General features: G+C 42.6%; 1 protein-coding gene across 2 annotated transcripts; it reads left to right on the forward strand.

Annotated features, from left to right (window-relative positions):
* Positions 1-5,655: 5,655 nt before the first annotated feature.
* Positions 5,656-89,338, forward strand: PIK3R1 (phosphoinositide-3-kinase regulatory subunit 1). Of its 2 annotated transcripts, XM_047087468.1 has the most exons (16): positions 5,656-5,743; positions 15,768-16,488; positions 62,524-62,616; positions 63,058-63,132; positions 69,680-69,811; positions 70,623-70,824; positions 71,031-71,110; positions 83,184-83,286; positions 83,988-84,086; positions 84,186-84,366; positions 84,577-84,702; positions 85,421-85,563; positions 85,767-85,943; positions 86,038-86,106; positions 86,751-86,921; positions 87,843-89,338. In XM_047087468.1, exons 2-16 carry the CDS (start codon positions 16,152-16,154, stop codon positions 88,030-88,032), a joined length of 2,178 nt encoding a protein of 725 aa, XP_046943424.1. In that variant the 5' UTR covers positions 5,656-5,743; positions 15,768-16,151; the 3' UTR covers positions 88,033-89,338. The 2 variants fall into 2 exon arrangements, with proteins under 2 accessions (XP_046943424.1, XP_046943433.1); XM_047087477.1 differs by lacking the exons at positions 5,656-5,743; positions 15,768-16,488; positions 62,524-62,616; ... (2 more) ...; positions 70,623-70,824; positions 71,031-71,110 and adding an exon at positions 81,298-81,796.
* Positions 89,339-144,179: the final 54,841 nt, after the last annotated feature.

The raw sequence follows: 144,179 nt of genomic DNA on the forward strand, positions 1-144,179 counted from the left end.
GTGGGGCTCAAATCCACGAACTGTGAGATCATGACCTGAGCTGAAGTCAGATGCTTAACCAGAGCCACCCGGGTGCCCCTCTTTTGTCCATTTTTTAAAAATCTTTATTTTATTTATTTTTTAGTGAGAAAGAGAGCATGAGCAGGGGAGGGGCAGACAGAAGGAGGGAGGATCCCAAGCAGGCTCTGCACTGTCAGCACAGAGCCTGTTACAGGGATTGAACTCATGAACCCTGAGATCATGACCTGAGCCGAAACTAAGAGTCGGATGCTTAACTGACTGACCCACCCAGGCACCCTGCTTTTGTTCATTTTTAAAAGCTGTTGTTTGTTTGCTTTTTTGTTATTGTGTTGTGAGATTTCCTAACGTATTCCTTAAATGTTTATTTATTTTACTTTTGAGAGAGAGAGAGAGAGAGAGAGAGAGAGATTGATTGTGAGTGGGGGAGGGGCAGAGTGAGAGGGAGACAGAGAATCCCAAGCAGGCTCCATGCTGTCAGTACAGAGCCCAACGTGGGGCTTGAACTCACAAACCGTGAGATCATGACCTGAGCCGAAATCAAGAGTTGGACGCTTAACCAACTGAGCCACCGAGGCGCCCCTCCTAGTGTATTCTAATACAAGTCCTTTGTTGGATATATGTTTAACAGCAAATGTGTTTCCCAAGATGTGGCTTCTTATTTTCACAACAGTGTCATTTGAAGAGCAAAACTTTGCAGTTTTGATGAAGTTCAGTTTGATTTTGATTTTTTTTCTTTCATAGCTGTGTCCTAATTTTTTAAGAAATCTTTTCTTCTAAACCTATATTTTCTTTTAGGAGTTTCATAGTGTCTGCTCTTAGATGTTTAGGTCTATGATTCATTTCCAGGCAATTTCTTATATGGTGGGATATCAGCACCCAAGTTCATTTTTCCGTGGACGTGGTTTTCCAGTTGCCCCATGCCTGCTGGTGTTTTAGCACCAGTTGTAGACTGGCATCCTGCTGGCCCTGTTGCTCTGTCCCTGAATCTGGCTTGACTTCTTCCGACTCTCAGAGGCTCTTTCTGGAGAGTGCTTGCACACGATTGCTCTAAAGGTCACAAATCTAAGAATTTATATTGAGTTTCCTTTCAACTTCCAGGCTTTTCTCCCTTACTGAGTACCCTCTCTGTACCAGTAAGTCCATGAGCTGCTGGAGTTACCCCAAAATAAAACGTGGCCCTTGCATTCAAGAAAATAGCTACACAAACATTTGCTTCTATGTTTCACATTTTATCACCTCAACTGAGGTTACTGTGTTGTAACTTTTTAAAGTACAGCTTCTTATTTCAAGGGACTTTGAGGGCAGCCATTGGGTAGAATGTGGCTGAAAACTACTTATTCACTTGTATCTCATACTGGTTGGTTTGTCGAGTCTTTTTTTTTATAAATTTTTTTTCAACGTTTATTTATTTTTGGGACAGAGAGAGACAGAGCATGAACGGGGGAGGGGCAGAGAGAGAGGGAGACACAGAATCGGAAACAGGCTCCAGGCTCCAAGCCATCAGCCCAGAGCCTGACGCGGGGCTCGAACTCACGGACCGCGAGATCGTGACCTGGCTGAAGTCGGACGCTTAACCGACTGCGCCACCCAGGCGTCCCAGATTTGTCGAGTCTTATCCTCAACAGTTGATGAGGATTCAGACACTAAAAGATTAGACAGGGATGTCCAGAGAATAGATTGTGAGCAGAGAACTCAGGGTATGTATGAGCGATTATGATCTGACACGTTCTCTGGGGTACACTCGGAAAGTCGTCACTCTTTGTAGGACTTCAACATGGTTAACAGCTTGTTCAGGCTCAGAAACACCAGACTGAGAAGTACAGTATTGGTGGCCTTAAGAATTTTCACTCTGCTAGGAAGCATTCCATCCATTTTTTTCTTGTTTCCCTTAACCTGTGTTTAACCTAGTCATTCACAAAAGTGAAAAATCTTAAGCTAAGTAATACAGGGACTGATTGCCGCACCCCCCGCCCTCCCCCCAGAATTTCCATTATCAGGGCAGGAAAGAGGAAAAATAAAATTATTAGGCAAAACTCCTTAGTGTTTGGTGGTGCTCATTTCTCACCCGTTACCATCTCTCAGCTATTGAATGCCTGCAGTGTTTGGTGCCATGGAGAACAGAAGATTGGAAATACAGAGGCCTTTAGACCAGCAATTTGAGATTCCAACAAGCTAGTTGTCCTCTTGGGTGTCCTTTTTGTTGTTGTTGAGGTCCACTTAATTTTATGATGTAAGGCATCATAAAACCATCGACCAGTGGTCATCACACTTATGTGGCCTAACCCAGGTTTCAAAAAATGTTGAATTAATTGCCAGCATTTAGTCATTAAGAAATGGCCAATAAAAGTCTGGGTTTCCAGCTCTTCTCTGAAAATTGGAAGGTTTGGTAAATTTGGGCTCACATTCCCATGTGGTGACGATCAGCTAAATGCTACTACCAGCTGCTTCCTGTAAGACCAGCCATTTGTGCTCCAGTCTCTGCCAGCTGGCCTTCCTGATGGTACCTTTCCTACCTGGATCCCCCAGAGCAGTGGTTCTTAACCCTGGCTTCACAGTGGATACACGTGAGGAACTATAGAGGCCACGGATGCCTCTGTTCTACCCACAGAAGTTTTGATATAATCTCTCTGGGCTGCTGACCAGGCACTGGGATTTTTATAAGCTCCCCAGCCAATGATAAGTGCCATAGCCAAAACTGAGGACCCCTGCTAAGACAGAACATTGCAAACTTTAAATTGCACATCAGTCACCTGGGGATTTCATTAAAACGCAGACTGTGATTCAAGAGTCCTGGGATGGGGCCCGGGACACTGCATATCTAACCAGCTCCTAGATGGTGCCAATGCTGTTGGTCTGTGCACCTCTCTTTGCGAAGTAAGGCTCTAAGGCATTTGTACTTTTGTTGTTTGAACTCTAAACCACATCATTGGGTTTTGAGTCTAAAGGAATTGTGTTCTAGCATTCACATCACTGCAGTAGTTGGAGTGATGGGGGCCAATGAGGATATCTGACCAGTCTTCTTTGGGGAGGACACTTCTTCCCCAAAGTGGCTTGCTGTGGCCACTGAAAGCCTTTCAGGGTGCTGTGGGTCCTTGTCTCTGTTAGGTCTGACTTCCAAACCCCCTTGACCATCACCAGTTGTGCACATCATACCCATCTTCCTTTGGGAAACTGTACATCTTCTGACATTTTGAGCTCCTCAGTAGTGGCACCACCTGGCAGCCAACAGTTTGGCTGCTACTGATTGAACAGTGGTGTTTCTGTGCCCATTTGAGCATTTCAGTGCAGTGGTTTTCCGTCTGTGTTCCCAGCTGCCCTAGGCCTAGAGCAAAGGCTCTCAACCCCTAGTGTGCACGGAAGACTTGGAAGGCTTATTTAAACAGATTGGTAGGCTCCACCCCCCAGCATTTGTGATGCAGTAAGGACAGAGAATTTGCATTTCCAACCCATCCCCAGGAGATAATAACCTGCCTTGTCCAAAGGCCTAGAAGTTCCCTTGACCTCACCACAAGGCTTCTTGTAACAGTTACATTTCTGGAGTCCAGGTAAGATTTTATTTAGGAAAAAGGTTTAAGTTTGATTACTACTGTTTTGTTGCTTTTTGTTATTTCATAGACATCAATGGAAAATGAAAATAAAAAAAACTAATGTTAGTGCTATGGGGGGCAGGTATCAATACAGAGGAAACAAAGACTGAAATTATTCAGCTTATCGAAGAAAAGCATAATTTTCCTCCCATGGGACTTAATGCTGTGTGTTCCATAGGATGGAAAAAATGAAAGAATATACAACATAAATTGCTAAAGACCACCTAAAAACGAGGAAGCTCAATTTAAGGATTTCATGCTTTTTTAGGTTTGAGGGGATAGAACCCCATCGTAACAGTATGTAAGTCCCTTTCCAGGAGCTCATCGTGTACAAAAGGAGAGGGTAGCTGGTATGGTTTCTTCAGACCCAAGCCTAAAGGAAATAGTGCAAATATCACAGCACTTAGAGCTCAGTTTATTGGACGGGGTCAAGGTAATTCTACTCCAGGCTGAGACACCTCATTTCATTTACCACGCTCAGGCAAACAATAGATGAAGCCCATCATTTCATAGAGTAGGTGGAAAGGATATCGCTTGGTAAAGTTTCGGTAAAGTGGATTCTTAAACATGTAGGTATTTCTCTACTTCTCTATCTCCACTTTAAGAGACATGTTGGAATAATAGGTCAGTACCTGAAACCTAAAACAGAAGAAACTCTTTCCATTAGAGTGTGAGTCACCTTTCAAAATGATTTTATTTTCTGAGGATACTCAGTCAATTTCAGGATGTCCTCTACTTCCAACACCCAAGGAATAAACCATCAAATTCAAAGTTTGACACAAGTCTTAAGTGATGGTAAAAAAAAAAAAAAGAAAGAAAGAAAAAAAAGAAAAGAAAAAAAAAGGAAAATCCTTGCAAGGTAATTGGCAAAGAGCTGTAACAGGGCTTTAGGGCAAGCAGGCTGGGCGCGTGCAGATCTCAAAACTGCTGAAAAGAGGGATCTGCGAATAGATGTTTAAAAAGCGGACTCCTCCACGGTTTAATAGTAAAGAGCAGAACACAAGTTGCTGGCATTCCATCTCACCCGTCCTGGGAAGGTCTGAACCGACATCAGATTTTTCTTCAGCAACTAAGTAATGATTCTTGGTGGAAAAATCTGCATTTGAAAACTAACATTTAAGAGACAGTATAATTTCATGTGAGCCTCCACTCCCTACCCGAGGGGCTGTGGTCCGCCAGAGCGACCTACATTTGCTCCGTCATGTCAAGGCTGGAAGGGATCAGTTAGCGTGCGCCCTCTTCATAAAACTCTCTTCCCCAGTCGCGGGCCCGCCTGGCTCCCAGCGGCGGCGGTGCCAGGCTGCTGGAGCTCGTGGCAGCTTGCGGGCGCTAGCCTCTCCGGCTCACCCCTTCACCCTTCCTTCACCCCGGGACGCCACGCGGATAGCGTGGTTTTTCCGCCCACTCCCGAGGCTGTGCTGGCGAGGCCGGGAATTGCAGGGCCTCCCCGCCTTGGCGAGCCCAGGAATCCGAATCCTCCCCGCCCTTGGCACTCCGCTGGGGCGCTGGGGGCTCGAAGGAGGATAGGGGTCGGCTCCAGACCCTCCGATTAGAGACGCAGCCTGTTACGTCTGAAATCATCCCCCACCTCTCCCGGCCCCACCGCCTCTGGTCCCGGAGACACCGGCAGCTGGCTGTGCCGCGGCCTGGCGCAGATCCAGAGCGCTCCGCCGCGGACCTAGCGCGGGGCCCGGACGCCCGGGGCATCCCCGCGGCCGGGGGCGGAAGGCCGGCCCGGCGGCAGGAAGGGTCCGCAGAGCCGGAGCTCCGCCCCTCCGGCCGCCCAGCTCCAGGGCCGGCACGGTGAGTGGCGGCGGCCGAGGGCGCGGCGCCAGCGGAGAGGGGCGGAGACGTGCGCGCTGGTTGGCGCGGGCTCGGGGGCGGGGCGCGCTGGGCCGGGCCGGAGGCGGGGCCGGCGCCGGGCGCTGGAGCTGCTGGCTGACGGAGAGGAGTCGCGAGCAGCTGGAGCGGAGTTGGAGGAAGCGGCGTCCGCGACGAGGGCTGCGGGCTAGCGGGTTGGAGGCGCCGCGCTCGAATCGGGAACGGCGGGCGGGTCGAGGCCGGGTCGGAGGCGCGTCGGAGGCCGCCGCTGCAGCCTGGGCCCCGCAGAGGAAGGAAGCCGGCCGGCAGGGGAGGTAGGCGGCGGCAGCGGGTCCGGGTGTGTGTGCCCGGGAGGGGGAGGCAGTGCGTGCGCGCGCGGCTGCCGCCGTTCTCTTCCTGTCACCAGCAGCCGCTTCTCCTGCAGAGCAGAGCCGGGGGAGAGCGGGCTGGCCGCCGGCATCTCCGGCTCATGGCCAGCGTTTTGCGTGCTCCCGGCCGCCTCAGAGCTCCCGTTTCCTCGGTCCTCTTCCGAGCTGGCTCTAGCTGCACGCCGCCGGGCGCATTCGTCCCCTGAGTTGCAGGCGATCTCGGGCTGGTCTCCACCCCTCCGTTACCGCACACTTCTGAGGGTCCTTGCTGTCGCCTTGCAGTTTTCCGGGGTCCTTCACAGAGCGCCCAAACCGTTGCCTTTGAGTTAGCGGGAAGGAGCGAAGCCTTCCCCCGCGTCCTTCGGCTGCAGCCAGGGTAGCTGCTCGGGCCCTTCCCCCGAGCGGGTGGGGCGGCGGTGGTCCCCGGAGCTCGCCCCGAGCCCCCGCCCTCCGAAGTTTGTCTTCCTCCTCTTCCGGGGTGGGGGAAGTGCGCCTCGGGGCGGCTGGTCGCTGGGGCCCTAACGGCGTTTAGTGCCGGCCGGGCCTGGACAGGTTGTTGGAGGCATATTTAACCGGGTCCTCCAACAGCCCGGAAATCCAGCTTTTTGTAGCGCGGAGCGAGAGTGGAGGGACCTGCCCAGCAATATGGAGCCGGCTAGGGAGAGCAAGAGAGTGTGGCAAGCCCGAGCTAAAATATCGTGGGGGAATTATCTGGCAACCGCTGCTCTAACACTCACTTCCCAAGAGCAGAAACTGCCCCGCAGATCGCAAGACAAAGAGAACTGGAAAGCTCAGGCCAGGCACTCCAGTACCGATACATACTTTGGTAACCTGAATTGGAGCATGAACTAGAAGGGTGTGAGTGGAATGGCTGTTACATGTTGAATGCAGAATGTGTGTGAACTGGATTGGGGGAAATTCTTAGGCTTCCCTGAGTGCTGTTAACATGGAAAAGGTCTCCCTTCCACCGTTAATCCCTGGTGGAGCTGCAGCACTGTTGGTGTCTGAGTATGAGTTTACTCTTTATTTGGGGGGGGGGGGGGAGGGTTGACTTTGGAAGCGGTACGGGGTTGGTTTTTTTCTTTTTTTCTTTTCCTGTTCTCTTCTTTTTCTCTTTGTCATTCAGTGCGAAGTACGACTGGATAAAACAGTTCCGGGTTTTGAGTGCAGCCTAAGATTGTCATTTCAGCGTAAGGAGGTTCAAGTTTTAGTTGTTAGGCGGGACTTTCACCAAGCTTATTGACCTAGGCATTTATGTGGAATTGCATTTTAGTGTTTCATTAGCTTGGGTTACGTTTTCCACTTTAAAATGGGTAGGTAAGCTAGAAAAGATCGGAGTAGACATGTTTATTTCTGAGGTATGCTCTCAGAATAAAGGATCTTCAGGGTGCAAATAATTGGGGATTTGGGGAATTCTGCACAGAAGGCCGCAAATATTAATCTTAAAAAAGAAAAATAAAAGCACCCCCCCCCCACAGTTCCTTAATACATTTCACTTTTCTTGAAATTAACAGTTAAAACTCAGAGGATAGCTTCTTAGAAACAAAAGTTGCTTAAACTTTGGGAAGCAAGTGTTTTTTGGTTGTTACAAAGAAAATACCTTAAGAGTAATTCTTTTTTTTGGGGGGGGGGGTCCCTGTAAAGTTCTAGAAGGTGTGTTTGGTTCAGAATCAAGGTTTAAACTGGAAAGGTCAGTGGAGGAGACCTACTTGCCTTACAGAATTGTTGGGTTATGTCACTGCTGGCCTCTTCAGCTTTTATATGCTAGTTGTAGACAGGTAGTAGATAGTCATACTTTTCCATAACAATGTACGGGTTTATATGATTGGAAGGAAGTTCTGTGTATCTCAAACTGGCTTTCAAAGTGCTATGTGCATTTGCTTTCTAACTTCCATCTTGTTTTGGGACCTGTTCTTGTCAGTTGCATAACAGAACTCTGGTGCACACTGGCTATCTGCTGTTTTATCTGCTTTTGTAAAATGATGTTTATCACTGTGTCTTTTCTCACGTATGATGCCGATAGTGTGAAAAAGCACTTCCCTTCCCATTGGTTAATTATATTGTCTTTTCTTAGCTATTTTTTGTTTAATTTATCAAGATCAGGAAATCCCCACAGCATAAAGTTGGTTTGGAGGAATGAAGTGGTATAATAAGTTACAGTTACCACATATTTTGGTTGTTGGTAGTGATTCTGGTAGTATGCGTTTATCTTCTGGAAATGCCAATTGTATCTAAGCTGATTTCTGAAGGGCTTTGTATCTTCAATGCAAAGATATACCACCTACCTACCCAAATCTTGTGTTGTTAAACGTGTGACCATACCTTTAATTAAATTCTTCTGTGAATGGCGTGTGATTTTTAAATTAGTGTGTTGGTCAAAATCTCCTTTTTTTCTTATATAGTTCAGGGATCAGGTTCTAAAAAGGCATCCACTCTGAAAGATTGTCCATATGCTCATTAAAACAGGAAGAATTTCAGTTCACCTTTTATTGTGTTTGCATTTTGTGATTTTCAAAATGCGTTTTATTGAATAAAGCGATGGTGAAGGAGCAGATTCAAAGAAAGTGATTTAATGGTTAGGTTAGATCATAGAAAGCTGAGATAATGGTTGCATTTAGAGTTTTGCTTTTAATTCTCTCACCTGTGGGGCATACACCATGCAGAAGAAAATGAGAAGTGTTTTTTTCTGTACGTTATACATTTTAAATAGGCTCCCCACAGATCTCCCTGTTTTGGAGGACACAGGGATTTGCCAGAGAAGGCAAGAGAATGGAGCCTCTTAGTAAAGCTGTTAGAAAATGAGGTTGCTTATCAGTGGAGGGAATGGCTTATCAATTTAGCTTTTTGCCTTAGAAGGCACAATATAAATTGTGTAGCAACTATTAATAAAAGACTTAGGTTGTAAGTAATTTTTAAAATATCGGTATTATTTATTGCTTTTTTTCTCTGTCTCTTCCACCTATATCCTAATGTGATTTCTTGTTATGCTTCTGCCAACGCTCTTATTGGAATTACTTGCCTAAAAGAATGGCAATTAAAGGCCATTTCATGTACATTATGCCAAATGAGCTGAAAAATAGACTACATAATTACTCATAAACTTGTCTGTTTGGCTTATGTTAGGGTTTTTTTTTTTTTTTTTTTTTTTTGAAAGGGTACAATGAGCTTAGCATAGCTTTTGCTGAAGAAAAAAATCCTGCTATAAAAACATCTTTGGAGATTTTATCTTCCCAGCATTGTCCTCCTTAAAGTAAATAAAATACATACCCACAGGCACCTGTAGTGAAAATAGTTTTCAGGTTAAGGATCACCCCAGAAAGTACTGAAATCACAGGAGTTTGGGCAAAGTGTGAGAAGACTCCAGCACTGTGCAGAGTAAGTTAATAAAGCGAGGTCCCTGGACAGGCATGCCTTGCCCCTCCCCTCCCTGGCTGGACCCCGGTGGTCCAGACCCTGAGAGGAGCGAGGGCTGCAACCTAAGGACGCAGCTCCCTTTAGTCCCTGGAGGACTGTGTTAGTGCCTGTCATCTTTTCTCTTTGAGGGCAGCTAGATCACCATATCCTGTTGGAGAAGTCTTGGCCCCTCCCTGGTCTCTCCAGAACCACCCTCTCCCTCAGGCGGGGAGAGAACTAGGTGGGCAAAGTCCACCTGCTGCCTTTATGTGTCTGTCTGAAAAGAAGTTAAGGAGACAGCCGACTTTTATTTTGGCTAACTTCAGGATGCATTTACAAGGGTTTGCAAGCATTTAGAGGCAACACACACACACACACACACACACACACACACACAAATTCCTAGCAAATTTTCCTCTTTCAGGTAGGAAATGTATAATTGGAAGTAAGGGATGTTGAATACTAGTAGCCATAATAATAATGATATCAGTGATAACATAGCCGCAGTTTACTAGCTATGTAACGTCAGGCAGATTATCTAAGTTTTCTGTGCTTGTTTTCTCATCAGTAAAATGGGGATACAAATTGTATCTAGGAAGTTGTAAGGGTTAAATGAGTTGGTATATACGAAACTCTTAAGAGCTGTGCCTGATCCATAGTAAACACTACGTTGGTGTTAATTGTATTAAGCTCTAATTATCCAGCACAGAGCTTAGCACTTTATAGATGTAATTTCATTTAATCGTCCTAGTAACCCTGTAAGGTGCAGGTTTGCTTATTGTATCTGCCTCATAGATGATAAAATTGTGCCACGGAGAGATCTGAGTAACTTGCCCAAGGTTAAAAATCCAGACAGTGATGGGGACAGCTGCCCGCGTCTGAAGCTCAGTGCTTATACTAATCTTCTTGCTAAGACTTTTGCAAAATAGCGCTGCATTTTCACAAGAGGAGCCAGTTCAGATCATCTTCCTTAGTCCTCTTTGTTCCAGGGCCTTTTCCTCAGTACCTGTTCACCGTGATGAGGCAGAGAACCAGAATAGTCACCCCCCTGGCCTTTCCCGGGTGATGGCATATGTTTCTGAGGCCCCTCAGAAGCTGCTGGAGGAGCATCGGCATCTTTCTGCCAGCCTCCTGGTGATGGCTCCAGCTGGACCTGGGTCTCTGTTCTCTGCCCCTCGTCAGGTGCTCCGGCTCTGTGTCATCACTTGGTTTTCTGCAGAGTCCTGCCTCCTGGTTATTTCACCTGGTACCCCTGTACTGTCCTGTACCCCTCCTAGCCTCACTGCTCCTCGGGTGCCAAACGGGCTTGCAGGCAGGAGTCTTCATCTAAACACCCTGCTTGCCCACAGTAGGGACTCAGCCCCGAGGGTTGCAATCATCAGCACGTTCTGGTTGGTTTGAAAATAAATGGGGGTGTTTGATGACTATTGATTTAGGTTCAATTTAACTTTGCTCTGGCTTTGATTTTTATGATTTCCAGAACACTGTACTTGAAAGGTGGAAAGCTTTTTAAATAATTTCTTAATTTAGGTTGGGAGCTTGCCCTAGACTCAGACCTAGCACCGGGAGGACAGAGAAATGGAATGTAGGGGAGTGGGGGTCGGGGTCCATGAACACTCCATGGCCTTTGCATCTGAGCCTTTGCATCTGAACATCCAATGTGTGCTGGGACCCAGTGCCAAACTGCTAATTTAACCACAGGATAGAATTGTATGATTAGAGTATATTCTTGATTTATTTGAAGTGATTTTAATATATCTTATATTCCTTCCTCCCGTTAAGTTTGCTAAATCCTTGTCCTTTGTGAAAGGGGAGTAAGTCAACACAAAGTCAGAGCACTTTGCAAAGAATTTTGTTTGGTCCTCTGCCAGAATGCCTGCAGATTAGAGTGTTAAATTGAAAATTTACATTGAGGCATTTGAACATTAAGAAGTCATGGATTGCTGATTGTCAGACATCAGACACAACTTTATTTTGAGGCACAGAATAAGAATAGATCAGTATCTTAGCAAAGAGAGAAAATACACTTCTGATAAATGGTGTGACAGGCAATCTTTGAAAAGATTGAAAGACTGGAGCACAATAATTACTGTTAAAGAAATTTTGAACTATTACATGTGATGTTATATGAGTAAGCTTGTTATTTGTTGATGGGATTTCTTTATACCTTTTACAGTAATTTACATGTGCAGTAGCTTAGAGCCCAGATTAGAAAACTGCATTACTTATTTGAAAACATTAATTTATGGATGGTAGATATTTTTCACATATAAAACCTTTACTATGTTAACAATTATGTTGGAGCTAGGTGGAAATAGTTCATTGGACAGGTGAACATAGCCAAGGAGATTAGAGCCATAATCTTGTGAATCTTGGCAACATGTATCTGGTCAATCTGGGTAGTTTGGGCTCCAAATTGATCTTAGGAGGGTTATGTTACACAGGCAATGCCGGTGCCTCAGGCTGCTGAGTTTTCTGCAGTCCTGGGGAGAATTTGAGGGTAAGGGAAAAACGAAAAACAAAAAACTTGCCAGTTGTCAAGATATGATAGCTCTTGTGACTATGGTTTAATGTTTCCCATATCCCCCCTCAGGAGGAGCTGAGTTGTTAGAAATTGTGTAGTCAGGGGCCTGGGACAGCGGTAGGGGACATAGATTCCAAGAGGGGTACAGGTGGCAGTAGTTGAAGCTCTTAGAGCAGAAGTGGGCAGGATTCCAGAAGTGGGCAGCCTTCCAAAAGTGATGTGCCCAGTATTCTTTTATTCATAGTTTATAGACTTCTTTGGCAAGGATGCATTTTACTGAAGTCTCTTTGGAAGAAAATTTGCATTGTCTAAGATACTGGGTCCTGAACTTGATGGGACTGCTGCCAGGTTGTAGTGGCTTTTTTTGGCAGGTGTGTTTGTGAAAGAGGCACAGACACTATCAGTAGGGCCACTGTCACAGAGAGTAAATAGAAAGCAGACATTCAAGGTTAATCTGGAGGGCCAGAGTATGCAGGCAAGGAATCTGCATCATTAACCCCATGGACCGACCAGGGCTGTCTTTTGTCATCAAAGCAAGTTGAATTTGGGCAGTAGGTTTTCGTGGTGTTAAAAGTGGTAGACCTGGAGCTAAAGTACTTGAAGGTGACTTGTGATTCCTCCCATCAGTTGATCAGTGTTACCATGGCCAAGGTACTAAATTCTTTGTTATCTCAGTTTCCTCCTCTGCAAAATGAGAATATTGATAGTGCTGCCTCAGGGTTATGCTGAGTATTGACCCAACATTCTGGGGCGCGTATAGATCCCATTAAGCGTTAGATGATTCTGATTGAATGAGTTAATACACACAGAGCTCCCAGTAGGTATTAGATAAGGAGGAAGAGGAAAAAGATTGGATAGATTAGCATACATACAGCTTCCAGTAGTGTTAGATGATGCCCGTGATGAGCAATATGACAGTGACCGTCATTGAAATGGGATGGCCATCGGGAGAAATTGTGTATTGTGCAGCAGGGTAGAAGAGCCTGCCTCTTCTCCCTGGCCAAGACAGGATAGGGACAGGACACTATCCAGTCCCCACCCACATGACTAGTCAGCTCCCCCTCTTCTCTTACAAGGTTGCTCTCCAACCACTTTGTTGGCACTGAATCTTGGCCAACCTTGAATTGTTTTGATTGATCTTCATGCCCTTGGCATTGTTGAGTCCCAGAAGACAGGAATGGTGTGTTCTTATAATCTTAGCGTCATAGAAGATGTGGCTTTTTTTTTTGTTTTGTTTTTGTTTTGTTGTTTGTTTTTTTTTTAAATCCAATGAGAGCCCAGAATTCTGCGCAGGATTCTTCTAACAGGGAAAGTCAGGTTCTCCTTACAAACATTGAGGGACGGGAATTTGTAGAGATATATGGGTCTCTGGCACCTGGGTGGGAATTGCTAACTCTCAGGTCTGGCCTTCTTGAGGTCATCACGTTCCTCAGGGTTTTTTTCCTCTTTGCACAGATTTAGCCTCAGGCCAACATTAGTATAATTTTCAGGTTTGCAAAACCTTGACCACACGTGGAGCCTCTTAGTGTGGCCTCTGCTGTTGAGGAACATGCATATCTACAGAGGTGTGCTGTGATGGGGGGCCTGGTGGCTGCTGAGGACTGTGTGGGGGAGAGAGTGATTAAGAGAGACAGGGCGGGAGGGAGAGAGAAAGGGAGGAAGAGAGGGAGCATAAAATACTCGCCATTCTGTGAAGAATCTCACCAAACTGGCCCACTGGGTTGTTGAAATAGAGGAAGCCATAGGCAGCAGCTGGTGGGAAGATCTCTCCAACCTACTAGTTGAAGATGTTTTTTTTTTTTTTTCTTTCCATAAAGACCTACATTGCCAGGAAAAGCTAACAAAAATTTCAAGGCAGATTTGGAGGAATTAAATTATTCTTAGGCATGTTGCCTGGTTTCCAGGCATTTAGGGATATGTAAATTTTCATGTTCTTTAGAGTTCTGTGTCTCATTTGTACAGAGTACATTAGTACTAAAAACGAAATTTGCTAGTTCTACATTTTTGTGTGATTTTCTGCAGTGAATATTTAATTTGATCCTGGATCTATCAAAAGGAGAGGTTGTCTTCAAACATAATATAGTTTATTTTTCTCCTACACCCTGCTGGTTGCTTTAATTTTTTTTAATCCGATGACTGAAACACAAAGTAGAATATCTATCTCAAATTAATATTCTTACTCTGCAAAGGTTTCCAGTGTTTGTTTTTTACTTCTTTTAATTTTAACTCTCCTAAGAGTGTTACTGTACTATGGCTAAGAGGCTCTATAATCGTGTAAAGTTGAATGCTTTATGCTTCTGAATGCCAGCATTACTGTCTGCGATTAGATCTTACTTCTTAAGATGCATACGCCGATGAGTTCCTTTAATACTAAACATCTAAAGTGGCCCCACTCGTTAAAACGTATCAAGCTGTCTTTGATATAGAACACTGATATTCTGTGGCTGTCGCGGATGGCTTTGTGACTTGGCCAGCTTAACTGAAACCTTTAGGTTGCTTTTACTCTTTGTAATAAAGATAGCATTGAGAAACAACTAGGGTGCAAAGCGTGTACATGGACACCCTGTTCTATTGGCAGGCAGGCCCCTTGCTGACTTTCCCTCTCGAGAGTCTGGAATCCCTCTGCCTCCACTATGTTAAAAAAAGAGAAAAGCTTGCAACTGCTCGTTTTCCCCGACACTGGGGCTGTCTTTCCAGGGTGATTTCCCACAACCATCTCTGCTTTCTCTTCAGTTCTTTAACTCCTCAAATTCTAGTTAGTATCCTCAATACCTCTAGACTGGGGTCTGCTTTCTCAAAAGCCAGTGATGATGCGGTGATGGGCAGAGCCCAGGTTACCTGGCCTTGCCTCACTTTCCTCCCTGCTGGAGGCCCCTGTGGGATTTGGTCTCAGGGATTCGCTTTTCCCACCAAAACCCTCTAATTTATTATTTCCCGCACATAGGGTTTGTGTCCAAAGCTTGACTTTGCTTTTTCAGGTGTGTTCAGCGAACCCCAGTGTTTGATCCTTGCATCATTTTTTAACCTTTAATATTTTTCCTTGTGAGTTCCTCCATTCCACTGAGTTCAGGCTTGCCTTATTTGCAGCTGATTACCAGATCTGTAGCATGTTCCCTGTCTTAGAGTCCCAGACCAGGTTTTCCCCTGCCTCCCACCGTCCTTGCATCTGTAAGCCTGTCAGTCCTCTTGGCTTCCCTTTGCCTGATACCCGTGGCTAAATTCTTTTAACGAACTCAGGTTCAGGCCTTTTGCTGCTGTCCTGACCCACATTTGAGCATCGCCGCATCCACTCAGGCTTCTTCGGCAGCGTCTGTTATTTCATTCTTCTCCTTTCCATACCTTCTGCTGCCACCTTGGTTCATGCCCTCAGGACCCTTTTGCCCAGACCACTGCAGAACACAGTTGACACCTTTCCTCACCTCTTCTATCCCTATGCCAATCTGTCCTAGTCGCTGTTACTAGATTGAGATTCTTTAAGTGCATCTCTGACCTTGCTGCTCCCCTCTCTCCACGCATTTTCAGTGGCGTCCTAAATTGGACCACATGACTCACAAACTCAGTGCAGGCATGCATCATGTCATATAACCCCTACCTATCTTCCTAATCCAGATCCAGTGTTCCCTCTTTGGCTTCAGATGGATTGGACTGCCTGTTCTAGCTCTTCCCAGAATATGACATTTGCTTAGTCACATCTGTACCTAAGATCATGCTACACATTCCATTCTGTCTTCAGATCCCTGCAGTTAGATGTGGTCCCTCCCTCATCGAACCCAATAGCACTTAGTCTCTGCCTGTCTTAGGGTACTGACCTAGTGTTATGGTTCCTTGTTTACCCTTCTTATCTCTGAGACGCTGCCACATGCCAGCACACCTCCCACCCCTGCCTGGTGTTCTTACTAATCTTTGTTGTATGTATCATGTTGAGCAATAGCACAACGGCCTGTGCATATATGCCAAATTGATTAAATACTTGTTGAATGGAAGTAGAAATTCAAATTCACACAGATGGCAAAGTGTGATGTTCATTCATAAGCCTTGTTTTTCCTTTGCTAGGTGAAGCTCGCGTGTGGAGTGCAACAGTAAAATCAGACGCCAGATGGACAGTGTGACAAGAGTGTCAGAAAGGATTGGGCCTCGCTGTGAGAGTCAGCCTGGAGGCCAAGTGTTGATGAGTTGCTGAAAAGGAAGCCAGTGGGAGGACTGCGGGCCGCAGAGGAAGTGGCACTCTGTCTTCAGTCACACCATTGATGGAGGACAGATGGACAGCCGGACATCCAGTCACCTCTCCTCTTAAACCTTTGGAGAGTTGTCCTTTGTCCTCTGCTGGACACATATTAGGAATCTTAACATACTCTCTGAATTCGCTTTCCATAGAAACGTAAAATCAGACTGCAGTGTGTAACGAGACGTCTGTTGCATGGTGACAGGTTTGCAACCATGAGTGCCGAGGGCTACCAGTACCGGGCGCTGTATGATTACAAAAAGGAACGAGAAGAAGATATTGACTTGCACTTGGGCGATGTATTGACTGTGAATAAAGGGTCTTTAGTAGCTCTTGGATTCAGTGACGGACAGGAAGCCAGGCCTGAAGAAATTGGCTGGTTAAATGGTTATAATGAAACCACGGGGGAAAGAGGGGACTTTCCAGGAACTTACGTTGAATATATTGGAAGGAAAAAAATCTCGCCTCCCACACCAAAGCCCCGACCACCTCGACCCCTTCCTGTTGCACCAGGTTCTTCAAAAGCTGAAGCAGACAGTGAGCAACAACAAGGTCAGTGTTAATGAGCGATTGCTTCGTGGTGCACCCCCGCTCCCCCTCCCCCTTTTTTTTTTTTTAAGGAAAAGCCTACGATTTGCGTCAGACTGTAGTGTGCTCTGAGCAGAAACTTACTTTGACAACCTTACCTCAATTTATATATGGTACATAAAAACTGGGTCAACCATTACAAGACTGGAAATTTGTGTTTGTGGGGTAGGAAGTTGTCAAAAGACGGAGATGGTGTATGAGAACTTGGTCACTGTCTTGAAACCCTGTTTTTATAGTTGCCATTGAATTAAACATCTCTTGCATCCTTATTCTTTAATTGCTCGTAATACATATAAATAATCCTTTAAGGAAAGAAGAGGGTAAGTCTAACGTCAGTAGATGTAACGTTAATTTGATTGGTATGGAGAAATGTAGAAAGTAATAAAGTGACCCCAGAACTCAGGAGAGAAGAAACCATTGTTTTTATAACCTGGTATCTACCTCTGGGTTTCCTCTCCAGAAACACCGTGGCTGCAGCTGAAACCTAATCCTGTACTCAGTCTAGGTGTAGAGGGAGTTCCCTTCCTTCATCAGCAGTGTCATTTGTAGCATTAATGCCTCTACGGTGCTTGGCCCTCATGAGAAGAAAAAACTTACTGAATACTTTTCTTAAATGGAAACCACCTTAATTCAAAAACCACTCCTTGATCCTGGAGATGGTCCACATTCTAGCTTTGTGCACAGCTGGTCGTTTAAGATTTTTCTTCTGTTCGTTTTCACACAAAGACCAGCCCTTTGCTCCGTTTTGCTGTTATCACCTTTGTTAAATACTCATTTCTTCATCGGTAAATTTCAAGCTTTTTGTTCTTTCTTTTTTTTTTTTTCTTTCCCCTACATAATTTTTTTTTTTTTTTCTCAGACTGAGAAAGGTTTGGCAAGGTATGTTTAAAATAGATGGGCCCATTTGCCATGGTTGCATGTTGAGTAAAACTGCCTGTGGCATTACAGTGTCTTTCTGGAAGGGATTCTGATACAATCATGCCTTCTTGAACGTTGGCTTATTCTAGCACATATGAATGAGGTAACAAGAATAAAGGAGCAGAATGCAAGGATAAATAGCTGCTTTTTAACATTGGGTAGCAATAGGATAGGGAATATTTTTAAAAGTCAAGGGTAACTGCATAGAGATACCTGAAGGGATGTGCTCTTTCCTCCCCTGCCCGACCCAACAGGGATACTTGTTTGATGAACATTATACCGTACTTTATAAATCATGTCCAGATAATGTCTTCTACTATACAGTTCCAAAGCAAAAGTTAATTTTTTGTGCAACAAAAACATAAAACATTGACTCTGCATATGTATATATGGTTTTGTCAACCATTGTGTTTCATTTAGCAGATAGAGAGTATACGTGCAATTGGGTTCCCCCCCCCACCAAATTACATATTTTTAATTTGTTTATTTTTTGAGTTAAAAAAAAATTCAAAAGGAAAAATTACTTAATTTGTCCCAGAATACAAAAGATTACAGAATCCTACAAGTATCTGTTGGATTACCAGAGAAGATAATTTAAAAGGTGGAAAAAGGGATACCGTGTTGAGATTAGTGACACAAGATTCTGTAAAAATAATTTCTAAGCAAAATTGCATTTGAAAACTGCCATTAGGTATAACTTTTCATTATAAGCAAAGTGATTTTCTCTTTTTAAGCCCGAACCTATTTTATAATGCTTGCTTTCTCATCTGATGCGGTGACAATAGAGATTTTTAACAGCTTTTTCCTTTTTTCTTTTTACTACATGGAAAGTGGACTAAATGAAATTTTTAGCAGAATTTAAGAAAGAAACCATGACATTGTGCATTCAGATATTAGAAAGAGCTGGCCTAAATATAAATGAGTCATTAGGAGTAACAAAGATTGAATAGGCAGTTGAAATGGGATATTGTGAGGGGGCTTTGGTACTAAACTGTAGATTTTCCAGAAATGGAACCTTCTAGTCTCATTTACATATATATGACTGCTATGAAGTAAGAATTCAGTAGCTCCTAGTAGTTGCATGTCACATTGACAAGGAAAGTAGTTGTAAGGACAACTATGGGATTCACTTTCTTTTTGCCCACATGTATGTTTACTTGGAAGGCTCTGCAGTGACAGATTGTGGGACAGACAGAGAGGATAGTTCTTTTCTTGCTGTCATTGAATTCTTTAGCCCTTTTTCCCTTTTATTCCCCTCTCCTAACTTGATTTAACCTGTTTTTCGTGTTTGACTGTCTTTATTTTATTTTGAAGGTTACCCCTGAGGTCTAAGGATCAAATGCAGTCCTCCTGTTGAGATAGTGTGCCGTGGGGAGTTGGCACACCCCGTAATGGGAATGGGATAGATAGAAGGTGCTCACGCCTGCCTGCCTACTAATTGTGTGGTTCTTGTCTCCTGCTCTTGCAACGTACTCTCTTTTTATTTTTTTAATGTTTATTTTTATTTTTATTTTTATTTCTTTTTCTTTTTCTTTTTTGGGGGTGAGAGAGAGAGAGAGAGAGAGAGTGCAAGCAGGGGAGGAGCAGAGAGAGAGGGAGTCACAGAACCTGAAGCAGACTCCAGGCTCTGAGCTGTCAGCATAGAACCCAATGTGGGGCTCGAACCCACAAACCCTGAGATGATGACCTTAGCTGAAGTTGGATGCTTACTGATTGAGCCACCCTGGCCCCCTTTAAAAATTTTTTTTAAAGTTTATTTTGAGAGGGAGAGTGTGAGCGAGCTTGTGCATGCAAGTGAAGAAGGGACAGAGAGAGAGAGAGAGAATCCCAAGAGAGCTCTGTGCTGTCCAGTCAGAGCTCGATCCCACGACCTGAGTCGAGATTAAGAGTTGGATGCCTAACTGACTGAGCCACCCAGGTTCCCTGTCTCTTCTTAAAAGAAAGTTGTCATTGAGCTTTGGCCAAAGGTAGACTTTGTGTGAGGGATTCCTTCTTACATAATAGAACCCACTTTTCCACTTTCCGTGAATGTTCCTGGAAATAAAGGTGTGAAGGTTAGCTTTTGAAATTCCTTTGAAAATCTGATAAATCTTCCACCAGTACATTTTGCGTACAGTGTCTGAGGAAGCCCAACCCGTGGATTGAATTAAATGTGTGAATTGCACATTGTTGTGTTGATTGGACTTCGAGTCATTCATTCACCATGAATTGCATCCCTGTTTTGTGCCAGAAAGTAGTGATGAAAATCGGCATCTAGATTTGAGAGGGATAGCGTGCCTTCTGATACCCTGGCCTTCCTCCTCCTACCTCAGGACTCTGCTTCCTTCCCTCCGCTTGGGCAGCTCTTGGGTGACCTACTGTCAGCTCTTGGCTCAAATCTCATGGAGACTGGCTCTGCTCTCCTTACTTCACGTGGCGACATGCCCCTCTGCTTTCACAAAGCATTTACTTACCATGTTGATATTTTATCATCTGTTCCCTCTGGTAGACTGTAGGCTCCATGAGGGCGAGGGTCTTGGTTGTCCCTCCATTATCCCAAGCATCTAGAACAGTGCAGTAGGTTCTCAGTAAGTGGATAAAGGCTTGCTTCCGAGGTTCATCATCTAGCTGTTTCACATCCCAGGTGACTTGAAAGGAGCCATGTGCTTTGTATGTTCTACACAGGCACACAAGGCTGTGACAGCCCATCCTGTTTTTAGAAATCACAGTTTCTTTGTTCTTTCACACCATTCACATCTGAGGAACCTTGCAGCCTTGGCCGTGACTGTTGCATGCCATGTCTCCAAAGCTGTTATTTAATACTCCAGGGCTTGGGATAGGTAGTTCTGCTAGTGGGAAGTGTGTTAAGCTGATAGTGGGTACTGTCAGCCACTTAAGCAAAGTGATGAGAACATGTGTCAAAAGCAGCAAGTGTCTGCAGGCACAGATTTTATTCCCTCTCCCCTGCTTTCACCTGCTTCCCTTTGCGTGGGGGCTAAAATTGCCAACGAGAGTGTCCCATTACACTTGCCCACAACGCAGTCAAGCCCTGTTTGACCTTCGGAGACAACTCCCTTGCGAACAGGTGAAGGGTGTGCAAAATGGGTGTCACGTGGTCCTTGGGGGCACCATGCTGTTGAAAGACTACACTGGCTCCTTCTGCGTTAGGCTCTTCAGACACTGGCATTCCATCCCTGAACACACAGCCCCATCCAGCCATGGTCCCCACTTCTTTGTACACCAAGAAATGGTGGAGGTGGAGATGTAGGGATAGAGGAATGAAAACGTATTCCTTTCTTACGTAAGTAAACCGTGCCGCGGGGCTATTTCTTGAAACCGCATTTTGCGATTCTTTAATTATAAAGTCACGGTCACGTAGAATATTTAGACTAGTGAGATCCTAGGGACAAACTAGAATCTAGTCTACTCTACAAACTAGTGACCGTGTTAGTTTGAATAGAACAAACATTGGAATCTGCTCACTTTCGAGGTCACTTAGGGGTCCGAGTTTGTACCCACCTCTATCCCCCATCCACACACCCCTTACCACCCCCATTGCGGACCCTGACCGTGAGTCCCAGGGGCCAGCTGGTTCCACATATAAAACATGAAGCATACATTTGGTAGGACCGATTTTAAATTTTGATCAAAACTCTTTCTAAACAGAAAAGGCAAAAAGCTTCTAACTTGTCTTTGCTTTCAAGGTTCCCCCAGCCATGTTATTTTTACATTTATCACACTCAGCATCTGAGTGCCCCTCCGTGGTTGTCATTCGCCATCTAGAAGGCAAGGCTGTAATAAATCACATAAATTGACTATACTGTACGGAGGTCACAGAAGATAGCGACCTGATCCCAAGTTGCACACCTTTGCTGAGACTCGTGGTCATAACTTACTGCTGTTACTCCTCCAGATAGTACCCGTGAAAGCAGTCGGCTTTGCTTCACAAAGCCCTGCCTTTATGAATTCTGTTTCAGTTGCGATTAGACCTTGTCGTAACTTTCTGCACCTGTTTTCCTACTTAAGTGAGACTTGGCTGTGAGGTCAGAGCATCGTCCTGCTGATGTCCCCTGAATGGTGGGGTAAGACATCCGACTTTTGGTGCTGACTGCCCACCCGGCTTTGTCCATGCTGCTTGTGTGAGAAAGCAAGGCTGGTTAGAGGGTATTTGAAGGTGAAGGCTGTAGAGCTCTGCGTCTGACTTCTGACCAACTGGAAAGTTTAGTCAGCATGCTAGAGATTTTTAGCCACGTGTAAAAATTTAAGTGTTTGACCTCTGTGTTTTAGTATGAAATTAAATACATTTCCAAAGGATATCATCAATAGAATTGATTGGAGACTAGGTCCGGAGAAAACAAATGTGCTAATTATTTCTGATAAGATCAGATGTGCCTGACCACTTCTCTTACAATCCCAGAATATATTACTCCTGTGTTAAGTTACATATTATAGTTCTCCCCTCTTGAGTGTCAGCACTGCTGTTCTTTTTTGCTAGATTCTTGACTTTTAAGACATTTTTCCTGCGAATTTGAAATTTAGTTATTTGTCTCCCCAGAAATGTGAAGAGAAAGGAGAGTAATCCCAATGAACAATTTCCATATCCTTGAGAAGAAAATTGACAGAGAAAAGCTTCTCACCTTGGCTGCTTTTTACCAGAAAAGTTCTGCTGGGAGCTGGCTGGCCATGTTCATTCGGAGCTCTAGGCAAACCCTGATGGCAGATGAGTAGGGAGCATCCCTTGGTATCCCCACACAGAGAGGAAGACATTCCTCCCTCCTTCTTCCAGTCTCTTATTTGACCAGAAGGGCTCTGTTTTCTCTTTTCCAGGACAGTTAAGTTCAAGGTTACAGATAAGACATTATTTGAGGAAAAGATTTCTGCCGTGTTACCATGACCTGTGTCATGTAGAATCACAGAGCTTTGGTACGGAAGTGATACTTTCTTAGGTGAGATATATGTTCAGATGATTTCCTCAAGGGTTCTGGCTATCGACATTTCATTATGTGCTCTTTTTTCCAACATGGGTAAAACGTCCAATGTCCCTATCTGTACAACCTAAACAAAGCCTCCACACCTCTGCCTCAAACAGGATCTTTGTCAAGTGGAGTGAGCCTCTTCTGTGTCCTAGCCACCCAGCTAATGGTGATGCTCTAATGAAATTTTCTTTATCATAAAAATAGAACTCTGTCTTGCGAAAATGTTGCCTTTTGCATTTAGTTGTCAGTAGATTCTTTGATAACTTTGAGGTCAATCTTTCTGGTTTCTAGGTGAACGCATCTTTGTCGAAGACAGGAGAAATGCTGATTAATAAGTACTTCTTCCCAGAGTCAGGGTTTGAGAAAATAATTGAAATTACTAAGTTTAACAACAAATGGTGCCTTGCATCTGCTAAGTAGCATCCAGAAAGGGGAGAATTTTGTATCTCTGGCAAGAAAGAATAGCAAATATGTGATGCCATACACATACCCATGTTTTTCTTTGTAAAACAGATGTTAGCAGTACAGCTGACTGTTGTTTGTATGTGTATCTTCGTTGCAAACACATTTCCATGAGGAATGACACAAAATTGGTTTGAAGGCTGAGGTAGGGGGAAAAATAACTTGGTGTGATGGCTGGAAACGAGAGGCATAATTGCATGATGGATTATATCTAATGTTTCGAGGTCTTGGTCAGTTTTATAGCATTGAGTACCAAAAACAGTTCTTAGGCTTTCATTGAAACTAATCTAAATAGAGAAGGTCAAGGTGCACTAGAAGTTGGCTTTATTTTCATTTCTTGGGGATAATCCCTAAAATGTCAAGTTCAACAAGATAACTGTCAGAATACTTTATAAATGTGTTATTCTTACTTACTAATTTCTATAAACGACCACAGTATTTTGTTTTTACTATGATAATTCCATGCACTCTACATTGTTAAAATGTTCTGATAAAATAGAACTTTGCACTTGAAAACAAAAACAAGCAGCAGATCTTCCTGTTTAATTATGTATGCACAACTTTGTCCCAGTGGCTTTCTGCCATCGAAAGCATGGCTGTCACTTTCAGGAATACCTTTTCTGGATACTTCTTGCTTGGAGGTATTTGCATTCATCTGTTCATCTATTTTCAGTTGATAACTTGTATTATGCGGTGCCTATGGATTCATCTATCCCGTCACAGTTTGAGGCATACTGAAGTTCTGACTGTGAATTTATTACACTGTATTGTAGGAGACTGTTGGTAATTTGATGATCAAATGTGATATCCAAGATAGTAAAGATGTTGGTGTAAGTGAAATATAAATCTCTATGATACATTATTAGAGTCAGAAATTCCACTCTACTTTGCTTCCTCTAAATTCCTTAATCCTTCTTCCTCTCCCTGCCCTTTCCTCCTCCTCCCCTTCTTCCTCCTCCCCTTCTTCCTCCTCCCCCTCCCTCCTCCTCCTCTCCCTCTTCCTCCTCTCCCTCCTCCTCCTCCCCCTCCCTCTCCCTCCCTCCCTCCCTTCTTCTTCTTCCTCCTCCTCATCCCTCCTCCTCCGCCCTCTCCTCCCCTTCCTGCTCTTCCCCCTCCCTCCCTCTCTCTCTCTCTCCCTCTCCCTCTCTCTTTCCCTCCCTCCCTCCCTTCTTCTTCTTCCTCCTCCTCCTCATCCCTCCTCCTCCACCCTCTCCTCCCCTTCCTGCTCCTCCCCCTCCCTCCCTCTCTCTCTCTCTCTCTCCCTCTCTCTTTCCCTCCCTCGCTCCCTTCTTCTTCTTCCTCCCTCCTCCTCCCCGTCCTCCCCCTCCTCCTCCCCTCCTCCTCCCCCCCTCCCTCCCTCCCTTTCTTCTTCTTCTTCTTCTTCTTCTTCTTCCTCCTCCTCCTCCTCCTCCTCCTCCTCCTCCTCCTCCTCCTGAGCCCGTCCCCATCCTAGTGTTGTCTAGTTGTAAAAATAAGAAGTAGATACTGTCTCTGGGTACCTGGGTGGCTCAGTCAGTTGAGCTTCCAACTTGGCTCAAGTCATGATCTCCCGATCTGTGAGTCCGAGCCTCCCGTGGGGCTCTGTGCTGACAACTCAGAACCTGGACCCTGCTTCGGATTCGGTGTCCATCTCTCTCTCTCTGCTCCTCCCCCACTCAAACTCTGTCTCTCTCTCTCTCTCTCAAAAACAAATGTTAAAAAAAAAAAAAAGTAGATACTGTCTCTTCTGAGTTTTGGCTGTATTTTTGCTTTAACCTCATACTGACACTTGGTCAGTAAAACTTTCTCCATTCCTACTCATAAGAATTGCTGGAGAAACAAAACCCAGAAAACTTAAGTTGTCACTAATAGTCGTTCATTAGTACTTCAGCCCAGAATCCAGAAGAAGGGTAAATGGCAAAGGGACTTGGATGGAAACCCAAGCTGGGATGATTGGGCACATGTGCTCCTGTGACCCCCCTGCAAGATCTGATATGGAGGTTGGGCCAGGAAATCAGATGGGATTATTGCTAATGAAAGTGCCACATTGATACCAAGGGTTTTTTTGTTTTTGTTTTTGTTTTTGTTTTTGTTTTTGTTTTTGCAAAACTGTGCACTGTATGATCTTAAGATATATTTCACCAGTGTGAGAATTTACGCTCTCCCTCTGTTGGTGGTCACTGAGGAATGGCTGACATCTAAATTAGTTTGTGACTCCCATTGTGACATATTATAGTTCATGAGTGAATTAAGAGACACTCATGGAATGCCTCCCTTGCGCTGTGTCTGTGTGGTGTAATTCAATGTGTTGACATGATAGGCGCTCAGAGTTCTTAAGTATTTGTCTAGTGGGTTTTTTGTTAAGTTTTCCAAGGCAGGTAGAGAGGGTGATGGTGTTAACATTTGTCTATTCCAATTAGAAAGATTTGTTTCTTCAGAGCTCTTCAAATTTATGTGATGGAAGTATTAGAATATGTGCCCAAGAGGCAACACATGAGCACAGGCGTTGGGCAAGGCTGCATTGTAAAGTCAGCCAGATTGTTGGGGTCGTCCTCATCCTACAAGCTTTATCCTGAGGAAGGAAGCTGCCATATGGCGCCACAACTCAGACTCGGCACACGGTACCATTGCCAAAGCGAGGAGCCCTCGCACTGGTTCCCACTTGCTATTGGTTCTTGGAAAATTCGTTTTTCAAAATTACTTAAAGTTGTGAGTAAGATCATCTATTGTGAATCCGCATTCAACACCTCTGGGTTTATTTTTATCCTATTTTTTAAAATAATTTTTAATGTTTAAGAATGTTGCATCTTTATCAGTGAACAGTTCATTTGAAATAGATCTTTCCGGGGCGCCTGGGTGGCGCAGTCGGTTAAGCGTCCGACTTCAGCCAGGTCACGATCTCGCGGTCCGTGAGTTCGAGCCCCGCGTCAGGTTCTGGGCTGATGGCTCGGAGCCTGGAGCCTGTTTCCGATTCTGTGTCTCCCTCTCTCTCTGCCCCTCCCCCGTTCATGCTCTGTCTCTCTCTGTCCCATTAATAAATAAAAAAAAAAAAAAGCGTTGAAAAAAAAAAAAATTTAAAAAAAAAAGAAATAGATCTTTCCATCCCTGTGTCCTAATGGTAGAAACATAGTTGAATATTTGTATCATTACTTTATAATTTGAAAGTATTTCACAACGTTGCTGACTTGCTTTTTTAGGTAGCCAAAAAATAAATTTCCTATTTTTTGAAGGAGAAAGATTCAGAAAGGTTAGAGCAAAAAGACTTTATTGCTAAATAATATTGAGTATCTACTGAGTACCAAGGAGTGAGATTTAGTGCATTTGGTTAGGACATATCAAAAGTATATATTATTGTCATTGTACCACACTTTCCCCATGGTTGTATTTAAATGTGGAAAATGCCTTTTTCAAAATGTACCTTAAATTAACAAATATCATCAAGACTTTGTTATAAAAAAAAGTACCTGAAAAGTTTGCAGACTTACTGTTTGCCAGGCGTTTTGCTAGACATGTCAGAGATATTTTTCATTTGATTCTTGTATCCACCCTGCACAGATTGCATTCTGACCATTATTTTCCCGATTAAGAAGGTAAAGCTCAGGGGACTGTGCAAATATTTAGAAAGGAGGGGGCTCCATAGAAGGAGCATTCAGAGGGTTCAGAAACACTCCAGCAAGCCCTTGTGTGGTTCTGGGTAAGCAGTCCTTTGTGAAGTTATCAGTAACTGAAGAAACCAGATAGTTGCAGCTTTTTGGGTGGTCTTCAATTATGTTTGTTTTATCAGTTAAGTTTCACTGGCTGTTACATTCATACAGCCACACAACAAATTACCTTTGTTTTACATACAACTCACAACATTTTCTTATGTCTCTTAAATACATTCAAGGGTTGCATCGCAAGGAGACTGATGAGGCCAGGAAACCAAGACAAAGTTTTGGGTCTATGTGTGTATATGCAGTTTTCATGGGGGAAGAAATAAACCTTGATCAGATACTCCAAAGTTATGTGCCATGGTTAAATGGTTTCACTTCCATATCTGTTATTTTGGAAGAAGTTTATGTCTGTTTCAGGTGTTTACCTGAATTTGAAATTTTCTTCTTTCTCACTTACAATTATATCATTTTGATTGAAATGGAGCACAGGCTGGTTATTACCTGTTTAAAAGCCAAAAAGCTGAGTGTGTCCAGCATAAGAATTAGGTGTTTTGGCATATGGATGCTGGCTGCTTGAAATCCAGAAGTACAGGAAATTCCAAGTGGACTCAAATGAGTCTGAAGTCTTAAACCTAAGTTGTGTCACAGTTAGCAGTAAACGCCATTTTAAAGTCTGGCTAATGACTGAATTCCTTTGAATGTCAAGCTTTATTTCTCAGGAAAGTCAGTCAGTCCTCGCCAAGTTTCTCACATAAACATTGTGTTTCTGTTTCCAGAATCCCAAGGACAGGAGGGTAGGTGAGAGCACGTGAAAGGCACAGGTGAATTTTATTTCTGGGTGTTTATTTTATTTTTATTTTTTAACGTTTATTTATTTTTGAAACAGAGAGAGACAGAGCATGAACAGGGGAGGGTCAGAGAGAGGGAGACACAGAATCTGAAACAGGCTCCAGGCTCCGAGCGGTCAGCACAGAGCCCGACGCGGGGCTCGAACTCACGGACCGCAAGATCGTGACCTGAGCCGAAGTCAGACGCTTAACCGACCGAGCCACCCAGGCGCCCCTATTTCTGGGTGTTTAAAAGGACCATGTGATCTTGCATAGAGATAGTCTCTCCGAGGCAATGAGTGCCAGCAAAACTTCTTGGATGCTTTTATTTGGACTCATGTCTTTATACTTGAAAACATGTGCAAGTTTCCTGATTTACAAAGGTGTGTCTGCCAGGTGGTCTGGACACAGCCTCTTGAGACTTCTCACTAGAGTTCCTAAGAAAATCACTTGGAGTTTTATAAAAATGAGAAATGGCTACTGTAAACTAAACAGAACTGGGTTTCAAAGCAGAGAGTAAGTCCTGGCCCCCTGTAAATAGCTGGGTGGGGCCATGTGCTCCCCCCTCCCCCCACCTGTAATTCACAAGGAGCTCAGGCATCTGTCCCTAGAGTGCCCTTCCCGTCCTCTTTCTCATGTCACCCGAAGGTGCTTTCTTATGTAGTGGGAGAGGTCCTAGCTCCGCAAAGAATGGGGCGAAGCTGGGATCTTGGGACAGGGGTATTACTGTTACATCCTGCCATTGTCCCTCCACAAAAGTAAAGTGTCCAAGGTGGGAAAGAGTTAGAAAGACCTGCGTTGACTGAGGGTTTGAGCTCTCTGATCGAGTTCTCCATCATTCAGCACCTCAGGAAGCCAGGCAGTGAAGGCAGAAGAAGGTTTTCTTTCAGGCCAGGGAAATTACATTGGAACGAAAACCACACTGGGAATTGGCCTGGGAACTGTTCATCTCAACCGGACAGGCGACTCCAGTTCTGAAGCCAGCGCCCAGTGGATCAGGAGTAGCTCAGAGTAAACACCAGGCCTGGGTAGATTTCTCCTTGCTTCGTGATCACGAAACAGGAGAAACATAGCTTAGCCTGATCAACAGGGTTGCTCCATAAAGGAAAGGGGAGATCAAATAGAAGACTGGAAGAAAGAACAGACCTCCAGCAATGATTTATTGCTTCAGAATGACACGGCCCTGATGAAAGAGGGGCAGAAAGCAGTTAGATGTTCATGAGTTGAAAAAAAATAACAAAAAACGATGGGATGGATGAAATGGAAGTGAAACCATAAAAAGTGATCGTAAAGAAATTAAAAATGTGATAGTACATTAAAATCCATATGGGAGACCATTAGGAGTAGAATTAACACAGTTGAAAAGAGATTTAGTGTCGTAAAGAAGAAATGCAGATACAGCTCTTCTGGCATCCAAAGAAAAAGAAAAATGAGGGAGAAAGATGATGGATGCATAGAAAGGAGATATAACATGAGAATTGCAGGTGCTGATAAACAGGAAATCCTATCAAGCGAAAAAGAGCAACATAATAAAAATAACCTTGCATGCATGTGTGCACATTTGAAAGTGTTCTCCACATTGTTGGTATGAAATCAGTGGAAGGCCTCTTCTGGATACATTTTGGCCAAAAAAAAAAAAAAAAAGTTTTAAATGTAAAAACATTAAAGCCTCTAGTCACAATATCTAGTTAAGTACCAGGCTTCCTCCTCCTTTGTAGCTGTACGTGCCAAAAGATTGTAGTTTGCTGTCAGTAGAGTTTTGAGGACAAAGATGGCAGCTTGAGAATTTAGGGTGTTGCTTCCTTGTATTTCACATGGAAAGGCAATTGACAGACACTCTTTATCCTGTCAGCAAGAGCTCAGAAACATACACGAAACTTCTCGTCTCACATGGGAGGACCTACACATTGCTCTTCATTTAAACTTTGTAATGAGAAAGGCAGAGGTTGATTACCTGGAAGAACAGTTACCCAAAGGATAAAACTGTCAGGGGTGTATTTTCCAAATACCTAGAAATAAAGTGCACGTTCCCAAACGCAGACTACAGAGACAGTGTGAAAATATTATTGCCGTGGGGAAGATACTTACCTTGTGTGAAAATTTAAGGAAATACATGTATAAGCATACATAGGTACTTGTGTATACACACACAAATCTAGAAGTGTGGATTTATACGTACCTATATTTGTGTGTTCAGCAAATGCTAGTTCTGCGTCAGGTGCTGTGCTAATAACATTTTACTACGTTAAATTGTTACTTTTCATAGGAATTCTGGGACATTGGACTTATTATTATACCTGTTGTAAAGGAAAAGAAATTAAAGTTGAATTAAATGATAGCCCAAGCTCACACAGCTAGTGGAGGAGTTGGGATTTGACCCCAGACCGTCCGCCTGGTGCCCCACTGTGCTTAAGCAGCTCTACCATACCGCCGAAGGCCCCTCGGGTGGGATGTCTGTGCTCTGTGACGAGGCTACATTTCTGGACACAGCCCATCGGCCAGGAGGGCACCCCTGAGCCAAAGATGATCCCCTGGCTTGCCAGGGACCTGTGACATGATGACGTGACCTGGTATCAGGCAATGAGTTGAACAACCAGGTTTTTCCACTTGGAGGAAACAGACCCAAGAAAAACTAAAGACAATGAAGCAGTTGTGTGAGTTACTCTCCCTTTCGGCAGTAGAACCTCATCAGAACAGGAGGCTGGGAGGAGGCCATTAAAGTCGTGTTGGAATCTGTGGGATGTAAATGGTTAAAATATTAACTTTTAAGTTCTCACTCACTTGACTAGCGCCTCTCAAAATGTTTTTTACATATATATGACATTATATATTTGTAAAATGGGGTAACATATATCGAACAGTGTATATAATGCTATATATAAACATGTCTGATGGCACAGTGTATAAGGCAAAAAAGACAAGGCGCTGTTGATTCAATCATGCAAATATTCCTTTGTGATTGAGTTTGCTAATTTCACTAAAATCAGCTTGAAAGGATTGAAAGTTAGTTGTAGCCTGCTACTCCCCTAGCCATCAGATGCTTGTACTTACATGTACGGTTATATTGTAACTGTCATTTGTGGTCTAATCTTCCCCAGAAGGGAAACTTGAGAAACCCGGTCAGCTTTAACATTGAGAGGAAGTTTAAACATTGGAGCATAAAATTCATGGTTGTTTAGGTTGAAACTCCGTTTCCTGTCAGACCACATCGATCCAACTCTTCTGCGAATGGAATCGTCTAACTGTGGCCCGCATTCAGGACAAGTTTCATAAGATGCACCGAATGTTTACTCGTGTTGGCTTCCGGAGCCTGTGTAGCAGACCCCAAGACCTCTGCCTATCCAATGGTAGCGTGGTCGAATAAGGGAATTTGTCTAATCACATAACAATTTTATCCCCTTAGCTGCTTTTTGGCGAATTCCAACTTTGCTGTTCCATCCTTTAGTTAGTATTTTGAGTATTTTTAGCTCTAAGGGTGAAAAAACATTTTGGGGGTGCGGGGGTAGTGTTAGTTATGGTCTGGCTGTAGGACTAGTTGCCTTTCATATACTCTGAAAAAGGATGGGGACAGCTTTACAATCATCTTTTTGTCCCAAAATACAAAACACTGTCCCTCCCACCTCGCAGGTATCCCCCATGCAATCCATTTTCTAGAACACGTTTGAAATATAACTGAAGCTTTTGCTTAAGAATCTCTTGATTCAAATAATCTCTAGGGGACCATCTTTAGCCAGCCTCAGATGTTAAGTTTAGTTCACATTTTGAAACGTTTCAAATTTTATATCCCAGCAAATGTAGTTTGTAATCTCCAAATTATGCTGTCTCACATTTAATGTATAATTTGCTAAGAGAAGGAAATGAAGAAGGCTGGGAGTTAATAGTTACAGCAACCAAAGCTTCTTAAAATGAAGGCAAAAATCCTTTGCTTATAGAAGTTGAAGAGATCATTACTGATTGGTTTAGCCTTTTCCCAGAAATCTATCTCACTGAGTTGATATTTAATGTTTTAGGCACACGTATTGTAGGCTCTGATTAATTTCGTTGCCTTATTCAGGACCTTTCATTTACAGGCATGTCACTAAATGATGACATGAATTTTTGATTTGCTAAAAAGGTTGCCTTTGCAATTTTTTCATATTACCCTTTTTAGTTTGTTGCATCTGGTTTCTGCCTTTTTCTTAAACACGTGTAAGATGAAATGTTTTACCCCTGGGATGAAAAGTTTGAAATTTCTTCACCATGATTCTTAAAGTTTGCTGGCATGCGTTGAGCCCTTGCTTTGAGCCAGGCACCCATGCTGTGTGCACTGCCCACATTATCTGACTTATTCCACTTTCCAGGTTGAGGCTTAGAGAAAGAATCATGCCCAGAAGCAAACACTAGTAAATAGTAGAGAGCTGGGATTTGCATGCCGACTCTGACTTCCCTGTGCTTTCCAACATCACACTGTTTCCCACCCTCAAAGTGGAACGGATAAAGAAAGGAACCTCCAGCAGCATTAACTTACCCAGAGGCTATGTCATATCAAACCTATCACTGATTCTGGAAGCGAATATTAAGTGAATATTAGGAAGAAGTTGCCTATGTGTTGGACTTTTTAAATAGGGTCTCACATCTCTATAATCCTCGGTCATTTTCAGTTACCCTCGAACTAATTTAAAAATCTTCAAGATATAGGTATTAAAAATGCTAGGGGCGCCTGGGTGGCGCAGTCGGTTAAGCGTCCGACTTCAGCCAGGTCACGATCTCGCGGTCCGTGAGTTCGAGCCCGGCGTCAGGCTCTGGGCTGATGGCTCAGAGCCTGGAGCCTGTTTCCGATTCTGTGTCTCCCTCTCTCTCTGCCCCTCCCCCATTCATGCTCTGTCTCTCTCTGTCCCAAAAATAAATAAACATTGAAAAAAAAATTTTTTTTTTAAAAATAAAAAAAAATAAAATAAAATAAAAATTAAAAAATGCTTGATTAGTGGCGCCTGGGTGGTTCAGTCGGTTGGGTGTCCAGCTTCGGCTCAGGTCATGGTCTCACTGTTCGTGAGTTCGAGGCCCACGTCAGGCTCTGTGCTGACAGCTCGGAGCCTGGAGCCTGCTTGGGATGCTGTGTCTCCCTCTCTCTTTGCCCCTCCCCCATTCATGCTGTGTCTGTCTCTCAAAAATAAATGTTAAAAAAAAGTCTTTTAAAAAAATGCTTGATTAGCCAGTATCTTGTTTCCATCAAGATCATGTACGTGAACCGTATATCAAACCAGAGACTTAGTTGAGACTCTTCGTACAAAATCATCAATTTCTTTAAAAGTTTTCTTACAATAAAGAGGGAAGACTCTGAAATACTGCAAGTTAAAGCAAGGACCTCATTCCATCCAGGTGAAAGTATTGTGCTATTAGAATGTTATCAGTGTTTGAACCTAGACCTGGACTCGTTTATAGCAATTACAATCTAGAAGAATGTTGGTGCTTTAATTGCTTGACTTAGTAAAAGTTTAATCTTCAAGAAGAGAGCAGCGCTGACTAAGAGCAGGTGAGGCTGGATAGGGGATCAGGCGTCCGCACTTCTCCACGTGACCCCATGTTGAGTCTTGCTCAGAGAGCACAGCAGTCACATTTGGGTTCCTGTCCCAGTCGTGATGTATGAAGGCAGAAGAAAAGTTTTCGATGCTGGGTGATCCCGTTAAACCGTCAAGATGGATTTGAGGCAGGGGCATGCCCAGAAAGAGAAGTCTTCTGTGGGTAGACAGACACGCAGATGTTTTCCCAGGACCAGTCCAGGAGAGAGAGGTTAAGCGGGAGGTGACACAAAGACAAATAATTCACCCCTCATAGGAGTCAGGGTCTCCTCTCTATACCTGTTTGGGAAAATTCACTGCTGTGAATTGGGAGGGATCTGGGGCTGAGGGGTAGTGTAGGGATAGCCCAAGGCTGAGCTGTGGCCAAGGAGTTCTCAATCCTTAAGGCCTTGAGGCCTCCTCCTCAAGTCTGCCATTTTTCAGACTTAACCCTCAGTTTTCTAGGTACGTTGGAGTATGTCTATAGGGAAAGCCCCTGGCTTGGGATTAGTCAAGCTAGCCAGAGAAAAAATGGATCTAAGCAGGAATATAATTTGCTGACCCCCGTCTGAGAGGTTAACATTTTCATTTATGTTTTACATGACTCATTTTAAATTACAGTGCTCTACAGATATAGAAAGAAGCCTTCCTCTTCCCACCCTCCCCCAGACACCACATAATGGAAAAAGCAAGAATTTTCAGCATAAGCATGTTTTTTTTTGTTTTTTTTTTTTTTTTTCTTAAAACAAAAAGCCAGTCTCTGATGGGACTTTTTTCCTGCCAGAATTCCCACTGGTGCACTGTCGCAATTTTTACAAAAGGCCACGATGAAAGAGGAAGGCCCATTTTGAGGCCTTTGCCTCTGTGTTATTTGAAACACACTTGTGTTTCTGTTCTTGGTATCAGAAGAATTGTTATTTTTGAACCTGTCATAGGCATGTAAAACCTGGGCTCTCGGTTAAATTTTGATGAAGAAAAGATTTGTTTGCTGCTATGATTAGACACATAAAACTTAGAAAGGTTTTGATGTTGTGTTTCCTGTTTTAAAAAACGTGTCCTCTCTTACGGTCTCCGACTAGCTGAGAGGATTTCCCTCAGAGAAAATTCATCTCTGGGAAGAATCATCTATGTGGAGGTCATAACCTAGAACATTTTTCAAAGGAAGTTTCAGTGAATTGAAAGAGGGCGGAGTTAGGAAGCTCCAAGTTCTGTTCTCTCACAGCTGTAGCTGAATAAACCATTTCAGCCTGAATTCCGGAGGTCCTCTAGTTTGTTGCAAACTTGTCTACACATGTCACTGATGTCCCTTCACAGTGGAGGAGAGAGGTAGCCTGGGGGCCCCACTGGGAATTTGTACCAGTGGTCCTACCTTTCTTTCCTCCTCAAAATGTTCACTGAAGAGAATATGGGTGAACAGCTGTGGAAGACAAAGGTGTCCAGTCGCAGCCTTTCTTTGTCTTTAGAGGCAGTGTAGTTGGCTAAACAAAAAGAAGCTACCTGGGGACTAGGTCCCGGCCCAGGACTGTAAACATAAAGCAAGTGCTTAGTTAATTTCGGTGGCTCAGGGGCAGAGACAAGTTAGCTTTGGGATTCAGATTCCGAGACATCTGCCATTCACCAGTCACGTGGACCAGAGTGACAAGGGACTATTTAATTGAAACTGCATAAAATGGTTCCTTAAGCTTCATGGACAATTGAGTAACTTCAGTTTCCTTTTACTCTTGTTTACTTCCTGCTCCTCTAGAATCGAGCATTAGTTATTCTGGTCTCTTACAATGAGAAGATTAAACAGCTGTAGTTTAAATTAAAGCATTAATTTGGAGTGTTGTGTGGCTGCATTAATTATATCTTACTAAGATGACATTCCTGCGGATTTGACAGATGCGTATATGCAAACCAAAGCTTTATCAGGAGCAAACCGAAATTCTGTTAATCACTGATCCTTGGTGATCTTTTATTTATGCATAGAAACCTTTTAAAATTGAAAGAATTTGACTTGATTTTTTTTCTTCTAGTTAGGTACAAGAAAAACAAGAATTTGAGCCTGAAACACAGTCGCAAGGAGTGCATTTGCATTGGATGCAGGACTAAGGGGAGGAGGAAATTCTGTTCTTTCATTCAGTGGGACTTAGCCGAAAGCACGAGTTGAAAGTTTCTTACCTAAATGGGTCTTAATTAAAGACTTGAGGATGTATTTCTTTTAATTGGATTATTAAGCTCACTCAGTGGCCCTTGTGAAAACTTGTCTTTTGACTGCATATTTCATATCAAGCACCAAGTTAAATTTCTGCGGTGGGGTGAAGAGTATTTGCTGTAACCATAATTGTAGGTCAGGCAGAATGTATTAATGCCGCCGTTCACTGAATAGTTGACTGGTCAGATCCATCTTAATTCCAAGTTTTCTCCCTTTGTTTTCTAATACTAGTCGTAAGACCGCCTAGGCATTAGAAAAACGTACCTCTTTGAGCTCAGATCTCATGTGGCAGTCAGTGGGACTAGAGGTAAGAAATAACAGCTTTAACTGAACCTCATTTCCAGTTGTGTAATGTTTTGTTGACTAGCACACCCCATGGGTTTTATAGACAATTTCTAAAGAAACCCAAAGCAGTGTATAGTTTAATCAACTTCCCTGCATCCGTTTGGCATGAGGAATTATTTTTGTTATTGAAGGGACAAACCGGGGTGAAGTGACTCACAGTTAATTGCCGGATTAAATCAGGCATCCAAATCACTCACTTCGGGTTGGTTCTCTGAGTCTCAGCTGCTGTCTTCAAAAGGAAGAAATACATTTCAGCATCCTAAAAGAACCTAGCACACAATACGCGATGGGTCTTTCTAACTCTCTTTGTGTCCTATTCCAAAGAGGCTGCCTCCTGTTTTGAGGAAGATTGTGAACTACTTTTGTACATGAGCAAATTCCTATTTCATAATTATTGTACTGTAAGTCGATCTGTTTAACAGTGGTTGCACCTGTGGGAAAGTTTAGGACTTCTGATAAATATGCTTTCTTTCTTCATTGATTTCAAGCTGGTTGAGTTTGGAATGTCCTGTAAGTTTGGGTGTTTGTGGGCATTTGGAAGATGTATAGGAGAAGGAGTTTGTTACTAATGTTGTAGGCTCACCGAAGCAACCATTGCACTTTTTCGTTCAACATCATTTTTCATTGTTCTTGCTTATGTTAGAACACTTATGAACAGGCTGGGCTTTGAACAATGCCCTTGGCCAACCGTTAGTCCCAATTACTGAGACTAATTTGCCGTGTGTCGTAAAGATGGTAACATACTTCACTTTGGTTTTCTCATCTGTAAAATAGAATTTAATGATGCTCCGCCAAGCAGAGGATTTTGGTGAGGCATCGTGGCCACAACCAAGCCCCTAAAAAATTAGAGTATTAACAACCTAGTATTTGGCAAAAATCAGCAACTCGTTGATACCATTCAAAAATTTTAAAAACGCGTTTGGCATGCACACAAAAGTTCTTGAAATTAAGTGATGTGTTTAGATCTGAAGGGAAGGAGAAGAATTGGAATTGTTTAGCCACAGGAAATAAGGACCTCGAGCCGATTTAAACATCTGGAAATTTATGAAATGATTCTTCTGTATCTTCTTTGTGGCTATCCCAAGAAGAAATGAGGTTAAATGACAGCAGAAATGACAGAAGCTACACAGCCCTGGCTGTGGCACTGACCAGTTTTCTGAGACTCATTCTTGAACCTTGTCTTTGCTTCCAAGGAAAGGGGCAGTGCTTTCGCCAAACACCTGTGTGCTGGCATAGTGCTCTCTTCCTTACAACAGTGTCTTCATGTGTGCTTAACAAGTCTGGTCCCCTAGAAGATGTACTCTGGTCAATTCCTGTATTCTTTTTACATTATGCATCTTCATGACCATTTGGGTGTATTCTGTACTTATTATCTGCCTTCCTTTGGTGTAATAACACTGTCAAAACCATACCCAGGAAAAAAGTGTCATTTTGCTCCCTCTGTTCGGTATGTTTCTTAATGGAAAAAATCGTCTTTTTTTTTTCTTACCAAGCCAAAATTACAGTAATGTAATAAATCACAACTATTTCGCCTTTATGATTAATAATCATTTATTAGATAGCTCATTGGTAAATGACGTTCTGAGTCTTGACAGGAGGGAGGAAAAACAATCTTTCTACACTGAAGGTTTTGCTTAAATAGTCTTGGCAATAAAGATTGCCACCTATTGGTTAAAAAAAGAAGTAAAACTAAAAGATGTTTGCCCATCTAACAGATAGTGGGTGTGATCAGAACGGAATTACTTTGGTGGTGCTTTTAGCTGAGATATTTGAAAGCGTGTGATTTGATGACGAATTCTTACTCTGTGCTTTCTTTTTTTCATACCTTGTCTCATTAAATCATAGTAGATATTGATGGAGAGGAGGTGTGCTGCTCTCATGATCCCTTTCTTAAAAGCATAGTTTAGAGATGGTCAGAATTCCACTTTAATGGACTATTAATGGATACATGCATGTTTAATTAGACAAATTTGGAGGTTTGATTTTGAAAACATTTTTCTAACTTTATTGTTAATTTGGTCTTTGCTTCACTCCAGCCTTTGAAATCCATCATTTCCTGTCCAACCAAAATGGGATGGGCTTGGAGACATTGGCCTTCTGTGCCTTGGTGCCAGGATCTGTTTTTCTAGATCATGAACACTAGACAGAGAGCACTGCCCTGAGTGATGCCATCTCCCCATAGTCTTTGAACATCTTAAAGGTGCATTGATAATAATAATAATAGTAATAATAATAATAATAAAATAATAAAAGGTGATTTTTTTTGAAAAGTCTCAAATGTCTACAAACTCGGAACATGTTTTTTTTTGTTTTTTTTTTTAATGTTTATTCATTTTTGAGAGAGAAAGAGAGAGAAATAGACAGACCGTGAGCAGGGGAGGGGCAGAGAGAGAGGGAGGCACAGAACTTGAAGCAGGCTCCAAACTCTGAGCTATCAGCAAAGAGCCCAACGTGGGGCTCAAACTCACAAACCGTGGGATCATGACCTGAGCCGAAGTTGGACGCTTAACCCGTTGAGCTGCCCAGGCGTCTCTGGAAGATGTTTTTAATAAATCATTCCCCACTATTAAGATTGATACATAAATTCAGTTATTAAGAATACTTGGATACAAATATAAAATGGTAGCGCAGTAGAGGTTTTTTTATTGTTAATGCTGTATCATCTTAAATCCACCTTTCCTCCGTATCCCAAATATCTAAACACGCTTCATTCAAATCTTGAGAAAATTAACACCTACATAAATTAGTGTTTTATTTGTGACTGTGTGTGTGTATGTATGTATTGGTATATATCCTACCAAACTTAGGAATAAAGCCACCGCTCTCCCTGTATTGTGTCCTTATTTTTTGCTCACATGTCTACTCATATTTGGAATTTTAAGCCTTTTGATGTTAGCTACTTCCCAAATAATTATTTAATACCCTTTGGTGGCATTACATATTCCCCAAATTAATTGTTTCGGCAACCCTCCCCCGATTTTGCCCTGGGAACTTAGTACTCTATCAGCTAAAGGAAGAGGTAATATAAGGAAAATGGGGAGAACCATATGTTATTTGCTTTAATTTTTATATAGTACACCTATATATGTGTGAAAAGAAAATATATAAACTGTTATAAAGCAACATATTGGTGAATTTAAATGAGTAGGCACGATAAAAGCAAAAACCAAACACAAGAGTGGTCGGACTGAGTCCATAATAAATCAAGAAATGCTTTCTGAGGTAAGTAAAATATATTTATATTTTCCAGCAGATTTCTGTGGCTGTCTGCAGGAGGCTCGTACCTGGTGCCCGCGGTGTAATTTGAAGAGTTGAGATAGAGGAGGAAAGGTAGCTTTGTGAACGTTGTCAGAAGTTTTAAATCATGAGCATTTTATGTAGGAAAGTTGAAGTGCATTGTTATAATCAGTCTGTGTCATTTCCTTCTGCAAAGACCTGCCCATTTACCAGTAATGATACCTTCTTTCTCTTCTATTTTTGTCCCTTCCTTAGGAAAAGGAATATATGCTTACTCACTATTTAAAATTCAGAGTCATTTTCCTGTTCTGGTTGGTTTTATTCATAACATTAAAGAAGAGTAGAATTAGGTGCATGTGAAACTTGGCTCTCTCTTCAATTTCTGCTTTTTTCAACTACCCAGCTCTTCTCCCCTTTTAAATTCTACTCTCATCCATCAACTGTGTATTGTGGTATCTCTCCTTGGTCTTTTTGTAGTGTGTTTCCATAAAAGCAGACACATTGGGCCTTTTAAATGCTGCCCAGACAGATTATGTACCCTCTCACTTCAGAATATTGTACTGGGCAGTTGGATTTCATAACTAAACCGTTTTGTCCCCCCCCCCCCCCCCCAATGACATCGGTTAGTTCAACAGACCATTCTGGGAATACTGCTGCCCTGTGTAGCTCCTGTTGCTGGGCTAGCACAAGAATGATTTAACCTCCCATAAAGCTACGTTTTAATAGGTGTTTATAGGTGTCACTTACCAAGCATTTCAAGTACTCTGAATGGGAATTCCTAGGAAGAAAAGTTAACACAGATCCTTCCTCAGTTGGGCCATTATTTGAACATTCCACATGGAAGGCAGTCAGTCGATAGAGTACTTGTGAGTCAATACATGGGTGAATAGGCCAGTGTCCTGACGTTGTTGCCCTGGAGATTTGGAAGCAGTTCCTTGGGCACCCTTACTCACAGTCATTTGTTACATTCTTACTGTATGCCACTTAACTGGGCTGGATGTGGGGGTCAACATAGTGAATAGGGTATCTTCACTGTTATCTCTGAAGCTCAAACCCTGGTGGAGGGAAGCAGAGTGTGTGAGCTGAGCTCCGGCTGCAGCCGGGTGAGCAACAGTGTACCTTGGAAACAGGACAAGGCACCTTCCTTCACCGTTACCGCGCCCTCCTCCTTTTGCATCACTGCCCTTTCTCAGGTTGCTGGGGCTGTGTTGCCCCCTCCTCAGATTGTCTGGAGCAGGAGGAGGGAAGTGGGTACCTCCCACAGGGTCTGGGATCTCAGTGACAGACCCCAGCAGAGGATAGGAAGGCGAGGGGAACCCCCCACCCCCACCCCTTGTTGCTCTCCTTGCATTGCCATACCTCCTGTGTTCCCTTCCTCCTAGCCCTTGTATTTCCCACTGCTCTGCCTGCCCCCTTGGCTCTGACATCATTTGCAAAGGGAGGTGGATTGGGTTACTCCCATGGGTCTTGACATACTTAGATACAGAAATTATCTTAAGTGCCTTAGGTTTCCATATTTACATACTAAAATTTTTATTGCCCATAATGTCACTGAAATAAGCCCATTTGTAGTCATCACCAGTGTAGTTATTCAAAATAACTTCTGTGAAATAGACTTGGGCGGTCTGATCTGGGGACCTGACCACCCTTTATGATATTCCTGCGTTCTGAGTTTTGGACAATCAACTCAGAAATGAGCTTTGGAAACCTAATCCCTATATAAGTTGGAGACTTCCTGTGTTGATATTTAGCCATGCTAGGAAAGTTTTGTTAGATCTTCCGTATCCCCAGACTTCTGTGCTGCTCCGGGAGTTTGAATTGACTCTCTTGGAGTTTTGGAAGTTAGTCACTCATTTTCAAAATGTGCTTACCAGAGCCACTGAGCTAAAGGAGACCTAATTCATATCCTAAAAGGCCCTTTTAAATCAAAAGTGTATATGTGATTACCTTATATGCATATTACTAAAATTAACCTGGTGCTCCAACAGCTTGTTGCCTTGGGACTCCCCAAGGGAGGAGGGAAGTGAGGGAAATGATTAATTTCCTGACACAATAATCAACTCTTAGCTATTAAAGATTTATCTTCAGAACCTAGTCACATGCCATGGGTTACCACTATTGCTTTCAGATAAGGATTCCATTTAAACTACCATTGGATTTACTTTTTATTTTATCTATTTTTTGCCAAAGAGCTTCTTTTAAGTAGGTAATACAGTGGTCCTGTTGTCTAACGTTGCCTTTGTCCTTATGGAAGTTAAAATTCCTGCATTCTAGATTTGATTTTAAAATAGCTATTTAATGTAGAGGGGAAATGTATTCTTCATAGAACCTTTGCAACACATCTCTCATTGCCGTGCTGTGCATAAGATGACTCAGAGATTCTTGGTTTAGAAGATGAAAGATGTCAACGGTTCCTGAGTCAGTTTTTCAATGTACTGTTATGTTAAAAAAAAAAAATAATAATTTGAATAATGAGCATGTCTTTATGAGGCCCAATGGCCCTCTAGGTTTTTACTTGTTGAGTAGAAGTAAGGGGGCCCGACATTTGTGAGCCACTGATGGACTCCCAAAGGAAGTGCATAAAAAGGGGCTTAAGTCAGTCTCCAGGTTGGGGTTGGGGGATGCAGAAAGGCGGGAGGTGAACTAGAACTACAGGTCCTTCCTTTCAAATCTTCCAGCCTTTTTGTTAGTCCATTCTTCAGACTTTGTAGGTTTTATAATAGAATCTGTCAGTATCCATAGAGGAAAATGCCCAGTGGACACTGTGGAGAGAGAGGGAGAAAGGAATGAACTGCGTGTCCTCCATGGAAGGACTCAGATTAGATCTGCAGGCCCCGCCCTGGTTGGGAGCTGGTGGAGCCTTGGCTGTGTGCGGAAGGAATGGCCGACCTTGGAGATGTTCTGGTTGGATCATAAGTTTGGGCTTGAAAACACTGCCTCCAGTTCAACTAGCAGGAATGAGGCAGAATTCACGATTTAATGTCTTGAGACCTCACCATTTGCCAAGTGTTGAGCAATCCTTCACATCTCCCCCATTGAACCCAAGAGCTGGGACTTGCCTCACGGTGAGTCCCGCACAGATGAGAAAGGTCGGCTGCTTGCATCTTTCACTCGCGGCTGAGACTCAGATCCAGACTATCTTAGACCACTCTTTACAGCTGTCCTGAGCCCAACGATCAACAGAATTACAGGCCCAATTTCAGGCCGACTTGAGGAGTTGGTGTCTAATGATGGGCAAGTACCTACATGTGTCTTTCATTATCCCGTTGCCGTAGGAGATGCTGTTTAAGTTGGCAGATGTACTTAGTGAAAGCAAAGCTTGTCACTGGTGAGATTACTGATTTCACCAAAAAAAAAAAAAAAAAAAAAAAAAGGATCAAATGCCAAGGGAGAGGGAGGAGAGTGTGTAGCATTTAAAAGTGTGGTGAAGCCATCAAGCTAACAAGAAAAAGTAGAATAAAATGTGGTTTCAATTTGCTGTCCTGGGCTCGGGATGATGTTTCAATAGTAAACCGGAGGGAGTGTATGTGTGGAGTGTGTGTTCATTCTCTGAATTTCAGAATCCTAGATGTTATTTAGAATTAGAATTTAATTTATTTCAGTCCTCCCTGCCATACTCTGACAGTAAATTGGTGTTTTTCAAGGCACTTGGTGATGATCAGAATGAGGGTTTGCAGACCCCGAAGCCAGAAGTCCCCAACCTTGTTTGTGGAGAGGAGCTTCTTTTTATTTCCTGAGGCTTTGAGTTGCGGGCGCAGAACCTGGAGTGTTGAGTGACCCATCCCAGCACTTAGCAACCTACCTGTGTGACACCCCACTGCCATCCAGTGGCAGCTGCCTGCACAGCACAGTAGCTGTGAAAGCTGCCTCCTCCTGCTTTCTCTTCCTTTTTGTTGCTCCCAGTTTTGTATTTTACTCCAGATACTGCCTGACACAGTATTTAATGAGAGAAATGAGCTATATGTCCGGCTTAAGTAAGTCAGCGTAAATGTATATTTATTTACCTTGTCCCTCCTTCCAAGCAATACTAATGATTAATCTGCATTACTGTTCCCCCATTAGTAATAATTTGCATACTTTTTTCCTTGAATGTGTTTTATTTTTTGGCTAAAGAATTAACGATTAGTGGTATTTCTGCTTGCTAGAGTTTTAATTTAAAGTGGGTCTTCACTGCTGTCTTTGTGTTTGTGCTTTGAACGGTGGTTTCCCAGTTTCCAAGTATGTTTCTTGACACTTACCCTACATTTCAGTTGAGGATTTACGTGTCCCATAGGATTGGAGCTGGACTCGGAGAAAGAGCCAGCTAGCAAATGGAATGATTCTGTCTTGTGAAAGGTTCCAGCCCTTTTACACTAGACTCGGAGAAATAGAAAACAAATATTCTTGGGAAGAAACTGGGTTTGTTAGAACTTGGCTAGAAATTTTAGGAAAGGAAAGAACATTTCCTCTGGCCTCAGGAGCACATTCAATGTGAAGTATTACTCTTTTTTTAAAAGAGCTAAACTTAAATTTATCTTTGGGTCATACGTTTGACTTGAAAATAAATTGATCTGATCCTTATTTTTAAAAAGGTTCAGAATCCTCCTTTTTCATGAAATGATGGTCTGGAAAGTTCGGCAAGATGCTCTCCACATCAGCTATTAACTAAAAGCAGCTGGGACTTAGAGAGGTGTTTGCAAATATCTACAGGGAGATGGGAGATTGGTGAAATGTGATACAGGTTAATTCCAGCTGCACACATTTGCCTTATTAGAGTCGTTTATGGTCAATGAAATGCATGCTTCTTACATATATCACTGTAGTCCTATTCTCTCAGCACTTGACTAAGCAGGTGGAAAGTCTATTTAGTCAGAGGAATTACTGAAAACAATGAACTATAAACCCACCTATATCCATTCCAGGAGCTATTAAATATCTACATTTTATCTTCCCATGAATCCCTTTATTTTTTTTCTTTCTTTCTTCTTCTTTTTTTTTTTTTTTTTTTTTTTTTTTTTTTTTTTTTTTTTTTTTTTTTTTAGTATTTTTATAACCTTTCCAGAGTCTTGAGTCATTTTTAAATGTTTGCCATTTGGTCATAATGTGAGCCTGCACGCTTGAATATTCTACAGATCAGTTGCACAGTCCATGTTTGAGCAAACGTCAGCTGGTAGCTCTGTGAACTCTATTCTTCTGGCACTGTTAGCAAATGGAAAGTTAGACCAGGAGAAATTTGTTGGGGACTAAAGAATGATCCTGCATCCCAAATCTAAATGTGAACTGTGTAGATGTTTATTCGTTTTGTACAGTCAAGTCCCTTCTCTTGGAGCTGGCCTGAATGGACTAATGAGTTTTCCTTAGTCACCGTTGGCAACTTACTTTTGACAATTTCAATGTGGTTGAAGAGAAGCCCTCCTTGGAAGTGCTTAGCTATTGTTCGTACCCATAATCTTGTTTCTTTTTAGGTCTTAAAACTTTATATAATACAGGGAAGTTGATTGCCTGAGCACAGTCTTTTTTTTTTTTTCCCCCATAGAGGCAAATTAAGTAGTATTGTAAGTTAAATCAAGGTTTTCTGAGGTTCTGGAATCTTATTCCTAAATTTTCCACTGAGTAGCCTTGAAATCTTTATCTTGCCTTTGTCCCCAGTTGACATGGATCAGGCCACGATTTGTACCATGAATGGACTTGATGCTGCTCCGAAGCTGTAATTGCTGGGGAGAGAAATCTTTCAGGGGATGTAACTCTGGATTGGCCTGCAGCATTAGTCACTGGGTTGCTCCAGAAGCTTCACAGAGCTTAACTTCTGAGATTTTTAAATGAGTGATAAAATTTAACAGCATCTAATTTTCTAAAGTTACCTAAGGAGAATTGTTTCATCCCCTAATTTGCAAAGTACTCACTTTTTGGTCCTTGGAAATTTTTGTCAGGTAAAGATTTTTCCATGCCACACATGTGGAAGAAATAACCCTCTCTTGCTGATAGAGGGAAGTTAGTATTGTACGGGAACAAATGGTGAATTCAGGGCTTCTCTGGGGTCTTTGGCAGGATTCATTCTTGACCAAGCTGTACGTGAATAGCATCTTTATCTCCGTCAGCCTCTCATTCAGCCACACACCATCTATTTCAGCAAGGGGCTGGTAACCAAATGTCACTTGTTAGCTACTTCTTCATGGGCCTGCCTTAGGGACCAAGCGTTGACTGGAAGCCATGCTCTGTAAAATGGTCCTTAGGGAAAATGGGCTAGTAATTTTATGAAGACAGTGGTGTTGGGAAAAACAGTGAACCTTACCTTTATTTTGATTGGTGGCTTCACTTCTTTTGTAGTATTCTTTTAAGATCCTAGTTGACTGATCTTCTTGGGAGGGGATCAGAGGGCAGAAGTGAAACCCACTGGCTGTCAGTGTGAAACAGTGAAACAATTCGTCTTTGGAACTGGTATCTCTTCCCATTAAAGCTTGTAATAGAGAGATTGTAATATGCACATGCATAAGTGTTGTTATGTCATTTGGAATATTATTTACGCTTCGCACAATTCCTGAGAAGCGGTGATTGCTTGGGACTTCATTCTGCAAGGCATTTCACATAAAATGCTGATAACATCTTTAAAAACCACAAAGACATGGGCTTTGCAGGCGTGGTAACCGAGTGCCTTTCTGGTGTGGTTTTTATTCTTTTTTTTTCTGAAGCACCTGGTTGCAAGTGGGGAATAGGGGGGCGGACACAGAATTCATAAGGGCGTATTCACAGAAATCTTTAAAATCAAGTATCTGTTTATTCAAAATAAGACATGGTTCAAAGCAACTTTGATGACCCCAACTGGATGTTTTCCTGTTCTTTAATGAAAACAGCCTGAACTTATTTGTTAACCTGTGTCTTTTTCTACCTTGGTCACCACCTCTGCTTTTCTCTTTGACTAGTTGTTGTTTTTTGTGTGTGTTTTTTTGGGTTTTTTTTCCCCCTCTATTTTGAGGGTCAGAAAAAAAAAAGGCATGAAAGCATTTTGTAATCTTTTAAGTGCTACAGACATAAGGTATTATTGTAATATTTCTTAATTTTATCGTGGCAGTATGAAGTTGATTGTTGTTGAAGCACAGACAGTGAGCACGGTTGGTGTCCTAAATGATCATCTGGTCTCAGGTTTGCAAAATCTACCACTGAGCAGAGCATTTTAATGAACTTAGACCTATTCTAATGACTCATTTACAGCACAATACTAAGGAACCATATATGTGGGTGTATGTCTTCAGAGAAGATTACGCCTGGAATTCTACGATTAGAAGAATGTGGCTAGAGACCCTATTAAAATCAACCATATACCTCTGGAATGATAACACATGAAATGTTGCTGGTTATTCCCATTTCACCGTGATCAGCCTTCTGTAAGAGGCTGGTTTTTGAGCCTGGGGGAAACCAGAGAGGCCATGAGGCGCTGAGCAATCTCATGGATTGGGGAGGAGGATTAGTAAAGGTGTGAGATGATAGAGAAAGAATATTGCCCCATTGGGAAAAAGGTTTGGGAAAGGAAAATGGAGGTGCTCAAGAGAAGTCTCCTGTTCTTCACTTGATCCTAGGTCTGGCTCTCTTGAAGGAGGTCCATGCATTCACGCAGCCAGTTGTAGTGTGGTGACCCACCAAGCCAGGGTCAGGGTACCCCCTGTGCGGGTCTGTGGTAGAGGGCCTCCTCTTCAGGGCGTGGTCACAAGAGGGAGCGACAGTGTGCTTTATGGGGGCCCCTTTGCCCACTGCTGTGAGGTTTTCCATAAGGGACGTAGGATGCTGCTCGGGCCACAGTCTGAGGTGGGAGAACCAGAAGTGAGAGCTCCATTGCCCAGTCACTTACCTTTACTTCGGGTTGTTTTCCCACTTCAGCATTTTGAATAATAGGAACAAGTATAAAGGAGTTCATAACTCAATGAAATATGGCAGCTGGATGAAAGAAGCTGCCTCTTCCCACAAATTTCACCCCCCTTTGTCCAGTCTACCAAAGAGCCTGCTGAAAGGCAGATATAACCATGAAGGAGTGACCCTTATTAACATGGGGCTAACCTTTAGTGATTCTCCAGTGGTCCCTTTATGCCTTTGGCTTACTATCTGTTGGAAAGTCTCCACAAGGAATAATACAGTCACGAGGATGGGGAAAAGGTACGTACTACACTTGAAATTATTCTGTTCTGCTTATAATTTTTCATCTGTCCTATAAAACGGTGTTCTTCTTACTTGGTTAAACAATTCCTGTGGAACAGATTAATTAACATGTTCAGACAATCAGTGTACATGGTCTGTTATTTGGGGTTTTTGTTTTGGTTTTTTATTTTTCCAACCCCCTGATATTTTTTGTTCGTCAGTAATCCCTGAATTATTCATATACCATATTCAAGTACTGGGTAAGGAAAGGGCTGCCACTTCTGGGTGTTAAAATCTCGGTGATACATTTTTTTCAGGGCTTATATTCAGTATTGCTGGCAGAAATACATAACGCGGATGCTCAATTATTTTCAGACAGCAAGTTCAATTCACAGTATTCATAGAGTACTGGAAAGGATCTTAGAAATGATAACTCAGTCCATATAGCTTATATCCAAGAAAACTAAGGTCCAGAAATATTCCACTTAGAGGAGTCCCAACCAACATTCATGAAAAAACTTCCCTGTGTCAGGCACGCCACCAAGCACAGGGTGCAGTAATGAACATCCCTGCCCTACATGTGTGCTCTAGAGACACCGAACCACTGAGGGGCAAAGAAACAGCATCTGAATGTAGCATCACTACTTCCAAAGTGATTGTTCTTTCATTAAAGTTTTTTTTTTTTTTACATTTATTTATTTATTTTGAGAGAGAAAGAGAGAGAGAGAATCCCCAGGCAAGCTCTGCGCTGCCAGGATGGAGCCCCATGGAGGGATGGAGCCCCATGGAGGGCTCGAACCCACAAACCATGAGATCATGACCTGAGTCAAAGTCAGACGCTTAACTGACTGAGCCACCCAGGTGCCCCTGTGTTTTCATGTGTATTAACTAAACTCAGTAAGCTCTCTTAATTAAGAATCTCACATGGGTCATAGTCTGTCGTAAGTTTCATCTTCAAATTGTTCTCTTAGACCAAGAATTCTTGAACATTTTGGGAGTAATGGACTCCTTTATCCATGCATTCAGACAACCTGTATTCACCGATCACATCCTCTGCGTGCTGGTGCAGTGGGTGTGCGATGAATTCCATGAGTGAGTTTCCAGAGTTTACATTCTCATGGTGATCTTGAGCCCCCTTCTTCAAATATTGGTTTGCATCTAAAATTAATCTTTTTTTAGCTGTTCAATGCAGGCAGCGTGGACACACTGTTACAGACCGCATACTTCCTCCCGAGACCCAATTTCCTGGGTATCATCATCAAGTAGCACATTATACCAAGGTTTGACCTGCATAGTCAAGTGCTAAAACCATTAAAATTGACACCTCAAGAGCCATGTTCACTTGATAAACTCTGTCAAAATGTCAAGTGTCTGATAAGGGCAGACTCTTGTAAACATCGCCTTTGAAATTCAGGCGTGGTGACCCCCACTGCCTTCAGACTGAGGCCTCCTCCTGGAAGAAGCCCCGAGGTCTGAGGAGCACAGTGTCAATCTCCATTCTTGTTGCCTTTCCTGAATAATGATATTTGATTCAGTGCCTTTATACTTTTTATAATGTTATCATCTAATCTGAGCTGGGAACCGCTTCCCACTTCCAGCTTCTGCCACTTCTAAAACATTTTACATTTGGGGAGAACAATAGCAGCTTTGACTTTTTAAAGGAACGAGTTTTCTCTTCTGGGGTCCAAAAGGGAAGCAGATATGTGAGCTGTGAAACTCCTTCCTCCCCGCCCCCCATAGAAGTGTCAGTTATTAGCTGGGTTTAAGCTTCACATTCCATTACTTGGAAGGAGTCACGTTTTAAGACTGGGAGCAAACAGCACAAGCACCTGTCGCGGGAGAGACGGTATTTGACAGAATGGGATGCCACTTAAGCTGCTCCAACCTTGTCCACAGCCCCATGCCATGCTGCCTTTGTAGCAAGAGTTTGAATCCCGGAACGTGCTTTGTATGGTTAACACAGTCGAGCGATAGTTTCCAAGTTTTTGTAAGAACAGATTGGTAAAATTGCGTGTTTCGGAAAGATGGCTGTATTCAAGGCCTTGAATTTGAAGATGCTGCGCTTTAAAAATAGGCAGGGCACCCTCAGGCACCTCCTTCTGCCTCTGCCTCCAGTCCTCAGTAGACATGGCTGCCCTTCCATCCCTTTCATGTTCATTTGTCTGGTAGCTAATATTGGACATGTTAATGATCACTAATCTTATAAATGAAATGATTGAGGATCATACTGTCAAGATGTGAACCTAAGCAGACCTTAGATTGTCTCACTTAATAGCTGGACTCTGGCAGCCTTTCCTTGATAATGGAACCTTTTGTCGGCTGTGGTCAGCAGACGGCAGCACGCTGAGGGAAAACGAAAGGCTGTGTCTTCTAGGGCAGTGCTGTCCAGGAGACATTGACTAGTCACATGCCACAGTCACACTGAGCCATTGAAATGTGACCGGTCTGAATCGAGATGTGCGAGGAGTGTAAAAGAAGAGGTAAAGAATGTAAAATACCTCGTTAATAACCTTTATATTGATTGTATGTTGAAATGATAATAGTTCGGATAAACAGAGTTAAATAAAAGATTACATTTTCTCTCGTTTATTTTTACCGGTAATGTGGCCCCTAGAAGATTTTAAATTACATATATGGCTTATATTTGGACCCCATCATTACAGCGTCCTAAAAATCATTCTTTCTCTGCATTTCTGGGGTAAATTGTACTTGGTGACTGTTCCCATAAATTTCTTTGGATTTCCTTTCATGTGTATTTTTGCCTTTTCTTTCAAAATGAACAATCGTCTGATAGAACACAGGACCATGGAAATGGTTGGTACCACTCTGTGGTTTTCACGGGTTTGAGAAGGTTGGTTGTCCCTCTCCCTGACAAGTTCTGCCCTCATTTAGTAGGTGTAGATCAGATATGCTCAACATCTTGTAGAATGTTCTAGAATTGGAAGAATATAGTAAATACAGAAATGGGTCAGTCAAGGAGCCTGAGTGACCCTTCTTGAGCTCTCTGCTTTCCACCTGTGTTCTTTACCTAGAGAAGTCTTCTTTTTCTAACTTTGTTGTCTGGCTCTTAGCAGTCCCAGTTGCCAGGGTAGTGCACTGGGCTGGACCAAAAAAAGATGTAGTCTTTAAGGAAACTATATGCCCTAAAGGAACTCGGTGAGAGGACACTCCACTACTAAATAAAGATCCCTTGGAAGGGAGCAACCTTTATGTCTAAACTAGATAACCCCTGTCAGTTAAGTCCTGGCTCTGACTGGTATAGCCATGTGAGCCTGGACAAATCACTTACCATCTCTGAGCCTCAGTTCACCTCTGCAAAGTGGAAGTGATGAGACAGCCTGCCCCCAAATGCGATAATTTCATTAAAGCAATTTAGCACAGGACCTGGCACATGTTAAGTGCATCGTAAGTGTTAGCCATTATTATTAGCATGTTGGTAATGAGAGCCTCAAATGTGAAAGGCAGGCCTTGGTGTATTATTTCCGGTCTTGTTTGATTTGAGATTATTTCTTACTACTGCATTTTCGAGAGCATGTCATTTTCCAAGTGACTGAATGCCAAATCCCCTCAGAAGGAAATGGATAAACTTACAGAGATCTAGGTTTTAGGAAATGGAGCACTTTCCCATGAGTATCATTATTTATGATTAACCCCTTTATGTGTTTTATCATGGATATTTGTACTCACTGACTGTGTAGATCATGAGCCACTTTTGCGTGGACCCTCCCTGCTATCTCTTAGAGCCCAGCACGCGTTGGTCAGAAATGCCAAAATGTTAAAAGGGGCTGCATTTACAAGCAACTTAATTCAGAAACTCAGGAGAAGGAACACAGGAGAAATACCTCCCTGTAGAACAAAGGTTGAAGTGGAAAGAGCACTGCCCTTAGGTGCAGACAGACGTGGGTTGTTGGTATCTGATCTGCCAAACCCTGACCAAGTGATTTTGCTGCAGTCGCCTAACCTCTCAGTCTTTGCCACATGTGAAACAAGACTGATGTCCTTCACAAGGTTGTTAGGGTGACTGATGGAAATAAGCTAAGTGACTAGAGCCGTATCTAGGCCAGTGACTGTTCACCCTCCGCTCTCCCTCCTTCCTTCTCTTGGCCTGACTTTTATGTTGCTCTGAATTTCTGAGTCTCTACCCCCGTCCCTCCCAATCGTGCTACATAGACACCTAGGTGAAACTGCATGCTCGGATTTGTAGCGGGTCTGGACTTTGGGATGCATTTAAGAGCATGTAGTCCGTTGTCCTTCTGTTAGATCCACATGCAAAGAAATGGGAGAAATGACCAAGTGCAAGGTTGTATCTCATTCGAAAAGACTGCTTCAAAAAAATTTCCCCCATCGTGTGTCAGAAATTACAGGTTAAGGTAGCCGAATGAAATCTAATTCAGTTTTGACATTTTTCCATTCTTTTAATTTAACTCATTTAATTTATTTCCCCTCCCTCCCCTTACTTGAAGTAACTTTTTGCATGAAGTCCAGCCTTCCTCTGGAAGTTTTGCCAGCCATGCAATAACATAACGGCTGAAGAGAATAGAGCTATTTTTATTGTTTTGATACTTATTTATTTTTTGAGAGAGCACAAGTGGAGGATGGGCAGAGAGAGGGGGACAGAGGATCCAAAGAGGGCTCTGCTCTGACAAGCTGGCAGTAACGAGCCCAGTGTGGGGCTTGAACTCACAAACTGTGAGATCATGTGACCTGAGCTGACCTTGGACGCTTAACTGACCGAGCCACCCAGATGCCCCAAGAATAGAATTATTGTTAAAGCAATTCATGTTGAAATGTAATTCAGTGATTTTATGTTGGCCCAATGATTACCTCAACTTTTGTCTTCCAACTACAGAATTTAAGAACCAAAAGTTGTTTTAGAATTCTTTAGCTAAACCTTATCACTTCACTGATATGCAGTTGAAGGCCCAGAGCTATTAAATGTTTTCCTCCGAGTTCCCAACCTATTATTGATAGAGCCATCTAGAACTCATGTCTGCACCCGCTGTCTGCTGCTGCACAGTAGCTTTTCAATTGTTTTGATGTCATCGAGTAACAATCCAGCATAGGACCTAATAGTATTTTTTGAGACAGAAGAAGCCACAGAAAGGATGCAGTATGTTATAAAACCCTTTCTGATTTCTTCAATAGGTTACATGAAATGGCCCCAAAAACTATTTTATGGGCTACAATGAATCTGGGACTTCAAAAGGATAATGCAAAGAGTGACCAACAGGGGGAAACCTAGTACATCCTTTTGGCTTAATTTCGCTTAACTTCTAGCCCCTTTTAAAAAAATTACCCAAGCTCCTTTTGAAGCCAGCAAAAAACATCTGTTGTGTTATTTATAGCACCGATTTCTAAGAAGCATATTCTATAGCAGATGAAAAAAAGTTGACAGCTCATAATTCATAAAGTTACTGAGGCCTGATCTGATAGAACAAAATGTACAAAACTTTGTCCCATGGTTCAGGCCCTATCACTTCCCTTCCAACGGAAGATACAAGTGGCTTCCCAGAGAAACAGAGCACAGGTCGTCACGGTAGTTAGGACAGAGGTGGCTCTGAGACCAGAATGCAGAAAGGAACACCCCTTTGTGGTCAGGGATTGCTAGTCCCTCCGGGGCGTCCATCTTCCAGGGGTACTTTTTCATTAACAACATCACAGTGACTTCCGGTATAGGCAGCCCACATTTTCTTTACCATGCGGACTGTGCCTGAGAAGTTTCAGCAGTGTGAAATCTACAGACTGTTACAGTGTATTTTCTATCAAGAACCTCAGGGGTTCATTAGAATTACTGATGGAATAGTTTTGTATCTGGGGCCAGCCTAATTTTTGATGTCGCTTCTTTTGTTTGACTGTTTTGCTCTTCGTGTATTTGACGTGGTCCCCTTAATCCCCCCGTTTTAAGCAATTATAAAATAGGCCCACTCCTCATATATTACCCATCTATATGTTTTGTTTAGTTTCTGAGAATCTTTGTAGGAACATGGTCCGATTTCTTTCTGTAATTGATAACGCATTTTATATTTTGCTTCTGTCTGTAGGGTCTCCTGTATATCATAGTCTTTAAAACAAGGTAGATGGGTCTGGCAAAAATAAGTCTCTGTAGCATATAGGACTATGTATTGTCCTGGCTTTTTTGAGAACGTAATGGTATGGTCCAACTGCTGCCCAAATGGACCCATCTAAAATTGTTACCCTTAAAAGGAAAGTCACAGCCAATGTAAGTCCATGAATTTCTGTAGTTGAGAGGTGAATAATCATTTTACCAGTGATCATAGTATATTGTGAGATAGGGGAACGTATTAGCCCCCCAGAATTAATCACATTTGAGGTAGTGAAAGGATATTGCTTTATTTTATTTTTTTAATTCCAGTTGCTCATGATTATTAAGGGTTGTGTTTACTGTTAAAATTTGTTACCAATTGCCTTATTATAAATGGATAACTTAGTTTTATGTATCAGTGATTTTTAAAAATATGTTTAATTGAACTAGTCCAAATGGACGTGTTCTTATGTAATTTTTCTGCAATAGCTGATAAGGAATTTTCCGTCCAGTACTTTCGGGCCCCTTTTCTTTTTTGCTTTATTTTCTTTTTCTTCGCAATCCCATGGACGGCTCATCCGTTTGTTTTTGCATCCCCCTGAGACAATGTATGTGTATTTGTAAATGATTTGCTGGGCTCTTTATGGTCCATCTGTACCTTGCCGAAAGTGATATGTTAGCCAACTATATTTAGCTCAATAAAACCCATTACATCCTTGGGGAAGAATGTGCTTAGTTTAGCCTTATGAGAAAATATTTAATAAATGCTGTCCTCAAAATATTTAGCCTGGCTGAGTGAACTGGCAAGGGTTCAATCCTGATAGAGCAGAGGTGATGGCGAGATGCTGGCCTGCCAGCCCAAGCTCAAGTTGAACCCATGCCACCTCTTGTCACCAGGGGTTGTCACTGTGCGTGTCTTCTCTTGACGAGTGCTTTTCCATCTTTGTTCTCTGCTCAGGGCTTTGTAACCCCCAGAATGGAGTCCTGCAGTGTGTCTGCCTGAGGAGGCACCTGAGATGCCTGGAGTGGTTACTGCTGGCTTTGAAGTCGATTTGTTCTATAAAATCATTCCTTTACCACTTACTACTGGCACAAAAAAAGTGCTTAATTTTTCTTAGCCTCACTTTCCTCCTCTGTAAAATGGGGACGGTTATAATCCTTTACAAGGTTGTGCAGATTAAATGAGATAAACCCCACAAAGCCCTGAGCACAATTTCCAAAACTAAGTGTTAAGTACACAAGTACTATCAGTAGTAGAAGTAGTAGCAGTAGTGGGGCTTATAGTAGCGGTTGTAGGAATACTTCCTATTCCTCTCCTCCAACCACAATCTGAACACCTGAGTCCTCTTGAACGTGACCAGTTAGGAAAAGCTTTCTTGGGGACGTCAGGGGAGGTGGGTACTTCTTAGTTCTTGGCCTGAATTTACTGCGGGACTTTGTCGAGTCGTGACCCACATGACCCCTCTCCCCACACGAAGCAGTGCCCAGGCACACAGAGCAGCAGAGCCTCTACTGCTAGTCTCTCTTTGGATGTGTAATTAGGTATGATATCAGCTCTAATTAGATTTGACAGCTAGAAGCTCTGAGTTAGTCCTGTCATGTGTCCGACACATGTTTAGATGCTGGGCTCCTGGGATCTGGTATAAAACCAGCCTTGAAGCCCAGGGCGTGTTGGTAATAAGTATCAAGTATGGAACGTTAGCTGTTGGGATTCGCTCTCCCACCGTGATCTGGATTTTCTCTCTGGGACTGGTGGGCTCATCCTTGCTGCTCAAAGTGTGTTCCGAGGGCCAGCAGCATGGGCCTTACCTGGGAGCTTGTCGGATATGCAGAATCCTGAAGCCCACGCAGATCTATCTGAATTGGGCTTTTAGTATGCTCAGTAAAATTTAGGAAGCATGTGCCCTTGTGAATATTCTGACACTCAGAAGATATTTACTAACTCTCTGGAATTAGCCTTTGCCACTGATTTTTTTTTTTTTTTTTTTTTTCCTAGACCTAAGGTTTCCTTGCTTCCTTTGGGTGTAGTGTATTGATGTTTTGGTCAGCTTGGGCCGCTATGACAAAATACCATAGACTGAATGGCTTGAACAAGAGGCCTTTATTTGTTCATCTCAGTCCAGGTGGCTGAAAGTCTGAGTTCCGGGGGCCACCATGGTTGGGTTCTAGTGAGGGCTGTTTCCTGACTTGTAGGCAGTTGGCCTCTCTTCCTACTCTCTCCTAGGGCCGGGAGAGAAAGAGGAAGCTTTTTGGAGTCTTAGAAGGACACTAATCCCATCATGATGGTCCCACCCTCATGACCTCATCTAAACTTAATTCTCAAAAATCCCATCTCCAAATACTGTCTTCATGGTAGTTAAGGCTTTATCACACTGATGAGGGGAGAGTGTGCCCCATGCAGTTCAGTCCACAGCAACTGATTTCTGCCACCTACTTTGAAACGCTTCCCAGAAAGAAAGGTGGACTGATGAATCAATAGGAAATACGACAGATTAGTTAAATGTTGCTTGTAGAATCTAGGAGGAGGCTACGTGGGCACTCACCGTACAATTCTTTCAACTTTTTGGTATGTTTTCAAATGTCAGAGAAAAAGCCCAGCTCTTTCTGTCGTCATTAGAATGGAGTCTGGTGGTTCTTTCCTCTGGTTTCCATCCAGGCTTTGTGAGGAAGCTGGTGCCACCCGGCTGGACGACTTTGCCTCTGTGGCAGCTCCTCCCTCCTTTGGCACTTACGCCTCGGACCTCCAGCAGCCCTCTTCTGCACAGTTAGTGAGGGACCAGCCTGGATCAAGAAGCTTCTTTCAGCTCTCTCCTTTCCCCAGGAAAGTAAATCTTTACAGTTTCTCTTTCACTTCTGTGCTCTCCTGATCAGAGGATCTTTAATTCTGGAGAGATGGGGGCTTCTCGGACTACATTGGAAGACCCTGCTTTTTTAACATGGTATTTTTATATGTTTGACTGTGAAATCTATTACCAGACACAAACGAGAGAGAAGTGAGTGCCTCTACAGGTTCCCTGGAGCCACTGCCTCTCTCCTCACTAAAGGGACTCTCTTTGCTTTCTCTTTCTGGTGTTAATTACCTGCATTTCAAAATATTATCTAGTGAGGGAGAAGGTGCCCCCTAGCTTATTTGGGGGAAGTGCCGAAACTGGTGTTGCTAGGATAAGTTTACTTGAGCGCACCAGCAAGTGTCGGGGCTCCTCGCCTGCAGGATCGAACATTACATATCTGTGCGTTATGCAACACCATTCACGATCGCAGTCTCCTTTTAAATTCAGGAGACTTGCTGGAAATTCTGGGAAACTTCTCACAGGGTTCTGTCCTCAACTGGGACTTGTAGGCTCTGGGGGAGAAAAACAGGTACAAACTGAACTTCAAGACACTGCTTAGGAGCTTGGCGACCTTGACCAAATGACTCAATTTCTTTAAGGCTCAAGTTCCTTGTCTTTTGAGTGGGGATAATAAGGACCATTGCGTCTTTGGATGGCTATGAATAAAAAAATGAATGCCATGTCTTGGTGGGAATATGGCTCCTAATTGATGTTCCCTAGTATTCAGCGAATGGTCAGTACCCCTTGTGGTGTGTTATGTAGTTTTGTTTTCTCTCCTTCCCTTTTGGGGCTTTTCAGTCACACTTCACGTGAAATCTTTCTAAGCCAACAGACCAAAAGACCAACTTCTTTTATAAGTCATTAGTCCCGGAACTCCCAGGGACTCACCTATAAATTATTTTCAGGGGTACAAAAACAGGAGTTCCTTTCTTCCTCATTTACCTCCTGACCAGTATTTTAGTTTTTTCTATACACTATAGATTGTATAGAAATATACAATTTCTATAAATTGTAATCTTTAAACCAGACTCTAGGGGATAACAATCACAATTAATTAGGCTAGCCTGTCAAAGATTAAGTATGATCTTGCATTTCAGTGATCTCTTACCTCTGAATTTTTAGCTAAGGCCATCCAAAGCAAAACTGTAATGTCTTCTTAGGTTTAATAAGATCTTTGAGTGCTGTTTGTTTCCTATATGAGGCTGTGGTCAAGAAATAAAACTAAATGGGCAGAGAGCTCCAATCCCTTTCATTTGTTTTTAAGCTGTGGAGCAGAAGGGATAAGTGGGAAAAGACAAAGATATTAAAGACTAATTAGTTTAGAGTATCTGAAAAGATTTGCAAACTTACTGTTTAAATGTGTTGACAAGTCTTTTAATTCCCCCTGACTAGTTATCTCTGAAAATAATGTAGCTATGGCTGGAGATTTATTTCCACATCGACTTGCTCTTCCTTTTTTCTTTGTCCATCCTTTTTTTTCCTTCCTCCTCAAAAAAAAGTTCCTATTTCCCCCAAGTTCAGTACCATTCCAACTTCATTTTTCATTTATGTTCAGAAAACTGAAGTATAACTCAAATAGGGGAGAAAGTGCAACATATTGAAAATAATGTGGTATTTTAGATACGACTGCTGAAAAGATACTGTTCATATGCTACAGTGAAAGAAAGGCAAAATGCAAATATCTACTCTGTCAAAATGTTTCTAGTTTGCCACCTTAAAAAAAGCATTGAAAATTCTGTCTCCGTTATAATAGTGTCTGGTCTTAAAATTTGCCATTACAATAGAAAATCTATTAGTAGTGAAAAAGATTACATAAATAATTCTAAATTAATAACACCTAACCATTAGTTTGTGCTTTCTACATACTAGGCACTGTGCCTACCATGTTTATTTATATTATTCATTTAATCCTTATTACCTTCTTAATTATGCCCATTTTACACATGAAAAAACTGAGGTTCAAGTTAATTAACATGCCCAAGAATACATTCAGTAAGTAAGTGGCATACCCGCGATTAAACCCCAAGTCTCTTTGGCTTTAAACGTGTGCTTTTCATAATTGTATTACTTCTCATTCAACAGGTGCGTTCCAAAGTTGAGGAACCCATGTTGGTTTTTTGCTTTTAGTTTTTATAAAGTTTCAGATTTTGCCCACCAGAATGTACATTTTTCGTTTGAAACAATAAGAGAAGTTCCTTCAGACAGAAATAAAGTTTTGACTCAACAACAGTTAATCGGCACACATCTTGATTTAATATTGATCCATGCCTGGCACATATACTTTCTTTTCTGTGTATTTGTATGACATTTTAAAAGGTAAGTGGCAGTTTTTCATGTACTTCCAAGCTACTTCCATCAAGTAATGAAATACTTGGCTTGGGCGGTCTCTGGAGTCCCAGAATTTCAGCTTAAACTTTCCATTCGTCCCTGCCAGGCACTGACTCTGAAATATCTTTTTTTATGGAGACCGCCTCCAAAAGGTGCAGCTGTGTGCTGGTTTCATCTTGCACTTTGTAGCTGTGTTGGCACCATTTAATGTGAGGAATGCCACTGTCTCCCACACACCACTGGTGCCCAAGGACTGTTCGGGCCTGTCCGGGTTAGTGGTTTGGGAAGGGTCTGAGTTTGGAAAGAAGGCTCCCTTCTGTTCCATGTGATTGGCTGTCACCAGGGTTAAGGTAGAAAAATAGAACTAATGGAAAGTGCAGCATCTGAGGTGTCATCAAAAAATTCTTTCTACAACCGGGGACACCTAATTCATTGGTATTTGTATCGGTGTTGAAGACTTGATTCCTCTTCTGAAACAATATATGTCTTGCTTCACCACTTCTGGACCCTTCTACTGTTCTTTCTTGTCTCCTTTCTCCTTAAGTAATACTGATTTCTTTTGATGGAAAATGATTCCACTCAGTCAAAAACTGGTGTTGGACTATCGCAGGGGAATCTGTGAATTCACCCAGATTCTTAAGAGTGGGCTTGGCTCAGACTTAACACACTGGCTACAGCAGGCTTCAGAGCCAAAAAGCATTCCTAATTCAGTTAAAAAAAATTTGTCTGAATGATAAGACCTAATAAAAATGTATATATCACCTTCATGAGGATCATGCTGTGTGATTTTGTGTTTTGTAGATGATCTGTATATTCTGTATTTTTTTCTTTTTTAGTCCCACTATGTTTTAGTCTGTTGTTGTATATAACGTGGTGCTTTATCATGCACCTTTCAGAAAACAACTTGCCAAATTTGGCAATGCCTCGCAATTATAGTTTCCTGTTAGAATTTCTTAAAATGGAATGTAATGGAAAAGGAAATACCGACCTTGTGTACTTAATAAAATTAGAGGAATCATTGATTTTAGGATTGTTGAAATAATTAATAGTTTGCTTTAGAATACTTTTTTAGATTTTTGATGTTGATTGATCCTCTTACCCGTAGGAGAAAATGTGAACTTGAAAAGCTTCTTGGGTAGGACTTCACATTCCCTATGTTTAAATATTTTTAAGGGGAAACGGATTGAATCACAGATATTGTACTAGAGAATAGGAAATCCTTGAATTGTTATTTAAAAAATAGGGTCTCTCCATATAAAATTTATCTTTTAAAACTCCCATTGCAAAGGCTTAATCAGCAATGGATCAGTGATTCAGACATTTGAGTAATACAGCTTTTAGCAATATTAAAAACCCAGTGGGAAATTCACTAGCTCTATTATAAGAAGACTGCCCATACTCCTTATATATGCATCTAGTTTTGTTCTTCATATTGTGGTGTGCTCCTTGAGAAAAGTTCCAGAATTGTTATAGGTACCCAATGGCTATCACGGTGCTTTTCAAAACCTTGAAGTAACAGTTTATGAGGGAAACACATGATATTTTGTAGCTCGGGATACTGATGGCAAACTACCATTTTTTTTTTTTTTTTTTTTTGTCAAAGAAACCTTGAAAGGACTAAAGAAAGAAGGTTTTTCCTTTTTTTCCTTTTTTCTTCTTCAAGCCAAAGTGAACAAATAGATGGAAACCCTTTTATATGTCGTATTTGCCAACCCAGGAATCTAACAACTGCCGGGTGCATATTTGAATCGCAATTAGGTGAAATCTTTAATTATCAGTTAATTTAACTTTCAAATTTGCCTGCAGAAATGATTGTGTTGATAAGATTCTGGAAGGAGATAAACCTTTATTAAGTAATTCCATTTTCAGGTGCCAACTTTAAAGATTTTTTTTTTAATTAAAAAAAAAAAAAAGGGCCTAAGTAACTTAAGAGGGCGGGGACAGAGCCAGGCGAGTGTTGCATGGCTATGTGGGATTGTGTATTTACTAGTTAATCTTTAGCTTCTTACATCTTGGCGTGTGCTAATAAGTGAGAACTAGAAGTTTGAGAAGGCCAAGGAGAAACACTACAGTGAATTCTTACTGATATTTCTCAACATCATTTCTATCTTTAGGTTTGCCTCTGTTGCATGTGCTGTTGGGATGATACATATCACTTGGTTCAGCATAGAAGGCATTTATGGGGGAGGACATTTTTGTGAGTTGATAAATTTTCTGAGGCAAAAGGAAGTAGTTTATAGTTCATCAGAGAGAATGAAATGATATGCTCTTTTATTTGATAGTGTATCGTTTTTTATTTTACAATACTTTTGATGAAAAAGACCACATGAAACTTGCAAGACATTTGTATTCTCGGTGCTTCTCAAATATACTGACATTTTAACATTTGGAGGTTTGGGGGATGTCACTGATGGGTTTTTTTCAGGGGGTTACCCACATGAATTTGCTTATCATAATAGCATGTCCTAAAACTTAGCACTACTCCAAACTAGATTAGTAGCTCCATTCCTGGATTTTCTGATTCTGGGGGTTTATGGTCGTACCTGGGAATCTTTCTTCTTAGCAGGTTCTCCACGTGATGTATAGGCTCCGGTAGGTACAGGGAACACAGGAGAGATGAAGTTCCCACTCAGCCCTGTGCCTAGTAACGGTCTAGAAGGTCAGTGGCCTGTCTGTCCTGCCTTTAGGAAGTCCATAACATGTTTAAGTGATGTTGCAGTAGCACGGAGTCACCTGGGAAGCTGTGACAGACTTTTCGTGCTCTGAGTACAGATGTCGCTTAGCCCTATGCCCAGATGTCCTGTCCCCAGGCATGGCTTTATGGTAGGGTCTTAGTTGCACAAAGCCAACTCAGGAATCTTTCATTTGCTCTTGACAAATATGTCCGTGCTCAGGACATACAGGACCCTGCTCTCTAATATGGTGGCCGCTAGCCATATTTAAATCAATTTTAAAAAATTCATTTATTCAGCTGCAGTGGCTACATCTCAAGTGCTCACTAGCCACATGTGGCTAGTTGGCTGGTCTCTGCTTTTTCGGATAGCACAGCTAATAGAACATTTCCATCATTCCCAGAAAGTTTGACTGGACAGGGCTGCTGTGGGATTTTCTTCCATAATTTAGCTCTTATCCTTTTATCCCAAGTACTTAAATGGCCAGTAGAGGTTAGTGGCAAGACCACATGTGTCTGACCCAGGGCATATTGGAGTCTAACAGGCTCTTACACTGCAGGGTTTAGGGTTTGTAAAACGACATAAATCATACGTCCCCCTCTGAGGGCAGCATCGAAAATAATTTTACTTGATTTATGTGTTGTGAGTTTCTTGTTCTGTGATGATTCTTGGTATTAGAAAGATGGGCTTCATTAGAAATTTGCTTAGCATAATAAACGCCGTATAATAATCATGCCCCTAAAATCTCCCTGAAACAAAATTATAAATATTTAATCTTTCTTAAGTTATATAAACGATTTATTCCTAGAAAAGAGGGTGCAGTGATGAACCTTAAGTGTCTAAAAAGTTACATGTTGGAGGCTAATAAAAAGGTTGCACCTGTAGGTATTTTTATATAGACTGTCATTTACTTGTATTTTGCAGTTTGAGAAAAATAAGGTGAATATATTTAGCTCCCTCTTCTGGTATATTATGAGATGAATATTTTTACTTAAAATGGTTTCGTGTATTTTTGGAGTGAGAATACAGTTATTAATGTAATGTTCAAGGCCATTATTGGTGTGTTATCCAGTTAGTTTCTTCTTGAATCACCAGGAATGGTAAAATATATAAATAAAGCATGGAAAAACAGTTTGTGAAAACATCACATTTCTGAAGATACTAACCAACCAAAATATATGTGAGCAAACCAAGGCTTCGGTAGCAAGTGCCCAGGGGCTTAATTTGGAATTAATGTCATGTGGCCAGTGATCATTTGCAAATGCCCTGTGTCTGAATATTTTAAAGTTCTAAGTCATGTTAATGAACAGTTGAGTAAAAGCTGGTCCATCCTCCTACCTGGACATTATGAAGTTGTTGCTTCATAATGGCCAGGCGGCCAGTTCTCGGGTTTCAGTTCTGCCACGGAGTGTGGTGATCTGGGGAGAGCTGACCACTCACCCAACCTAGTCTTGCCCTGAACTGCGGGCGCTCTGGCACATCCACATTCCATCCTACCCTGAGTCCTGCCCACCCAGCCCCCAGCCCCCAACCCAACTGCCTCAGGCCCAGGGGCACACCCCAGCAGGGAGGTCTGCCCCAGGGAGGATGGACCTGGGGAAGAGGCCTTGAGAAGCTAATTGGGCAGGGAATTCCCTGATTCTAGCTAAGTATTCTGAGTGTGTCCCAGGAGAGAAGTAGGCCTTGCCCTTGGGCCCCCAAAACTTAAACTGCAGGAAGAGGCACGGCTGGAAGAGGCCGAGAGAGGAGCTCTCTGAAGTGCAGGGCCCAGCACAGGGCGCCATCTTGCTCAGGCCTGAGTTTGCTGGTAGAACTAACCTGTTCTGTATTTCGGTTTTCTTTGTTGTTGTCTAATGCATTTGCTTGCCCCCACCTAAACATAATCTAATTGTAGGATTCTGTTCATTCGCAGCTTTGGCTCTGCCAGATCTTGCTGAGCAGTTTGCCCCTCCTGACATCGCTCCGCCTCTTCTTGTGAAGCTAGTGGAAGCCATTGAAAAGAAAGGTAATCGGCTGGTAGAGGGAATCAGTTAATTTGTTATGTCCTTATTTCATGGGTATTACAATTTATACTTGTCCGTTGGGCATTTGTTAAATAAGCTTCTCGCCAACTTGTGCTAGACACATAAGCTCTTTGTTGCTGTGTCCTGGGGAAACAGCCTTGGTCTGATTCCTGACTCCATATTAACATGTAGTTACTGTATGGAAACTATTAAATTCTCCACAATTTAATAAATATAATTAACTTGCTCCTTCGTGGCCAGACGACTTCACCAAAAGTATTGACATGCCAGCTACGATTAATAGCAGGAGTTAACTTCCAAGAATATTTGGTACATGCATCTAGAATAGATAGGAGCTGGAAACTGGAATGTCGTTCTGGCAGCCGGCCCACAGGTTCTCCAGAGAGCTGTGTTTTGCATGCTCAGTCTGTTTTGTGTCTTAGGTCTGGAATGTTCAACTTTATACAGAACACAGAGCTCCAGCAACCCAGCAGAATTACGACAGCTTCTTGATTGTGGTGAGTGTCATGGAGCTAGAAAGACAAATGGGAGACACGGTTCTTACCTTTCTGTTTCAGGTAAAGCACACAAAAACACTTGAACTCGATCATGCAGCCTTCTGAGTTTGAAGGAAGCTCAGAAATCACACACGGTTCCCTCTGCCCTATTATGGTAACAGCCCAAACCAGCGCTGACCTTTGATGTTTGTCTCCTGAGTTGGGGTGTGTGTGCCTGCCTGCAGGCATATTGGCTGTCATCACAGCTAAGAGCCTCTGGGCCCTGCAGGAATTGCAGAGGAGAAAAACACCCTCTTGGGATTTCTCTGGCTCTGCGTATCCACCATCTTTTCTCTGACCATGCATTTGGCTACATCTGATTCATCTGGATCAGCTTAAAAAATATTTATAAGCCTGTGTCATTTAACAAATGTCTCTTCTGACCTTTTCCATTTTCCTCTCCCCCCCCCTTTTTTTCTTTTTGGCCTTCTTTCCTTCCTTCCAAATGCTTATTTGCTTTTTCATACCATGTTTATATTAAGTAACATCATGATACTGTTATATTCAATGGTGTGCTGGTAAACCCCTCTCAGGGAGGTGGGGGAACCCTGGTTTGTACTAGTTGCCCACTTCCGTGGTGTAAATATGCCCGCTGCGGTCGGTTTCAGGCTGCCAACATGTTATCACTAAACTCCAACTTGGAAAGAATTGAGAGTAGTTGGCGATGAGCAGGCCAGCGCCTGCACACCACTGGTTAAAGGACATCAATTAATTCAACCAATGGTGGCGTTACTCTTTGTTCCCTCTCTCCTTTGCCAAACCGAATAAAACTATAAATGTGAATAAATTCACTGGCCATCATTCTGGCAAATCATCTTCTGTATCAACTTGTAGAATCCCTCCGATCCTTCATTCCCTCTCAGAATTTTTTTTTAGAAAAATAATTTTCTGCCTCACATCATTTCACCGAATTTGGATTTAGGAACCCGAAAGAATGAAACCCTGTTGGGGAGGAAGATCTTTGAGACATACACTTGTGCAGAGCATGTAGTAAATGAAAAACTCTGAAGTTGAGCACCTTTCAAATGAGGCAGCTCATGAAAGTTTCTAGAAAAGATGTTTCTGGGAAAAACGAAGATTCTATCTCTGTCAGTAAATAGTTTCATTTGAAATGCACCACCCAGATGTTTGAAGTTTGAAAATAATTTTTTCAAACTTTCATTTTTATTTTGTGCATGGCAACCAGAGTCACGCACATGCAGGGCATGTCCCCTGACAGCTGCAAATCCTGCCTCACCCCCAGACTGGGTCATTACGAGCTGACTGGCAGAAAGCTGTAGGTGAAAGACGTACCTTTATTTCTTACAGCCTGACCAGAGTGGGAAAGAAACAGTGAATTTTGTCCTTAGCCGGTTGGAGTTGAGATACATGTTTTGGTCAGAAAATTGGTCAAACTGAACAACAGTCACAGGAAATGTTTAGACATCAGAGACCAATGAAATGAGAGTTATTTGAGAAATAGTGGTTAAGCTTTTCAATGTGACTGAATACAGATGATGCAGGCTAGGCTAAGAAAAAAACCTTCACCTCACCTCTGAGATGGAATACCTAACCAAAATTACGTCAGCAGTATGTTTTGACAGGCAGCTTTTCTGCCCCACTTGAGAGCAAATGACACAGGTAGAAAACTGGTTTCCTTTGGATTCTGTGTGATAAAAGTGAATTTGTGAGAAGAGAAGGCGTAAACATTATCTAAATTTAGGAGTAGATCCTCGGACTTTTTATAGCTTGAGGATTTTTCAGTCCATAAAAATATTGTAATACCTTGTAGGAAGCTCAGGGTAATCACTTACACTAAAAAGAGAGAGAGAGAGAGAGAAAACATGGCTTTTTTTTTAATGTTTATTTTATTTTTGACAGAGAGAGAGACAGAGCATGAGTGGGGGAGGGCCAGAGAGAGAGGGAGACCCAGAATCTGAAACAGGCTCCAGGCTCCGAGCTGTCAGCACAGAGCTGGACGTGGGGCTTGAACTCATGAACTGTAAGATCATGACCTGAGCCAAAGTCGGACGCTCAACCGACTGAGCCAGCCAGGCACCCCTGGAATTCATGGCTTTTAACCAAACTTGTGAATTACCAGTGTCTGAAAAGGATAGATGTGAAGGACAACATCCCACTTTTATTAGTACTTACTAAGTTATTTTATTTCATCTACATATTACCCTTGTGATATTAGTTATTGCTGATGGCAGAACTCTGACTTACACCCAAATTTTTCCAACTCAAAGATCTCTACTCTTTTTTTTTCTCACTGTATTGACCCACAGTGAATTGTTTCTTTGTTGTTCTCATTTGAATTTTCTCCTGATTGTTTTGGTTTCTCTTAACCTGAAGCAGGTCTTTTCTTTTTAAAAAAAATTTTTATTAGTTTTCTTTATTTTTGAGAGGCAGAGAGAGAGACAGCACGAGTGGAGGAGGGGCAGAGAGAGAGAGGGAGACACAGAATCCGAAGCAGGCTCCAGGCTCTGAGCTGTCACCACAGAGCCCGATGTGGGGCCCGAACTCATGGACCATGAGATTGACCTGAGCTGAAGTCGGATGCTCAACTGACTGTGCCATCCAGGCGTCCCTCTTTTCTTTTCTTTTTTTAAATGTTTTTATTTGTTTTTGAGAGAGAGAGCGTGCCCTCAAGCTGGGGATGGGGAGAGGCGAGAGAGGGAGACACAGGATCTAAAGCGGGCTCTGTGCTGATAGCAGAATGCCTGATGTGGGGCTGGAACTCAGGAACTAGAAGATCATGACCTGAGCTAAAAGTCAGATGCTGAACTGACTGAACCACCTCGGCAGGTGCCTCATCCTGAAGCACACCTTTTCTTTAAAACTTCTCCTAACAGGGACGCCTGGGTGGCTCATTCCGTTAAGCATCCGACTTTGGCTCGTGGGTTCAAGCCCCACATCGGGCTCTGTGCTGCCAACTCAGAGCCTGGAGCCTGCTTCGGAGTTTGTGTTTCCCTCTCTCTCTGCCCCTCCCCTGCTCACACTCTTTCTCTCTCTCTCTCTTCCTCAAAAATAAACACTAAAAAAATTTCTTTTAAATAATAAAAGTTCTCATGAAAAACCCTGTAACTATGGTGATGGATGTTAATTAGACTTTCTGTGAATGATCATTTTGTAACGTAAACAGATATCAAATCATTATGTTGTTGTTAATAACAACATATATAAGGTTATATGTTAATTATACCGCATTTAAAAAAAAAAAATCAGGCTTTTTTAGCCCCAGCGCACCTGTCCACTACTCACTAGATGCCACTAGCGTTGTCCCCAAGTTGTAACAATCAAAAATGTCTCCAGATATGGCCAGATATCTCTTGGGAATTCAGGTGGGGCAACAATTCAAAACCCCAACTGAGAACTACTAAGTTAAGGGAGAGATGAGCTGGGAAGGGCACTCCATTCCATTGGGAGGAAGGCTGAAATGCTAGAGAGCTTACTAGTTACCTGTCCTGAGCAGACTCAGTGAAAAGGGAGGTTGCAGAGGGATGTCAACTCTCCCATCCCAGACCCAAAGATGGTGTAGTTCTCGCGTAGCTCACCACAAAAGTCATCACGTGACCGATGCCTGTGGCTCTTAGAAGAGCTTGTTAGGATGGTTATAATGCAGAAAAGGGGATTTGCAGAATCATAGAAGCTCCAAGGAGCCTTAGAAGCTACAGTAACAGAAAATAAAATCTATGTCATCAACTCTAGTGGATTTGACATAAGGTGAGCTTATCCAATGACTATTCCCAAGACTTGAAATAAGATGATTTTGTTCAAAGGCTATAAAATGCTCTTTGGAATACATCTCATGTGTTCAGGAAGGTCTTAGGAGAATTAACATTACTCTAAGGTTTTTTATAGCTCAGTCCACAAACATTGAGCAAGCACGTCCTATGTGCTGGGCCCTGAGGGGAGCAGGAAGAGCAGGAAAGAGCCACAGCCCATGACCTTGAGGTGCTCTCAGTCTAGCAGGGAGACATTTAATTACCATACCATCTGGGAAGTGTCATGGAAGAGACGTGGCCCTCCCTTGAGGGAGGGCCCTGCAGAATCCTGAACATCTTACTATCTTATAGCCCTCGCCAAATGGTATTGCATTCTTTATGATGAGCAAATTAAGTAATTTTCATTTTCTGGGCAAAGAGACCTAGTAAATGAAGTGTACAGGGTGTGAAGGTTATGGGGTCCAGCAGCTTGTGAATGGGACAGAGTCTGTGGAATGTTCCTCGAGTGATGCGCACACAATTTCTAGTAGTTGCGTTCCTTCTAATGTGGATCCTTTATGCAAAGACGTAATATTGTCTCTGCCACCCTTGTTAGAGATGCGGTAAGTCCGCAGGTGGTTCTCTGTTGGACACTTAAGTGATATAAGCCTTTACCTCTCCACTTCTTGAGATTAATAATTCTTTTCCTCCATTTCCCCTACCACATTTTCTACCAGATGGAATTTTCTTAGCTTCATTGGTGTTGCGTGATTCTTTTGTCAATTCTGCCTACATAGTGGGGCGTGTTGGGTCTATGATAACGATGTGTCTAAAGACCTTAGGTAACTTCAGTTTCAACCCGGAGTGATTGATAGTATCACACTCCCTTCATGGCTCTCCAGGACACCACCTTCTCCTCCAGCTCGAACACCTTGGACTGAATGGATTCCTCATTCTCTCTGAGGCCACAACCTAATCCAGTCAATCACCAGGTTATGTTAGTTCTTGATCATGTCTCACACATTTCTAACCGTTAAAATTGGAATTACCAGAAGTGTTATTTTCACTTCCAGCAGCGCCCTTTTCCAACTTCTTTTTAACACCACAATTAATAAAGCTGTTGAAAAATGTAGCATTTTGCTCATCAGCTTACCTTTTGCCCATTGAGTACACACATCTCCACACACTCTTCCTCAAGGTAGCCGTCATATCACTGGGTGTGCAGTCCTTCAGCAGCAGCTAGATGGTTCTCCTCAGATCTAGATGCCTGTGGTCCATCCTGCCCCAGCATCCCCTCTTTCTGCTGGACATGGTACCTTTTTCTACCCTGAGTACTCAGAGTGGTTTGGGTTAGTATCACCCCATTATTGATTGCCTGACCTCTTTTCCAGCTGAGGAATTTACTGGACAGATGTGCTTGTCTTCTCTTTGTTCTGAGCTAGTTCAGTGCCCACAGGTTAGATGAGTCATATCCTAATCAGAATACTCTGTCAGAATTGGGGGGAGCGTTCTAAAAATGTTATAAATATTTTTATGACTATTCTTGAGATTGACTGTTAAAATTCTGTGTATCTTACTGTTTGTTCAGACACTCTGTTGAGCTAAATATATATTAATTGTGAGATGTAGTATTTAGCAACTCAAAATTTAGGAAATTTAATGGATGTGCATTTTATGCTTTCCTGTGGAGGTTTTAGGAAGCATTTACTCTGATTAGCCATCCCTAGACAGAACTCTTCTCAGAGCAGAAGCATCCTCCAGAAGGTATTTGGAAATATTTGCGGGGCTACTTTAGTTTGCCAGGGCTTCCATGACAACCTTCCACAGACTGGGTGGCTTCAGACACAAACCTGTCTTCTCACTGTTCTTGAGACTAGAAGTCCCAGATCAAGGCCGGTTTGGTTTCCTCTGAGGCCTCTCTCCCTGGTGTACAGATGGCCACCTTCTCACTGTGTCCTCATACCGCATTCCCTCCGTGCATGTACTCCTGGCATCTCTGTGTGTCCAAATTTGCTCTTCTTACAAGGATACCAGGGGCACCTGGGTGGCTCAGTCAGTTAAGCGTCCGACTCCAGCTCAGGACATGATCTCGCAGTTTGAAAGTTCAAGCCCCGCGTCAGGCTCTGTACTGACAGTGTGGAGCCTGTTTGGGATTCTTTCTCTCTCTCTCTCTCCGCCCCTCCCGGGCTCATCCCTAATGGCTTCATTTTAACAAAACCACCTCTTTAAAGGCTCGTCTGAAGGCACATGGGTGGCTCAGTCGGCTAAGTGTCCAACTTCAGCTCAGGTCATGATCGCAGGGTTTGTGAGTTCAAGCCCCGCATCGGGCTCTGCACTGACATTGTGGAGCCTGCTTGGGATTCTCTCTCTCCCCCCTCGCTGCCCCTCCCCCGCTTGCTCTCTGTCAAAACAGATAAAAATAAACTTAAAAAAAAATAAATAAATAAAGGCCCTATCTTGAAATACACCTTCTGAGATAGTGGGAGTTAGGGCTTCAGCATATGAATTCAGCTCATAATGGAACATTGTTTTTCTGTTGTTGTCAACCCAGAGTCTGGGCCTGTGCCCCTGGCATCCTGGGGAGAGGCCATCATGCTAAATGCTTATAACTTAAGGGGCGGACTTCCACAAAGAAAAATTGTTCTGTTTGAAATGCCAGGAGCAACCCCTGTGAGAAACCCTGCTGATAACCACTGAAGTCTTTTACATCTGTCCTCATACTGCTTACTTTTCATGTGTCACAGTTTAGTCACACATACAGAAAATTGGCCCTGCCGATGCATACAATGTTTGAAATGCGTTTTAAAATGTTTCTGTCCTAGATGCCGCCTCCGTGGACTTGGAAATGATCGATGTGCAAGTTTTAGGAGACGCTTTCAAACGCTATCTTATGGACTTACCGAATCCTGTCATTCCAGTAGCCGTTTACAGTGAGATGCTTTATTTAGCCCAAGGTTTGTTTTCTGTTCTGAAAACCTCATTGAACATACAGTGAGATGTGGATGCGCATGTAAACTCTATGAAACGCTGCCTGTAAAGAGGGCTGTTTTGGAAAATATTAGTAGGAATCTGCCGCTTCCCTGACACCCTCTCCTTTGGCACAAATTCCCTCCCTTACCCGGGCGTCCAATGGAAGACCCAGACCCTCGTTTGCTTAGGAAGGCTGTCCACATGTTGAAATGGCTAATTGTTAACCTTTTATCAGTACTAACAAAGTTCACTACGTCACTGAAGGCCACAGTGTTCCAAGTGCCATCTTGGGATTCAGGGAACCAGGGACTAGGACCGTTGACTAGCGATGTTCTTTCCTTGAGGGGCCATTACAAAATGTGTTGAGAGAGGAGGGCTCTCAGGCTTAGGAGCCTAATGCTCAGTTCAAGTGCTCTGGGGACAGGAAATTGTGGTTCGGAACCTTCAAAGTTAAACCGTGTGATACTTATCTGATGCTCCTCTGAATTAGCCAATCACACTGAGAGCTGCTCAATAGAGGGCAGATCTCTGCCAGCACACCCTCATCCTCTTGTGGTTTTTTACACCAAAAGTTTCTTGCATTTCCATTTGACTTGAGATTTCTCCTTTCTCACAAAGCCTTTTGTGATGAGAACAAACGTGCTGTCTGCTGCTCCTGATGACTTTGTTTTAAAGGACTTGTTCTTCTGTAGCTAGAGCAGAAGAACGTTCTAGGTGTTGAGCTACTGAGATCTAGAGTCTCTTACTCTTTTTCGCTTCTTTCTTTCTTTTTTTTTTTCTTTTTAAACTCTTTAGAAGTACAAAGCCCTGAAGAATATATCCAGCTGTTGAAGAAGCTCATTAGGGCACCTAACATACCTCATCAGTATTGGCTTACGCTTCAGTATTTGCTAAAACATTTCTTCAAGCTCTCTCAAATCTCCAGCAAGAATCTTCTGAATGCAAGAGTACTCTCTGAACTTTTCAGCCCTCTGCTTTTCAGATTCCCAGCAGCCAGGTAAGGCGAAAGGAGAGAAGCATGTATTTTGGGGTGATGGGGACAGTCCTAAGGGGATCGATTGATCATTAACCTTACTCTGAAGATACTCGCTCACAGATTCATGGGCACATTTACACCAGACACGTTGACTTGAATGTGTAGAAATGAAGATGAGTTCGTTGTTGAGAAAAAAATGTTTCTAATCAAGCTCTCTGTTTTTGTAGCTCTGAGAATACTGAACACCTCATAAAAGTTATAGAAATTTTAATCTCGACCGAGTGGAATGAACGACAGCCTGCACCAGGTAATGCCTTTTGGATTTCTCAAGTTTTCTCGTGGTTCGTTTTTTAGAGCCTGAAAAATGGTGGCTTTAGAACCCCTGTGGAGTAACAGAAGTTTCTTATAGAACGAGATCCATAACGTTTTGCCTTGGGATTTAGAGACACAATGGCTGAGTGGTATCCTATATGGTAAATGTTATCTGGATTTCAGTGTCTGTGGATTTTAGATGACCTCTGTCTTAGACGAGGGTTGCTGGGAGTGCTCCCCCTTCCCGTCAGCTTTGATGCCTCCCGTTGTTGCATAAATTACGGGGCTTGTTTTAGTTGTTGACATTCTTGTTTTTCTTTCTAATACTTCTAAAGTAGGGGATTTATAATTACTATATAATTTCAAGTATTTTGGAATGTGTGTTTTGGAAGCAGGTATGCTGAGCAATGTCTGTCAAAATAAACATTTTCAATAATGCAAGCAGTATGAAACCAGGGTGTTCACTGCAGCAAGTTTGAGCAAGCCAGACACTTCTTTGAAAGCAGGCTGGCATTCAATTAGCCATTTAACAAAGCAGGAAATGTAGACCATGTTAGCAGTGGATTTAATTTAAACTGATGTATTTTTCTTCTGTGGAAAGTCTAAACAACCTTCCTTTGCCGTATACTGATTAGAAGTTAGCCAACAGAAGCTGGTCATTTAGCATAACGATTCGGGTCCAGTAAGTGAAGTTTCAGGACCAGTCAAAATGTGGCTTGTATCTTAATTTATGCCCAGAGTTAAAATAAAACACCATGCATTTACTCTTCGTTATAGGTAACTCATACAAACTACCAAATTTGTCTCTGGATAAACAGGCATAGGGACCCACTGATCAGTGTTAATTAAGCAAGGGGAAATTAAGTTGTGCTTTTATAGGTGTTAAATAGCCAGGCTTGGTTGTTCGCAGTGGGATGGTGCAGATTGCGAGAGGCAGGGCTTAGGCTTGAAGGATTGAAGGATGTGAGGATTGAAGGATGGCATAGGTAACCACTCACGAGGCAAGTATTTGGAAGGGCTGCTGTGGGCAGGCTCAAAATATGGTATCCAAAGGTAAGAGAGGCAGCGGAAATAGTATATAGGGCAAGTGTGGTATGTTCCAAATGTTCCAGATCACAACAAGCAGGATGTTCAGTGGGGATACTCTGAATTGTAGGTGAATGGCATCAGAGCAGTGTGTCAACAATAGCCAAGGACTTTAGCCCAGGGGGTGGCCAGAAGGTTCATCTCATGTAACTACTTGGGGCACTTGTTAATGGATTTGGGAACTCTTTGTTGGTGTTCAGAGGCTGCCTTTTGGCTCAGTATGAAAGAGTCCGTGGTCGGTTGTTAAAGGTACCCTGTGATGCGGGGACAGGGGGCAGGTGTGAAACATGGCACTTGAGCCCTTTATTGACTAGTCCCCACCCCAGACTAAACACATGGGCGGGGAATGGAGAAGACTAGTAACAACAAAACAGGACCCTGGGCCAACGGGCGGGGCTGTGCTCTCCCACTCCCTCCTGGCCCATGGTGTACATGTGGAGGTTTGTCTCAGAGGAGGGACAGCTGAGTCCCGCTTGTAGAAAGGGCCAGAGGTGGTGCCGCTCTTCTCAGTGCCTGCCCCTCTGGACACAGGGAGGTAGGAAAGCTAACAGCCAGACAAGGTTTGATAGATACCCACCAGTGAATTTAACCGGAGTATCTTAAGAGTATCTCCTACATACCTGGGAGAGTCACGGGTGGAGTTTAATTAGTCTGGTGTAAGCTGGTTAAACGTCCTTATCCGTTTCAGCGCGATTCCACCGAAGAAAGCATTCATGTTCATCCATTTTCGTTATGCGCGCTTCGGACCGCCTGCTGTGTCATAGACCCTGGTACATTCTTCCAAGAAAGTGGTGTGCCAGTTTCCCAGGCGGGTTCGTTCTATCAGCGCTGTTGAATGATGAACACTGCACTGAATGTTTCCGAGACCATCCCAATATTCATGCAGCCTCTTCAAGAAAATTGAACCCAAGTAATCTCTAAACCCTAATTTGAGCTATTTTTCCCTTTGTGTGGTATCTCTCAGCTATTGTAAGGAATGTGTAGGCCCTTTGGAATGAAATAGAGGCTTCAGTGTCCCTCACTTGTGGAAACACACCACCTACTTCAGGAAGAACGTCGTCCTGAAACACCTTTGTATTCAGGGGTGGCTTTGCTGCAAATGATTGGCAGGGCACTCTTGGTTAGAGAAATGATTTCTTAGGCCTGGTGGGAATCCGACATTTTCCTCGAGTCCTTCATCATTGCCCCAGCGTGTGCTGTTACCAGAGGGGTCTGGAAACGCAACACCAGTGCATCTCCATTGAACAGTCTTAAATCATTCATTTGAACTGCCTTTATTGTTGTGAATAGAAATAAGTGCTTGGAGGGGAGCCTGGGTGGCTCAGTTGATTAAGCATCCAACATCAGCTTGGGTCATGATCTCAAGGTTCATGAGTTTGAGCCCCGCGTCAGGTTCTCTGCTGACAACTCATAGTCTGGAGCCTGCTTCGGATTCTGTGTCTCCCTCTCTCTGCCCTCCCTTGCTTGCACTCTCTCTCTCAAAAATAAAAATAATCATAAAAAAAAAAAAAAAGAACGAAGTACTTGAATGATTTTAGCGGGGGAGACAGGGAAGCAAGGCTATCATGTAATAGATAGGCATCTTTTGTAGTTTTTACCTGGTAAAACTTGAGGTGATAGGCAAAACTGATGATGACTGAGGCAATGTGTCAATTCCTATAAGACCATTAGCACACAGTATCTAAGTGCTAGGCTCTAGGGTGCTTACTCTGAATATAAAAAGAATGTTAGAAATGTGATGGGTACTTGGTAGGGTAACTGAGTAGACTGAAAAGGCTTGTAGAAAAAAATAGGACTTGAAATGGGCTTGGAAGAATTGCTAGAGTTTGAAAAGGGGAAGAGGAAATAGTATTCCAATTCGATGAGGTTCAGAGGTTTAATCAAAGTAAGTTGCAAAGTACAAAAATAATGGCTGGATACACCAGATTTGAAGAGGTAGTAAATGTTTGGTTTTTTTTAAATTTGTTTTTTAACGTTTATTTTTTTGAGACAGAGAGAGACAGAGCATGAACGGGGGAGGGTCAGAGAGAGGGAGACACAGAATCTGAAACAGGCTCCAGGCTCTGAGCTGTCAGCACAGAGCCCGACGCGGGGCTTGAACTCACAGACCTCGAGGTCATGACTTGAGCAGAATTCGGCCGCTTAACCGACCGAGCCACCCAGGCGCCCCGAGGTAGTAAATGTTTTCAATGACAGTGTCGTGGAAAGCATCATTTTAGAGTCAAAGGCATAGTCCAACGCTTCATTTGCTCAGTAGGAAAGTGAAGCGCCCCCAGAGGTTGAGAGCTCTCCCTGGTGCTACCCAAGCAGCGTGTGCCCAAGCTAGGTCTGCAGGGGGGACCTAGTCCTGGACCCCAGCCTGCTGCTTGGTGCTGCACCTGCTTCCTGGGTTTTGGGAAGCTTCATGAGCAATGGGACCGCTTTTAGTGTCTAGTCCCAAGTCCTCTGAGGTTTCTAGTAAGAAAGAAACTAAAGATAGATGATACTGGCTTCTATGGGTCCCCATATAGTGGGGAGCCCCACGGCGGTTGTTATAGCTTTTGGGGCTAAAACTCAGAATCGCTCCGTCCGCCTTGCACTGGTAAGAACAGTGAGTCAAATAGATCTGCTTTGACTCAGCTCTTGCTACTCATTTGCCAAGTTCCTCTCAAGTAAGTTAGCCATTCCAAACTGTTTTCTAGTCTGTGAAATGGGAATAATGCCTCTCTCTTGGGGTCATTGTGAGATGTAAATGAGGTGATACGTACTGCTGCTCACCACCCTATAGCCTATCTCTCCTGTGGCCCAGCTCTGGTTTTTAAGGACCTCTCAGAGCACCTCCCCCCCACCCCCATTCTGCAGCCCCAGCTCCCGAGTCCTGTCATGCCCTTCTGTCCACTGAGCCCCCATTCCCAGCCAGCAGAGCCAGGCCTCCAGGTACCTGCCTGGGCTTCACTGTTAATCTGCAAAAGACACCCTCTCCCTTGGCATTTGCTGCTCCATGGCTGCACTGCTTGGCGGGAGGAAGGTACCTTATTTAGTATGATGCCCTTTCCACTGTGTGCGGCTTGGTGAGTAGAGGGGCCTGGATTTCAGTACCAGCAACCCCTGCCACATGCCCTTATGCAGTGCACAGAACGCACAACTGAACACAGCCCCGCCCCCCCCCCCGCCCCGCCCCCAGCAGTCCCATCCACTTCATTTCACAAGTAGGTCTCTCCCTGCTGGGTGTGCAGTGTAAACCCGTTCAAATAGGTCTATGCCCTTAACACCTTGTCTTCTTAAACTTCACTTTTCTGTGGTGCTTCCTGTTCTTTTCATCTGCTCAGCTACATTCCTCAAGGGCAAAGGCTGCTTCTCCTGTTGAGCTCCTCCTAGCATAGAACGAAGCACAGCATAATAAAATTTGTAAAAACGTTTTGATAAACTAACCAACTTTCAACACGCTTTGGCACACCCACTCATTGAATGCATCCAGCAAAACTGAAGCAAGGATCTTCCCTATGTTTGGAGGGAAACTAAGGTTTGAAAGGTGGAACAGAGAGTAAGTTCTCACAACTTTGATAGTCTGCTGTTCCCTTTGTTACTAAAAGTCTTAAAAATACCTAAAGCTGAACAGCAGGTTTTCTTGAATCATTACGTGTTATGTTTACCCTACTAATATTTAGGTAGCTAAAGCAGCTTTCTATAGGGCAGCTAGGGTAAAATTGGGACCATTTAACACAGGGTGCCTTTGAATGAAACCCATTATAAGTGTATTTACATATTTCAGATTTCATGGATATATTCAGAAATATTAATGCAGCATAATTGAAGTCTAATATTGCACCCTCAAGCCCAGAGTGGAAAATAAATGACTCTTTTTCCCTCCTGCCCCTTCTACACCTGTCAGAGTTAATGTTTAACCACTGGCGCATTGCAAAACATTCATCCTGAAGAGCCTGATTCATAAATCTTGTTTTAAATGCACTGGGCTTGGTTTTCAACCAAGACTAAAGCAAGCACTAAGGTAGAGGGAAATGACTTTCAAAGAGTTTTACTTTTCTCTGATTTATTTTTTATTGGGTTTAAAATGTGGTCTGACATTAGAGGGTTGTTTCAAAGGTGAGAAATGAAACCTTGAAAAAACTTCATATATTTAGATGGGTTGGAATAAACAGAGAGGCAAGCCATACTAGGTTTTATCATGAAATAGGAAGTTTTGTTTGTGCTCTGAAAAAGAAACCCATTTCAGGGTGTATATATTGGTGGGGTAAAGGTCAACTTTTGTTTTCACAGTGCTGTCTTCTCTTTCTCTCCAAGGACAGCATCTGAGAGGGAAGGAGTGCTTTATTCTGCTGAGCAACGGTCCCACCTTTTATACATTTCGTAGAATGTAGCCTATGTAAATCTGGATTTATTTAGAAGTTCAAATGGACGTTTTCCTTAGTGCAGGGTCATTAAGAGCACTGGATATGGAGTAAAGAATTTGCATCATACTGAAAGGCTCTTCTGTCCTAATTCGTGTTAAGTTAAAATTATGAAGGGAGGTATTCATTTAACCCTTAAACGAAGATTTGGGTTCGTTTATTTTTTCCTTCTCACTGCATTTTTTTTTAAAGAAGTTGTGCAGGGTGCAAGCTGGTTGTGGGATAGTCACTGTCTGATGGCGATGTGCACATGGGAGATAGTGTTCAGTGTACTCTTTCAAACGTATTTTAATGATTAAGGATATTTATCCTGACAAGATCACACCTGCTGAGAAATGAAATGTGGCCTCTTTTTGCCTCTGAAATGAGTTTTACAAAACTTTGAGGAAAGGAAAAGTAGTAAGACATAGTGTTTTGAAGACTCTACAAGGTAAAGTTCGTTTTCAGTTACATGTGTAAGTTTTCCAGTGTGGCTGAGTCTTTGGGTCTCCAATAAATGTTGGCATTAAAATACAAGTTTTTTTTAAAAAGGGCTTAAAGAAGGGGCACCTTGGTGGCTCAGTCGGTTGAGCGTCCGACTTCGGCTCAGGTCATGATCTCACAGTTTGTGGGTTCCAGCCCCACGTCGGGCTCTGTGGTGACAAGTCAGAGCCTGGAGCCTGCTTTGGAATCTGTGTCTCCCTCTTTCTCTGCCCCTCCCTTCCTCTCCCTCCCTCTCTCTCTCTCTCTCTCTAAAAAATAAACATTGAAAAAAATTTAAAAAGGGCTTGAAGAAAGTGAAAAACATTTCCTAAGCTGTTATAACATCTGTGTGTTCCATTTATTAGTTATTTGTAAGTGAATCCTATGTTTGTGTGATACTTTGGACATAGTGGGAGATGAATGAAATACAGTACACAGAAAGTTGATCATGTTCTCCCAAGGAGAAGTTACTGATTCTGTTCTACCAGCAGAGGGCTCCCTTTTTAAGCTAATAAAGAAGCAGTATGTGTCTCGCCCATGACTTCAAAGACTGAAATTGAACGGGGGAAAAAACTCAGCTCACACTTTCAGTAATGTAATAGAACCTCTGTGGTAGAGGATTGGACATATCGTGAGACATTAGAAGCAGAGTTTTCAAATCTCTCCAAGTCGAAGCTGTTAGGCTTTCTAGTGGCCAGTGTTCTGTGACAGAATACTGTTGGACTAGTCAATATTTTAATCTTGGGGAAGTTTTGACATGGAACATCATGTAAATTTAGACAGATGCTTAAGAGACCGGTGTTTCCAAGGTTTCTAGCTTTAGAGAGACTATTTTTAAAAGTAGGACAAGATTCTGCAGCTCAGGATGCAAAGGTTTTCTCTGAACTCGCCTTACGTCCCTGTGATCAGCAGGCGGGAGTTGCAAGATTCACTTATAGACTCTTTTCTTCCCACTGGCAAGTAGGTTTTTCATGCTTTATCAGTCACACCAAAGGCAAGTTTGTAAAGACCCCTTGCCTACGTGGACTTTATGGTCCCCACCTAGATCTTCCTTTAGCACTCTCTGCATATGACCCTGGGGTTCCCTTCCTGTACAGAGTCTGAGGGTCTTACAGACAGATCCTTGTTGCCTGGAAGAGAACTAGAAGGTGTTGTTGTTTTTTTTTTAAACCTTTAAATAAGCTAAAAATAGAGAACAGAAAAAGTCAGTTTTGTTATAGGTGTGAATTTTTTCACATGTGGCCTTTAAGACATTAACTTAAGTTTCACTTGTTAATTTTAACTTTATCTGGCAGAGGGCAGTAAAGACAGGGCCAGTGGGTGGAGAAAAAGGAGTTTAGGACTGAATGTCAGAAGGCTAGGTTGTGGCCCTGGAGCTTTGATCTTGTGCAAACCCCTTCGATCCCCCTGGATCAGGATCTTGTGTGTGTGTGTGTGTGTGTGTGTGTGTGTGTGTGTGTGTGTAGCATGAGGGATTTGCTCGAAGTGGTCTTTGGATTACTTTCTGGTTTTAAAGTTAGTGATTCTGTGATTTTCCATTGTTAAGGTTCTTGGGATATTAGTAAAGCCATCCATCTATGCTGATGCAGAGCGAAAATTTTCTTAGGTCAAATTTTAGTGTGGTCCATTAGCACTTTCTCAAAGGACACAGATCCTCTGGAAAGGCTCATGGGCTCCTCGCCCTCTCCTTTGCTCCGTTTAGCAGTCCCATGAACTGCATGCAGACACAACTTTTAATTACCAGACACTTCTAGGGCCAGTTAAACGTGAGTGGAAATTGGCTTCATAAAAGTAGCTCGCAGAATGAGGTTTTTCTGCTCCTCTTCACGAGGTCGTGGAGCGTATGGGATCTACGTCTTCCCCACCAAACTCTCCTCCCAGGATCAAACGTTTTTTTCAACCCTGTACCCCTGCTCAGTTCCTCCGTAGGGCTTTCCTCTTACACCTGCGGGGCTGTCTGTGCTGTTGTGTGGGAGGAGGTGGACACGAGCAAGGCACGGTGTTCTGGGCTGTTCGGAGAGGTTCAGGCCTTTACAAGCAAGGCTTTGATTCTATTTTTGCTGAACTAGCTCAGCCACTTCCTGTGTTTGGCCGTGCATAGTGCCTCGCTTCACTGTGGCCACTTGAGCCCCGCGCGCTGCCGCAGCCAGTTAGAGAGACTATTTTAGGTCCCCTCACAATGGCCTTCTCATTTCCTTGGCGAAAATGAGCAAGTTGGGCTGGCAGTGGCCACTTGTTAGCCGATGACAACTTTGACTTTGACTTGGGCTCCCCTCCCCCACCCGAAATCCCTAGCTCAGCAAATATTTGAACCTGCCCAAGTTAATCATGAAGCCGTGATCTTTATCTGCGAGACGTGCGAGCGCCGGGGCTTTCTCCCTCCCGCGTACGGCACCACCGGCAGCCAGTGGCTGTGTCCATGGGGAGCGGGCGGTGAGCGGCGCTGCTGCGGCGGTCCCGTCCCGACGTCCGTGTCGCGCCGCGCGAGCCCGAGGGTCCCGCGCCGCCGCCGCCGCCCCTGCGCTCGGCGGGCGGGAGCGCTGCCGCGGAGTGGGCGCCACCGTGGGGGCGGCGGGGAGAGCCGGGGGCGGCGTTCGCATTGTCGGAGACCGGCCTGGCCGCGGGAAACTGCAGACATGCATAACCTGCAAAGTAAGTTGCCTTTAACTTGTACCCCCCTCGCCGCTGCCCTGCTTTTGTGCTTGTGTGCCAGGTTCCCCTCTGTAGTTTGTCTTTGCGGGCGTGTCAGTGAGACGAAGTGCTGTCTGGGGAGGGCAGATAAGAGATTAGCGGAGACACTCCCCCCTTTCCTGGAGGGGCACAGTGTGCGGAAAAGATGGGCTTTAGGCTGGAAACGGGCAAGGAGGTAATTACAAAGTGCTTGGCTGGAAGTTGGTGCCCGGCCAGGCTTTGGAGAGACGTGGAAAATCACCTGTCTCCCTCCCCTCCTCCCCTGGTCGGTTTGCCACATGGGATCCAGCAGCAGGACTGGTTTGCACCAAGTGCTCCCAAAGACATGGGGTAGCCCTCTGGGCTGTTAGCCTGTCCACAGCTGCTGGCGGGACTCCTCCTGGGGCAGAGAAAACACGTTTTTATTAAAGTCAAAAATTTTTTCTGACCCTCAGTCGAGGACATATCCCAACCACTTGGACCATTTTTGTGCGTGTGATTTTGAATTTAGGAATAGAAAAGTGGCCCGGGCCGTCCGCGGGAGGGTATAGGTTGAGACTGCCTTCCTCATCAATGGGACAATAAGTCCAGCTAGACAGGATTCAAGCAGAGTGCTCGGTGAAATGACGTGCCTTTGCTCTACTATTTTATATGATTCTAAATTTGATAGAGGGTCTAACAATAAATTTTAAGGGGTTCTGTGTTCTTTAAATGGTCACACAAATATGTGACATACATAAGTGCATTGATCACAAGCCCACTATAGTTTTTTTCAATCAGCTACTAATTGGGGATGGGGGCTTTTCCTCCTCACCTCTTCATAATAATGTAAATGTAAAGAGGCGGTTTATAATGGAAATGTACATTAAGCTGTAGTGAGGATGGGAAGACTATATGCAGAATGGCTGTAGAGAACTGAAATTAATAGATTTATAGAGGAATTGATTTCTTTACATTAAATATTGCTAACCAGGAATAATAGTCCCCAGGGTAAGGCATTTGAGATGGGGGGGGGGGCGAACAACCAAAAGTGATTACATCACTCTCCCCTCAAGCAGTATTAGCACAAGAAGTCGGAGGATGGGTTTATCAGTGACAGATAGTTTGCAAACATAACCCTACCTCTGCTCTGCATTCTTGATATATATGGCCCCTTTCTTTTTGGAAGGCGTAACTCACCTGGACTAGTCTTGTTAGACAGTAACATTAAATGTGTGCTGGTAATAGGCAGATCTTCATTCCTGTTGAGATGTTGCATTATTATTCCCTAGTGGCTAGTGTTAACTTTAGTATGTTTGGTAGAAGGAGATTTTTCTTTAAATTGTGCTTTCTAATGTGGTACGTTTGTAACAGTGTTTAAGTTCTGAGTTGTCAGTGAGTTATGCAGGAATGAAATTAAACATCCTGAGTTCTTGATCCCTTCTGCTTTTAATATATACAGGAGGCATTTAAGGACTGTAAAATATACCTTAAATATACCATTCTGATGCATTTGTAAGATTTTTAAACCAAGGCATGACCAGGCTCTCCATAAACCCAGATGCACTAGGGGAAAAAAAAAAAAAAAAAAAAAAAGCTCCGGGCTGCAGCATATCAGCTTTTGTCAACCTGCCAACAGCGGAGCGTACCATGCTGCAAGGAGTAATAAAAAAGGAATTAGAGAACTCAGTGCTGGAGGAGAAGAGTCAAATTAAACACCTTTTTGAAACGATGAGCATGTATACATTGCAGTTCTATGAAATGTGGGTTCTTCCTGAGGCTGGGATTGTGTTAAGACTGGATCTAGAAGAGAAATGATGGAGCAGGAGTGGTCTGGTGACATTTTTCTGACTTGATTGGCTGGGGTGTGTGATGTAATAGGTTACAGTGCAGCCCCTTATAGGTTTTAAAATGAATTCCAAGACACCATTACAAAGAAAGCCGGACTCTTTTCTTATAACTGAGCTCAGCCAAGGAAACTCTCGCACAAATGTACAACACTGTTTGGAATATGGAAGACCTGGATTTAGAATATGCTAAGACAGATATAAATTGTGGCACAGACTTGATGTTTTATATAGAAATGGATCCACCAGGTAACACTGCAGTATTCTTTTAGAAAGCTAGTTAATTTTGCGGATTTTTGGGGAGGGGGGAGATTGACAACTACTGTAAACCGATCCTCTTGAGTTTTCTATTTTTTACTAATTTGTTGTAACTTAATAAAAATTAGTTTGATCATAGCTTGGACATTAAATCGTTTGCCTGTGGAAGCAAGCAGATCAGGCTGTCTGTTGGTAAATGGTTTTTTTTCTTACTTGAATAGATATGAATTGAATTCCAGTTTTTCACTGGTGTCTTTTGTTAATCGAGGTCCTTTGGTATTTGTGTTGTATTGTTGTGTATCTTTCATACTGTTCCTTTAATTAAAATGATGCGTCCTTTGTGCTGCTTTTCTCTTTTGACAGTGGATGGGAACAGTGGTACTTTGCAGTGATAACACTTGGTACTTTAGAAGGCGTGTAGAATGTAGCAGTGATTACAACTCAGTTGTAGGTGACCTGAAACTATTCTAAATCAGACGCTGAGACTTTGCCTACTCTTATATTGAGACACTATATTGAGAAAAGGAGTTGGCTTGCCCTTATTTCATCCTAGTCCTTATACAATGTTCTTGATAGACTCCTGAAATAATTTTTGCATGAAATACTGTCCTTTAAAACTTAACGACTTAGAATTCACTTACAAATCCTAGCCTTATTTTGCTTCCCAAATTTTCTTCCCGTATTAGCCCTGCTCCCAATTAAGAAATTCAGAAACACTTGACATTGAGGAAGAGGGATATGGTTTTTAATCAGTCTTGGCATATAGAGCACAATCTATCCACTAGAATATTAACATGAATGCTAAAGAGATTTAGGTCACAGATGAGTTTCTTAAAGTGGCTTTTGGCAAAAGAGGGCCTGAAATACTAAGATTAGAGAAACCCAATTCCTCCTCTTAAAACATATTGCTGTAGATGAGCTTTTTTCTTACAGCAACAGCATTTGTGGAGGACAGAAACCAAATTTGTCTTTTATAATTAAATAAGAGGAGGAAATTAAAGCCAACCCATGTGATTCCTCCTGCTCATATGTTCATGGTTTCCTATTTTAGATGGATTTGATCAGGCCTGAAACTTTAATATAACTAGAGCCTAGAAGCAGAATGCCGGGACTCAGGATTTACTCTGAAATACACTCACATGGCCAGCCGGGTTTATTTGTTCATCTCTAAGCCGTTCTCTCTTTTTCACTTCCTTTTCTTTTTGATCCATGCTCTGAGAGATGCCTTTTTTTTTTTTTTTTAAAGCAAACGATCATGTTTCATGGAGTTGTGAATTACTGCTGTATTTCATAGTATTGTAAAGAAACTTGGTTCTCTTTGCAACCTTCCACCGTAGTTGGGATCGCAAACAACTTTTTGTTTCTCTTTAATCTACAGCATTGCCTCCTAAACCACCCAAACCCACTACTGTAGCCAACAACGGTATGAATAACAATATGTCCTTACAAGATGCTGAATGGTACTGGGGAGATATCTCAAGGTAAGGCTCCACAAACTCTGGAGTTTTCGCTAGAGACAGAGCTCTGGTTTTAGAGAAAGAAACACACCAGCTTGCTGAGTTCCATTTTTAGGATATCCTCCAACATAAGCATGAAGCATAGTTGGTTGTCTTCCAAAGAAGACCAGAGAAGTCCCTGAGCACTGGGGAACTGTTGGGTGCTGGATGCCACAGGAAATTAAATACTCGAGAAGTTTCATTATTGACAGAGAGGTCAGGAAAGCACCAGGGTGAGGTGGCCCACCGCCTTAAGGGAGGGTCCAGGGTCGCTTTCTGTTAGGCAGAAGTGTAAGAATTAATGTTAGTATCTTGTACATATGAAAAAGGCCTGTTTATTCGTAGGTTTTTTTTTTTTTCTGAAGGGGAGGAAGGAGTCCTTTTCAGGATCATGACTTTGTGAGCTCATTGGCCAGTGATTAGTGTGTTTGGACCACTGATAGACCAGTAATGAAAGGTTTTTTGTTTTTTTTTTCTTTCAGCTCCCAGTTTGTAATGAGATGAAATTTATTACATTTCTATATAAACAATACATATAATCAGAAAATGCACTTAACAAAGGGGTGGGGAGATAGAGGCTCTCTACATAGTTGGTGCTTAATTTTGCTGTGAAGCTAAAACTCTAAAAATGAAGCCTGTTTTAAAATCCTCAAGGTGAGCTTTGTCCTGTGTCCTTTTTGTTTCAGGGAAGAAGTGAATGAAAAACTTCGAGATACAGCTGATGGGACCTTTTTGGTACGAGACGCATCTACTAAAATGCATGGTGATTATACTCTTACACTAAGGTGAGTCCGGGAACATAGCAACGCTTGAGGTGTGTAAGTAGACACTGGAACACGTTTCTAAAGAAGATTGTAATAATGCCCTTTATTTTGTGTTTACAGGAAAGGAGGAAATAACAAGTTAATCAAAATATTTCACCGAGATGGGAAATATGGCTTCTCTGACCCACTAACCTTCAACTCTGTGGTTGAACTAATAAACCACTACCGGAATGAGTCCCTAGCTCAGTATAATCCCAAACTGGACGTGAAATTACTTTATCCAGTATCCAAATACCAACAGGTATTCAAAACTGAAATGCTCACATTACAATGTTTAGACAAGACACTTTCAAATCCTTAGAAAACATTGTGAAGCAGGTGAATTGCATGTAATAAAATTTCAAAAACTTTATACCTGTGGTCACAAAATTACAGTTTGAGAATGGCCAGTTACTGGACTGCATAGCCGATGAACTGAAGTTTTCTCTCTTCCCATCTCTCATTCTTCCAGGATCAAGTTGTCAAAGAAGATAATATTGAAGCTGTAGGGAAAAAATTACATGAATATAACACTCAATTTCAAGAAAAAAGTCGGGAATATGATAGATTATATGAAGATTATACCCGTACTTCCCAGGTGAGTTTTTTGCTAAAATCAAATTAAAATCTCAGAACTCTTAGTTACTAGAATCGAACATGTATCAGTTCGGTTTAGGAAAAAGAAAGTAAAGTTGAGGTTTTGCTCATCAAGTGTGGAGAAAGATCATGTATTTGCAGATCATTGTTTAATATTCATAGCATCTCTAATAAACCTTTTAAATGAAGCTCGTAAGTGTCAGAATGAGAAGTTCTCGTGATGATAATTGCAGAGGTCGCTGGGAGTTTCAAGTGGATTTGACGTAACAACTCAGAGTTCCACAAACTTGTCTGACCTCCAAAATGAAGATTTAACTTTTTGATGCCCTGTAATAAAAAAAAGTATAGAAGCTCCATTTATGACAATGTTTTCCTGGAGAGGTAATCTTCTCTAGGCTATGATGTATCTAGAACCACCAGAGGGAGTAGAAGGCAACATGGATTCCTTAAATTGCTGATAAAGGGGAATGGCTTTTAAAATGAAAACTATAGGAAATTGTTAGGCAGTCTGCTTTCATAGACTGGGAAAATTCCCAAAGGAAATGTGTGCTTCTGTGATACTATTTTAATGGGTTTTATGAATTAGAGGCCTTCCTTGCTAACACAGTCCCTTCCATGCTAGACAGGAATACCATCAAATGTCCCGGCAGTGTCTCACAATAACAAATTATCCGTTCTGTGAAAGGTATGACATTGTCTTATTAAACATTGTGTTGTAGGAAATCCAGATGAAAAGAACAGCTATTGAAGCATTTAATGAAACCATAAAAATATTTGAAGAGCAGTGCCAAAGCCAAGAACGGTACAGCAAAGAATACATAGAAAAATTTAAACGGGAAGGCAATGAGAAAGAAATACAAAGGTTGGTGAACCATGAGGGTTGTCCCTGTGCTCAAGATAATAATGCAAATCCTCCAGAACTGTTGAAAGATGATCTTGCTTTCTGCCCTTTGAATAATTTTTAAAAATGGCAGCACGAGAAAGCATTCTTTCTGACTTTCTATAAGCTGTGGGAAACCATTGTGGTGAAGCAGGTCATGACCAATGCCTTACTCTTGCCTATAGGATTATGCATAATTATGAAAAGTTGAAGTCTCGCATCAGCGAAATTGTGGACAGTAGAAGACGACTGGAGGAGGACTTGAAGAAACAGGCAGCTGAGTATCGGGAGATTGACAAGCGCATGAACAGCATTAAACCAGACCTCATTCAGCTGAGAAAGACAAGAGACCAATACTTGATGTAAGTCCTCGAGGCAGAACCCTGGGAGCAAATGACCGGCCGTTGCCCAAACCAAGGATCCATGATTAATGCATTTTCCTTTTCTGTCTTCCAGGTGGTTGACTCAGAAAGGTGTTCGGCAGAAGAAGCTGAACGAGTGGCTGGGCAATGAGAACACTGAAGAGTGAGTACTCACCGTAGGTGGGAGGCTGCCCGGGGGCTGGCGGGGGGTGGGGGGGTCTTCATGGTAAGAGAACTCGTGACTTGCTTTGTTTGCAGACCAAGGGAGGAATTTCACGGAGTTTGGAACATCTTCTGTAAACCACATCGCATTATCCAGAATGTTACAAAAAAGGAAAGTTTAGTGAAGGATGCAGAGTTAGTTTTTACCCACAGTGCAATTGAGTGACTCTGTCTAGAAGGAAGGCCCCAAACCTGTAAAAATCCCCAGTGGGTTTCTGGAACAGTCGGGAGGAAAAAAAGGACACAATTCTGTTCAGTGTATCTCTAAAGCTTAAGGCTGGGTTTTGTTTGAATTACATGAGAAACTGGCAGTCCTCCTAGTCAGTCGGTTTCCTGATCTGAACTGGACAAACAGGATCGTTTGATACCTTCCCCTCTGCCCAGCTGCCTACATGTAGCTCCTGACTTACAAAGAGGAAGACTCTTACTACTGGGGCTCTTTGTCCAGGGAGGTCACATGGAAGGCTGAGCTCCACGGCTAAGTGCTGCCTGAGTCAGAGCCGCGGTGGCTGGCCTGATGGGCTCGGTGGGAGAGGTGACCTCTCCCAGGGCTTCATGTCCAACCTTTCTCTCCTGCCTCCTTAGCCAATACTCGCTGGTGGAGGATGATGAGGATTTGCCGCACCACGACGAGAAGACATGGAATGTCGGCAGCAGCAACAGAAACAAGGCTGAAAACCTACTCCGGGGGAAGCGAGATGGCACCTTCCTGGTCCGGGAAAGCAGTAAACAGGGCTGCTATGCCTGCTCGGTAGTGTACGTATCTTTCTCTCCTGTCAGACAGCTGCAGACGTGTTTCATTCATTCAGCCAACCAAGCTTCGAAGAACCTCACAGTGCCATAACCTAGAGTAGGAAGTAAAAAAGATACAACGTTTTTCAGGTCTAGGCAGAAGCATAGAAACCTGCTGTTGAGTTCAAAGACTGGGGTTTGGGTCTCAGTTCACCAACTACTTCATCTCATCATGAGCAGTCTCGATCTTCTCATCTTTAAAAAGGAAGTAGCAACACGGGGGTTTTTTGTTTTACTTCCCAAGGTTAATGGCATTAGAATATGAGGGAATTCACAAGAGAGCTCCACCCGCAGGTCAAGTCTGCACCAGGAACGGGGCCCAACAGCTAGAGAGAGAGGTCATTGGCCTTGAGATCAGTGTACCCAAGAGAAGACCTTTCTGGCATGTGGCGCGTTTTCCTTTTATGTCCCATGTGTTTGGGGAATACTATGAACACTAAGTTTCGGATCACTATGAGTTAAGAAAAGCGAGTGTCCTCTGGGAAGGAAAGGTTCTGAAAATTGCACCCAGCCATCTCCCTCCATTTAACCAGAGAAATATTCCTACTGAACAGGAGGGAGAGAGTTGAGGATAAATGCAACGTGAGAGGCTGGTCTGCAAGAATGCAGTTCACGCCTGTGCTAACCGTAGAGCCCTGCTCGCGTGGCAGGGCTGTCGGTGATGGTAGTGCGCGTGTCCTCTACCCGATCTCGTTTCTCAAAGTCACCCTGTGACACGTCTGCCACCTTCAAGATGAGAATACAGTGGCTCAGGGAAGCTGAGGTAGCAGCCCAAGCCCGTAGCTCCCCCGGGAGTGTTCCCTTCCTAGAGCAAGGCCCGCAGAGGGTACTTTTTCACTAGGACCCTTTTCTGAAAACCCTGTTCTCTCTCTCTGTCCTCTGCAGGGTGGATGGCGAAGTGAAGCACTGTGTCATCAACAAAACGGCAACTGGCTACGGCTTTGCCGAGCCCTATAACCTGTACAGCTCCCTGAAAGAGCTGGTGCTACATTACCAACACACCTCCCTCGTGCAGCACAACGACTCCCTCAACGTCACACTAGCCTACCCGGTATATGCACAGCAGAGGCGATGAAGCACTTGTCCTCTGATCCTTCTCCTGGAGCTCAACCACCCCGAGGCCTCTGGAAAGCACAGGGCTCCTCTCCAGCCTGACCTGTAATTGAGCTGAGGAAACGCAGCCATCTGCCTTCAGATGGGACTCGAGCTTTCGACAAAAAAGTAGAGGGGAAGATACGCAGCCTAGCACTGTGCCAGGACCACACGTTTCTGGAGTCCTTGTCCTTTTTTTTAAATTTTTTTTTTTATTTTTTATTTTTTGGTTTAATTTAAAGCCACAAGGACACACGACACAAAGAGAAAAAGAAATGCAAAAATCTCTGCGTGCAGGGACAAAGAGGCCTTTAACCATGGTGCTTGTTAATGCTTTTTGAAGCTTTACCAGCTCAAAGTTGGGACCTTGTAGACCAGAGGGTGGACGGGCTCAAGAGCCCTGGCCTGGGGACGCTCGAGCCGGGCTGCTTCAGCCTGGGTATGGGCTGTGCACGGTGGACCCAGACACATCGCACTGTGGATTATTTCATTTTCTAACAAATGAACGGTATGTAGCAGAAAGGCACTTCGGCTCACCAGAGACGTTTTGGGAGAACGTCCGCTCACGTACGTTCAGAGGAAATTCTGGTGTAGCTGAATGCCAGAAAGTGTTTCTTTTAAACTTTAAAAACCACCACGCCAACAGAAAAATGGAGCTTGGAAAACCGGACTTTAAAGGACATTCATTATATAAAATATGTACATAACAATGGATGACTAACTATCAAATAGATGGATTTGTATCAATACCAAATAGCTTCTGTTTTGTTTTCCTGAAGACTAAATTCACAGTGCTATGCAATTCTTAATTTTCATTGTTCTCAGTTTTAAATGTACCTTCAGAATAAGCTTACCCCATCCCAATTTTTGTTGCCTGAAAATATTATTGTCCCTAATTTTTTTTTGTTAATATTCATTTTGTGATTCTTTTTTTTTTTTTTAAAGAAGAAATGTGTACAGGATGCCAGTAAAAAAAAAAAAAACAAAAAAACAAAAAAACAAAAATGGCTTCAGAATTAAAACTATGAATTATTTTACACTTTTTCTTGTACAGAGTACTTGGCTGTTAGCCCAAGGTTAAAAAGTTCATAACAGATTTTTGTGGACTAAATGTTTTGTTGGGCAGTGCCTGATAAGCTTCAAAGCTGCTTTATTCAATAAAAAAAAAGAGAAAGATATATGAATATGACAAAGTATTGCTGAGTTCAACAATGTTGTTTCAAAACTCTTAAAATACGGTACCAGGTAATGTGTGCTTCATTAAGAATTGTGAACTTCTTGAATCTGGGGTGGGGGTGGGGGGGAGAGGTAGCAAAGGGATGTACAGGTGGGGGGAGGGAGGGCTAGGATGGTTTGCACTTTCTCCTGATTACAGAGAAATGAGTAACTACTTCACTCTTTTCCCACTTGGATCTGCGAGTTATTACACATTAATTACAAGTACAAGACCTACTGGAACGCTAACGCCATGGAGCAGGTCAGAGCATCTAGTTCTTAGGAAGAAAGGGAGCCTCCTGGGGCAGTGTCCGCCTTTGTTTGGACCACTGTTTTCAAGGTATCATCGCTGCATTTAGACCATGTGTCTCTCCAACGTTAGACTACCCATTGCAACCATAAACCTTCATTTTGGAAGAAGCATGATCTGAAAAACTATTTTCAATCCGCCCATGTGTTATTTTCCTAGCTTTCCATTCAATTGAGATCATAAAGCAAATAAACAGGATCCTCACCGTTACCGCGTTGGGCTGTGTCGAGCTCGTTAAGGTCCTGGCCGCTTCAGGAATCCTGACAGTGCTTCTCATTCATCAGAGTCACTGTGTGTGTTACACGTCACTGTGGGGAAAGGAAGAGGTTTTTGAGTGTTCTTTCCAATTCTGGGCAAGAGGGAGAGGTCTCTCTCCCTGACTGACATACGCAAAGTCCATTCTGTTCCACGGAAACTGTCCATTTGTTGGGGGAGCAGCACAGGATCAGTGTGACGGTCCCTTTCCGGGTAGGGGCAAACAGGATCTTAAAAAAATCACAGTTTTCCTTTCCCAGGAGTGGTTCAGCCACAGCTTGCTTTCTGACACTGGGGAGGGGTTTTTGTTTTGGTTTTCAGTGTTGTTCCTTTTAAAAATTCTTCTGAAAATAATCAGTCTAGCCGCTGACTTCATCAACTGTAGAATGTATTTTTTTCTTCTTTACATGATGCTATGATGCTATCCATACCAAGAGCAATAGTCAGTCTTACGGCCAGACTGTCAGCCTTCACACTTGACTGTACTGATCTGACCGCCTCCCTCTCATCACACAACTGAGGATCCCCCTGGGTGTAGTCTGTAAGTGTCAACTTTAAAAACACCCTTCCCCTTCACACACAAGTCTGACGACTAATTAAGAGTGGTTTATCAACTAGCATTTTGGTGGGGTTTTTTTGATAGCACATCCACGTATGCTGTTAGGTAGAATTTTCATTTACTATCTGAAATACAAGATTGAAGATGGAATGTTTCATGCCAAGTTTTGTTAATGTTTCTGGTTCAACACTCTGGCGAGGTGGCATGGTATTCAGGCACCTGCCTTATTTTTGCGTTTCGCAAACATAAATGCAAGAGGAAAGTTTCTCTTTGAACAGCAGAGGCAGGATTCATCATTCCCTGTTATGTCGTAACTCACTAGATCTGTGATGTTACATCTCTGCCAAACTCCTTTTTAATTGCGTGTGGCATACCCACCACATTCGTCCTTATAGATGTTTGAGCAGAAGGGCTCTTTGCGTTCAGTCTTCTCCTAATAACACTGAGTGGCTCGTGAGTATGAATGGATACAGCAGAGGCATTCCTGATAACATGCTTTTATGCATGCATTGATTCTCCCCACCCAGTGTAGCATCCTAAAGATAAAAGCCAGACGCTAAGCTAGCTGCAGAGAGGCTGGGATAGGGCTGTACAAGTGGGAGCACCGGGACCTGATCGTACACACGGAAGAAAAATCAGAACCGCGTGAAAAGGCAAAAAGCATGTGTTTGCAACATCTGACAAGTTCACGGCCCTTGATATATGTATATATGTATATGTGCATGGACTGTTTCCAGTACACCTTTCAGCCACAACAGATCCACAGTCGTCGAGTTCAAGTACATAACAAGCAAATGTCTAGTACAATTCTTGTGTATGTGTATGGGTGGTTTGTTGTTTTTTTTTCCTTTGAAGTTGCTTTGTCTTAAAAAGGTGAAAACTTTGCAAGTGAAGTGAGAAGTTCATAATTCTTTGGCTTTTTTTCTGCTTTTAAAAGTTACTCCTTTGGGGGAGCTGGTCTGGATGACTCACTTAACTTGGAAATCCTCATTTTCGGTGTGTCGAGTCACAATGTGTTTATGTGAGCTGTCACTGTGGGGAATCAATTGCTTTGTCATATAGCTGGTTATGAACTAGTGACGTGTTTGGGAGTCCTACTGATGTTCCTTAATGGGAGAAAAACTCTGCTGGTTTTAACACCTGTGCTTTTGCTATGCATGGTATCCAAGTAGTTGGAGAACAGACCCTGAAATCTGAGTTCAGGGCCTTTTAAGAAAGGGGCAGTTTAAAGCACAATGCCTCACATGGGACAAAGTTTGAAAATACCAAATTCCCACTTTTTAAAAATCTAGTTGTATAAAATATTAGTATTATGAGTAGCAAGGGAACAGAATTGGGTTCATTGGAAACACTATTCAACTTAAGGTTAAACTTGTCACCATGAGATAGCATTAGCTGCCCAGGATGCTGCTATTAAAAAAAAGAAAAAAAAAAAAAAAGAAAAAAAATTTAAAAAAAAAAAGCAAAACAAAAAAAACTCATTTATATGTGTGTATTTTTTAAAGCTACGATCTGTTCAATGTTTTTACAAATCTGTTTATATGACATTGTTAAAATAAAGTTGGTCTTTTGACGAGAGGGAGGATGTCATGGTCAGTTGTAATTTTGCCTTTACAAGGCAACGGGGGTGGGGGGGGGCGGGGGGAGTGTGCCTCCTTGACATTTTGTTCAAGCTATAGATTCAATGGAGCTATGTCTTGTTGTTTTAAGTTGCTTTGATGCATTGTATTAGGTCTTCAAACAGAATAAAGGTTGTTTTGAAACTGAAGTTATGGTTTGAAGTTTCAGTGATCACCTAAGAAGCGTTTCTAAAATTGCTCTCTTGCTCTTCTGGTTAACAAATGTCACTGCTGTTCCCAGGGCTTCCCACCTCTGTTTTCATCCTATTACCACATTATCGCAAGACACCACTTCACAGGAATGATAGGTTAGTGTTACTGGCGTAGTTTCACCATATTCTCAATGATGAAAGGAAGATACCTCTAGGTGATGTGATATCATTGCAAAGCATGTTCTTGCTATAATGGCCACTGTCCCTCAATTCTTTCCCCATCCATCCATCCCACTTTGTTACGCCTGCTGGTTTTGTCTCTATTCTGCAGTCTGCATATATTGAACACCCACAGGACAAGGACAGCCTGAGGCACTGTTCAACAATCCTAAGTGTGACACGGGATGTGGCGTGAGGCTTAGGGAGCAAAGCTGCACTCCAGAGTGAGGTTTCTCATTGTAGCATCTAGTGAATACATACAGACCATTCTTAATCTGCAATACCTTTCCTATTTGTTTTTATTGCTGCGTGAATTTACAGCGATGCCACTTTGCATGTATATGGCACTCATTCACCATGTAGGCACAGCAAGGGTCCTGGACATGGAGGCGTGGTCTAGTAAAGGAAAAGAGAAGGGCACGTAAATACAGTCATGGCAACAATGACTAACAGAGTATGGCAGGAACTCTGATTCCCTTCCTGCTTTTTCCCTGCTCGGTTCTGTATCCCAGAGAACTACATTCCCAGGGTCTTTTGTCATCTGGCTTCTAGGTCCTGAGTCCTCCCACGGCACTAACTCTTGCCAGATCAACCCTCCCGACCAAGGTGTGAGGGGCCCCAGGATGCTCTGCCTCTCAGAAGAAGCCTCTGGCTTCTGAGTTACATAGAGCCTCAGTGCCTCCTGCCATTTTTAGTCTGGCCCCAGGGGTGGTGGTAGCTATCGGCTATTGCTAGTCCTCAGGATTATCTCACCCCCACCTGTCTGGTTTCTGAGACCTTCCACCATGTGAGTAACCTATTCTTGTCATTCAATTCTTCCTATCACAGCTGTAATTTTTTTTTCCTGGCTGACCTTTGATTGATAAACCATGTAAGTTCCATTCAATACTGTATATGCATCATCTCATATAATCCTTCCACAATTGTGAGTTTGAAGACAAGCTTTCCATCCTACGATCAGAAACTGAAGGAGACATGTTACATGATTTACTCCAATCATGTAACAATTAGAGCAGAGTGGAACACTAAGCCGTGTGACTCAAGCCAAAGTTCTTCACGCTGTCACAGCCTTCCAATGGGAAATGCTAGGAAGTTCAAAGAAAAGTTTACGGGTCACTCTTCCTGATGAGGCGCTGAAGATGTGGTTTCCACTGGTGGACAGTGCACAAGGGACCAGTAACGAATGGCAGGAAATGGCAAAGGTTTGTTTTCCACCAGAGGTTCCTGACCAACAGCATTATCATCAGCACTACTTGGAAACCTGTCCCAAGTGCAAATTTGAGGTTCTCACCCTCAAACTACTAACGGAGAGTAGGCCCAGCAACCTTTTTCCACAAGTTCTCCAATTTAAAAAAGGTTTTTTTCAATGTTTATTTTTGAGAAACAGAGAAAGAGTGCGAGTGGGGGAGGGGCAGAGAGTGAAGGAGACACAGAATCCTAAGCAGGCTCCAGGCTTTGAGCTGTCAGCACAGGGCCCAACATACAGCTTGAACTCAGGAACCATGAGATGATGACCTGAGCCAAAGGTGGGCGCTTAACCGATAGAGCCACCCAGGTGCCCCAGTTCTCTGACTTTAATGCAAACTCAAGTGTGAGAATCACTAGTTAACATCACCTGATTGTCGAAATAGTACTACCAGTATTTTCATTAGAAGCCACTACTATTATTGAGTGACAGAAACATATTTTTACTTTATGATATAGTTTACATTCATAGCATAGGGTCTATACAGAAAATAGACTGATTTTCAGTTTAGGAGATCTAGTCTTGTCTTCGGTCTTTAATTAGCTGTGGGAACTTGGTCAACTCAGTTCACCTGTGTAGGCCTCTAACTCCTTATCTGTAAAATAAAGTTGTGAGTCTAAATAGGCTCTAGAAGGAGCCCCAGAGCCTGTGGTGTGATTTAGTAGACTGAGACTATTCAATCCCCTGGTTTTCCGTTAACCCACAACATAAATGGTGACTGCAGATCACTGAAGTTTATTGAGAACTGGCCCCTTGTGTTGCCAGTGACCATGGCCAAGAATGCATTAGCAAAATTTGGGTCCATTTACCTGAAGTCTTAAGGTTACACTTCAGGTGACTCCAAGTAGGAAGTTAAGTTCTCAGTAATGTGAAGGTGAGCATACTGGGAAATGACACCGACTCTCCAAAGCATGAAGCACTCAGAGAACGTGGCCTACCAAATCCTCTAGGACGTGCCAAGACTATAGTCATGTTGTAACTGACACCGTCTCAACACATTAAAAACTTTTCTTCTGAACTTCTCCCTTAAAGTCTGCCTAAAAATAAGAATTTTATAAAGACTTACATATAAGACTGGAGGCCATGAAACATCTAGAAGAAAACAGGAAAAAGCTGCCTGACATGGGTCTTGGCAATACATTTTTGGATAGGACATCTAAAGCGCAAGCAACGAAGTAAAAAATAAACATGGGACTACGTCAAACTAAAAAGCTTCTTCATAGCAAAGGAAACTATCAACCAAGTGAAAAGACAATTTCCAGAATAGGAGAAAATGTTTGCAATCTATGTATATGAGAAGGAATGGATTAATGTCCAAAATATGTAAAGAACTCATAAAACTTAATAGCAAAAAGAACCCAAATAATCCAATTTAAAGATAGGCAGAGGACCTGAATAGAAATTTTTTTCTAAGAAGACAAATGAATGACTGAAGGCACATGAAAAGGTGGTCAATATCACCAATCATTAGGGAAATAAGTCAAAATCACAATGAGATTACTATTCTAACAGGTGTGAAATGCTATTATCAGCAAGTGACATAACCAAGATCGGGACATATGTCATTCCTGATTTTGCTCCCCGTCACAACTAACAACTATTCATGAACAAAACAGCACTGAAAGAATCCTAGAATGCTAAAGCACCCCAAGTACCGCAGAGAACAAGACAGACTGCATTACCAGGGTAAGAGGAACAGCTACCTTCTGACCACAGTGCCCTTCCCCTAGGCCAGCGCCACAGCATGTCAAGAGATCTCCCCTGAGCCTACAGGTCTTCCAGTGGAAAAAGAGAGCCCAGGGGTGACATCCAGCCCTGCAGCACTGGGGGCAGTTCTTGAGAGCCGCTATTCGGATTCTGTCCCATAGGGATCACAGGGGATTCTACAGGACGTAAACACTGGGAATCTAATCATAACAGAGAAAAGGGGAGGGGATTCCATCAACCAGCACTTGGATGTTGGCAGACCAGATTCCTACCAGTAGAGCCCAAGTAGTCATTCCCAACCAGCAGTTTTGCAAAACCAAGCCGGGAGTGTAGTCTGACCAAGGTACTCGACAGGGTGCAAGTCTGCCTGATTAGAGTTCTCAAACAAGAGGTCTCACCAGCTCTGAAGTCTGGTCTGCCTATGCCGAGGCCGAAAGGCTAAGTCATAGCCCCATCCACTGAAGAGCATGACCCTCAGCCCCATCTGAAAGGAAGAGCTGATGAGAACACCTGGAGGCTGTATAATCCAGCATCATTCAAGCCAGGAGATAGGCAAGTTAAGCTGATCACCCTCAGAGCAAAGTCAGGGTTGTGATTGGGATCGAGGGGCATAGGTCAACATAAATCAAGACCACAAAGAGTTTTAGTGGCCTTGGACTTCCTCCTCCCACTGCACTAGGCAGAAAAATTAATTCATATACCGTCTTTCTGGTGTATACGGTCTTCAGCCTGCCTGACCAGAGAACCTTACCAAAACACATCAGGGGCTGCATAACCCATCCAAGAGCCTTGCTTACAGTTGGACTTGCACAGAGAGCGTAACTCATGGCTTTCTATGTCTATAGAACAACACCAGGGCCCCGCCTGACCAGGATATTCAGTGTGCATGCTTGCCTAATTTGGATCCCCAAACAATGAGCCAAACAGGCCCTGGGACCGATCCTATTGCTCTGCCAGGCCAGGGAAACCAATTCACAGCCCCACCAACTTCTGAGTAGAGTACCCAATCCAACTGTAGAATAAGCCTGACCAAAAAATCCAGGCAACTCTGGGGCCCATCCTGTAGCCTAACTTGGGCACGGAACCAAAACAGCAGTCCTGTACAACTGTTCTCAGTGTCATACCATCCCTCCCACTCCTCCTGATGACCTCAGAGCTTGAACAGTTGCCTCACCCCAAAATAGACCCTAATACCAGACCCCATCTGCCCAAGAACGTTACTGGCAGCCATGTCCCAGAACCCAAACTCAACTGGCTTGTCAAAATCTGTCTTTGCCAAAGGGAACCAGCGAAGTCCAGAAGAGGAAAACACTCACTCAAATGTGCAGATACAAATGTAAGAAATCAAAGATCATCAAAAGTTAGGTAAATATGACCCCACCAAAGGAGACTAATAAAACTCTAATAACTCACCCTAAAGAATTGGAGATGTACGAACTGTCAAAGAATTCACAATAATCCTCTTAAAGAAATTTAATGAATTACAAGAATGCGTAGACTACTAAATGAAATTAGGAAAATAATGCATGAACAAAGTGAGAAGTTCAACAAATAAATAGAAACCATCAAAAAAAAATCCAACAGAAATCCTACAGTGGAAAAATATAATTACTCAACTGAAGAATTCAACAAAGAGCTTCAAAAGCAGACCCAACTATGAAGAAATAATCAGCAATCTGAAATGTAAGACATTTGAAATTAACCGGTCAGAGGAACCAAGAGAAAAAGGAACCAAGAAGAGTGAAGAAAGCCTACAGAACCTTTAAAAACAAAGAAACATTACTCTCATGGGAATTCCAGAGGGACAAGGCAAATGACAAAAGGGATATTTAAAGGAATAATGGCTGAAAACTCTCCCAAAATAAGGAGAGAAACAAACATTCACATCCAAGAGGCAAAAATACCACAAAAAGTTTGAAGCCAAATAGGGTTACATTAAGATACATTATAATTAGATTGTCAAAAGTCAAAGACAAAGAATTTTAAAAGCAGGAAAAGAATGACAAGGGAGCCCCCATTAAGTCTATCAGCAGTTCTCTAAACAGAAATTTTTCTACACAGGAGATAATGTGATGACATATTCAAAATATTGAAAGGAAAAACCTGCCAACCAAGAACACTGTACCTAACAAAGCTGTCCTTTAGAAATGGAGGAGGGATAAAGACTTTCCGAAACAAAAGCTGAAGGAATTCAACACCAATAGACTTGCCTTACAAGAAATGCTAGGGGCACCGGGGGGCTCAATCAGTTAAGCATCCAACTTTGGTTCAGGTCATGATCTTGCAGTTTGTGAGTTCAAGCCCTGCATCAGGCTCTGAGCTATAAGCACAAATTCAGAGCCTACTACAGATTCTGGGTCTCCCTCTCTCTCTCTACCCCTGCTGGGCTCGCTCGCTCTCTCTCTCTCTCTCTCTCTCTCTCTCTCTCAAAAATAAACATTAAAAAACGCTAATGGAGTTTTTTGAGTGGAAATAAAGGGATGTTATTTAACACATAAAAATCTAAGAAAGCAGTGTAAAACCTACTGGTAATGGTAAAAACATAGTCAAAGTTAGATTCCATAATATGGTAATGGTTGTAATTCACTTATAATTCTAATTTAAAAGTTAAAAAACAAATACAAAAAAGTAACCCTAAGTACAAAAGTCTGTTATTGCACAAAATTAAAAAAAAATATGTAAACTGTAACATCAATAACTTAAAATGTGAGGGGAAGAAGAACTAACAGTATAAAGCTTAGGAATTCTATTGAAGTTGTTATTAGTTTAAAATAAAGCAGTGTTAATTTTAAGATATTTTATGTAAACCTCAAGGTAACTTGGGAAAAACCTGTAGTAATTTCACAAGAAACTCCCTGGGAAGATGGCAGAGTAGGAAGATCCTATGCTCATATCATCCAATGGATACAAATACATAATGCCCACATCAGTGTAAATAACCTAGAAAAAAAAGTGGACACTGGCAGAACAGACTCTCCACAGCTCCCATGTAGAGATGAGGCCAAGTTGAAGCGGGTAGGAAGGGCAGAGACACCATCGGGAGCTAAAAAGAGCCATGAGACTGTCCACAGAAGGAAAGGGCATTGTGGATGCAGGGAAGAGAAACAAAAAAAAACACTTGCCCCAGGGGGCCTAGGCACGAGGAGCCTGCACAGGGAAAACAAATCCCTGTAACATTTGGCTTTGAAAACTAGAGGGGCCAACATGCGGGATTTCTTACCATCCGCAGACTTAACACAAGGAACTTTAAAATTCTGCAGTCTCGGCTCTAGGACAGCTGAGGGGTGAGAGGAAACTGAGTCCCTGCCCTTCAAGACATAGCACAACAAACAGTCTTCATGAAGTACAACATAGAAACAACAGTTTGACAACCGGGATGTAGGAAAGGAAGGTGTGTTAACTAATCTGAGAACGTGTGCTGGAGGGGGCAGGGATCATTGAGAGCCTTCTCCAAAAACAAAAGAGCTTCTTCTACCCCACCTCCCAGCCTAGATACATGGACATCTACAGGAACCAGTGCAACATCAACACTCTTAACCTAGCTTGTTAATAGTGCCCTGCACTGCCATTCTCCTGCAGCCATGACCCCTGCAGCCAGGGTTTTGGTCCAGGTCCCCTCCCACAGCAGACCTGGGCAAACCTTGCTAACACTGCCACCCTGCTCCCAAGTTCTCCTGCAAACCTTCCCCCCTCCAGTGCACCCGTGGCTGAAGCCCATCCAAAGCAGTGTCACAAGCCTGGCGGTGCCAACAGCCCCAAGAGGGGTCAAAACCACTACAAAGTGACTCCTACGCTGGGGAGAAGGGAATAAAACCACACACACCAGTCCAAATGCAGCCCCAGCAGTGGAATGGTGGCATGCATCTGATGTGACTGCAGGGCCTGCCTACCAACAAAAGCATCTCAAGGGAAAACATGCTACTCCATCTCTGGCAAATGGCCGATTTGACACAACTCAAGGCCAACGTGGCCCCAGACTAGCCCACTAACAACAAAGGAACCAAACCCTGCCCATAACAAAGTGGGCTGTTGCATATGACTGGAATAAAGGAAAAAGTGGTTCAGCCACATTAGAGTGCATGCAATGCAAACAGGAGACACCCCTAAAGCACCAGATTCTGGCGATTAGGGACATTGCATTTCAGGGCATTACAGGAACTCTTCTTTATAAGGCCACTACTTTCAAAAGTAGGAGATGTAGCTGACTTTTCTAACACATAGAAACAGATAAAGAGAGTTAGACAAAATGAGGAGACAGAGGAATATGTCCCAAATGAAATAGGAAAAAAATCACAGCAAGAGAGCTAAATGAGACAGAGATTGGTAATATGCCTGATAGACAATTTATACTGATTGTCATAAAGATATTCACTGGACCTAAGAACAGAGTGGAGGACCTCAGCGAGATCCTCAGCAAACAGATAGAAAACACAAAGAACCAATAAGAGATGAAGAATGCAGTAACTGAAATTAAAAATACACTAGATGTAAGAAAGAGTAAACTAGAGAAAGCCAAAGAATGGATCAGTGACTAGGAGGACACAGTAATGGAAGGCAATCAACTTCCACAGGATAGAGAAAAAAATAGTGAAAAATGAAAATAGCCTAAAGGAACTCAGTGACACCACCGAGCATAATAACATTCTTATTATAGGGATCCCAGGAGGAGGAAAGAAAGAGGAGCAGAAAATTTATTTGAAGATGGGGCACGTGGGTGGCTCAGTCACTTAAGCGTCTGGCTTCGGCTCAGGTCATGATCTCATGGTTTGTGGGTTCAAGCCTCGCATCGGGCTCTGTGCTGACAGTTCAGAGCCTGGAGCTTGCTTCAGATTCTATGATTCTACGTCTCCCTCTCTCTCTAACCTACCCTGCTTGCGCTCTCATTCTGTCTCTCAAAAATAAATGTAAAAAAAAATTTTTTTTAATTTATTTGAAGAAATAATAGCTAAAAACTTCCCAAATTTGGAGAAGGAAGAAGAAATATGGATTGAGGATGCACAGAGAGCCCCTAATAAAATCAACCCAGGGAGGTCTACACCAAAACACACAGTAATTAAAATGGCAAAAAGTAGTGATAAAGAGAATTTTTAAAGCAATAAGGGAAAAGAAAATAGTTACATAGAAGGGAAACTCCAGAAGGTGGTAAGCTGATTTTTTAGCAGAAACTTTGTAAGCCAGAAGGAAGTGACATAATATATTCAAACTGATGAAACAAACAAACAAAAAAAACAAACAAAACCCTGCAACCATGAATACACTTTACAGCAAGGCTATCATTAAGAATAGAAGGAAAGAAAAAGTTTCCCAGACAAACAAAAGTTAAAGGAATTCATGACCCCTAAACCAGCCCAACAAGAAATGTTACTGGGGAAGTTTTGAGTGGAAAGAAAAGGTCATTAGTAGGATTAAGACAAGTAGGAAGCACAAAAAACGGTAAAATTACCTGTATCTACAAAAACAAAATCAATCAAGGGATTTACAAAATAAAAAAATATAAACTATGACACCACATACTTAATATATGGAGCAGACAGAGGAGTAAAAATTTGGTGGTTTTAGAATGGGTTTAAGCTTAAGCAACCATCAATTTAATATAGACTGCTTTAAGCAGATGTTATACATAAATCTAACTGTAACCAATCAAAAAGAGTGATATGCAAAAACAGAAACGAATCCAAGTATATCACTAAAGAAAGAGAGCAAAACATGAGAAAGGAACAGAGAAGAACTACAAAAATAACAATACTAGAAACAAAAAAACCAGTAATTACATACTTATAAATAATTAATTTGAATATAAATGGATTAAATGCTCCAAAAGACATGGAGTAACAGGATGGATTAAAAAAAAAAAAAAAAGATGACTCATCTATAGGCTCCTTTCAAGAGATTCATTTCAGACCTAAAAACGCATACAGATTGAAAGTAAAGGGATGGAAAAGCATTTATCATGCAAATGGAAGAGAAAAAAAAGTAACAGTACTTATAACAAACACAACTGGTTTAAAATAGACTGTAACAAGAGACAAAGAAGGACACTATATAATCATAAAGGGAACAATCCAACAAGAAGATATAACAATTGTAAACATTTATGCACCCAACATGGAAGTACCCAAATACATAAAGCAGCTAATAATAAACATAAAGAAAGTAATCGATAGTGATACAGTAATAGTAGGGAATGTTAACAGTCTACATCCATCAAATAGTAAATCCATTTAGATCATCTAAACAGGAAATCAACAAGGCAACAGTGCCTTTGAATGACCAGATAGATCTAACCGATATTCAGAACATTCCATCCTGAAATGGTACAATGCATATTCTTTTCAAGTACACAAGGAACATTCCCCAGAAGAGATTACAAATTAGGCCACAAGACAAGTCTCGACAAAAGCAAAAAAGAATGAAGTCAGACCATGCATCTTTTCTGACCACAACGCTATGAAGCTAGAAATCAACCACAAGAAAAAAACCTGGAAAGAACACCAATATGTAGAGGTTAAATAACATGCTACTAAACCATAAATGGGTCAATCACAAAATCATGGAAGACATCAAAAAACACATGGAGACAAACGAAACTGCAAACCCAATGGTCCACTATTTCTGGGATGCAGTGAAAAAGCTGGTCTAAGAGAACAGTTTAAAGAAGAAATACAGGCCTACTCAAGAAGAATAATCTCAAACAACTTATCCTTATACCTAGAGGATCTAGAAAAGAAAAACAAAACAAAATCCAACACCAGAAGAAAAAAAATAAAATTAGAGCAGAAAAAAAAAAAAAACAGGAACTAAAAAAAAAATAGAAATGGTAAATAGTAGGTTCTCTGAAAAGAACAACAAAATTGATAAGTCTTTACCCATTGTCATTAAAAAAATAAAGAGTATTCAAAATCAGAAATCCAAGAAGAGAACAACCAACACCACAGAAATGTAAAGGTTATAAGAAAATATTATGAAAAATTATAGGCCAACTGACAACCTAGAAGAAATGGATAAATTCCTAGAAACATGCAACCTACCAAAACTGAAGCAGGAGTAAAGAGAAAATTTGAACAGAATGATTACCAGCAATAAAATTGGATCAATAATCAAAAAACTCCCAACACACAAAGTCCAGGACCAGAAGTCTTCACAGGTGTATTCTACCAAATATCTAAAGACGATTAATTATTGGGGCACCTGGGTGGCTCAGTCAGTTTTGAGTGTCCAATTCTTGATGTCAGCTCAGGTCATGAGCCCAGGGTTGTGGGATCAAGCCCACATCAGGCTCTGCACTGAGCGTGAAATCAAATTGGGATCCTCTTCCTCTCCCTCAGTCCCCTCACCCTTCTAAAAAAGTTAGTAATAATAAATAAAGACAGGTAAATACCTATTCTTCTCAAGCTATTCTAAAAATTGAAGTGGAAGGAGAGCTTCCAAATTCATTCTATGAGACCACTATTTCATTGAAGCCAAAATGAGATAAAGACACCACAAAAAAAGAGAGAACTAGAAGCCAGTAATTCCGATGAACATAGATGCAAAAATCTTCAATAAAATATTAGCAAACCAAATTCAACAATACATTAAAGAAACTATTCACCACGATCAAGTAGGATTCATTCCCAGAATGCAAGGGAGGCTAAATATGCTCAAATCAATCAATGTGACAAATCACATCAATAAGGAAAAAACAAAAGCCATATGATTGTTTCAATAGATGCAGAAAAAGCATTTGACAAAGTACAACATTCACTCATGATACAAACCCTCAACGAAACAGGTTTAGAGGTTACATACCTCAATATGATAAAGGCCATCTATGAAAAAACCCACAGCCATCATTATCCTCAATGGTGAAAAACTGAAAGCTTTTCCCTTAAGGTCAGGAAGAAGACAAGGATGTCCACTCTCACTACTTGTATTCAATATAGTGTTGGAAGTCCTACCCACAGCAAGCTGACAAGAAATAAAAGGCTTCCAAATTGTTAAGGAAGACATAAAACGTTCACTCTTTGCAGATAACATGCTACTGTATATAGAAAACCCTAAAGACTTCAACAAAAACTATTAGAACTGATAAACTCAGTAAGATTGCAGGATAGAAAATCAGACAGAAATCCATTAAATTTCTATACACTAATAATAAAGTAGCAGAAAAATAAATTAAGAAAACAATCCCATATACAATTGGACAAGAAACAACACTCATACAGAAACTTAACCAAGGAGGTAAAAGACCTATACTATGAAAACTGAAAAACACTGATAAAAAGAACTGAAGATGCCACAAATAGAAAGATGTTACATGCTCGCAAACTGGAAGAAGAAATATTGTTAAAATGTCCAAACAACCCAAAGCAATCTATAGATTGAATGCAAACCCTATCAAAACACCAACAACATTTCTCACAGAACTAGAACAAACAATCCTAAAATTCGTCTGGAACCATAAAATACCCCAAATAACCAAAACAATCTTGAAAAAGAAGAACAAAACAGGAGGTATCACAATCTCAGATTTCTAGAGGTACTACAAAGATATAATAATACAAACAGTATGGTACTGGCACAAAAGTAGACACAGTGATCGATGGAACAGAATAGAGGCACAGAAATAAACCCAAAATGATAAGATCAATTAATCTTTGACAAAGGAGACAAGAATATACAATAGGAACAAGAACAAGGCAGTCTCTTTAACAGTGGGGTTGGGAAAACTGGACAGCTCTATGCAAAAGAATGAAATTGGACCACTTTCTTATACCACACACAAATACAAACTCAAAATGAATTAGGGACCTCAATTTGAGACCTGAAATCATAAAAATTCTCTAAGAGAGCACAGGCAGTAATTTCTCTGACACAGCCACAGCAACGTTTATCTAGGTATGTCTCCTGAGGCAAGGGAAACAAAAGTGAAAATAAACTATTGGGACCACATCAAATTAAAACCCCCTGCAAAGGAAACAATCAACAAAACTCAAAGACAACTTACTGAATGGGAAAAGCTATTTGCAAATGACACATCCAAGCATTAGCATCCAAAATATTTAAGAACTTGTACAACTCAACACCAATAAACCAAATAATCCAATTAAAAATGAACAGAAGACCATGCCTCCAAAGAAGACATACAGATGGCCAACAGATGCATGAAAAGATGTTCAATATCACTAATCAACAGGGAAATGCAAATCAAAGCCACAATAAGCTATCAGCTCACACATGTCAGAATGACTGAACTAAAAACAAAAAAACAAGTATCGGTGAGGATGTGGAGAAAAAGGAACCTCTTACACTTTCATGGGAATGCAAACTGGTGCAGCCACTGTGGAATATGGTCTGGAGGTTCCTCAAAAAATTAAAAATAAAATTACCACATGATTCAACAATTCCGCTAATTGATATGTACCCAAAGAATACAAAAACACTAATTCAAAACCATATATGCACTCCTCTGTTCATTACAGTATTATTCACAATAGCCAAATTATGCAAGTAGCCCAAGTGCCCAGATAGATACACACTCACACACACACACACACACACACACACACACACACACACACACACACACAGATATACAATGAAACATTAATCATAAAAAAGAAAGAAACCTTGCCATTTGCAACAACATGGAGAGATCTAGATAGTAGAAAGCTAAGTGAAATGAGTCTGAGCAAGATAAAAACTGTATGGTTTCACTCATCTGTGGAATTTAAGAAACAAAACAAATGAAGAAAAAAGAGACGAACCAAAAACAGACTCTTAACTATAGAGATGAAACTGATGTTTACCAAAGCGGAGGTAGGTTGGGGGAGGGGTGATATAATAAAGGGGATTAAGAGTACACACATGATGATAAGCACTGTATAGAAATGTTCAATCACTATAACAAAAACCCCCGTAGTAAGTCCTTACTTATCAATAATTACTTTAAACATAAAAGGATTAAATTTGCCAATAAAAAGACATGAAACAGGTGAATCAATTTTTAAAAAATAGATCCAATAAGATGTTGCCTACAAGACACACATTTTAACTTTAACATAACCTTTAATTTTAACATAAACTGTGAGTGAAGAGACAAAAATATATATTTCAAGCAAATGGTAACCAACAAAAAGCTTGGAATATATATATATATATATATATATATATACACACACACACACACACACACACATACATATCCATCCCTTCACTCTCACTCTCAGTTTATGTTCTAATTTGAAGAAATAGCTGAAAACATCCCCAATGTGGGGAAGGAAATAGACATCTAGACTGAGGAACCACAGAGAGCTCCAAACAAGATGAAACCAAGTCAAAAATTAAAGAGAGAATCTTAAAAGCAGTAAGAGAAAACCAATTAGTTACATACAAGCAAATTCATATAAAGCTATTAGCTGATTTTTCAGCAGAAACTTTGCAACTCAGAGGGAGTGCCATAATATTTTCAAAGTGCTAAAAGGAAAAAAACTGCAACCATGAACATCATACAAAATTGAAGGGGAGATAGAGATTTCTGGACACACAAAAGTTAAAGGAGTTCATCACCCTGAAAGAGCCTTACAAGAAATGGTAAAGGGAGAGTTCCAGTCCAAGATGGTAAGGTAGGAAGATCCTGAACTCATCTCCTCCAAAAGCCGTGGTTTAAAAGAAGGAGAATATAAAATATCCAGCCCTAAAACCCTGCCGAACAGCGGAGGAGCTGCTGAAACTCTCTTTGGGTCAGTGGAACTGGGAAATGCCACAGTTTACACTCCCCTTCCACTTTAATATCAAAGACAGGGGGAGGGTTCAGGAGCCCTACCCAGCCTACTGTCTCAAGGAGCCCCCAGCTCCTAGCGCTCACCAGACCCAGCTGTTCCACCAAAGTGGCCCCAGGGTGGTGTACATCAGGACACCCACGGTCAGGGCTCACCACAGCTCCAGCCATCTTGCCAAAGACACAGACTCAAGGCATACTCGAACACTCTAGACCTCTACAACTTTAGCTCCAGACAATGTGCCAGGGCACTCCCAGTATACAGCACCCAAGGACCCCACAGCCCATGCCTGCTTGCCCCACTAGGGCAACCCCCTCATGAAGCACCTAGAAACCTCTGGCCTGTGCCTGCTTTGGCTACAGCTCCTCTGCCAGGGTGCCTCCAGGTAGAGTGCCTCAGAATGCCCTATCTATGCCCCTGTAAGCTTCACCTGCCAGGGCACCCTCTGCAGTGGGAGCCCCAGCATCCCCCAGCTTGCATCCAGGGCACCTTCTGTGCAGAAACTGACAACTTAGAAGAAAAAGAAAGGTCAAATTTCTTAGAAACATACAAACTACCTAGACTGAATCAGGAAAAAATACAATGTTTGAATAAACCAAATTATTAATAGGGGTGCCTGGTTGGTTCAGTCAGGTAAGTGTCGACTTTGGCTCAGGTCATGATCTCACGGTTGGCGAGTTCAAGCCCCATGTCGGCTCTGTGAGGACAGCTTAGAGCTTGGAGCCTTGTTTGGATTCCATATTTCCCTCTCTCTCTGCCCCTCCCCTGTGTGTACACATGCTCTCTCTCTTTCTCTCTCAAAAATAAACAAAAAAAAAAAAAAAGAAAAACCAAAATTACTGGTAAAGAGACTGAATCAGTATCTCCCAATAGAGAAAAGCCCAGGTCCAGATAAATTCCCTAGTGAATATTACAACTATTTAAAGAATTAACATTAATCCTCCAACTCTCCCAAAAAAATGAAGAGGAAGGAACACTCCCAAACTCATTTTATAAAGCCGGCAAGAGCCAGGGCACCTGGGTGGCTCAGTTGGTTGCTTAAGCACCTGACTTTGGCTCAGGTCATGATTTCATGGTTCATCAGTTTGAGCCCCATGTCGTGCTCTGTGCTGACACCTCAGAGCCTGGAGCCTGCTTCAGATTCTGTGTCTCCCTCTCTCTCTGCCCCTCCCCCACTCACACTCTGTCTCTCTCTCTTTCCCTCTCAAAAATAAACATTAAAAAAAAAATTAAAAAAAAAATAAAGCTAGCATTAGCCTTCTACCGAAGCTAGAAAGCCCACTACCAAGAAAGACAACTACAAATCAACATTTCAGATGAATATAGACACAAAAATTCTCAATATAATACTAGTATACCAAATTCAGCAGTAATTAAAAGGATCATTCACCATGATAATGTGGGATTTATACCTAGGATGCAAGGAATGTTCAACATATGTATCAATTGATGTGAAATACACATTAATAGAACAAAAAAACTTATCATCTCAACAGACACAGAAAAAGCATTCGACCAAATTCAACATCCATTCATGATCAACAACTCTTAACAAAGTATCTCTCAACATAAATAAAGGTCATAAATGATAAACCCACAGCTAGCATCATATTCAATGATGAAATGTACAAAGTTCTTCCTCTAAGATCAAGAACAAAACAAGGATGCCCAGTCTCACCACTTTCATTCAACATAATACTGAAAGTCCTTGCCAGAGAACTTCCAATCAGAATTGGAAAAGAAGTCAGATTGCCTACATTTGCAGATGACATGATTTTACATGAAGAAAATCCTAAAGACTCCACCAAAAAATTGCTCTATCTCCTCAATGATTTCAGTAAAATTGCAGGATATAAAATTAACATTCATAATTCAGCAGCTTTTCTATATACTAACAACAGATTGTCCTTACAAGAAATAAGGAAACCAATTCTATTTACAAAAGTATCAAAAACAATAAAATACTTAGGAATAAACTTAACCAAGGAGGTGAATAAACTCTGTCTAAAAACTACAAGTCATTGATGAAAGAAAGCAAAGAAGATAAAAATAAACGCAAAGGTATCAGTGTTCATGGATTGAAAGAATTAATACTATCAAAAGCTATGTATAGATTCAATGCAATTCCTATCAACATTCCAAAGGTATTTTTATAGGAATGGAAAAAAAAATCCTAAAATTTATGTGGAACCACAAAAGACCCTGAATAGCCAAAGTACTCCTGAAAAAGAACAAAGTGGGAGATGTTACACTTCCTCTTTCAAGTTATGCTATAAAGATACAGTAATCAAAATATGATGGTATTGGCACAAAGGAAAATAGATCAATAGAACAGAAATGAAAGCCCACAAAGAACCCTAAGGGAGCCAAGGACTCTCAATGGAGAAGAGACAGTATCTTCAATAAATGGTGGTGGGAAAATTCGATATTCATGTGTAAAAGAATGAAACCAGACCCCTATCTTACATCACTCAAAAATTAACTCAAAATGGATTCAATATTTAAATTTTAAGACTGAAAACCATCAGAAACCTAGAAGAAAACAGGAAAAAAGCTCCTTGACATGGTCTTGGCAGTGGTTTTTGGATATGACCCCTGAAGCATAAGCAACAAAACCAAAGGTAAACAAGGGGACTATATCAAACTAAAAAGCTTCTGCAGAGCAAAAGAAAGTCAACAAAAGAAAACATAGAGTACGAAATGGGAAAAAAGATTTACAAACTATATACCTGATAAGCAGTTAATATCCAAATATATATTAAAAAAACCCACACAACTCAATAGCAAAACAACATTAATCTAACTGAAAATGTACAAAAGACCTAATAGACATTTTTTCCAAAATGAGATCTATGAATGGCCAATAGGTACGTGAAAAGATGTTCAACATTTCTAGTCATTAGGGAAATACAAATCAAAACCACAAAATCACCTCACACTTGTTGAAAGGTTATTAGAGAAGGGGCGGGGGATGACTGGATGAGGTAGTCAAAAGTTACAAACTTTCAGTTATAAAATAAACAAGTACTGTAATGTAATTACACATTGTAATGTACAATGTGATGGCTGGAGTTAACAAGGTATGGTATATTTCAAAGTTGTTAGAAGAATAAATCCTAAGAACAAATCCTAAGATTAAATCACAAGGAAAAATATATTATCTATATATAATATATTTGAGAGAGAGCATGGGGGAGGGGGAGAGGAAGGGGAAGTGGGAGAGAAACCTACCCAGGCTCCATGCTCAATGGGGAGCCTCAAGCAAGGCCCCAACCCACCACCCTGGGATCATGACCTGGGCTGAAATCAGGAGTCAGACGCTCAAAGGACTGAGCCACCTAGACGCCCCTTTCTTGTATTTTTATCAGATGATGCATGTTAACTAAACTGACTGTGGCGATTGTTTCATAATATATGTAAGTCAAAACATGCTGTAGACCTTAAATTTATACAGTGCCATGTGTCAATTATATCTCAATAAAACTAAAACAGTAGAAGAATCCTGGTGTATTCGTTTACGTGTAAACAGATACAATTGATAACCATCTAAACTTCAGATAGAAGAACAAGAGAACTTTGTTCTCTCCAGCTTGATACTGCTGTCATAAATCAGCTCCCCAGAGAACTACTAAGGCTTTGCAGGGAAGGGGGATAAATGAGTAATCACCAACATGCTTACGTGCATTTGCTCTCCAGAAGGAAATTTAGAAATTCTCTCTGCTTTGTGTAGCACTCAATCACAACTGTCTGAAGCTTGACCTCAGACTTAGCTTGTTGTTAAATAAAAAAATTCTAAAGCTACACCTAGCTTGACACATGTAGAGGTCTGGCCTATAATACGAGAACAGGACAATCAACCTCCAACTACCAACCGTCATCACCTTAAGAGCAAAGTTACAGGACAGCTCCATTCATCACCAAGACTGCTCACGAGAATTATGGTTTTGACTGGAAAATATACCATACGTTCTATGACTAACCTACTGGAATCAATTTATTTACGAGTTTATTTCAGGTTTCAGTGATTTATAGTCCAAGCCTTTCCAGACCAAAAAGTATGGATAACTTCATCACACTGGAGAAAATGTGTTGGTCACTTTACTTCCGATTTTCTGTCATCTTATGAGAGGCCCAGTAACACGTGGTTTAGGGCTTTAAATAGGTTTTGCTGGCATGGTGATGATCTGTTTCCTTGCACTGCCGAGGATGAGAGGTCTAACGAGGGCTTCCTGATTTATTTGACAAACTTTATTGAGTGCCTATTTTATTCAGGACACTGGGCTTTCTGGAAGCCCAATGACAAAGAAGACAGGTGGCTGCCATCAAAGATCTCAGTCTGCTGCTAGTGAAAGCAAACTCTATCATCGTGGTAAGAAATGTAGTGGAGAGGAATGAACAGTAAGTTACAGGAGGCCAGAGTGAGGAGTTGGGCAAGGGTTCAGAAAGGAGATACCTGAAACCTTACCTAGTTTAGAAAAACTCCCTGTCTTCATTCTGGCTGTCATCACAAAACACCATAACTGGGGTAGCTTATAAATAAGAGAATAAAAATGTATTTCTTACCATTCCAGAGTCTGGGAAATCCAAGATCAAGAGGCTGGCAAGGTAGGCTTCCGACGAAGCCTCCTCTCCTGGCTTGCAGGCAGCCTCTGTCTGTTACATGCTCTAACGACCTCTGTTGCACCTGCACGCATGCGTGTGTGCGTGCGTGTGTGCGTGGGTATAGGGAGCAAAAGCTGAGGTGTCTCTCTACATAAAGGACACCTACCTGAGTATCTCCCTACTTCTTCTGACCCTAATTACCTCCCAAAAGTCCATCTCTGTGGGGACATAGGTTCAAGAATTCCTTATACTTACATAAACGGGTTAGAAAAAAGCTTGGGGCAGAAAGCCGCCACCATGGGGCGAAAGCGCCTGAGGTTAGCGAGTGAGATACTATAATGGGATGAGGAGTAACTTGTTACATCACCTGCAGGAAATTACCCTCCACCTGGCGCCAATCTACCTTGATCACAAACTCCACTCCAACCCCCCCCCACCCCGACCCTTTGCTTCTTACACACACAAGTTAATGATTACTGTCTGATTGTTTTTCTCCACGTTCACGTGTGTAAGATCTTGTTTTCCTCAAGTTCGCCATGTGGGTAACATCTTGTGAGCTCAATAAATATGGAGATGAAAGCCCGGTTTGGGACTCTTGTCTCCTCCTGGACATTAGGCTCTCTTGTAGCAGGATTCTTACACAGAGAGTCGTGACACCGAGGCTTTTTTTTCCAGGAAGCAACTTTATTCCTGCCAGCTCGGCTCAGCTGGGTTTGTACCCAAAGAAGTGAGCCCTGAACGCCATGTGGCATGGGTTTTTTTAATACATTTTCTATTTCTTTGTCTCCCCTATACGGTAACACACAAACATGCAGTCTGATGAAGTGGTCTCATGTTACAAGGTTGTGAGGGATGTTGTCACCTACGCATATAGCCCGGTTGCCTTGAGGGTTTGGGGTTTTTTCTCCTCTCCTTAGGGTGGGGACCCTACCGCACTCCCCTATTCAATTCTGTGTCCGCTCTCTTGCTGGACAAGAGAGAACTCGAGACTCAGTCTGCAACACATCTCCAAATATCACAATGGGGGCTAGGGTTTTCAGCCCTTAACACTCCTCTCCAGCCTTCAGGAGAGCTACTATTTTTGTGGGCAAGGCCACAGTGCCTCTTAGCACAATCACTTTTAAGGTGAAGTGGTTTTGCTTTTTCCCTAAGTGCTGTCACAGGCATTATCTTCGTTCCCAGTTCTCCTCCAGAATTGAATGTCCCCATCTGTGGTTCCATCAGCTGACCTCATACTTTCCTCTCTCCAGGCAGGCTGCTGTCCTCCATTCATGGGCATATGTCACGGCCTCACTGGCTTCTGCCTGGCATCGGACGTGAAGTGCATGCAGTTACACCTTTTCCTTTTATTCTGGATTAGAAACTCTCAGTTCCGCCTGTAGGTAGCGATTTAATAGGAAAACTGACCTTCTGAAATAGAATCTCGAGGGTGTAGAGTAAATAAGATAATGTCTAGAATGCACCTGGAACATGGCTGGCATCTAATAATGGAAGCTAATAATTATAATTGTTGGTAAGACTTCCCCATCCAATAAAATTAGATTCTCAGTAAACTGTATCTACAACTTACAATTTACTATCATTCTTAGCATTGGGCTGGACATACGGTAGACCATTGAAAATGAGTTTACTTAGCTTCTAAAGTATTTATTTACAACCTTAATGACTTCCAAAAAAATATTTTATTGTTTTACTTTCATTAGATCTTAGGTACCCACATTGGATTACTCATAATCCAACACACTAACTTCACTGATCCATTGGCCGTTCTATTACGTAATTATCCTTTAAAAATATTCTATAACATTTAACATATAACAAATACAAGTATGACAAGATAAAAAAAAAAGGCCAACATAAAATAGACACAAAACAAGTAGTGAAGGAGGAGGAGAAGGGAGAAGTTATTAAGAATGAAAACAAATCATGTCTAAGGAAAGTTCCAATAATTAAAGGAAAACAGAGCTTCCTATCAGCCAAGCAAAAAAAGAAACACGCTATGGTTTCATAGACTTAATGCTCCAATAAGAGGAACTTGTAGTTCATTGTGAGTTAAGCATCTGCCTTGTCCAGATAATACTTGAGAGGAATCTGCCTACGGGACCTTTGTAAAAACCACAGTAGCTCTTACACGATGTTCTTGATTTAAAAACGTCTGAGAACTATTCCATACAGTGCTTTCTTATTCAAACTGTGGCAGAAGCCTGGTGCTCATCTAGAAAGGAGGTCCTCTGGCTTGGCTCTAAAACCCTGTTCGTGGTACCTGTCCATTTCCTAGCACCCTTGGGCAGCACTCACCTTAACATGCCTGAAAAAGCTGATCTGCAAAGCTCTTCAAGAGGAAAGACCAACAAAATTGCAGACCACAGCTCATTCCCTAGACTGTTCCAGGCCAGAATCTCAGTGGTAAATCTCTTTTGCCAATTAACATTACTTTTGGCACATGGGGAATAAACGTTAGTGCAAAATGAAAGTTAATGCAACTTTTCAAGAGGTCCTTGTGACATCTGTGGCGGAGGCAGGTCTCAAAGCTATGGGAACCAGACACTGCCTCCTCTTATCTAGTCGTCAGCTTGGTCTGGTTTGGAGCCCGCCTCCACAGGCAGCTACTTTCTGTTCATCATTCTCCTATGGGATTTCCTAGTTTCATTTCATCTTTAACGTCACCTTTATTTTTTTTTTTTACTTCATCTCTCAAAGATAGATGCCAATGATACATTTTAGCTCAATAACACCCCTGAATCTTTGGAAGTCCAAGTATTCTGGCCTTTTCCTTGGAGAGGTGGTGGGGGCGGGGTTCGGGGAGAGAGCCTTCATCAATACGTAGAACTTTTGAAGAATTTCGGTAAAAATTTTTGAGGACAGGATAGGGTAGAAGGAGGTTCTGACCAGCCTATGATTAAAGGCGTTAGAAGGAAAGGTGTCTTGGGGAATGAAGTGGCTATCGAACCTCAACAGAATTCCACAACATATCCCACCCCTCCCCAGTTCAGAGAAACTGAGGCTAGAAGTAAGGGTAGGTCAGCAGGGTATGATGGAAAATATTCAACCATCAGTTCTCCCAAATGTCACTGAATGTGGAATAGGGAAGATATGCAAAGCAGCACACTAATACAGAGCATTGTCACCATACGGATACTCCACATGAAAAATGCCCTCAAGGTCACATACAATAACATATAGTAAAACATTGGGGAAGTGATGAGTGTTGGATATTTATTTGGTTTAAGTTTATATGATTTCATTGTTACCTAAGATATAATTTATCTGATTTTAAGTTTGTATCCTTCAATTTTTAATAACAGCCGTGTAGAACAACCAGCTTGCGAAATAAGTGAAAATACAGCGAGTTTTTTTTTTTTTCAACGTTTATTTATTTTTGGGACAGAGAGAGACAGAGCATGAACGGGGGAGGGGCAGAGAGAGAGGGAGACACAGAATCGGAAACAGGCTCCAGGCTCCAAGCCATCAGCCCAGAGCCCGACGCGGGGCTCGAACTCACGGACCGCGAGATCGTGACCTGGCTGAAGTCGGACGCTTAACCGACTGCGCCACCCAGGCGCCCCCAGCAAGTTGAGTTTTGAGTCAGCTCCAGCATAACCGCTGGCAGTCGGAAAGAGCCTTTCTACCAGATATGTAGTGGCATCTCATTGTTGCCTTCATTTGCATTTTCCAGATGACATATGACGTGGGACATCTTTTCACATGCTCACTTGCCATCTGTATATCTCCTCTGGTGAGACGTCTGTAAGGTTTTGGGCTTCATTCTTAGTTGGGTTGCTTTCTTATTGGTGAGTTTTAAGGGTTCTTTGTATATTTCAGATAATAATCCTTTATCAAACATGTCTTCTGTAAATATTTTCTCCCAGTCTGTGGCTTCCCTTTGTATTTTCTTGATAATGTCTTCTGCAGAGCAGAAGTTTTTTATTTTAATGAAGCTGAATTTATCAATTCTTTGAGGGATACTGCCTTTGGTGTTTTATCTCTTGTCTTCTTTAATCTATTTATTTTCCTTCAGGGAGCATGGAATACCTGTGGGATTTTGAAATGTGAAAAGCAAGTATCTAAGGGAGAACAAAAGTAGTACATTTTGATTGGGGGTGTCATACAGGCTTTTAAGAAATACCATGGATAAAGGAGGGGAAAATTTTGAAAGGCACCCAGTTTGAAGCAGGAAGAAATGCGTGGAGGTGAGAAAATGTATGCGTTTGTTCATGTTAATGCTCAGAGAGTTCAATCACTTACCTGAGTAACCATCATCTGGAAACCCTTGGAGAGTTTTCAAGAATTCAAAAGCACATTCAGATGGCAGCTTCCAGGTTTCTTCTTGACTTGGCATCTTTTTCCTACTCTCAATCTCCCCATATATCCTTCATCTTTTGTTAACAGTGAACACCGGATACAATACAAGAAAGTCTTACTAAAAGAGACAACTTCATGACCCAGAATTTTCCAGAGCATGCCTTGAGGTCCAAACTCCTTTAGAAACTGTTAATATCTAAGACAGTTTACTTCGGACTATAGCAACCCTGAAACATTCACTGAATGTAAAGGTCATTGTTTAAAGACTTGATCTTTGTCTCCTTGTCTAATTCTTATATCCTCTGCTGGGGAAAAAAAATCACATAGTGATTTTTAGCTCAAAAGTGTATTTAAAGGACTAAATAAAATAAAATAAAATAAAATTTCATGTTATATATAGGCAAAATTGCTTCACACAATTTCACAAGGACCTTCATGAATATTTAATGCACCTTTGAGAGATGACATCCTTTTTTTTAAATTTAACTTTATTTTTTTATTTTGTAAAATATACATCCAAATTAGTTAGTATATAGTGAAGCAATGCTTTCAGTAGATTCCTTAATGCCCCTTACCCATTTAGCCCATCCCCCCTCCCACAACCCCTCCAGCAACCCTCAGTTTCTTCTCCATATTTATGAGTCTCTTTTGTTTAGTCCCCCTCCCTGTTTTTATATTATTTTTGTTTCCCTTCCCTTATGTTCATCTGTTTTGTCTCTTAAAGTCCTCATATGAGTGAAGTCATATGACTTTTGTCTTTCTCTGATTTCACTTAGCATAATAACCTCCAGTTCCATCTACATGGTTGCAAATAGCAAGATTTCATTCTTTTTGATTGCTGAGTAATACTCCATTGCATATATATACCACATCTTCTTTATCCATTCATCCATCGATGGACATTTGGGCTCTTTCCATACTGTGGCTATTGTTGACAGTGCTGCTATAAACATTGGGGTGCATGTGTCCCTTCAAAACAGCACACCTGTATCCCTTGGATAAATGCCTAGTAGTGCAATTGCTGGGTCATAGGGTAGTTCTATTTTTAGTTTTTTGAGAAACCTCCATACTGTTTTCCAGAGTGGCTGCACCAGCTTGCATTCCCACCAACAATGCAAAAGAGATCCTCTCTCTTCACATCCTCGCCAACATTTGTTGTGGCCTGAGTTATTAATGTTAACCATTCTGACAGATGTAAGGTGGTATCTCATTGTGGTTTTGATTTGTATTTCCCTGATGATGAGTGATGTTGAGCACTTTTTCATGTGTTGGTTGGCCATCTGGATGCCTGCTTTGGAGAAGTGTCTATTCATGTCTTTTGCCCATTTCTTCACTGGATGGTTTGTTTTTTGGGTGTTAAGTTTGATAAGTTCTTTGTAGATTTTGGATACTAACCCTTTATCTGATATGTCATCTGCAAATATCTTCTCCCATTCTGTCAGTTGCCTTTTGGTTTTGCTGATTGTTTCCTTTGCTGTGCAGAAGCTTTTTATTTTGATGAGGTCCCAGTAGTTCATTTTTGCTTTTGTTTCCCTTGCCTCCAGAAACATGTTGAGTAAGAAATTGCTGCGGGCAAGATCAAAGAGGTTTTCGCCTGCTTTGTCCTCGAGGATTTTGATGGCTTCCTGTCTTACATTGAGGTCTTTCATCCACTTTGAGTTTATTTTTGTGTTCATTCTTCTGCATGTCGCTCTCCAGTTTTCCCAGCACCACTTGCTGAAGAGAATGTCTTTATTGCATTGGATAGTCTTTCCTGCTTTGTCAAAGATTAGTTGGCCATACGTTTGTGGGTCCATTTCTGGGTTCTCTATTCTGTTCCATTGATCTGAGTGTCTGTTCTTATGCCAGTACCATACTGTCTTGATGATTACAGCTTTGTAGTATAGCTTGAAGTCCAGGATTATGATGCCTCCTGCTTTGGTTTTCTTTTTCAAGATTGCTTTGGCTGTTTGGGGTCTTTTCTGGTTCCATACAAATTTTAGGATTATTTGTTCTAGCTCTGGGAAGAATGCTGGTGTTACTTTGAAAGGGTGAGAGATGACATTCTTATTTGATAGATGGAACATTCAGGTTCCAGAGGGTTAAGAAAGCATCCCTATAACCACAAAAGGCCCCGAATAGTGAAAGTAATTTTGAAGAAGAAGACCAAAGCAGGAGGCCTCACAATCCCAGACTTTAGCCTCTACTACAAAGCTGTAATCATCAAGACAGCATGGTATTGGCACAAAAACAGACACATAGACCAGTGGAATAGAATAGAAACCCCAGAACTAGACCCACAAACGTTTGGCCAACTAATCTTTGACAAAGCAGGAAAGAACATCCAATGGAAAAAAGACAGTCTCTTTAACAAATGGTGCTGGGAGAACTGGACAGCAACATGCAGAAGATTGAAACTAGACCACTTTCTCACACCATTCACAAAAATAAACTCAAAATGGATAAAGGACCTGAATGTGAGACGGCAAACCATCAAAACCCTAGAGGAGAAAGCAGGAAAAGACCTCTCTGACCTCAGCCGTAGCCATTTCTTACTTGACACATCCCCAAAGGCAAGGGAATTAAAAGCAAAAATGAACAACTGGGACCTTATGAAGACAAAAAGCTTCTGCACAGCAAAGGAAACAACCAACAAAACGAAAAGGCAACCAACAGAATGGGAAAAGATATTTGCAAATGACATATTGGACAAAGGGCTAGTATCCAAAATCTATAAAGAGCTCACCAAACTCCACACACGAAAAACAAATAGCCCAGTGAAGAAATGGGCAGAAAACATGAACAGACACTTCTCTAAAGAAGACATCCGGATGGCCAACAGGCACATGAAAAGATGCTCAATGTCGCTTCTCATCAGGGAAATACAAATCAAAACCACATTCAGATATCACCTCACGCCAGTCAGAGTGGCCAAAATGAACAAATCAGGAGACTATAGATGCTGGCGAGGATGTGGAGAAACGGGAACCCTCTTGCACTGTTGGTGGGAATGCAAATTGGTGCAGCCGCTCTGGAAAGCAGTGTGGAGGTTCCTCAGAAAATTAAAAATAGACCTACCCTATGACCCAGCAATAGCACTGCTAGGAATTTACCCAAGGGATACAGGAGTACTGATGCATAGGGGCACTTGTACCCCAATGTTCATAGCAGCACTCTCAACAATAGCCAAATTATGGAAAGAGCCTAAATGTCCATCAACTGATGAATGGATAAAGAAATTGTGGTTTATATACACAATGGAATACTACATGGCAATGAGAAAAAATGAAATATGGCCTTTTGTAGCAACGTGGATGGAACTGGAGAGCGTGATGCTAAGTGAAGCCATACAGAGAAAGACAGATACCATATGGTTTCACTCTTACGTGGATCCTGAGAAACTTAACAGAAACCCTTGGGGGAGGGGAAGGAAAAAAAAAAAGAGGTTAGAGTGGGAGAGAGCCAAAGCATAAGAGACTCTTAAAAACTGAGAACAAACTGAGGGTTGATGGGGGGTGGGAGGGAGGGGACGGTGGGTGATGGGTATTGAGGAGGGCACATTTTGGGATGAGCACTGGGTGTTGTATGGAAACCAATTTGACCATAAACTTCATATATTGAAAAGAAAAGAAAGCATCCCTATGATGGCATGTAAAGAAGGACAATACAATATCTGGTCACAGTAATGATAATAACTGCCACTCATTGTCTTGACTGCTTTGCACTGAGCTCTATGTGCCATATTTGTGTTACCTTACTTAATTTTTTTTGCCTGGAGTTTACAGATGAGGAAGCTGAAGCTTTAACAAGGCTGTATAGAATGTTAAAAACTCATGCAGCCAGTTTGTGATACAGCTGGGACCCAAAACCATGTCTACCTCAGGCCAGAGCCTGTGTTCAGACACAAGAAGCCTGTATTATCTTCAATTATATGAAATGTCTTTAGCCGTGTGTCACATCTTAGGGAACAGGGACTCACAACAACCTCGTCCTCAAAGATACAGATTTGGTGACAACAGTAAACAGATTTCAGTTCATCCATTCTAGAATGCCATTCTTCATCCCTGAGCTACATTTCCACCTATCCAAGTGCTCCCCATGGACTCCGATTCCTCTAACCAGCCCTCCCTTTACTCTCCACTCCTTCTCACTGATTTTTCATTACATTTACTTTCTAACACTCTCATTTGGCCTTAAGTTCTATCTTCCATTTCAGTTAGGAATAATTTTCAAATATGAGAAAAGCCACCTAAAAAGTGGCTTCAATAAATATTATCAGAGGGGCGCCTGGGTGGCTCAGTTGGTTGGGCGTCCAACTTCAGCTCTGGTCATAATCTCATAGTCCATGAATTCGAGCCTCGTCTTGGGCTCTGGGCAGACTGCTCAGAGCCTGGAGCTTGCTTCGGATTCTGTGTCTCCTTCTGTCTCTGCCCCTCTCCCACTAACACTCTCTTTCTCTTTCTCAAAAATGAATAAATGTTAAAAAAATGATGAAACAAATATTACTAGAAATCTGGAGGCAGGCAGTTGGGGTCAGTTTGGTGATACAACAATGCCATCCATGACTGAGGTTCCTTTCATGCTTTACATATAGTTTTTTTGGCCTCACCTTTGATGCTTCATGGTCACAAGATAACTCCTCCATATTAGCCATTAGATCCACATTCAAGGCAGGAAGGAGAGGAAGGAATGAGTCCTCTTCTTATACTGGGTCCCTTTTATAAAGGAAAGGAAACTTTCCTAAATGCCTTCAGCAGACTTTATATCTCCTTGGCCAAGACTGGGTTATGTGGGCATTCCCAGCTTCCAGTGAGGCCAGGAAAGAGAGTACATCACTTCTTAATCTATAGTGGAAGGTGGGCAAGGAGAAGGTACTAGACTGACTCCTGGGTCAGCCAGTCAATGGTGTTTGCCCCTGTGGCTTCATAGTCCCTTTCAGCTCTTTTCGTTTAATCCTCTGTCATTCCCACACACACCATACATTTCCTGAAGGCAGTGTTTTTAATTCTCTCTTCACTGTGCCCCCTCCCCACTCTCACAAAGGCCTCGGGCACATTAGTGGTATCATATAAATACCTGTGAAATTCATTTATTAAGTTTAAAAAAATACCTATAAATATAAGGAGCATTCTTTTTTGACTTTTTATTTTTTTTTAATTTTGATTGAGACACAAAAAGTGAAAGGAAACCTTTGAGAAATTCCATCAAGATTAAAAAAAATTTTTTTTTTAATGTTTATTTTTTGAGAGAGAGAGAGAGACAGAGACAGAGTGTGAGCAGGGGAGGGACAGAGAGAAAGAGGGAGACACAGAATCCGAAGCGGGCTCCAGTCTCCGAGCTGTCAGCACAGAGCCCGATGCGGGGCTCGAACTCACAAGCTGTGAAATCATGACCTGAGCCGCAGTCAGATGCTTAACTGACTGAGCCACCCAGGCGCCACCGTCAAGATTTGATTGTATTTCACTATTGTGAAAAAAAACCATGCAATTCTCAGAGCAGAAGGGAGGTCGCTGAACCTAACGCTTTCTTTTCTGATTTGGCCACTTTTGCCAACCATTTCCATGATGGCTGACCGCTTACGGAGCCTGCGCTGGACACACCACGAGAAGTCAAGCCTGCATTTGCCTTTTGTTGGCAGAACTAATCACAGGTTTGCTGGGGTGGAAATTTGAAACTATTGGTTAAGGTTGGTTCTGTTACTGCTTTGTCTCAAGGGTAGGCACAGTGAAGGCTCGCAAAGACAATATTGACTTAGCATTCCTGAAACTTTTCTGAGCCCCTTTACCCAATCCTTCCTTAGTCATTGCTCTTTTTAAGTATCCATGATACTTCCTTGCCTTTTCTTTCCCATCATTTGCATTGCCTCCCTACTCGCCCCTGCTCTTGAAATGGCCTTTAAAAAATACATTTTGAAAAATAAATAAATAAATAATACATTTTGGAGTCATAAGTTCAGTGAACAGAAAGAAATGCTGTGCTGAAAGAAAGCCTGAATTTTAGCCAAAGTCAACACGTAAGCTGGAAAAGTTCCACCTTACAGCAATATTCTCAGTGATAAAGCTGATGACAATGGCAGTAGCCAGCTTACGGAATGGCCTCCATGATGGTTCCAGGGATTCTTGACCCCTGGTATTTATGGTCCTAGGTAGTCCCTTCCACACTGAATCTGGCTGACCCATGTAACCAGGGGAAGTCTGCACTGGGGGAAACATGCTGGATGTCCCGAGAACATTCAAGTAGCCCTGAGAGGTCCATATGGTGAAGAACTAAGGCCTCCTGTCAAAAAAAAAAAAAAAAAAAAAAAGCCAGCAACAACTTGCCAGCCATGTGAGGACACTGTCTGAGAACCAAATCCTCAAGCCCTAGTCAAACCTCAGATGACACAGCCCTGGAAGCTATATTGACTGCAAATTCCTGAGAATTCTCAAACCTGAGCCACTCAGCTTAACTCCCCCCAAATTTCTGACATACTACAATAAACGTTTATTGTTTTTTGGAAGCCACTAATCCTAAGACACTACCATACTCATTCTCTCAGTGTTTAATATTCAGCCTTTCAAGTTCAACCTCATAACTACCTGATACGAGGTAGGAGGAATGGGTACAACAATCTACACTTCACAAACGAGCATGCACAGGCTCAGAGAGACGAGGCAGGATGGCCAGGATCACATTGCTAATGCATGATAGTGCCTGGCCAAGGACCCTGGTCATCTGACTTCTAGTTTGGGATATTTTCTACCATGGCCCTCTGTTAAACAAGTGGGGTGTAAGGAAAGTAGCAACAGAGCTTTCATTTCATTCCCTGCCCCTGAGTAATGGATCATTGGTGTAACTACTAGACTGAGTAGGGTTCAAGCTGACACCAGCTTAGATCTCTAGCCTCTCACTGGGATCACAGACAATTCACCTATTGCCCTGGGCATCCTGAGCACAGGAGCCATGCTACCTGAGCTAGGTGATGGAAATGTACACGCTATCTCCAAATTAAATTTCTTTTCCTTCTCCTTCTTTAGCCTCAGCCTTCCTCTGGACATCTTTGTCTCTCTCCAAAGAAGGTTTTGAAGTCAGACGGAAAGATGATGACTCAGGTTGCTTCCTCTTAGCTCACAGTTCCCATTAGAATATGCCATTCTCACCCTGTTCAAGAGCTTCCCAGCTATTTGGAACCAAGCTTTGGGTAGAGAAGAAGCCCCCATGCTTTCTATGATTTCTTTTTTCCACATTCTCCCCATCATAGCTTCTTTCCAATGCTACCTCCATTTCCAGAAGAACCCAGTTTCCAGGAGATAGGAAATGGCACTTGGCCACAGGATCGGGCTCACACTTTGTAAATCCCTGATTAGAGGGCAGCTCTCAAGGCTTTGGATGTGAAACATGTTTTCCCAGTTTGGACCATAGCAAAGAGAGAAGGCACGTAGAGGTAAGAGCTTTAAGCATCCCTGTCTGCAGGACTATAAAACAGGAATTTAGTTGAGTAGAGTGTTAGCAAACCATTTCAGCTAAATTTTCCTTTCTGCCATTGGATACTCCCCTCATGGCAGAGAATGATCAGCCACACCCTCTGCGTCACTCAAGGTCATAAGCCTCACTGGTCTACTAGTCCACAGGAAGGCTGGACTCCCTGTTTACAAACACAAAAGGGGAGCAGCTAAGATCAAACGGGACTTCTACTTTTCTAAAGCTTTTGTATATTTTAGGCTTTCATAGTTGGACACATTGTTGGAAGTAATATAGCTCAACCATTGCATTTTACTAAACAAGACACATCTGGGGTTGACGAAAGGCCTGTGGCACTGTGTCTTGTGCTTGTTCCCCACACATGGTATGGCCTTCCCTATAACCTACTCACCTTGCCAACAGATAACTCAGAATAGCTCCTTTTCTGTCATCCCTCTACCTGAAGCTCACAGTATGGGGACTGACCACATGAAAGTTTGGGAGTAACCTACCCTTAGGACCTCCTCAATGGGAATCTGCTATAACATTCTGGAACATAACACATTTACTAAAAAACTGTCACTTAAACTCTCTGTGACCCCTCTGATTTCTTCTTCATCTGTGAAATGGGTTCAATAATAATACCTGTTTCATACAGTGTTAGGAGAATTAAATGGAAACAAATAAACCTATGTAAAAAACAGCTCAGTGGGGCACCTGGGTGGCTCAGTTGGTTGAGTATGTGACTTCGGCTCGGGTCATGATCTCACAGCTTGTGGGTTCGAGCCCCACACTGGGCTCTGTGCTAACAGCTCGGAGCCTGGAACCTGCTTTGGATTCTGTGTCTTCCTCTCTCTCTGCCCCTCCTTGCTCACGCTCTCTCTCTCTCTCTCCTTCAAAAATAGATATTAACAAAATTTAAAAAACAAAACCAACGGGGGTGGCTGGGTGGCTCAGTCGGTTGAGCGTCAGATTTCGGTTCAGGTCATGATCTCACGGTTTGTGAGTTCGAGCCCCGTGTCGGGCTCTGTACTGACAGCTCGGAGCCTGGAGCCTGCTTGGGATTCTGTGTCTCCTCTCTCTGCCCCTCCCCCGCTTGTGCTCTGTCTCTCTCTGTCTCTTAAAAATAAATAAATAAAGGTAAAAATTTTTTTTAAAAATTTAAAAAAACAAAACAAACAAACAAACTTAGCTCAGTGCCTGGCATGCAGAGAGTGGCCAGGGACTGTGGCATCGATAAGAAACAATCACACGGAGAAGACATCTCTGTGGAGTAGTGAAGATGTGCCAAGGAGGAAGAGTCATACAAAGAGCCATTACTCAGAGCATTTATCAAAAGTTGTTCTAGCCAACACAATATTACAAGAGGGCTAGATCAGGCCAAGGGGAAAAGAGAGGCCCCTGTAAGGGGAGGATCCGAGGAAGCAGCCAGCAGGTGGGAGAAGGCAAGCAGACCAAATGAACAAGAGGGGGAAAAGAAACGGAGAACCAGGCCGACACGTTTACATTTTAACTCTCCGGGGCAGCTGGAAGAAAGCCTTTATCCTCCTAACCACTCTGAGAAGGTGCCCTTAGGTAAGCCCTGTGAGGAAGAAGGAAGGGATAAAGGAAATACGCACGACTGATGGCAGTGAAATCCTTGGGCTACCCACCTATTACCAGGCTCTCTGGGAAGCAGTCACTGGGCTGGGACCCACCAACAGGCCCTCGTATCACTGGAGTTCCCCACTCACTCTCTCTCAGCCTTAACATTCCACTTCCCTGGGGGCTGCTAGACAGACGCCAGGGGCAGCCGTGGGCTCCCGCCTGGAAGCATGCAGAATCCCATTCCTCCTTGCCCACTTCTGCAAGCAACACTCCAGGCTCCTCCACTTACCTCAGTGACATTTTCTCCCAGGAGGACAGCTGGAGCAAGCAAGCCTGAATGGATGGCTTATTTGTTGAAAAGCCCTTAGGGGCGTTTGTGGGTAGTGACCAGGCCTTAGCACCAACTTGCTAAGTAACTTTGGGCAGGTAACTTAGCCGTAGACGCCACATCTATAAAATGAGACTTATGGCTGCTGTTATCCCAGGGAAGAGGTTTGGATCAGGAAAATTTTAAAAGAGATTGCCACAGGACAAGGTGGTAGTTAATTGCAAGCCATTCTGATGTAACTAGGACTCTCTGGTGGGCAAAAAAGCAAAAGAGAGGAAAAAGAGAGAAGTGGAGCAGAGGGAAGAGAGGGGGGAAGGAGGAAGGAAGGACGGATGGAAGGAAGGAAGGGAGGAAGGAAGGAAGGAAGGGAGGAAAGGAAGAAAGGAAAGAAGGAAGGAACGAAGAAATGTTTTTAAAATGCTAAGGTAACTGCGATGTAAGTGGAGTCATTCCTACACTATAGCCTGAGGGGAAAGAAGACATTGGCTTTCTACTTCCAAGAAAACCTAAAGAATGACGGACATCGAAGGACTTTCGAGGGGAAGGTGAGTAAATTCTGCCCAAGACTCATTCTGTACATTCCTGCTCTTAGGACCATCTCCCTGTCTGGCTTTGCAACAATTTCTAAGGTCACCCTGAAGAGTTTGGGGTATGTGAATTCATTTATTTGCTCAGAGAACCAACTAGCTCAACGGAATAGATAAGCCAAGAACATGGTGTGGTTTGCCTGGAAGAAGCGATGCCTCCTCAGAACTTTTTCATGCTCTATATAAGTGGTTCTCGAAATGTGTTTCCCCAGGAACTTGTAAGAAAGTCACATCCTTGGACCCCACTGAGACTTACCAAATTGGAAATTCTGGGGATGGGACCCAGCAATCAATGTTATAATAAGCCATCTGGGTGATTCTCATGCTTGGCTAAAGTTTGAGAACCATTGGTCAACACCAGTGTTCTTGGAACTTTAACCTACATACAAAATACCTAACAGTGTGTTAATCTGTAGGGTTTGATTCAGAAAGTCTAGGTGAGGCCCGAGACATCTAATGAACTTCTAGCTCCTTATGCCCTGGTGTCCGGACAGCACTTTAACTAGCAGAGCTCCACATCAGTGATTCGCATAAGAATTCACAGGAAAATCATCCAGGGAGATTTATAGACTATCAGGGCTCAAGCCCACCCACAGAAATGCTGATTCAGTAGGTTTAAGGTTGCATCCCAGCACTGCACTCAGAAAAAAAAAAAAAAAATCTTCTAGGTAGTTCTGACTAGGGTGAAACCTGTTGCCTACACTTTCAACTTTATTGCATTCGATTTACAATACTTGAAGTCCTGTTTGTTTTACATTCGCTCAAGAGTGTACTGGGCCATTGTAAATGCCTGTCCATGAGGTGGCTTAGTGACACAAGGGTGGGGAGAACAGAGGCATTTCAGAAGGGTGGGAAGACAGTAGAAGTTCTATGCAGCTGGGAGGCGGGAGGTGCTGATGCCACACCATGGGTGTTTCAAGTCTTATCTGGGGTTGCCCCATGTTTCTTTGAGGATTACAGGGAATTTTTCAGTCATAGGAGGTGTCAGGAAACAGTGGGAAAGATGGAAATGGGCAAAAAAAGGTGATTGGGTATCTGGGATAGTACACTGGGTTATCTCTGCCTTTCAACGAAACCACAACTCTTGTCAATTGTAGAATACAAATAGTGATACAAACCATTTTCTTCGTAGAAAGAATGTACAGGCAGATTATGAGGAGATGTACTCAATTATTGTTCTATATTGACAATTTTATATCAATTGATTAAATTCATTTCAGGATTCCTGAGGGCCTATGTATATTCTGTGTTTTTTTTTTTTAAGTTTATTTATTTTGAGAGAGAGAGAGCAAGGGAGGGACTAAGAGAGAGAGGAAGAGACAGAATCCCAAGCAGGCTCCACACTGTCAGCACAGAGCCTAGTGTGGGTCTTGACCTCACGAACCATGAGATCATGACCTGAGCTGAAATCAAGCATCAGATGCTTAACCAAGTGAGCCACTCAGGAGTCCTTATTGTATGGGTTTTTAATTAATCTTTGCAACAGTTGTGTCATGTGACCAGCTCCTTAATTAATTAGTGAGTTAAATAACATCTATGACATGTCTGTTTTATATTGGTAGAGGGTCATGGTTTTACCACTGTAAAAAAAAATTAGTTAACGAAGGGAATGAGCTTCCCTGGGGAGTGTGGTGACATAATAGAGATTTCTACTCCATCATCCAGGACCTCTGAATATACTTACCTTCCTTGGTAAAAGGGACTTCCCAGGTGTGATTAAATTAAGGCTCCTGAGATAGGAAGGTTAGCATGAATGACTTGGGGGAGAGGCGCAATGTGGTCACAAGGGTCCTCATACGAGGGAGGGAGTCAGAAGAACCACAGTCAAAGAGAAGATAGGACAAAGCAGAGGTCAGAGAAATGGGCAGGCGGGGTCCCAAGCCAAAGAGGCAGGATGGCTTTACAGGAAAAGGCAAGGGAATGGGTTCTCCACCAGGTTTTCCTGAAGGCAGTTCTCCCTTGACGGTAGAGCTGTTTGTGATCTGACCCCCGGAACTGTGAGATAACTACCTTTATTGTCATTTGTTACAGAAGCTATGGAAAGACGAAGACAGCAGGGATCAGAAGGCTGCTCCTTGTGCCCCTCCAGTTGATGAGCTATAAGGGAGTGTCTACTGCTCGTCTGGACATACGATGGCGCATCAGGAACTTCTGCTCTGGATTTCTATGGCAGAAAGGAGGAGTCCTCAGTTCCCATGCCCCCTCCAGCCTTCCTCTGGCTTGGTGTCCCAGCTTCCCTGGCTGAAGCCACACATGCAACCCCACTTCTATCGACCTTTGAGTTAGTCTCCACTTCTTTCCCCTCTCTCTTCTACTTGCCAAATCATGACACTGCTGAGGTTTAAACCCTCCGTGCTCAGGGGCCCTCAGAAACACTCCTCAAGCTGATCTCACCCTCTACAGCTGGCCATTGGTCTTGGAACGTTTTTGGAAGGATACCTAAGGACAGAGACACGAGGGACTTGCTGAAGGCCAGCAAGTAGCCAAGCCTGACCTGTCCCCCCAAGGGGTTCAGCAGCTCCGGCCTGATGCCTTATTTGATGAGAATTTCTCAACATGCATGGAGGCACTGCAAAGAGCCCAAATGCACAATGCCACTTGGTCCCTGACCTCGGTCTTCGTGTTCTCTTACCCAAAAGTCAGGTACTTTGTCTTACTCTTCTAAACACTCTTTGAGCTTCAAAGTTTTCCACTTCTCCCCATTTACAAAAGCAGCTACAGAAGCACCTTCCTGCCGTGTCAACTGCCCAAAGGAGAGAATTGCAGAGATTCAAGTCCTTGACCCTTGGGCATTCACAATCTAAGACATGGACAAGCTAGGACATATTAAACCTAAACATGAAATGCTGAAGAGATAAAAAAGAATGGGCCCATTTAAATCAAGGATAAGTGCAGGAAAGGTGAGGAGCCAGGCTGAGGAGCTGGGGGTGGGGAGGGAGGAGGACCCACAGTTCCAAGCCTGGGCAGGAAGAAGTGAGAAGTTATCTCCGTTCCAGTGGTCAGGGCTGACAAGAGTTTTGTGAAAGGTGGCATTTCATGGACGTCAACGAACCTCTTTGCAGGACGTAGTGAGTAAGAGAAGCTGTTCTCCAGACACCTGCAGTGTGATGGGTCCCCAGGAGGACAGCCTTAAGGGGGTGGGGGGGTGCGGGCCTGAAAAACTTCAGAGCAGAGTGAGTCAGCAGATGCTATTTGCTCCTAATAAGAGCCCTGCAGACAGACCTCTCCAGGAGAAACAAAATGAAGTTCCAGCTGTATCAGCTATTATGGTTGATTTTCAGCCAATTGCACCTAGAGTGAGCTGCAAAAGGTACCAATTAGCTGTTTTGATTTAGCAGCAGTCAGGAAAACAACCCCGAGCTCAGCCTATCTCCAATCTTCACTTGTCATTTTCCCCAGCTAGACAAGTGGAGAGACAGCACCACCAGAAACCCCACTGTCCCAGGCCTGTGAATTGCACATGCCCACCACAGGCGAACGGCGGGACTATGCCGGGGCCTGAGCGAATTCATCGGGAGTTGCCAGACTGTTCTCCTTCCTACTCTCTAGGAGGGGGCATGTTTCTACACACGTGAAGACTTAGGAGAGGAAGGCTAATGACAACACGTTAGTGAAACAAACCTGTTTTGAAGCAGGCACATTAACCAGGAAGCTTCATTCTTTCTCACCCACAAACACACGCACGTGCACAAACATGGCATTCCTTTTTCCCTGTCAGCTCACAGGAAGCACAACCCATGGACTCTCCTTTTTTGGCATGGTGAATCAGGATGCAGTAGGGGTGAAGTGTCGGGGTGGCTAGAAAGACTTTCCCAAACTCCCTTGTCAAGAATCTCTGTGTGTCTTATCTGCTTGTAAAAAAAATTTTTTTTTCTTATCAAAGTAAGACATGAATGTCACTTAAAGAGTGAAATGATAATGGATAGGGTGTGTTGTTGAATGCCAGAATTGTACTAGGTACTTTACAAGCGTTATCTTACTTAATTCTCAACCCCCCTGCGTCATGTCAGTCCCATTGTACTGATGTGAAAACGGAGGCACATAGATCATAAGTAACTTTCTCAAGGTCACCATGCTACTTAGCAGTGGCATTAGAATTTGAACTTCAACAGTTTTTCTCTGGCATTAGTACATTTAATATTATGGTATTCTGCTTCAAGAAAGTTTATAATAAAAGTTTAGAGTTTAGAGTCTTGGAAAAAAAAAAGCAGCAGATTCCTAACTCTCCCTCTCACACTCTCTTTCTCCTCATTGTCCTACACCTCACAAGCATCTACTTTTAACTCTCTGAGGGTGTGTCTTTGGATATTTACTACTATAGTTCTAAATGATATTCATATAATTCTATCTCTTGGTTTTTAATTTTGGAAAATCTACATAATTCTCACAATGAGCATTTTCACTCTTCATATTCTTTCAATATAATTATAATCATAATTTTTGGTTAAATTCATACTCAGTGTTTTCATTTTTTGATGACTATTCACTTCTAAGCCAAATAATATACACTATTTACATTCCCTAGACTGTATAACTTTTTGTGTTTCCTGAAGTTAATTATTACCTAATTTTTTATTTGCTTAGTTTTTTTTTTTAATCAATGGCAAAATCTTTCCATGTGTCTCTGTAGCTGTGCACCATGGCTTTCAATACCTTTTCTCATATCCCCAAACCCCTCAGATAACTGTAAGTTTCAATACCCCTCCCTGGAGACATTCCTCCCAGAGTCCTCTGTTCTCCTGCTCCGCTTTGGGCTGGGTGTTCTCTGTTCTTGTTGCACAGCTGTTGTGCAGGGACTTCCCCATGCTATCATCCAGGGAATTCCCTTCGTCTCCTTCCTGTGTGGATCTCCTGTTTCCTAAAAGCCTGTCTTCCTCCTTCTTAGTTTATACCCTCTTTTGGTCAGTACATCCTCTAATAGTTTCCAGGAAAAGTGGGTAGGGTAGTTATTTGGAATCCAGGGGATCCCAAAAAGGAGGCCACATGGCTTGTGGTTCCTGTGAGCTGAGAGGGCGAGAAAAAAGAACTATGTGTGTACGTGTGTGTATGCGCGCGTGTGTGTGTGTGTGTGTGAGAGAGAGAGAGAGGGAAAAAGAGAGAGAGAGAGAGAGAGAGAGAGAGAGAAAGAAGCTTCCTGGTTAATATATCTATTTAAAAACAGGTTTGTTCTGCTAATATTTTGTTATTAGCCCCCACATCTTTTTTCAGCCTTTCCCACCCAATCTTTTCCCATTTTTTATAATACCTGGTATCTCCAATTTTGATGGCTTTCCAGAGTCCTAGAGGTGAATTGACTTGATTTAGTTCTTCCTCTGTAGACCTTTAGTTTCGACCCTATACTGTTTTACTAAGTCATTTACCAAGTTTCCATCTTCTTTTTGTCCCCGTATCTCACGTTTCAGGGTTTTATTTGGGCTCTAGTAATGTGGATGACAGTGTTGCTGTTGCCTGTAATTCTTGTTGTTAACGGGATGAGTTTTGAGAGGAGATTAAGCCATTGTTACTCAGCTATTGTTAAGCCCCATGTCCCTTGATCATTGGGTGTCCTACAGAGCTGGTATCAGGCAAGGTGGGATCATAAGATGATCAATGCTCTTTACTCAATAAATGTCCCACAGGGCCAGTTTGTTATTATCTTTCTGGTCAATTGATGTCCTGAAGGCCCAGGAATTGGGATCGTTTTGTCAAACTTCAAGGCTCAGGCTTGCTTTTGCCCAGCTGCATGACTACTTTGAACCTGGTGAGATGCCATTTCTTAATCCTTGGACGAATGACGACCAAACTTTCAAGCGCCTAACAATCAGCCAGGGTACTTGTTTAAAAGAGAGAGAAAGATATAGACAGACAGACAGAGGCATCAAGAGAGAGACGCAGAGAAGAAAGAAATTCCCAGGGCTTCTGAATCAGCAGGATCCAAGAGTTGACCTTTTTAGAAGTACCCAGGCAAGAGACTTCACTCTGATCAGCACTATGACAACCTTCATCACACGCAAATCAGAGGTACCAGGCTCTCCTTACAGTGCTGTCTGTCGTCGCTTTTGTTCTCCTTCCTGATTGATAAAGAAACTTAAGTTGCAGCCCAAGGTACTTTACTCGTAAAATAGTTACCTGGCAGTCTTGCTCTGTCACCACGCGACAACCTGTTCTTGCATATAATTATCTACAGTTCCTAAGTCATGAATTGATTCTAGTGCCTGAACCCACCCAGTATCCCCCACAAACACTGAGGAAGCTCGGGAAGTAGTAATCAACAAACACCGACTGAGCACTTGCTACGTGCCAAGCATTATTCTAAGTGCTTTACGGTTACGTACTTAACCACACAACGCTACGAGGGACGTACCATTTTCATCCTCATGTGAAAGGTAGGGAAAGTGATGGTTAGTTGAATACCTTGCCCAGATCACACAGCCCATAAGTGGAAGAACGGGAAGTGACTGAAATATGATGTGCTGCCGACATTTTCAACAATGATCACAAGAGCTGAAGAAGCACAGGACCCACGCAGACCTCAGCAACTTCCACCCCTTGGCTTCTTGACCTGCACGCGGGTGTCCCTGGCAGCACACAGGTGACCAGGCCTGGGAGCACCGCAGGGTGGCGCTGGCAGCAGAGACCGTTACAAGTGCCCAAACAACACACCTGGATCCACGACAGTTATGGGGTGACAACACTGAGAGGGAATCCACAAATCTGCCTCGGCTAGAGCTTAAGGGTCCCCGCAGTTGAAGCTTCCCAAACATAAGGTTATTAGTCTCATAAAAGTGGTGGAAACGGTGGCTGAAACAAAGGACAGGACAGGTCAGAGTCTAATCATGGGGGTCATGTGACAGCGAAGCAAATCTTCTGGAGAACAAAGTAGACTCTTTCCACGCAGCCCCTTCCCCATTTGAAAAAGGCATATAATAAAAGCATACGTGGGGTCCCTGGCTGGCTCAGTCGGTGGAACATGAGACTCTCGAGCTCTGGGTTGTGAGTTCGAGCCCCTCCCTGGGTGTAGAGATTACTTAAAAAATAAAATCTTACGGCGCCTGGGTGGTTCAGTCGGTTGAGCGTTCGACTTCAGCTCAGGTCATGATCTCACGGCTTGTGAGTTCGAGCCCTGTGTGGGGCTCTCTGCTGACGGCTCAGAGCCTGGAGCCTGCTGCAGATTCTGTGTCTCCCTCTCACTCTCTGCCCCTCTCCTACTTGCTCTGTCTCTCTCTCTTTCTAAAAAAAATAAATAAAAACATTTAAAAAATAAAATAAAATCTTTAAAAAAATGGGGACCTATTTAGTAAAGTTTGTAAGGATTAAATGAGCTGATACATAAATGGCATCACATAGCACCCGAAACCAAGTAGCCATTCAATAAATGTTAGCTATTACTATTAAATCTCTTTTTTTCTCATTCAAGTCTAGGAGCTAGACGGAATGCTTCATAAGAGCAAAGAGATAAGCGATACTGTTGAATTTTACTTTATTTCCCTAATTTGCTCTCCACTTTAACCAAATATAAGATTGTCTTTTCCTCTCAAAAATGAGAACTATCTTGATTTATAATAAAATAAACCATCAAATCAGCCTTCTATAACCACTGTGGCTGAAGAAATCCCCTCTGCCCTTCAGGAGCACACTCTACTCACATTACTGACTCGATTCTGGAACACACAGAAGCCATGTGTCTGGCCTTCTTCTGAACAAATGCCTCTCCCCACACACGTCCTCTCCCCTTCCCTACCCTGGTTGTGAGATCCTTAGGGTTCTTAGAGAACTCGTTTTGTGTTTTTTCTGAATGTTACCCGACATTGTTTTGTGATGAAAGAGAACTGTTACTCCGAGGATATTCTTGTCCAACACCAAAAAGAAAGTACAAGCACCAGTCACTCTTTCTAGCAACCTAGGCTGACCTGCGTGACCTGCGGCCTGCCCTGAGCACCACGAGAACCCTGGGGTCGGTTTAGCTCCAGTTAGGCAGAAGCCTCTGCTTCTGGCCGAATGCGCAGGAGACTGATACTGTTGGCCGCATTCCTCCACGCCAGGCCCTCTCACGTGACCCGCTGTACTGCATCCTATAGGTTGTCTTTCGTCCCGGCCGGCAAGCCAGCCCCACCTGATGATGTTTCCAATGGCATCAGTTGCGCCAAGCAACTGGGCATCAGTTGCACAAGCAAGAGCTTGTCCGAAAAGCCTTTGGGGCTCAAATCCAAGAGTCTCCCAAACTACCCCCAAACCACATCTACCACTTTTCCTCTCATGTCTCCTGCATGAACCCTCTACTCCAGCCAGAATGCCCTGTTGATCGCATCTCCTTCTCACCTGCTCCATGCTGCACGTGGTGCTCCCTATGACCGACCTCCTCTCCTAAAGAACATCAGGGCTATGGAAAACCCCACTTCCTCCCCGAGGAATCCGTGCACCCGAACACACGGACATCTGCCCTCTCTTGATTGGCTGTAGTTAATTACCATCACATTGCTGCCTTGTTTGGCGCTTGTATTTTTTACCTACAGATGTTTTATTGCCCCTAAACATAACATTTGAGTGCTTGCTCTGTGCCCCTTACTTTATAAATGACTAATTACAATTTAAAAATGCCTAAAATTGTTAATTTTCACAAAACACTTGTGAGGCAGGTCCTGTCGTTAGCCCCACATTAGGTTCGAGAGCGGGGATAGACAGAGCTAAGGCAGGTCCCCGGAGGTTGGTAAGTTGTGGAGGCAGATGTAATGCCTATGTGCTTAACCACTGTGCCGTGCTCTGCACACAACAGTCACTCAATAAATATTTGCTCATCAATTAATTGTTGATTTTCCCACCCCTCCTCTGACCCAGTCCCGCCTACACCACCTTCCGAAAGAAAGCCAGCTTGGGAAAACGATCAAACATCTTGATGATGTTGACCTCCTTGGGAGAAAAGTGTTCCCAAAATAGATGAAATGGTGTTATTTTGATTCTTGCATTTCATCACTATGGTTTGTGATTCCACCCTGAAATTCTTCGTTGCCAGAACCCATAGATAGATAGCCTGTTGCAAAGTTGTTATTTTTGATATCAGAAGGTTGGGGATGTTTCTATTTGAAACATTGTCTATTTACATTCCTTAGCCCAAAATAGTCTGAAGTGTCAGTATTATGTCTTCATGGTTCTAACGGAATTTTATGATGTTACAGCAATAATCACAAGTCTCCACGAGTTATTTTTTGCCCTCTCCAGCTTACGGGAAAGTGTATTACGGTAATGAGTAAGGTCATAGTTATGAAGGGATGCCAGGGATGCCAGTGTATCCCTCCCCCAAATGGAAGGAAGAGAGAGCGGGTATGGAATTAAGTTGTTGGCGATGCATGGGAATAAGCCCCCCGCACTAGAGCGACGGCTCTCACTCTTTCTGCATTACAGTGTTACGGATCAGCACACTCCTGGTTTTATCCTGGCTCCGAAAAGAAACTCATGCCTTCAAGGCCATTCCTGTGGGACTGCAGGACCCAGGACATTACGCTACATGAGCCCTTTCATTTTCTCTTAATGCTATTACTGAGAGAAATTCTACTTCCAGTAAATAATATCAAGGGCAATCTGCAGGAGGAAAAGTCGTGCAAGCTCATCTTGATGGCATGTGAGAGGGGAGGAGGGAGGCTTCCTGCCAATCACTGTCGCACGTCAGCTCTATTTGCCTGCTATTTGCATGCTCACGTTTTTTACCAAAAAAGCCAAGAAAAATGTGCAGGGTGATTTATTTGTTTCTGTGTTTGTTTTTAAAGCAAAGGCATCAGAATTTGTACATTTCTATCAATGTGTTCTCAAAGGTAGTGATATTAGGGGGCACCTGGTGGCTCCGTTTGTTGAGCAACCAACTCTTGATTTCAGCTCGGGTCATGATCTGAGGGTTGTGGGATCGAGTCCCACATTGGCTCCGTACTGAGCATTTAAGATTCTCTCTCCCTCTGCCCCTGCCCCTCTCCCCACTTGCTCTCTAACTCTAAATTTTTTTTAAAAAGTCATATTAGGAAGTTGGGCTCTCAGTCCTGAAATCTTGACACTGCTTACACATTTGTGACTTATTACTTGGAATTGCTTTCAGGACAGGATATCATAATTCATCACACACTCTGGGGCACCTTGAGAGTGACAGTGGGTACTATTAATAATTTAGTTGGGATAACCAGCAAAAACCCAGTCTTGGGCAACTCGGATGGATGGTCACTTTGCTCTAGAGCCACATCAGGAAATCAATTTTAGTCATTGTTTGACCAAAAATGTTCTTACTCAGCTGATCATTTCTTTTCTTGCAACACTTGACTCATGATGATCTTTGGTTACCTACAGAAGTAAGCCTTTCCCCAAAAGATAAGGACTTCCCCTCTGTGATGATAGTCAAAAGAATGTGCTTTGGGTTTTAATGAAATTCTAAAAGTATTCTGATTAACAACAGTATCTTTGTGATATTTCCACTCCAAAGGGGAGAAGCTCTCTGGATGCATGTAATTGATGCTGCCGGTCTATGCCCATAGTTGGAGTAAAAAGGCTTTAGAAACTGAGTGGATATGTTTGCAAAGAGTGCAAGAGGAGAGGGCTAGTAGGAGCCTGCAATTACAATTAGTCTTTTTCCCTGTGTTCCTTGTCACACACAGTCTGCCAATTTGTGACCCCAGCAAATCCCCATTATCATCTCTCAATCTCTGATTTTTATCACTTCCTTGAAATGTTCTTTCTATACTTGTACATTAAATCCCCACATAGTGTTAGGCTCTGTATCAAAGGGAGGCAGGTGTTCTTGGTAGAAGAACATTTGCAATAATAAACTCAGATTGTCACACAGCCAGATATTGTATTCTGATATTTGTGACCCTGCTTTTAGAAAGAAAAGAATTCAGTGGGACACTTGAGTGCCTCAGATGGTTAAGTGTCTGACTTCGGTTCAGGTCATGATATCACGGCTCATGAGTTCGAGCCCTGCATCGGGCTCTGGGCTGACGGCTCAGAGCCTGGAGCCTGCTTGGGATTCTGTGCCTCCTTCTCTCTCTGCCCCTCCCCTGCTCACGTGATCTGTCTCTCAAAAATAAATAAACGTTAAAAATTTTTTAAAAAGAAAAGAAAGGGGCGCCTGGGTGGCGCAGTCGGTTAAGCGACCGACTTCAGCCAGGTCACGATCTCGCGGTCCGTGAGTTCGAGCCCCGCGTCAGGCTCTGGGCTGATGGCTCACAGCCTGAAGCCTGTTTCCGATTCTGTGTCTCCCTCTCTCTCTGCCCCTCCCCCGTTCATGCTCTGTCTCTCTCTGTCCCAAAAATAAATAAACGTTAAAAAAAAAAATAAAAAAAATAAAAAGAAAAGAAATTAAAATTATTGAAAATGATTGCATTAAATAGCATTTTCATTAGTATTTTTGTAACAATTAACTGCCATTCATTTATACTTATTAAAATAATCTGGTTGTCTCATCACTGTAGGATTTTTTGTTTTCAGTTCCCTGGGAGCCTAGAACAAAGCCAGTTCCAGAAAAATGATTTACAAGTGATCTAGGAATCCCCAGTAAACTTAACTCACTTCCCCATTTCCCTCATTGCTAACCAACTGAGCTGCTGTGACCTGAAGCTCTTGGCCATTTTTGTCTGAAGGATAAAATTTATAGGATGACAGATTCCACATCAGACTAGGGGAAAGTCCTTAAACAATGACTGATATTCACGTGTACACAAACCTACATATAGAAACAAAGCTTAGACAGCACTTATGATGAGCTGGACACTCTTGTAAGTGCTTTTAAAATATTTAATTCTCAAAATAATTGTAGGATATAGGTAATATTATTATCCCCATTTTACAGATAAACTAAAGCATAGAGGTTAAAAAACTAGTCCAGGGTCACATAGTTGGTGTCAGGCAGTATATTTCCAAAGCCCATATTCTTATCCATCACAATGGAATAGGCTATAATTTAGTTTATTTTCCCTCATCATTAGAGCCTGACACAAGGGCTTGAATGCAAGCCATTTCTTTGTGAGAAGATCCCAGATAACGGAAAAGAGAGAAGGGCTTGGAGGAGTGAGGTAGGAAAGGCAGAGGAGCCAATATAAGAGAGCATTATCCAGAGACCTCTGATAATCATGTGGCAAGCCTCCCAGAATCATCCACCTGAAGAAGGGCAGGCAGCAACAATGACCCAGAGCCCACCGCCCCTCCCCCTCCACACCTTGATTGAAGGTTACCCCCAAAGCTTTAGTGCCACTCTACTTCTTGGCTGTGCTAGCACAGTAAGCGGCCTAAGAGAAGGTCATGAACGGAAGTGGAAACATGTGGGGCACCCAGTAGAGGTGAGACAACATCAGCTCAAAGTGAGTCTGGTCTGGGCTGTGGTTGAATTCACAGGTGGGCCAGGGTGACATGATAGGGCTCCAGCAATATGTACTACAGATTGTTTCTAGAAGCATCCCAGGGTGAAGTGGGGGATGTTAGTAGGAAATGTTGTGGAGAACATCTGAGCATGTAGGCTAGATAATCCCTTCGCATATGAAATGCTAAGTTCTCTAAATCAAAGTTCATACTTTGGCAACAAATAAATATGTTAACACAATTATCAAGAAGTAATGAGAAGTGATAATTCAATGAAATATTGTCAATAGCATCCAACTTCTGTTCACCCAAGTCAGATACTATTTAGAGATGACCCCAAGATAGTAATAGTTCCAATGGACAAATAGATCCTTTTGAAATATGTGTTAATGTATTCTGGCTTTAGTCAGCTGTGGGGAAAACTGCTTGAAGACTCTCCATCAGAGGCCATCATGACTAAGAAAACAAGTTTTCCAATCTTCTAGTGATAATCTGTAGGTCACTAATACACATGTGTACATAGGAATGTGCATACTATGTTCCCTTGCTAAGTGAAAGCTATCAGGTAGCAGTGGGGTTTTTTGAAAACTTGAAACTGACCTCCTGCTCTCAATAAAGTGCTATCCTTCCTATAGATTTTGCTGAATTCCCAAGTTTAGTCCCAGAAGGACACTTGGTGAAGACTCAGTTTCATCCACTGACTCAGAGCTGTGGTCAGGGTTGAAGTAATTCTGACTCTGCTGCCTCCAGGCCCCTGGCCATTTCTAAGCTAGAAGGTTTCATTTGGTCAATTCAGGATGCTTTCTGAGGAATCATGTGTTTGGATTGTGTGGATCCAGGGTCAGCTCAGGTCACATCAAAGTGTGGTCCAGCCCAGCCTAGGCAGCTGGTCAGGATTTGGCACTGGTGGTTAAAGTGTGGAGCAGAGGTCAGTTCTGTTGGTTTGACCCTTCAGGGGACCTGATAGCTTGGTTCGATCCCATGGCCACAGAGTGTAACCTCATTTCAAGCTGTCGCCTCCCACATGCCTCCTTCCTGGCTGGTACAGGGAACAAAAGAGAGACTGTGGGTGGGTCTGTGCATATTCATCATTTCTACTGGGGAAAACCTCAAAACCTCCAGTCACTTTCCCAAAGGCCCAAATTATCAGGAAACATGTGAAGGCAAATCAATGCCTAGAGAGAGTATGATAGTAAAAAAAAAAAAAAAAAAAAAGGGCAGCACCATTTTCTTTCCATTGGTTTCATAGTTGAAATCATCAATAATTCACTTTCCCTTTGTTTTATTTTTGATCACTGTGAATTCTTCCCTTTAGTGATTGGATGATTATGTTGTCTCCCTGCTCCTAACGGTCACACACCCTTCCTTCTCTGGAAATGGGAAAGAGGGATGTAATTATACTTCAATGGGGGACATGCATATAGAATACAGAATTATAGTCTCTAGTGGCAGCAAATTGTGTTGAGGGACCCACTCTGATATTCAGGGGTCTTGCTTTCTGTGGCAAGGATAATTCTATGTTGCCACATGAGTCCGTCAGATGAGAGGGATTGGGAGGATTCTTGCCACTGCAAAGGGCAGAAACACAGTTCAGATTAGTTTAAGCAAAAATGGAAATGTCTCTCTCACATTGCGGAGAGATTCAAAGGGTCAGGTAGACTTTGTGCCCGAATGTATCCAAGAATTCAAACAAAGTAGACAAGATTCTTTTTCTTCATCTCTCGCTTCTGAGTGGCTTTCTTTTCAGATAAACCCTCACTTCATGATGACAAGATGGCTGTTGGAAGTTCCAAGCTGAAGATGTCTCAAAATGTGCTTATAGTGCCAGAGAAAGAGAGATGTGGAGCCTTTTCTGAGAGCTCTGGGAAGTCTCAGGGAGTATTCTTACTGGGCTGGTATGTTAGCCAGCAGCATAGGCTGGTTTTGCTGTGGTAACGATTGACCTCAAATTTGAGACTCAACACCCAAGTTCCTGCTCATGTCCAAAGTGTGTCATTGATCCTCAGGTCCCCAAATGTTGGACATTCCCCCATTTTGCAGCTGCACCATCTGGAACTTAACATTTCCTTCACTGCTGCAGCAGAGGAAAGAGAAAACTAGAGAATTAGGCGTAAGTGTTTCACTGCTTCAGCCTAGAAGTGACCAATAACACTTCCTCTCCTTTTTGGTTAAAACTACCCTCATGGCCCTGCCTAACCACATGGTGACTGGGAATATGAGGGAGAATTTAGAATGTTTGATGACTCTCACCATTCCTACCATGCCTGGCTTGGCCCAGGACTGTGGCCAGAGCATGACATACTCCCAGTGCTAGGCCTGGGCCATATGCCATCCCAGGGGCTGGTGGAGGAAGCTCAACATGGACGTTTTCAGAGATCCAGCAGACCCAGGCCAAGGTCAAGCGTTGACACTCTGCCTGGAGCAGATCCGAGCCATTAGAAAGCTTAGCTTCAGTCACGTTTCTCCAAAGTGAAATTTCCATCCAAGGTGGAGTTTAGTGAACTAGTCACAGGGTAACGACTGAGGACACAGAGCTTGTGTCAGGTGAAAGGGAAATGATGTTGGGATTCCTGATAGTAGATTCAGACCGCATGCTGGGGAAGGCTGCCAAGGGAGGTTGCTCGCAAACACTTACCAGTGGACAGGAAGAGGCGGTTCAGTGGGCGAGGCTGTACCTGATCAGGCCTGCTTTTGGCAACGGTCCTGTGCATCCTCTACCTTGTGGGAAAAAAAACAAGTGTTTGATAGGCAGAATAATAGCCCCAAAGGTGTCCACAACCTAATCCCCAGGAACTGTGACTATGTTGGTTGTGTGGCGAAGAGGAATGAAGGTTGCAGATGGAACTGTGTTTGCTGATCATCTGACTTTGAGATGAGGAGATTCTCCTGGACTGTGCAGCTGGGCCCAGCGCAATCACAGGAGGCCTTGTAAGTGGAAAAGGGAGGCCAAAGAGAGAGAACCAGAGAGATGGCAGTGTGAGAAGACCTGCCTCTCTTTGAAGATGGACAGGGACCATGCATCACACAAAGAATGTGGGTAACCTCTAGAAGCTTGAAAAAGCAAGGAGACAGATTCTTCTCCAGCACCTCCAGAAGGCAGGTTACTCTTCCCAACATTGATTTTAGTCCAGTGAGACCTCTGTGGAACTTCTAATCTCCAAAACTATAACACAGATAATCAATTTGTGTGGTTTTTAGCCATTAAGTTCGTCTCAGTAGTTATAGGAAACTACCACATTATGGCCTGGGCTTTTACTGGCTTCCATCCAGAAAGTGCATAGAATAGAGGGGTCTTGATATGACTGGACCCTCAGGACCAGGGCAGATTGGTGGAAACCTCCCAGGCTGCCCTTGGGAGATGAAAGGGACCATATGCTGGACAAGAGGGCAGATGCTATGATTCCTGTGATTGGGAAGCAGACCAAAACCAAGGAAGGTACCAGAGAACAAGGTTCTTGGCCCACTGGGTCCTTCCTGGGGTTAAAGCAGTCTAGAATTTGGCCATTATTTGACTGCCACTGACACCTGAAATATTGCCATTAAATTAGAACCTACTAAAATCAAACCAAAACACAAACCACTGGATATTTTCCCAACAAGGTGAGGTCATGAAGAATTGTAAGAACTCAGATATGACAAGTCAAGAAGTGAGGGCCAAACCCACAGATCTAGTAGTAAATGAGCCCAAGTTGACAGTCACTGATAACAGCCTGCCTTTAGAAAAGTGACTTTGTTCATAATCCTCACATAAGTTGACCCTCATGGTGTGTTCTATATCATGGTCATATAGAAGGAGACAATTATGAAAACAAGATTGGTTTATGGTCAGCTGATGCGCTTGTACACATGCTCATGAACACCCATGTATACGCACATAGAGATAGAGACAGCTAAAACTTTTAGTCTCCCCAATTACTTTGTCTGCTGAGAAGAATGAAGACTCACAGGAAAGACTTAACTCCTTCAAATCAAATGGATTTCCCCCTCCCACCTTTGGGAATTGCCCCTGTGCACGGGTAGACCACAAACAGGGCCAGAAGAATGAGGCTTCAACAGTTGGTAATGGGAGTCAGGACTCACCATTGCTCTGATGGCAATAACAAGTGAGTGCTCTGATCATTTCAGAGAGGCTCAGTAACCTTTGTGCTATGAACTAATGGTCCCAGTCTGGTTCTTAGGCAAGCACATGTTCACATTAAGCTTGAACTTGAGTGCTTGTCTATCTTTTAGTTATCAACATCTAAGTCTTCCAAAGCAAACCATTCTGACATGTGGATTGCATTAGCACCCTCATTTGCAATTACCCTTATGCAGCAAAGGGAGGGAATCAATGTATTTACAGAGGCCAAAGCATTTTCAATGCCCCTTCCAGGAACAGCTCTGCTTCAGGATGGCTAAGGCTGAGAACTGCCAAGATGGTTGGCCACCCCTGCCAAGTACCCACTGTACCTGGTTTGTGGGCATGAGAAGGCTTCATGACGCCAGGACTTTCATTACCAGATTTTGCCAAGTAGATGTTTGCCAACCGAATGCATGCATTACAGGAAACCCATGTCTATTGAGCATCTCTTTTCCAGGTGCACATCTATAATCTTTAAAAAAAATTTTTTAATGTTTATTTATTTTTGAGAGAGAGAGAGAGACAGACAGACAGACAGAACACGAGTGGGGGAAGGGCAGAGAGAGAGGGAGACACAGAATCCGAAGCAGGCTCCAGGAGAGCTGTCAGCACAGAGCCCGACGCGGGGCTCGAACTCACAAACCGTGAGATCATGACCTGAGCTGGAGTCGGACGCTCAACCACCTGAGCCACCCAGGCGCCACTATAATCTAATTTTATCAACACAGCAACACTCTGAAGCTGATGCTGTTCTTCTCCATTTAGAACTTGGGAATGCAGTCTAATAAGGTTAAATTGCCCAAGTGTGAGTCCTACAGTGAGCAGGAAGCAGAGCCCATCCACATCCCCTTGGGTTATCCTTGCTATGTACTGCAGTGTCCTTTAAGGTAAACCATCTAATCTTGCTAATCTTCAACATGGCCATTTGTAAAATAACAATGATACCCACAATACATCACAGGATTGTTATGAGGATCGAATGGAAAAAATAAATGCCAAATTTCTAATTACTTATAAAGTGCTCTGAGCTCCCAGAAGCAGGAATATACCAGTTAAAACTCTGTATTATTATTTTCAAAACTGTAACTACCAGAAGTCTACACCTTTCATACAATTAGGTTCATCTTCAGATACTCCGTTAACTTTGGAAATGAGTTCTAGAGTAGTATCAGGTTAGCTGCATTTATTGAGAGCCTCCCCTGCATTATTTCTAATCGCCACAGCTCACTCTTTCAAGCAGATATTACTGTCCACAATGAGAGCCCGAGAAACTAAGACCCAGAGGTTAAGTAACTTGCTCAAGTGACGGAAGCAGGGTGGCAATCCAGGGATGTCTGATCCAAATTCTGTGTTCTGTGCCTTGAATTTTTTAGGAAAGAAATACCACGATGTTATTAATTTATAAACCCACTAATTTACGTGGAACAAAGAGGTAGCCTGTGGGTCTGTCCTAAAGAGTGCACACCAATTCCTAATTCCTGCTAAATTTGCTACCGACCCTTCACCCCTCCTCTCTCCCTTTTTACACTTAGATACACAGATGAATGTTCTGTATAAGATAAAACAGTCCGATCCTGCCCAAAACGACATGACCAGGATATGAGGTGGTCCGAGCTTGTGTACCTACTGACCCTAGCCCTGGGTGGCCCTGGCAACGGGCTGTATGTGCTCCCCGAGGTCAGCTTGGTGTGTGGGGCAAAGGGCAAGTTTCATGGTAGACAGGCAGGCTCATCCAGCCATGCACACAAAGGCTCCCACTCCCCTTCACCTTTCTGGACTTCCTATTTAGCTTTTATTTTAGTTTTTTAAACAAACGTCCCCAGTAGAGAAAGATTCCAGCTAGACCATTGGATGGAAATGCAATGTCAGTGGGGACTGGAATATCTTCAGGTGGAGATAATCCCCACTGAGCCACCTCGGTCTGTAATCCCAGACCTGTTTGTTTTAGATGGGAGAGCACAGCATAGTGGAAAGAAGATTGGTGGGCCATAGTCTGTGCTTGGATGCGTAGTCCAATAGTCATTTTAACGTTGTTGAGACAAATGCCTCAGCCTCTCTGGACTTCAGTTTTATCATCTCTAACAGGGGAACAACCCATACAGTCACTGTGAGGATTAGCTGACCCATGTGAAAGCCAAAACAGTGGCTGACACATAGAAACACTTAATACCCTGGTTGGGTGAAGGAGAAGTTAAGTAAATTCTTACCTAAACTGGAGAAGGCCTGGTGTGTCCCATACACTGTGACTCATATGGATGGACCAAAAATGTCATATCCCCATAGAGTAGTCCTGGTATGGAGATGCCTGGGTGGCTCAGTCAGTTAAGCGTCTGACCCTTGATTTCAGCTCAGGTCATAATCTTACAGTTCATGAGTTTGAGCCTCGTGTTGGGTTCTGGGCTGATAGCGCAGAGCCTGCTCGGGATTCTCTCTCTCTCCCCCCCACTCCCCCTGCCCCCATTTGCACATGCTCTCCCTCTCAAAATAAATAAACATTAAAAAACTTTTTTTTTTTAAAAGAATGGTCCTGGTATGACCCAGAAATGGCTTCCTTGATTGCCTGCCAAGACGTGACCAGATTGGGCATGACTCAGACTTGAGGTTCCCCAAGGAATGGTACCCACTGCCCTAAATATGATCTCTGTTTAATAGTGTTTTCTCAAACTGTGGTGTGGGGGCCACTTGAGTCAGGATCACCCTGAGTGCCTTTCAAAATGTACATGGTCGGGCTCCATCTAGATCTACAGAACCGACCCCTCTTAGGTGGGGGTGAGGTGGGAATTTGCATCCTTGGTCCTCTCTTGGCCCAGAGCCTGAAAAAATTAACCAAGTTT

Source organism: Lynx rufus, unplaced genomic scaffold, assembly GCF_022079265.1.
Source record: "Lynx rufus isolate CCGP_SWC_20201006 ecotype Redwood Valley unplaced genomic scaffold, mLynRuf1.p SCAF_1, whole genome shotgun sequence".
In the NCBI taxonomy this organism is placed as follows: domain Eukaryota; kingdom Metazoa; phylum Chordata; class Mammalia; order Carnivora; family Felidae; genus Lynx; species Lynx rufus.

Bases quoted from the DNA above. Each gene is read 5' to 3' on its own strand.
- PIK3R1 (XM_047087468.1), top strand. From the start codon at position 16,152: ATGAGTGCCGAGGGCTACCAGTACCGGGCGCTGTATGATTACAAAAAG. The intron at 85,564-85,766 runs GTTGGTGAACCA...TCTTGCCTATAG, and splicing joins AATGAGAAAGAAATACAAAG to GATTATGCATAATTATGAAA. The intron at 86,107-86,750 runs GTGAGTACTCAC...CTGCCTCCTTAG, and splicing joins GGCAATGAGAACACTGAAGA to CCAATACTCGCTGGTGGAGG.